This window comes from Cricetulus griseus, chromosome 2 (genome assembly GCF_003668045.3).
Source record: "Cricetulus griseus strain 17A/GY chromosome 2, alternate assembly CriGri-PICRH-1.0, whole genome shotgun sequence".
In the NCBI taxonomy this organism is placed as follows: domain Eukaryota; kingdom Metazoa; phylum Chordata; class Mammalia; order Rodentia; family Cricetidae; genus Cricetulus; species Cricetulus griseus.
This window is the reverse complement of record NC_048595.1, coordinates 258,717,529-258,861,707: the sequence shown is the minus strand read 5'-3', so window position 1 is coordinate 258,861,707 and position 144,179 is coordinate 258,717,529. Positions and strand designations below refer to the sequence as shown.

At 37.3% G+C, this 144,179-nt stretch overlaps 1 long non-coding RNA gene across 9 annotated transcripts; it reads right to left on the bottom strand.

Moving 5' to 3' along the window:
- Positions 1–53,502: 53,502 nt before the first annotated feature.
- Positions 53,503–122,781, bottom strand: LOC103163700. 9 transcript variants are annotated; one of them, XR_003482684.2, is made up of 5 exons: positions 114,925–117,904; positions 64,189–64,312; positions 61,703–61,823; positions 54,577–54,690; positions 53,503–53,695 (listed from the first exon to the last, which is right to left on the bottom strand). It is a non-coding gene; the product is annotated as an uncharacterized LOC103163700 (long non-coding RNA). The 9 variants fall into 9 exon arrangements; XR_003482682.2 differs by lacking the exon at positions 53,503–53,695 and adding an exon at positions 120,320–122,781 and having other exon boundaries at positions 53,986–54,690; positions 114,925–115,090; XR_003482685.2 differs by lacking the exon at positions 53,503–53,695 and adding an exon at positions 122,533–122,781 and having other exon boundaries at positions 53,986–54,690; positions 114,925–115,090.
- Between the last annotated feature and the right edge of the window lie 21,398 nt (positions 122,782–144,179).

The following is a 144,179-nucleotide window of genomic DNA, read 5'->3' as shown; positions in this document are numbered from 1 at the left end:
GGTCATGGTGCCACTGCCAGGGACCTCCCAACAGATGAAGTCACATAACTATCACCTACATTTAGTGAGCCTCATTAGTCCCTTTCAGGTTCCCCAGCTGTCAGGTATAGTCCTTGAGCTCTCACTAGCTTGATTCAGTTGTCTGTAGTTTTCCCCATCATGATCTTGTCTCTGCTTGCTCATGTGATCCCTCCTCTACTATCAATACTCCCTAAATTGTTCCAAATGTCTCTCTTCCCAAGACTTATGTGGCATCTTGGAAGATGGGACAGAAAGTAGAGAAGCCAAAGTTGGTGGACAAATACAACAAAACAATGTGGACACAGCAGGACCTTTGTACATATGAACTCATATATGTTGTGACATCATGCATAAGGCCTGAGTAAGATCAAGTCACACAGCATTCTGGAAAGAAGAGGGGAGATGATCAGGATGTTCCATCACTACCTGAGGAACTGAGGAACTTTTGGCAATTGTTGGTTTTTGAAGAAAGTGGAGAGACTTTTTTTTTTTTTTTTTCCAGAATGCAGCTCCTGGAGGGCTAGTCTTGCTTTAAGACACACCATGACTTCTGAAAACACACTGGCATTATTGAGTTGATTCATTGTTTAAAACAAACAAACAAAAATACGTGAAGTTGGGAGAATCAGTAGTAGAGAAGATGGATGATGACTTGGAGAGGAAGAAATAGGGAATAGATTGAATGAATGCATTGTTTTCATGCATAAAATTCTCAAACAATAAAATAGGGTCATACCAAATATACAAAAGGGCAACTAATTTTGAATATAGTACAGTAAATTGTGTTGTTACTGCCATGCTTAATATTAAACATATTCTAAATGATTTCATAACCCAACCCCCAAAATCTAAAACACAAAATTTTATTTTTTTGAAGTTGATTTCCATATATTGGTCATTCTAAATCTATGAATTAAAAGATTTTCTCAGTATGTGTGGATCTTCTCTCATTACATAATTTGTTAGCATTCCTCTTTCCTGGTTTTTAAAAATAAATAAAATATTTTATTTAAAAGTTATATTAAATAACCATCACCATTTCTAGCAATAATCCTTAAATCTTTCCATTTACTCTGGCTGTGTGTTTCAATCATGACTTTTTTTTTCTGTAAGATTACTTTCAATTGGTATTTTGTGTATATTTTGTTCAGTTTAAGACAAAGAATAAAATAAAATGATTTTTTGCATAATTTCATTTTTTGGTTGGCATTGATGAGACAAGTGATCTTTAAGTTACTTTTCTAAAAGATATGAAAATAAGCATCTTGCTTCATTGAACCTTACTCAGACAGCAGAGAATTTATTGTTGTGCATTATTATTAATATACTTATATATTACATTTTAACAAAGACATGGGTATATATAAAGGAAATCATTACAGTCTCTAAAATAGCATTCCTTAGCAGCTTTATCAAGTGTTGTTCTAAAGCACATGATGAAAATCTAATTCTTATTTCAGATAAGTATGGGTACACTGAACTGCTTATTAAATAAGAGAAAGTTTTTGCAAGAAATCTCTAAGTTTTACAAGCATGGTTTATATTGCTGATCTTTTAGAGGATCCAAGATTTGCAGCACTCACATACCCTAGCCCACAGGTGCCTGTAAATCAGTGTCCAAGGATAGCATGCTCTCTTTTGGACTTCTTGATATCCACATTCATGTATTTGGATATATACATGAGCATATGCATACACATAAAATAAGTCATAAAATAAAATCGTTTTTCTGTTTTGTATTTAAATTAGAAAAAGATTGTTTTATATGTCAATACCAGTTCCCTCTCCCTCCCATTCTCCCCTGCCCCCCACTAACACCCTACCTATCCCATACCCCTTTTGTTCCCCAGGGAGGGTGAGGCCTTCCATGGGGATCTTCAGAGTCTGTCATATCCTTTGGGATAGGACCTAGACCCTCCCCCATGTGTCTTGGCTGAGAGAGTATCCCTCTATGTGGGATGGTCTCCCAAAGTCCATTCCTATGCTAGGGATAAGTACTGATCTACTACAAGATGCTCCATAGATTTCCAAGCCCTCCTCACTGACACCCAAGTTCATGGGGTCTAGATCAGTCCTATGCGGGTTTCTCAGCTATCAGTCGGGGGATCAAGAGCTCCCCCATGTTCAGATCAGCTGTTTCTGTGGGTTTCACCATCCTGGTCTTGTGCCCTTTGCTCAACAATCCTCCCAATCTGAAACTGGATTCCAATGCAGTTCAGTGTTTAGCTGTAGGTATCTGCTTCTACTTCCATCAGCTGCAGGATGAAGGCTCTAGGATGGCATATACATTAGTCTTTAATCTCATTATCAGGGGAGGGCATTTAAGGTAGCCTCTCCACTGTTACTTATATGGTTAGTTGGTGTTATCTTTGTAGATCTCTGGAAATTTCCCTAGTGCATGATTTCTCTTTAAACCTATAATGGCTCCCTCTATTATGGTATCTCTTATATTGCTCTCCTCTATTATTCTTGTGTCTCAACCTTCCTGCTCCATTATGTTCTCCTTACCCCCCTTCTCTGCTTCTCATTCTCCCAGTTCTTTCTCCTCTCCCCCCATGCTCCCAATTTGTTCAAGAGATCTTGTCCCTTTCCCTTTCTCAGGGGGACCATGTATGTCTCTCTTAGGGTGCTTCTTGTTTGCTATCTTCTCTGGTGGTGTGGATTGTAGGCTGGTAAACCTTTGCTCTATGTTTAAAATCCATATATGAGTGAGTACATACAATGTTTGTATTTTTGTAACTGTGTTATCTCCCTGTTTACATAAGTAACCTGAAAAACTCTACCAGGAAACTCCTAGAGATGATGAACACATTCAGAAAAGTGGCAGGATACAAGATAAACTCAAAAAATCAGTAGCCGTGCTATATACGGTAAATGGGCTGAGAAAGAAATCAGAGAAACATCACCCTTTACAATAGCAACAAACAACATAAAATATCTTTCACCAAACAAGTTGAAAGGCCCGCTGCCTCTCTGTCTTCCCCCCGCCTATGCTGATGCTGGATGTTCTCTCTGGAGCAGCCGGGAGGGGCTGGAGAGTGCAGCGCGGGCGAGCTGCCGCAGAGCCGCCCTGCCCCCGCCGGCCTCCACTTCCCCCGGCTGCCGTTTTCCCTCCCAAGCCGGTTCACCCAGGCGGGGCTGCCCTGGCACCGCGCCGGGGCTGGGGCCGAGCACCCCTCGCCCCCACGCCCCCCCCCGTTGAGAAACACTCCGTCCCAAGGTCTCCGCCCCCAAGGTCAGCCACCTGGGCGCGGAGGGAGGAATCAAGTCTGTTGTACCAGACACCAGACCTTGAGAATATGCTGATCTGGAATGGCTCTGTGCCTCATTTGAACCATCAAATAGAATCCCTGCTCCTAGCTTGCGCCTTTTTCCCTATATAAGGACCCCTTTCCCTTGGCTCGGCGCGCTTGGCCTCAGAAAAGCTAAGTCGCCCCGGGTACCCGCGTCTCCAATAAAGCCTCTTGTTTTTTACATCCAGTTCGTGGCCTCGCTGATTCCTGGGTGTGTGGGTCTCCCTCTACGAAAGTGCCTCTTCGGGGTCTTTCATTTGGGGGCTCGGTCCGGGATCGAGACCCGCCCAGGGACCACCGACCCACGTCTGGGAGGTAAGTGTTGTGCGGATCCGCTGTTTTGTCTTGTCTGGTCTGAGTCTGTCTTGTGAATTGCGCTTGCGTTTGTAGTATACAGCTGTGTACATTTGTAGGCGGATCCGAGGAGGGACTGACGGGTCCGAACTCCCGACCGCGGCTCCAGGAGACGTCCTGGTAGCGTTTGAAGCCCTCTGTGTGAGGGATTTGTATTTTGAACTTGGGAAGCCCTCAATGTGAGGGATTTGTACTTTGAAAACTGCGCTGCGAAAACCTGTTCTGTGTTCTGTGTTGTTTGGCCTTTGTTTTATAATTGATGTGCATAAACGCAAATGAATTACTCTTTGTTCCTCAGCTCGAGCGTATAAACTTATCTGGCCTGTTCCGGACATCTAAACGGCCTTAAAGTTATTAAGAACTGTAAAAAGGACTTTGATAAAATTTTGATGTTAACTGAGAAATGAAAAAAAAATGTAGGAGACTTAAATAATAAAGAGGGAAAGAAAAAAAAAAGGAAACTTGTCTAAGAATGTCTAAGAGAGTCAGAGAAATGAACTAAAAGGTTATAGAAAATTAAAGCAAGCAAGTCATAGCAGAGAAGATTGTTACAGAAAGTTATGGAGGGTCAAAGCAAGTTATAAAAGGTCAGAGGAAAGTTGTTAAAAATCAGAAAAAAGGTTATTATAAGTCAGAGAAAAATGTAAACTGTGCTATGGTTTCTCATGTCTAAAATTTTAACCATATTAAGCTAATTCTGTTTTATATATACTTGTTTTAAAATGTTCATATGACTTGACTGGTCGCCATTTTGCTAAAATTAAAAAAGGAATACTTAAACCGCCATCTTGACTAAAGATGACCGCATGGAAATTAGAGGTACCATCTTAGAAACAAGTTTTTCAATTGAGATTTACAATGTTAATGCTTCTATATATTACAGAAAGACCTTAAGGGAATTTAAATTTCTTTTTAAAACCAGTTTTTTTTTATGTTTGTTTTTATTAATGTTTGTACTTAAAGAGCTTCAATTTAAAATTATTTTTGAGCAAAGCCTGACAATGTAAAGTTTTTGTTTTATGAAAGATGCTGATCTATTATAAGGTATTACAGTTTATATTTTAGAAATAAATTTAGGATGTTGATAACACACACCTTTAAGCTCAGGATGTTGGTAGCACACGCCTTAAGTTTAGAACATTGGGGATACACGCCTTTAATCCCACCACTCGGGAGTAAGAGGCAGATGGATCTTTATGAGTTCAAGGCCTGTCTGGTCCGGCAGATCGAATTCCAGGACAGGCTCCAAAGTCACAGAAAAACCCTGCCTAAGAAAGAAGTTAAGCTACTGTTTAAGGAATATAAGGTAGCTCTATGCAGTTTTAAGTTCAGCTGTGCTGTTTCAAACATCTTACTAAGTTAAAACCAGTTACAGTCAGACTAAAAATTATTTACAGAAATAAGACCTTACCTAGCCACCTGTATACTTAATGTGTGCTTAAGGCAAGTAATTAAAACAGACAAACAGACCTCTAATGCTTCAGAGATCTTCAGAATATGGCATTTAAATTGTTATCTTTAAAGTTTATAATGTCAGACAGACTGCCAGATCCTGACAATGACCCGAAGATTACAGGCACCTCAGTTCCTGCACCTGGACCAATGAGCAGATGCTCAGATATGAAACCTGCCGCCTGCCAGAACCTGGCCGAGACTGTGGACAAAGCTGCTGGACGCTGGAAAATTGATTGTACCCCTTTGCCTAGACAAAACAAGGTCAGTCTTTTCCATGTCCCTCTTCCACAGAGAGAAAATAAAACCTCTCACAGATAGGCCTGGCGAAGATTGTTGTTCTTTGAGACAGCTGCCTCCAACGGTAATGGAGAAACTTGGGTTTGGCTAACTGTATATGGACCTACTTCTAACTGGCTTCTGTCACTTTTTAGTAGATTCGGATAAAATATACCCTTCTCAGATCTCTGAAATATTACTGGTTGTCAGCTTGACAGCATCAGACAGTTAGATCCACTATAGACTAGTCAGTATGTTAGCTGATAAAATAATGACTATCTACTGTTCAGGCACAAGCTCAAGGTTTTTAAGTTTATTTTGGTTGTCATCTAAGTACAAACTTAAAGGGCTTTTCATCAGGCCAAAGGCACCCCTGTCCAATCCATACCTAGCTCTCTGGACAGAAGAAAAATGTACATGCTTATAGCCCAAATCTGTAGTTTTTGCTAGGACTCAAAGTTATAAATGTGTTCTTGCTGTTTGAACAGATATCCAGATATCTGCTTTTTCTGCACTGTGGGCTTCTATAAATAAGTTTTAACCTCTGTTCCTAGTTTAAATATGTCTTAAACAGGTTTCTGCTTCTGACAGACATCTGAGTACCAGTTGCTGACTTCAGACTGTTCTAAGTAGACTGCGAACCCTAGACTTGCTATGGATGTGAACTAGTCTGCTGATATGGACACCCCCTATCTCTGCAACAGTGTCTGCTAACCAGAAGCCCCTGATGGATTCCCCGTTGCCTAAATTCCTTTTTGTTTTTGACTAGCATTTCAACCTTCTGGGGTCCTTAACTTCGTCCCAAAGTCAGCAGGAAGCAGTTTGGAAAAGAATTTCGCCGTCCATTCTCCCTGGTTGAAATGCTAAGTCAAAGGGAACTTCCTTGCGAGGGGATGCCAGTACCTATCACTCCCTGATGGGGACACTAGAGACTGGGTCCTCCTACTCCCCCTAGCATACCCCTAGGCCATATGGGCTCACACCTTTAAAAAAAAAACTTATAAAGACCAGAGGGACCATCCTACCATTCCCCATTCCTACCAGATCGGGGACACTGTCTGGGTCCGGCGTCACTAGACCTCAGCGCCTACCAGTTGTGAAACTGCCATGCAGCACAAGCTCACATTGTCTGAGGTCTCAGGAAAGGGGCTATGCATAGGCAGTACTGGTTTGACCCCCTGCGTCTCTACTACCGTTCTCAATGCCACTATTGACTTTTGTATATTGACAGAACTTTGGCCCAGGGTCACATATCACCAACCTGAATATATTTATAGGGTACTAGAGAAGTCAACCCGACATAAGAGGGAGCCAATATCCTTTACCGTGGCCCTATTATTAGGAGGGATAACAGTGGGGGCCATAGCAGCCGGCATAGGGACCGGAACCATTGCCTTACAGGGAATTAATCATTTTAAGCTTCTACAACAAGCCATGCACACGGATATCCAGGTCCTAGAAGAGTCAGTCAGTGCACTCGAAAAATCCTTAACATCACTCTCTGAGGTGGTCCTGCAGAACAGACGAGGGTTAGATTTATCATTTTTACAGACCATACAGGAATAATTAGAGACAGCATGGCCAAGCTTAGAGAAAGACCTAACCAGAGACCTTTGAATGAAAGATTTCATTCAGTCACAAGAGAAATGGGGGAATGAAAGGCCCGCTGCCTCTCTGTCTTCCCCCCGCCTATGCTGATGCTGGATGTTCTCTCTGGAGCAGCCGGGAGGGGCTGGAGAGTGCAGCGCGGGCGAGCTGCCGCAGAGCCGCCCTGCCCCCGCCGGCCTCCACTTCCCCCGGCTGCCGTTTTCCCTCCCAAGCCGGTTCACCCAGGCGGGGCTGCCCTGGCACCGCGCCGGGGCTGGGGCCGAGCACCCCTCGCCCCCACGCCCCCCCTGTTGAGAAACACTCCGTCCCAAGGTCTCCACCCCCAAGGTCAGCCACCTGGGCGCGGAGGGAGGAATCAAGTCTGTTGTACCAGACACCAGACCTTGAGAATATGCTGATCTGGAATGGCTCTGTGCCTCATTTGAACCATCAAATAGAATCCCTGCTCCTAGCTTGCGCCTTTTTCCCTATATAAGGACCCCTTTCCCTTGGCTCGGCGCGCTTGGCCTCAGAAAAGCTAAGTCGCCCCGGGTACCCGCGTCTCCAATAAAGCCTCTTGTTTTTTACATCCAGTTCGTGGCCTCGCTGATTCCTGGGTGTGTGGGTCTCCCTCTACGAAAGTGCCTCTTCGGGGTCTTTCAAAGTGAAAGACCAGTATATCAAGAATTTTGAGCCTTTAAAGAAATAAATTAAAGAAGATATCTGAAAATGGAAATATCTCCTATGCTCTTAGATAGCTAGAATCAACATTGTAAAAATAGCAATTTTGCCCAAAACAGTCTACAGATTCTGTCATGACCCAGCATGTCTCAGCCTTAGTCCATGAGGTTCTACCTGAGTGGGGGTGTGTGGACCTGGAAGCTTTGAGCAACCCAAAGGCGATAAAAACCAAACACAGGCATCTTGTCATCTTCAGAGAGCTCTCAGTTCCATGTTGTGGAACTAGAGTCATTTCTTTATTAACCATCTTCTCTGGTGTTTCTTAACCATCCTGCTAATACTACAAGGCAACCATTTCTCTATTTGTTTTCTTGCTGCCCTGGCAGCTTGCCTCTTAGCTCCTAACCCTCTGTCCTCACACAAGTTACTCATACCTCTAGCTCCTCTGCCCAGGTGAGGGCCTATTCAGATGCTTAGGCACAAACAGATGCAAATAAGAGGCATACTACCCTGAGGCTATGGTAAACAGTAGTAGCCTAGTGGCAATTAACAATACAATGGTGACCCGGAGCTTCCTGGTGCCACCAATGTTGACAGCATCCAGAGACTGAGACCTAAAATATTCCATAACAGAGGTATTTGGTCCCCCACAAGATTCAATGCAATCTCCATCAAAATACTGGCACAATTCTTCACAGACCTTGAAAGAAAAGTAAATCTTAAAATCACAAAGATTAGGTGATACGAGCAATGGGTAAGTAATACAAATTTTAAATTCGCTGTTTTCTTGGCAGTTAAACATTGTCATTAAGAATTATATGAAGCTACCGATGTAACTTACTGAGTAGAATGCTTGTTGTTTAAGCATGAAAATCTGAGTTCAAATCCCCAGCACCCACAATTAAAGGAGGATGGTGAGACATATGTGCTTATAACTGAAGCACTTCAGTGGTGGGGAAATGTATTGATGTGATTTTATGGCTTCCAGCCTTACTCTAGGTTCAATAAGATACTATCTCTTTAAGGAATTATAAAAGTTAATATAAGTGAAATAAAATATAATAGAGGGTTATAGAAAAACACACTATCTTCCTCTTTACAAGATAGCACACATGAAGATTGAAAGAAAGATAGAAAGAAGGAAGGAAAGGAAGGAAGGAAGGAAGGAAGGAAGGAAGGAGGTAGTGAGGAAGGAAGGAAAGGAGAAAAATTAGGGAGTGAAGAAAAAGAAATAAATAATAGCTGACAAAATATTAATACTTCAATAATACTGTCTGGAATGGAATTCTTAGATTTTCAAATTGGTTTTTAACTAAGAGTCATTATTTAACTCAACTGTGGCCCTACAGTTTTTAAAAGTTCTTTATATATGTTTTCAGTGCCAATGGTGTTCTACATAGAGCTATCTTAATTAAGTAATATAGCATGTCAAAATTATAAAAAGTGACTCTGGAAACTCATGATGTGGGGACTACAGGTGGATCATCTCACCCCATTGGATCAAACAATAATGAGTCTGCTGACAGCACTGTGCTAGTCCAGCTCCTACCCACCAGAAGAGGGAATGAATCAGACCTGCCTACACACACCATGAGTATCGAACCTTCTTGCACCCACTGGGAGACAACCCCACCAGGACAGCAAAAGACCCCACTGCACCCATTGGAAGAAGGGAGGGGAAGACAATATAAGAACATATTCAACAACAGAAAAACCAATGTGACACTTTCAGAGTCCAGGGACTCTACACTACCAGAGTCTAGGGACTCTACACCAGCAAGACCTGAACATCCCAACACAGATGAAGCAAAGAGAATGACCTTCAAAACAACTTCATGAAGATGATAGAGACCCTAAAAGAGGAAATGAGAAAATCCTTTAAAGAAATGGAAGAAAAGACAAACCAAAAATTGCAACAAACAATTCAAACAGTGCAAGGATTGAAAGCTGAAATACAGACAAGTAAAAAAAAAAAAAAACACAGTCTGAGGGAATGCTGGAATTAGAAAAGCTGGGTAAATGATCAGGCACTACAGATGCAAGCATAACCAACTGAATACAAGAAAATGAAGGGAGAATCTCAGGTGTTGAAGATCCACTAGGAGAAATAAATTAATCAACCAAAGAAAATCTTTGGTCAACAAATACCAAACATACAATATCCAGGAAATATGGGACATCATGAGAAGGCCAAACCAAAGAATAATAGGTATAGAAGAATGTGAAGAAACCCAACTCAAAGGTATATAAAACATACTCAACAAAATCATAGAAGAAAACTTCCCCAAACTAAAGAAAAACATGCCAATGAAAATACAAGAAGACTACAGAACGCCAAATAGAGTGGACCACAAAAAGTCCCCTCGTCACATACATAGTAAACAAAACTCAAACATACAGAATAAAGAAAAAATATTAAGAGCAGCAAAGGAAAAAGGCCAAATAATATGTAAAGGCAAACATCAGAATTACACCTGATTTCTCCACTGAAATTCTGAAAGCCAGAAGGTCCTGCATTGATATTCTACAAACACTAAGAGGCCACAAACGCAAGCCCTGACTACTCTACCCAGCAAAGCTTTCAATAATGATAGATGGAGAAAACTAGATATTCCACAACAAAAACAGATTTAAAAAATACATATCCCCTAATCCAGCCCTACAGAAAGTACCTGGATGGAAAATTCCAACCTAAGGAAGTTAACTACACTCAAAAAACATGGGCAAAAATAATCCCACTTTATCAAAGGCCAAAAGAAAAACTGGGTAAGTCCACACACAAATCGAGCAACTACAACAAATCAAAAATGAACAAGAATTAATACACAATGGTCCTTAATTTTCCTCAGTATTAATGGTCTTAATTTGCCTATAAAAGACACAGGCTAACAGAATGGATAAGAAGACAGATTCTATCCTTCTGCTGTATACAAAAACATACCTCTACTTCAAAGACAGACATTAACTCAGAGTAAAGGGTTGGGATAAGATTTTTCAATCAAATGGACCCTAGAAACAAGCTGGTGTAGTTATCTTAATAGCTAACAAATTAGACTTCAAACTAAAATAAATAAAAAAGATGAAAAATGTCATTTAATATTCATCAATTGAGAAATTCATCAGGAAGAAGTCTCAATTCTGAACATCTAAGTCCCAAATACAAATGCACCCACAATCTTAAAAGAAACATTACTAAAACTCAAATCACACATAAGACCTTACACAGTTATAGTGGGAGACTTCAATACCCCACTATTACCACCAGAGAGGAGCACCAGACACAGACTTAAAAAAGAGCCAAAGGAACTAACAAAAGTTATGACCCAATTGGAATTGAATGGACATGATGAGACACATTGAAAGCAGTACATGTTCCATCCAAACACAAAAGAATATAAATTCATCTCAGCACCACACAGAACCTTCTTTAAAATTGACCACATACTCTGCAACACAGCAAACCTCAACTGGTACAAGAAAATTGAAATAACCCACTGTATTTTATTAGACCATTATACTTTAAAGTTAGAATTAAACAACACCACAAATTGCAGAAAACCTACAAAGTCATGGAAACTGAGCAACACCCAATTGCACCACTCGTGGGTCAAGGAAGAAATAAAGAAAGAAATAAAAGACTTCCTAGCATTCATTGAGAATGAAGACACAACATACCCAAACTGATGAGACACATTGAAAGCAGTACTAAGAGGAAATTTATAGCACTAAGCACTCACATGAAGAAACTGGAAGATAGGCACACTAGAGAATTAACATCACAACTGAAAGCCCTAGAACAAATAGAAGCCAACTCACCCTGGAGGAGTAGAAAACAGGAAAAAATTAAACTAAGGGCTGAAATCAATAAAGTCAAAACAAAGAAAAGAATACAAAGAATCAATATAACAATGAGTTGGTTCTTCCAGAAAATCAACAAGATAGACAAAACTCTATCCAAACTAAGCAAAAGGCAGAGAGAACATGCAAATTAACAAAATCAGAAAAGAAGAGGGAGACATAACAACAGACACTGAGGAAATCCAGAATCTTCAGGTCATACTTTGAAAAGCTGTACTCGGCAAAATATGAACATTTAAAGGATATAAACAATTTTATGGACAGTTATCACTTACCACAATTAAATCAAGAACAGATACATAATGCAAACATACCATAAACCCTAATGAAATAGAAGCAGTCATCAAACATCTCCCAACCAAAAAAAAAAAAAAAAAAGCCCAGGGCCAGATGGCTTCAGTGCAGAATTCTAACAGAAATTCAAAGAAGAGGTAATAGCAATACTCCTCAAATTGTTCCACACTGTAGAATCAGAAGGCTCATTGCCAAACTCTTTTTACAAAGCTACAATTATCTTGGCATCCAAGCCACACACAAAGACACAACTAAGAAAGAGAACTATAGACCAATATCCCTCATGAACATTAATGCAAAAATACTCAATAAAATACTGGCAAATAGAATCCAAGAACACATCATAAAAACTATTCACCATGATCAAGAAGGCTTAATTCCAGGGATGAGCGATGGTTCTACATATGAAAATTCATCAGTATAATTCACGATATAAACAAACTGAAAAAGAAAAAACAAATGATTATCTCAGTAGATGCTGACAAAGCCTGTGACAAAATCCATCACACCCCCATGAAAGACATCCTGTAGAGATAAGGGATAATAGGAACTTACCTGAACATGCAAACCAACAGCCAACATCAAACTAAATGGGGGAGAAACTCAATGCAATTCCTCTAAAATCAGGAACAAGACAAGGCTGTCCACTCCCTCCATTTTTTTTTTTAATATTGTACTTGAAGTTCTAACTAGAGCAATGAGACAACAAAAGGAGATCTAGGGGATACAAATTGGAAAGGAAGAAGTAAACTTTCACAATTTGCAGATGATATGAAAGTCTACATAAGTGACTGAAAAACACTACCCTGGAACTCCTACAGCTGACAAACACCTTCAACAAAGTGACAGGATACAAGATTAACTAAAAAATTTTAGTAAGCCTACCATATACAAATTATACATGGGCTGAGAAAGAAATCAGAGAAACACCACCCTTTATAATAGCCACAAACAACATAAAATATCTTGGGTAACCCTAACCAAACAAGTGAAAGACCTGTATAGCAAGGACTTTGAGTCTGAAAAAAAAAAAAAAAGAAATTAAAGAGGATACCAGAAAATGGAAAGATTTTACATGTTCCTGGATAGGTAGGATCAACATATTAAAAATGGCAATCTTGCCAAAAGCAATCTATAGATTCAATGTAGCACCATCAAAACACCAGAACAATTCTTCACATACCTTGGAAGAATAACACTCAACTTTATATGGAGAAACAAAAGACCCAGGGTAGCCAAAAGAACCCTGTACAATAAAGGAACATCCGAAGGCATCACCATCCCTGACTTCAAGCCTGAAAAATGCTTTGTATTGGCACAAAAATAGACAGGTAAACCAATTGAATCAAATTGAAAACCCTGATATTACCCCACACACCTACAAACACCTGATTTTTTACAAAGAAGCTAAAATTATACAATGGAAAAAAGAAAGCATCTTTAACAAATGGTGCTGGCATAACTGGATGCTGGCATGTAGAAGACAACAGATAGATCCACATCTACCACCATGCATAAAACTTAAGCCCAAATGGATCAAAGACCTCAACATTAATCCAGCCACACTGAACCTCTTAGAAGAGATAGTGGGAAGTACCCTTGAATGAATTGGTACAGGAGACAGCTTCCTGAACATAACACTAGTAGCACAGACACTGAGATTGATAATAAGTGGGACCTCCTGAAACTGAGAAGCTTCTGTAAGGCAAAGGACACAGTCAACAAGACAAAACAGCAGCCTTCACAATGAGAAAAGATATACACCAACCCCACAGAGGGTTGATATCCAAAACTTACAAAGAACTCAAGAAGCTAGTCTCCAAAACACCAAATAGTCCCATTAAAAAGTGGGGTACAGAACTAAATAGAGAATTCTCAATAGAGTAGTATAAAATGGCTGATAGACACTTAAGAAAGTGCTCAACATCCTTAGCCATCAGGTAAATGCAAATCAAAACAACTCTGAGATACCATCTTACTCCTGTCAGATTGGCTAAAATCAAAAACACCATGGACAGTTTATGCAGGAGAGGATGTGTAGCAAGGGGATGTGGCACTGCTAGTATAAGTGCCAACTCACACAGTCACTTTGGAAATCATATGGAGAGTCCTCAGGAAATTGGGAACTAGTCTACCATAAGGTCCAGCAATTCCTCTCTTAAGCATATACTCAAAAGAATCACATTCATACAACAAGGACATCTGTTCAAATTTGTTCATAGCAGCATTATTTGCAATAGCCAGAACCTGGTTGCAAACTACATGCCCCTCAACTGAAAAATAGATAGAGAAAATTGTGGTACATTTACTCAATGGAGAACTACTTATCAGAAAAAAATGGAATATTGAATTTGAAGGCAAATTGAGAGAACTAGAAGAAACCATACTGAGTGGGCTAATCCAGTCACAAAAAGACAAACATGGTATGCACACATTGATATTTGGGTATTAGACATAGAGCAAAAATTAGCAGCCTACAATCCACACTAGGAGAAGCTAGGGACAATGAGGACCCTAAGAGTGACATACATGGTATCCTGGAGAATGGTAAAGGGACAAGATCTCCTGAGAAAATTGAGAGCATGGAGGGAGGGGAGAGGGAGATAGGAGAAAGAGAAGGGAGAAGAGGAGGGAAGAAGAGGGCATGAGGGAGCAGGAAGGTTGAATAGAGGGAAGAATAGTGAGAGCAAGAAAAGAGATACCATAATAGAGAGAGCCATTATATGTTGAAACAGAACTCTGGCTCTAGGGAATTTTCCAGAGATCTTGAAGGATGACTCCAACTAACAATCTAAGCAGTAGTGGAGAGGCTACCTTAAATAATGAGATAGATGACTACCTAACATGCCATACTAGAGCCTTCATCCAGTACCTGATGGAAGCAGAAGACACCCACAACTACCACTGAACTGAACTCCTGGAATCCAGTTTCATAGAGGGAGGAGTAATGAGCAAAGGGGTCAAGACCAGGCAGATGAAACCCACAGAAACAGCTGGCCTGAAAAGGGGATGCTCATGGACACCAGACTGATAGCTGGGAAACCAGCATAGGACTAATCCAGATCCCCTGAATGTGGGTGTCAGTGAGGAGGCCTCTGCAATCTATAGGGACTCTGGTAGTAGATCAATATTTATTCCTAGCATATGAATGGACTTTGGGAGCCCATTCCACATATGGGGATACTCTCTCAGCCTAGACACACAGGGGAGGGCCTCGGCCCTGCTCCAAAGGGTACTACAGACTCTGAAGCTCCTCCATAGAAGGCCTCACCCTCCCTGGGGAGCAGAAAGGGATGGGATGGGGAGTTTGTGGGTGTCAGGGGAGGAGGGGGGAGAGGGAACTGGGATTGACATGTGAAACAATCTTGTTTCTAGTTTAAATAAAACATTTTTAAAAAATTAAAAAATACATAAAAAGCATTTTGCCTATCTAATTTGCTAAATCATAGTCATGACTTTTTATTATTTTAAACATAAGAGAAAATAGATGGATTCTATTTTATCCATAGATAAATCTCATATTTTGGAGGAATGTGTGATTCGAAAGATGCTAGATAACTAAATAAATACAGTAATCAGCTTATAGATCAGCTTATAGCTGTCTTATACTCATATTTCCGGAAAGCAGCCCTATTTCAGCTGACTGAATACAACTAGTACAAAGGTGACAATTGCTCACATAGCTTCATTTTTAATTGGTATGACTTAAATAGTTTTAATGTGCTTATGAAAAATTCTTTAACAAGATAGAAGTTCATACACTGATATTTTTATTTATTATAAAATCTCATTATACTCATTAATTGCAAAGTTTGCTCAATAGATCATAAAGACTTTTACTTTATGTTCTGTCCAGAGTTAAATAGCTTACCCTTGATGTACTACTCTACCAATATCTAAATGTCTGGTTTTGCCCTTATACACTGGATTTTATTGCAGAACTGTGAACTTTTACTTTGATAACCTTTAAAGATATGGCAGTTAATATTTGCATCAAGGTTAGGGGTTTATCACTGAATCATTACTGATAATTGACCATTACTTTTACATTTGGGACAATTTACTAATATGAACTAAGTGAGAAAATTTAATATTTAATTTTTAATATTTGCTAAGATAGATATATATTTATATTTTATATAAATATGTATGTCTATGACTGCTTTTATAACATTAGAGTTAAGATACTTTGTTAACAGTTTCTTGTTAGCAATAAACTAGCTTTATTTAGTGGAAATCTGTTTGATGGCAATATAATACTTGTTTGTTCCCTCCTGATTAGTGTGGTCTGTGCTTGAAAGGAGGAGTATTAAGGAAATTAAAGAGACACAGGATAGAGTGTGGAGGGCATTCTAGTGAATACTGGATGGGCCTCCTTTATTTTTCAAAGCCCCTTTGTACCCTAAGCCAAAGAGGAAGGCAAAAGAGTTTTTTCCATAATACAAAGAAATATCTCATAGCTATTTTTGAAGCCAAACATCTTGTTATTAGGTATTGAGGAGCAAAACATCCAGCAGTCACAACTTTAGCCAAATATCCTGTTATCTAAGGAAGACATACAGCAACTACACTTTAGGTCAAATATCCTGCTGATTGACCTTGAAGGAGTAAAATCAAGCTTGAACTTTCTAACCTTAAGTCAAGACAGAGGCAGGCACAAGATGGAGTCACTATAGGCTCCCACAAATATCTTCTAGTTTTCTTTTTTACCTGAGAACACATGAGAAAATAAAATGAAGATTTGGGGATTTAAATGTAGCTTTAGAGGAAAGGTACCTGAAAGACATAAAAATATACACAATTTGTTGGAATTATTCTAAATATATTCTGTAGAGAAATACTGTAATATAAAGAATAAGTAAAAATGGTATTGCAATTATTTTTCTGAATATAAGAACTTTTAGTAGTTTACATGAGGCAATGTCTTCCATGAAATATGTACTGAGAAAGTTGTAGAAAAGATATATAGGGAAAGAACAATATAATTTTCAGCCTTTTAGAATTCAAAATAGAATTATGAAACTAGTAATGTCTTCAGAGTCAGGAGTTATAGAAAGCGATTGGAGATCTCACAGCATAAATACATTTCACCATAGAATAATTTACTAACTCTAAGAAAAGGATGCTATATTTTTAACTTTATATGACAGCAAGATTCAGTACTAGCAGAAAATAAACATGGGATCCAATATTCTTTTCCTAGAGTATGGAAGAAAGTAGAATTAGAGGGAGGGAGGAAAGTGGGCAGAGACAAAGTGAGAGAGACAGAGAAAGATAGATGAGAGAGATACTGCCCTGATTTTCTGATTGTCACTGTCTAAGGAGGTAGAGGATGGATTAAAGATCAATCAAGGGAGGAATAGAGGAGAGCAAGAAAAGAGATACCTTAATAGAAGAAGTCAGTGTAGGTTTAAAGAGAAATCTGGCACTAGGGAAATGCTAAGAGATCCACAAAGGTGACACAACTAAGAATCTAGGCAGTAGTGGAGAAGCCACATTTGATACCCTTCCCCTATAATGAGATTGATGACTACCTTAATTGCCTTCATCCATTAGCTGATGGAAGCCGAAGCAGACAGCCACAGCTAAGCACTGAGCCACTCTCCTGGAATCCAGTTGTTGAGAGGGAGGAGGAATGAACAAAGCAGTCAAGACTGTGCTGGACAAACCCACAGAACCAGCTGATCTGACCTATGGAGAGTACATCAACCCCAGTCATAAACCTGGGAAACCAGCATTAGACCAAAACAAGCCCTTTGAATGTGGGTGCCAGTTAGGAGTCCTGGGCAGTCTATGGGACTTCTAACAGTGGAGGCAGTGTTTATCCATAATGCACACATGGACTTTGGGAGCCTATTCCCTATGGAAGGATACTATTTCAGCCCAGATACATGGAGGAGGCCTAGGCCCTCCCCCAAATGATGTGACAGACTTTGATGATCCCCCATGGAAAGCCTAGCAATCCTTGGGTAGTGGGTAGGAGGTGGGTTGAAGGGGCTACTGGGGGCATGGGAGGATGGGAAGGGGAGGAAACAGGGTGATTGGTATGTAAAATAAGATTGTTTCTAAATTTAAAAACATAAAAAAGAACTACTTTTAAAGAAGAGAAGGGATATTCTTATATAAGGAAGTCTATGCCAAAGCTGTTTAAAAATATCAGAGACACTTAACAGTCCATCAATGGTATCACAAAGGAAGCCTTTTCTTTTAGATTTCTGTCATGCCCATTCCTTCTGTTATCATAGGATAATTTCCCCAGTAATTTATAAATTACAGACTGTGTTTATCACAACTGTGGATTGTGGAAGGTCAAGATCAAGGTGCTAGTAGATTTAGTGTGTGCTGATACCAGCTAGCTGGAGATGTCTTTTAGTGGAGTATGTACATGGTAGAAGCATGAGAGCAGTAAAGAGACGAAACCATTTCCTAAGTTCGAAAGTGCTGCGCATGCATCAGCTCAGAGGACTCAACGCAGTTCTCAGTTCCTACTGCTCATTCAGTACTTTTCACTGGACGTGCAATTTCTGTTTGATTTGTAGAGCAGCATAAACGTTCCAACCTTTGTACATGGTAAAGATGTATGAATTTGCTTAACATGCATTGTCACCATGTGACCCCCTGCCTAACATGCATTCTCAGATGTGACTCTGTCTAGCATGAATCCTCACTACGGATCTGACACACTCACTAGCAGCTGATGATGGTACCAGGTTCTTGGACCTGAAATACTGTAAGGCAAGGAATCCTCATTTGTTTTCTTTGTTTAAATAGTTATTTGAGTTTATGTACAATGTGTTTTAATCAAATATGCACTCCTACGTCCTGTCACAATCCATGTTCCCTCTCTACTCGCCAAACATGATGTCTTTCTTCTTTTATTATGCTCATCAATTACCTATTGTGCTACCAACCTTTTCTCAGATGTGTGGCTTTCTGCTGGAGCATGACCGACTTGCCAGGGACTACACTTTTAAAGAAAATGGATATTCCCTCTCCCAGGATCTATCAAATGCCAATAGATTCAATGCTAGAGAGGAGGATATTTGTACCCATTTCCTCACTCCATGCTTGAATTTGATCTGATAAGCTTGCACAGATCTTGTGAATACTATCATAACCACTGTGAGTTAGTATGTTCAGTTGCCCCACTGTGTTTAGAAAACACTATTACCTTGTATTCAACCACCACCTCTCTTACATTCTTTGTGGCCCCCTCTTCCTGTATGATCCCCAATCCTTTGGAAGGAAGGTGTGTAATGAATGTACTATTTAGGACTGAGCATTCTGTTCTTATATTCTATACACTTAGGTGTGTATCAGTGTGTTAATTTGTTTGTCACCATGTAAGCAGGAAGGATCAGGTTACGGTGGGAATGAGAAGAAAAAAAAACAGATGCATTGATTTATGGATATGACAGTAAATACTATGGAAATTCAGCATAAAATAGTAGCTGGTTCTCTCCTAGGGCCTATGAACTATCAAACTATCTAGCTACAGAAGCATGGCCTAACAATGCTTACAGATAAGGATTTTGTCCTCTGGGGCAAGATTTAAATCCAGTTAGAAAGTGATTGTTTTTTTCCCATCGTATCTGTGTCACTATCAGAACAAGTCAGCAAATCTTTCTAGGCTAATCCTTACTGTAACTTTCAAGGTTTATGGCTGGGTGAGACTGATGATAATTTTTCTCCTCTGGAGGCATGCATATCACTATGAAAGCTAGCCAGTAGGAATAAAGCTTCCAGGTTGTTACCAGCTTGTCTCATGTTCTATTGCTCAAGTATGTTGTCTCTTCAATCAAGTTCAAGAAAGGGCCAGCAATATTCTGTAACATTTTGGTAGGCTCTGTAGGATGTTCTTGGAAAAGAACTCTAAATAAGATAATCAATTCCTGGCACTCAGCTTTTTATTTGATAGCTTGTGTTTCTATTAAAATCATGTGGTCCTGTTATTGGTAACTCCAATATGTGTGTGTGTGTGTGTGTGTGTGTGTGTGTGTGTGTGTATGTGTGTGTGTGTGTGTGTGTGTATGTGTGTGTGTGCTCCTATATCATAGGACATTTTTTAAGTTATCAGTGTTATTTATTACTTCCACCATTCCTTCCTTTAAGCTCTCTCTTTCCTGATGCCAATGCTGTTCTTCCTATTGAGATTTCATTTTTTAGTGAGAGATGTGTACTTGGGGCTCATTCTTTCCTGTTTCTTGGTAATACCATATGGATTACTTTCATAAATGTACACATTTTAAGAAGCTTCTAATATATTGGATTTCCAAATAACCTCTCAAATTGATCTTAGTTTTAGCTGTTCCTCCCATGGTCCCTTCATATCCTCCTTTGCCTTTGACTTCTCATTTGATGTTTCCAATTCCATTATTCCTCTCCTGCACCCTTCCTTAAGTATCTATTCCATTTCCACCTTATAGTGAGTTCCATCCTTGCCCTAGTTCCTTACTCTATCATTATCCTCTGTAGTTATATGAATAATGGCATGATTGTCAAAGATTTAAGAGCTATCATCCATATAAGCAGATATATACTATATGTGTTTATCCGGGGCTGGGTTAGCTCACTCGGGATTATTTTCTTCTAACTCCATTCATTTAACTGAAAATTTCATGATTTTGTTGGTTTTTATAGCTGAGTAATATCTCAATGAAATGTACCACATTTTCTTTGGACACTAATCCCTTGATGAACATTTAAGTTCTTTACAATTTCTGCCAATTATGAATAGAGCAGCAGAGACTATGTTTAATTAAGTGTCTCAGTAGTAGGATGTAGAGTCGTTTGGGTATATGAACAAGAATAACTGGACCTTGAGTTATTCAAGCTTCCTGAGTAATTGCTACCTTGATTTGCATAGTTTGCCTTCCCACTAAAAATTAATGAGTGTCCCCCTTAGCCTCCATCCACTCATCATGAGCGTTCATTATTTTATTAATCTTAACAGTTCTGTTTGGGGTACAATGAAATCTCAATGTAGTTTTTATTTGCATTTTTCAGGTCCTTGGGCATACACATAATAGATATTTTGAAGTCTGTGCCTTTTGCTACAGCTACATTACAATTTTCATAGGCCACTGTATCAGGGTTTGGTAGAGGTATGTTGTCTTGGGTGTTAATGATTATGTTTCTGTGCTGGTATCTAGGCATCTGGGTTTGGAATAAATGTGATTCTAGATATCAATATCTACTCTTGTCTTTGTTGGGTGAGTGTTCCATTCCTTCATTCTGTTGCCCTCTCTAGGTCTTAGACTATGTAATGACTGTGGCTTGAATGTTGAGGAGTGCTTCTGAGTCTTTCAGAGGTTTAGCCGTTGGGGGTCCAGGGTAGAAAGTGTTTTGGAGACTAACACAAAAGAACGGAGATGGGCTAGAGGAAGGGGAACTGAAAAGATCTACTGAACTGAACTGAAAGAAGAAAACATGGGTCTACCATGAGTTTTAGTGAAGTCCCCAAGGAATGGAGTCAGAGACGGAGGACACCCCCCTGATGGTGTTGGCCTGATGCAGTGTTGGGCATGATACTGGATAATTACAAACTGAGGACAGAAATGAGAGTGAAGATCCCTTACCTGATTCTCAGGTTGTGGACGGCAGGTTCCCAAGTAGAGAGTATCTCTTGGTATTAGCAGCTGACTCAAAGGGGTGAGAAGAAAGAGGAAATCTGGGTCCTCCAAAAGAATCTGAAGAGTCCATGGGGAATAGAAACAGAGAGAAAGACAGTTCCCTTCTGATGGTCTCCTCAGTGAATCCATTTTTAATGAAAATTAAACACTGAATATCTTTTATATTTTTATAGGACACATTTATTAATAAGTAAATGCTGAATTTTTCAGAAGGTGAGCATGTAAAATATGTCCCCTAAGTATTAATAGAAATGGACACCAAAGAGAGGAGCTAGAATTTTAGCTTCTTCAAAGTTGAAATGTAAAAGACTGAACAAATTAGAATTGAGGAAGAATGAATGATGATGTGTTTACAGTGTGTTTCAGAATGGCAAAATATGAAGTGTATTCCCCAAAACTAATGTCAAATCCAGCACTATTTCACTAATAATGGAATTAGAGTATTCTATCTTACTGTGTTATAGTTTGTAAAAGAAAGTGCCTTATCTATTACCATCCCTACAAGTTTAGTTTTACTATAGAAGAATATCTTAAAATTTTACACCTTAAAGGGTTCTTTTTATCCATATAGCTTTTTAAAATGATCGATGTAGTGTGTTACTCAAATCTATCAGCATGCATTAGTTTCAGAACTTTGATTAAAAAATAAGGCCTAAAATCTACAAATGCTTGGCGATTGCTTAAAATAACTTTTAGATATTCAATATTTCAGATCACAAGGACTATTACAGCTCAATTATTGACAAATATTTCTATATCTTATTGACAATTTAATTTACATGCTTTCCTGATGCTTTTAAAACTGTCCAAATCATTCTACTTTCTTATCTTTCATGTGCCTATTGGATTAAATTTACCCATTGACCAATGAATAAACTTATAGAAAGTCTCAAACTATCTAATACATGAGGTCATTTGAAGTTATGTTTTCAGCTCCTAGACTATAATAGGCCATTGTAGTATGAAAGATCATGTGGACTTACTCAAGAGGCAGAAACGTGAACTTTCTCTTAAGTAAGGTACTCTCAATGTGGATTTTAGACATATCATAACAAAGCTCTTATTGTCACAAAAAATAAACTGTGGGCTTTTGAATGAGAACTATCCCCGATAGGCTCAGATGTTTGAACATAACAAGTGGTCCCCTGTTGGTGGCATTTTGGGTGGCCTTTAAGCAGATGTAGTATTGCTGAGGGAAGTGTATTACTAGAGGGAGGCTTTGAGAGTTTATAGTCTTCCTCTCTACACCCAATTTGTTTTTCTCCTTAGTGCTAGCTGGAGAAAATAAAACAGAATAAAACATAACATATGATTTCTATGTTCCCAGCCCTTATCACAATGTTGTCTGCTTGATCCCATGGTTTCATATCATGTTGGGCTCTCATTCCTCAGGAAACATAGAACAAACTAAAATCTTCCTTCTGTAAGTTGCTCTGGTAATGGGTTTTGTGACAGTAAGAGAAAGGTTGTATTTACACCAATGGAATCAAGATGTCATATAAAATTTAATATATTGTGCATGTTAATAAAGTTTATATATTATACTAAATCTGATATTTGTTCCTCTTTCAGCTTTAGAAAATTCAAAAACTGTAAACCATTTATCATTTGTTAAAGAGAACATTAAGAAGGAACATGGGTAACTAAGTTCTGAATAAGCTAAGCTCCTATGATAATTAATTTGACAAGAAACTGAAATTAACTGGAAAGAATGAATTAAAATTAAATAAATGAATGCAAGTGCCAAAAGATACCACTTTTTCTATGGGATTTACACAACTTTTTTTTTGAAAATTGTCTGCATAGTTATCTAACATGATTAAATTATATTAAATGTTGATTGTTTTAGATCCAAAATACGGGCTGAGAACTTTGGTTATTATATTCCAAATGTTATAGATTACTAAGCAACCTGCTTATGTTGCTAATTTAATGATCTCTATCACTATTTTCTTCTAGAGACAAAGGATTGTCTTCCAAGCCTGTGGTACCCTTCATCACAACATTGAAATTTATCATTTTAGTGTATTGTGAAAAATAATTCCACCACCTGCCTATACAAAACAGACTTCAGAAGAACCAAAACAAATAGTCTATAACCTTAATGATTTCTAACCTTTTTTCCCATTTTCATAGTGCTAGGTATCCTATTGTTGTAGTAGTCAGAAAAAATACAGTGTTGAATATGCATCTGTCATGTAGGGATTACTACAAATTTATTTGATTTAAATCAGTTCAAACTAATTAAAACACATGTCATTACTGTAAGTTTATATAACTAATTGGTCTAGGACTAATATTTTATAATTTTAAATCAACTAAAATTGTTATATAATTATGAAGAATGTAAAACAATTCAAAAGTGGCTCATTAAATGAGTAATGAATAAAATTTAGCAATTTTTCTATAATCAAAAATGTAGAAAATAAAATGATGTAAATGCTTTTTGTAGCTGCGTCAAAAATGTCAAGTATTCACAAATGAAATTATGGAGATAGATAATAGATCACATTGATAATGTGTTCAGAGCTGGAGAAGAAATGTATGTCACTTACAAAGTATAAAGGGGAAAACGGAGAGGGACTCTTTAAGTTGGGAGGGGATTCAGAAAGATGTCAGTTCAGAAGGAGCAAAGAAAGGAAGGATTAAATTTTCTTTCTATAATCCAAAAACACAGTCCACAGAATCAACTAAGTAGGGCTCAAAGGGGCTCATAAATACTTAAGTGAAAAATCACAGAGCCTTGCATGTGTCTTATTTAGGTACTCTGATTGTATGTATGGTTGTGTATTGTTGTTCTTGTGGAATTCCTACTGGTGGGATTAGGGGTGTATTACCCTTTTGCCTGATCTTGGAACCACCTTTCTCCTACTGGATTGCTTTATTCAGCCTTAATATCAGATTTTGTGCTTAATCTTATTGTACCTTGTTATTTATGCGGTGTTTGGTGGATATCCCTGAAAGGCTCACTCTTTTCTAAAGGAAAATCGAAGAGGAGTGAATCTGGAGAAGAGGAAGGAAAAACTGCTATTGGGGTATGATATATGAGAAATAATAAATACATAAGTAAGCAAACAAAACAAGCAAATAAATAAATAAATCATATTTGCAATTGTACCACTTGGTGTAGGGAGCCGTCCCTGCATTCTCCATTACAAGATGGCGCCTGCATCCGGCAGGCACCGAATGTAAACAAGATTATTGCGCAGACGCTGGGTAATTTTCCATTCCTTGATCTCTGCCTATTCCGTGGCGTATATGGCCTGATGAGCTGCAGCCAATCATAGGGTGACATGTCCCAGGCGGCGGCTGCCAGCCTTTATTAGGGGACGGGATTCTTGGCTCGGGGTCTCTGCTCTGGTAAGCTTATGTTCTCCTCTCAAGAAGCATTAAAGCTTTACTGCAGAAGGATCCGAATGTCCTGTGTGGTTCTTGCCGGCGAGACGATTGCGCGGGACATCTGGTGCCGAAACCCGGGAACTTGTTAACATCGCCGGCACTTCGGAGACCCCTCGGACGGGGCGGATTCAGAACTGCAGGGTGGTAAGTTTGGAGAGGTATGCTTTATTCTGACACCTTCTTTTTTGACTTTGTTTTTAATTTGTCACCACTATGGGGATGGAAAAGCCTTAATTCTAGTCTTTATTCTTCTTTTGTTCACATTGGTCTTATATTATGCCCACCGTGGCTGGTGTTCCAGTTCGAGACCAAGCTTACCCCAGGTAGCCTCCAGCATAATGGGCTCTTCAAAACAGAGAGACCTAATTAAAAACTGTCTAGAAATTGAGGCTTGCCGTCCCATGGTAGCAGAGAGCCAAAAAACGCTTAAAGAGGTACAGGATAATATATCAGAAACCGAACGAGATGAGAGATTAGGAGCTCAAAAAAGGAAGGACATGTCTAAGGAAAAAGGCCCTCCCCAGGATACAAAAAAAGGGGGAGAGAAAATAGGGAATAACCGGTCACACCCCGGTAAATTTAAGAGAAATAAAGACTCAAAACCTAGCCTCTACCCTATGGTGAAACTAGAGGCCTTGGAGCTGAGCAGCTCAGACTCTGAGATTTTAGACTCTAGCGAGGAAACAGAGCTAGAGCAAGACAGATACCACCCTGATAGATATCAGCTGCCAAAAGTGAAAGCAAATATGAGGCCATCGCCTGTTAATCCAGCGGGTGTACTTCCATCAGCACCCCCATTATTTGGTACCGACTCCTTTTTACCATTAGAGGAGTGGAGAAAACTTCAGATGGCTTTCCCAGTCTTTGACAGGGGAAAAACCAAACAAAAGGAGGGAATGGGAGCATCCTTACCCTCGGTGCCAAGAGTTGCAATATCCATGGCACTCTTTACCCTTAATTTTCTAAACATTGACGCTCAGGGCCATATTGTGGCCAAGCGTCACACCTCAGAACCTAAAAGGCCAAAGGAAATGGTAAAATGGAAAGATATCTTAACTGGTCTTTGGAGAGGCCCGGATCCTATTCTCATAAGATCCAGGGGAGCTATATGTGTTTTTCAACAGGATGAAGAGAATCCCCTGTGGATCCCGGAAAGACTCACACGAAGAGCCCCTTCTGACCCTCAAAAGTCGGAACTCCACCCTCTCCCCGGGAGTTAAGACTATTATCCAGATTAACTCCTGTCCTTGACGGAGAGATTGTCATCATGGATCGCTTAGTGGGTGGGGATGGGATTGTTTGGTGCAGCCGTTTGCTGCGGATTGATGTTGCTTCTCTGGCTGGTCTGTAGGCTCAGGGCTCAAACTAAGAGAGACAAGATGGTTATCGCCCAAGCGCTTGTAGCTTTAGAACAAGGGGCTTCCACTGACATTTGGTTAACAATGCTTAAGCAATAGGCCGCCGGCCAGACAGCTCTTGCACACCCAGAGCCTAGGCTCATTGCACAGGGTAGAGTGCCTGGCTTGAGCAGCCCATGAGGGATGTCGAGCAAGGCATCGCACAGAGAGTTGCCCAGTATACAGGCTTCTCTGGGAGGCATGTTGTCCTGCATAAGGGTTGCCTGCCCTAGTCTCCCTTTCCCAGAAAAACGGCAGAGGACAGGTCGAGAGTGCTTCGGGTCAAGCTAACAGCCTGATGGCGACTCTTGTACACAGTCTTAATGTTTGATTGGGAAGGTACAACCTCTGCCTCTATCCCTCAACATATGGGTGACCTATTTGCTTGTAAAAATATAAAGCCTTATCATTAATTAATAAAAAAAGGGGGAGATGTAGGGAGCCGTCCCTGCATTCTCCATTACAATGATGGCACCTGCAGGCACTGAATGTATATAAGATTATTGCGCAGGCACTGGGTAATTTTCCATTCCTTGATCTCTGCCTATTCTGTGGCGTCATATGGCCTGAGGAGCTGCAGCCAATCATAGGGTGACACGTCCCAGGCGGCGGCTGCCAGCCTTTATTAGGGGACGAGATTCTTGGCTCGGGGTCTCCGCTCTGGTAAGCTTATGCTCTCCTCTCAAGACGCATTAAAGCTTTACTGCAGAAGGATCCGAATGTCCTGTGTGGTTCTTGCCGGCGAGACGATTGCGCGGGACAACTTGGGTGATACTGCTTCCCCAAAGAGATGTAGAATATCTAACTATCTAACAAAACCCCGAGTACTAGGCATGAGAAACCTTTTTTGGAGTTCCTGGTCAGGGGAGTCAAAGAGACTTCCATAATAATGCAGGCTATTTCTATTGCCCTTTTTGTCTCCAAGAAGCAGAATATAAGCCCCTATTCCAGAAGACTTTACAGACTGAATATAGTGTTCAGAGCATTTGAATTGGAACTGACCTGAAAGACTTTTTCCTGCTGAGGGAGGCAAACAATAGCTCTACACAGCTCTGATGCCTATGAAACACAGCATTGCTGTCATTTTAAGGTAGCCCTAATACTGCAATTGTACACTTAAAGGTGTAATAGTAGTACCAACAGCTGTCTAACTGGATTCAAGGCCACTTAACAGGAGCATGATCATATGGTGCTATGCACCTTCCCAACAAGTGGCTAGTGAGGATGTGTATCTTAGAGGAGGAACTATTACTGCATTACTGCAACTTTCCTAAATTAATGTAGTTCTTAACTACATTATAATCGGTAATCTTTTACATGTCAGATCAGGCCTCCTTCAAGAGGCTTCCTCCTCCTCCTCCTCCTCCTCCTCCTCCTCCTCCTCCTCCTCCTTCTGCTCCTCCTCATCCTTCTTCTCCTCCTCCTTTTCTTCATCTTTCTTCTTGATGTTGTGAAAATTCGAATTGGTGTTAATAAAAATTAATAAAAACTGGGAGTCAAAAGGGGTTAATACTGGAAGATCAGAGAACCAGTGCAGTCAGTCACTAGTTCTTAACTCTATTGAATTATCAGACCAAAAGCTGATCATGTCTCTATGATTCCTCTGATTGAATGCACTGAGCTCCTGTCTCTTCCAGGCTTATATTCCTCTCTGCCTCTATCTAGTCATATACCTTCCTGTCTCCACCTCCTTAGTGATGGGGATTAAAGGCTTGTGACTCCCAAGTACTGGGATTAAGGTATGAGCCATCGCCTTCTGGCTCTGTTTCTCTTTTACATTCGATCAAACACAAGAAGCCCATGAAGCCATGAAGTCACAGAGATCTGTCTCTGCCTCCTGAGTTCTGGGATTAAGGGTGTTTGCTGCCACTGCCTGCCTCTATGGCTAGCTAGTGGCTTAGCTCTGAACTCTGATCTTCAGGCAAGCTTTATTTGTTAGATCGCAAACAAAATATCACCACATCTTTGTCATCACTGTCCTCTTTTTTCATCATCATCATCAATGTCTTCCTCATTCTCCCCCTTCTTCTCCAGAAAGGGACTATTGGAGAAAACCACATATGGTCAAAATTTTGAGTATAATTGACTAAGAATACTCAAAAAACTGAGGGCTGCATCCACAGCAAAACTGCTACAGACAAGGCTCAGGGAACATCATGGAAGACATGGCAGAAAGATTGTAATAGGACCAGGATATATGCTGGGATATTGTGTCTTTTAGCTATGACAGGAATGCTACACCCAAGAGAATACAAACACATGACTGACTATACAAGATTTGAATAATTCAGACACTAGTTTACATCCCAATGTAGAGGAGGGAAATCTCATCTATAGAGTCCCACCCATAGATGAAGAGTTACAGTAGATTAACAACTTCTTGGAGAGACAGAATTAGTCTTTTCTATAGATGAATCACCCTGAGTGGTTATCTAATACTGAGTGGTTGTCATCCCTAGAAGCATATACATATGGATTCAGTAAGCTGAATTTATTTGCCAATTCATTTATATGTATATGTAACCACAATAGTTAAAAAAAAAGCCATGAATTTTGGTGAGATTAACCATGGTAGGAGTAGGAGTGAGAAGAGAGGAGAGAAAAATAATGAAATGATACTTTAATGAAATAAAAATTTTAAAAGTATAATCATTATATACACCTGTTAAGATTGGGGAAATGGAGAAGTTTCTCCAGTGAAGGATACAAATACTGTGGGTCCATGAGTACAAACATAAATATTTAAAGTGCCCCCTGTTAGCTTAGCTAAACATTTAAGTACTGAAAGATATTTCAACATAGAGCAACTATAAATGTTAAGCATAAAGAAACTTCAGAATTAGTATGTAAAACTAACATATGAATTTTGGTTTAGCCACATTCTATAAAGAAATAGGGATAGATTTAATTGCTTGCTAAGATTTTTTTCCCCAAAGAGAAAACTAGAACAAAGAAAAACCCAGAGGGAGCCAGTGAGAAAATACATTTACCAAGTATTATATTAAAGATTAATCTGAAGCCTGGGGAGATAGCTCAGTCAGGAAATGCTTGCTGTTCATGAAGATGTGAGTTTATGTTGTCAGTAGTCATGAAAAAAATAAGAAACAGGCATGGAGACTCATACTTGTAATCTTGGGTTTGATTATTGGTGGAAAAGTAGAACATGGGACTGTTCTTGTCAGTCTCGATAGTCAGTGAGCTTCATAGTCAGTCAAAGTCTTCATCTAAAAAGAATAATTGTTTATCCAGTACCAAATGCTTGGCCTTGAAAACGTTTATATACAAGCACATTATTAAGAGGTTATGTTTATGTACTTATAGATAAATACACATAATATATACCATGACAATTAGAGGCAGTGTTACTGGCATTTGGTCTACACTCGAATAAAATAACCCATACACACTCAGGATTAACTGCATCTTATCGATTCATATATTAAACAAGAAAGAAAGCAAAGATTCAACAAGTAAATTGACAGAGAGCTATAAGAATCAATTTCATCATTTTATTTTTTATAATTTACAGTAGGAAATCTACAAGGGAGAGTTAAGTGAAAATGAAGAAGAGAAACATGGCAGTGTCCCTCCTCTATGTTCCTGTCACTTCTGGGATCTCATCACCAAGAGTGAAAACTTTCTGTTTCAAACCACGTGGCTTCAGGGTTTACTCAGATTAACTTAAGAAATGAAAAAACTGGAACTTTGTGCCCCATTACCTTACACAGAATATATGCATAAGAGCCCCTATTCTAGAAAATATTTATTCTTATATAACAATACAATACAGAGTTTTCATTTTTATATATTAAGAATTTATTTTAATTATTCAAAGGCTCTACAAATTTCACTTTATGGATATGCTGCCATTTAACAACTGCAAATAAATTAAACTTTGGCCTCTGTTCAATATTTTCTTGTTATACAGAGAAGACAATGGATAATTCAATTGAGTTAATTTTCTATGGCTATTGTTATATCCATAAGATTTGCTTCTTAAAGTGGAATTCTTAACAAAATAATAAATATAATTGCAATCTTGAAAGACTGCTAAGTTTCTTTTCACTAGAAGTTGAACTATTTCACACTGCAACATTGTGTGAAAGTACTGTTTTTTTTTTTTTTTTTTTTTTTTTTTTTTTTTTTTTTTTTTTTTTTTTTTTTTTTTTTTTATCCCTGAGACAGTGTGCCCCTAAAAGTCTAGATTATTGCAAAATGTCTAGCTTTTGGAGTGTGGATAGAAAATATCTTTCCTATATGGTGTGTATATGTGTGTATGTGTGTTTATGTGGTGTGTGTTTTCATGTGCACCATGTTTTTAGGTGTGTATTTACATGTGTAGTATTTATGTATGTGGATGTGTTTGTATATGTGTATGTGTAAAAATAGATGCTTGTATATGTGTGTATATATATGTGTGTGTGTAGTGTGTGCATGTATTTGTGTGGTGTGGATATTAGTGTGTGTGGTATTTGTGTATATTTGTATGTGTGCATATATGTATATAAATGTGTATGTAAATGTATGAGGTATATACGTGTATATTAGTATATATGTGGGTGTGCATGTGTGTGTGCATATGTGAGCATATGTGTATGATGTGTGTATTATGTATATGTTTGTGGTATGTGTACATGTGTGAATGTCTATGTATGTCTATGTTTGCAGTGTGTATATGCACTATATATGTCTGTTTGTGCATATGTGTGTTTGTGTCAGTATTTATGTATGATATATGTGTTTATGGTGCATATATATATATATATATATATATATATATATATGTGTGTGTGTGTGTGTGTGTGTGTGTGTGTGTGTGTGTGTTTATACTGGTATAATTTCTATGCATGGATGTTTAAGTAAAGTTTTATATTACAGTATTATTTTGTTTTCTTTTATCTTTTTAAAGTATTTTATTTTAAAGCAATCTTTTCTCATTTTATATGCCAATTTCAGTTCCCACTCCCTCTCCTCCTCCTGCTCCCCACCCCATCTTTCCCTCACCCCACCCACACCTCCACTCCTCAGAGAGAATAAGGCTTTCCATTTGGAGTCAACAAAGTCTGATACATCACTTTGAGACAGGAACAAGTCTCTCCCCCTATATCTAGACTAAGCAAGGTATCTGTCCATAGGGAATGGGGTCTAAAAAGCCCATTCAAGAACTAGGGATAAATACTGATCCCACTACTGGTGGCCCTACAGACTGCCCAAGCCACACAACTGTCACCCACATTCAGAGGGCATAGTTCAGTCCTACGCAGGTTCCTTTGCTGTCAATCCACAGTCAGTGAGCTCACTAGTCAGGTGAGCTGTTTTTGTGAATATCTCCAAAATGGTCTTGACCCCCTTGCTCATATTGTCACTCTAGGAGCCAGAAAAGATAACATTGAGTAACTAACCACATAGAAATTTAAACTGTATTCATGTCCAAGATAGATAAAACAAGCAAAACAAATAGAAAACACCTTTTACCTACACAAAGATAAAAGAAAACTCAATGCTATCTTCTCTGGATTCTGGACATGGTTCAAAAGACCTTCTGGTTGCAAACCCATAATGAAATTCTGGTTTTTTAGAGCCACATTTATTTCAAATATTTCAATGTAATGTATGTGGTCTACTTTGTGGTTCCCTGAGGCATAAATCCAATTTTATCCTCTTTTAAGGGGATACCAGTTTGCATGATACTCCTGAAAAATCATATATATATTCATACTTGTACATGTGTACCTGTGTGTGTATATGCACTTTGAGACCAGTATCAACCAGGCTCTTTCTGGAGTAGCTTTCCACCTGATATTTGAAGACACTCTTTCAATGGTACCTGAAGGTCACAAATAGCCTGCACTGGGACATCAAGTCTAGAGCATCTGCTCTACAGAGTTGGGATCACAAGTGCCCATTATCAATCTACTTCAAATAGGCAACTGATTACTGTTTCTTGGAAAAAGAACCCAAAATGATAATAAAAAGCATTCTTTTAACACTAAAATGAGAGACCAAATGTCATTTACGTTGGGGTGCTCGCAAGGGCCATGATCTTAGCACCCAAGAACCATAGACAGGGAGATTCTGAATATGAGGCTAGGCTGGGCAACATGGTATCTTATTAGGAAAAAAACTAAAATATTTAGAAACAATCAAAGAACACCACCCCCCCCACTATCTCCGGGAAAGCACACTGATTTTACTATAAAATCTGTGATGATAAGGAACATATTTGCAAATTTACATGCACATATATATTAACAGAGATGAAATCATCCAGTCATTGTTGATTAAAATGTCTCATATTAATGGTATTTTATTTGGAATTAGAATTAGGAGAAAAGTCAAACCTGACACTGAGTGATTTTAAGTAGAGAACACTAAAGAACACTAAGAGTCCTTTCAGTAGCAAGACTGGAGACTTTAAAATAATAAATATATTTTGCTTTTTCTACTTCTTGGCAGCAGTCACACCTCCATCCCTGCGCTAACTTCTCTCCTCAAAGTCTCTCCCCCCAAACCCCCTTCTGTTCCCGCCCTCCAATTCACTCCTCCTCCTCCCTTCACTTTATCTTTAGGAAAGTCTGCAATGAGTATCAATAAAACATAGCATATCAAGTTGCAGTAAAGTTGAGATGTAGGTTCCCAATAGCCTGTAAGAGAATCACAGACAAACCCTGTTCTCACTGTTAGGAGTCACACAAGAAGACCAAGCTACACAACAGTCACATATATACAGAGTGCCTAGGCCAGTCTGATACAGGCTACTGGGTTGCCAATCCAGTCTCCCTAGAAGCCAGAGGGGTCAAGGACATCACAAGAAAACTCATAAGATCAACTAATGTGGGCTCATAGTGGCTCGTAAAGACTGGACACTCACACATTTAATAGCTTTTTTAAAGTTTCAGAATATAATTCTGTGAGAAGTAAGAATAAATGAATTAGCCATTATTTTAGTTTTAGAACTCCAAAGTACTGGAGATCCTTATAAGAAATTTTTGGCAACTATAGAACAACCACTAACAGGCAACATATTTTACATTTGTCTTTCTTAGTCACATGCATTTGTGGGTGCCCTTCTTATATCTATTCTTTCTTCGTACCTTGTTCCCTTCTTTACATGGTTGCTTTCTTTCTCCCTGTGCCTAAACTAAATTCCTGTTTTCAACTCCTTGTATGACTCATAGTTTTCTTTGCTCATTGCTTCTCAGTTCTTATCACCACCATCCATTTTCTTATTCCTTTGTTCCTTTCAACTGGAAAATTCTAGCATGCAGCTATACAGTGGCTCCGCTGGACACCAGACCTCCTACAGTGAACAAAATAAACGCATCCAACAATCACAGTCCTCTGCAGACCTCAGATTTTAACATAGTTAGGTTACATCCAACATCCACCAAATGAGTTCACTTGGTTGTAGGCTGAAAATGAGTAGAGGTGGAGGCAAGAAAATTGAATGTGGGTGTTCACCATTTGGCAAACTTGATTTCTTCCACCTTCAGACCAATATAGTGGTATTGATAATGTCCTCTACAGACAGGGATCTTAGGGAGGATTTTAGTTTCTCTTGAAGATCTGTCGACCTTTTTTATGTCAAAAGCAGGATATTCATAAATGAGAAATAGAGAACAATCTAGGCTCATCATACTATGGTAACCAGAAGAAACTAAAAATGTATTTACCGGTTATTCCATGAGAAAAATAAATGATAGAAATTAATCATTTTACCCTAACCACAATAAAAATTTTCAGTTGTTTTATGAAATTAAGTGGGCATGGTAGATTGCAAACTATATACGGGCATTTAAATATTTTCTCAGATTTTTTTTCTGAACTTTTATGAAACATTCCCTGAAATATTCTAAATATCCTAAACTCTTTAGATTTTCATTTCATTATTTTTTGGTGAGGACGTCTTGCAGTTAAATATTTCTCATCTACAGTAGTGTGAACTATTACTTCTTACTTACAGATTATCATTTTTAATGACTGTGAATCTATACTCATTTGTTAATTGTGTCCTTTCTTTTAAAACTGCCTCTGATTAAGGTGTGCTTTTGTATACCAAGATATTTTGTGAATTCCTTTTTATTTTTTTGTTTTTTAAGATTTTTAATGAAGTTTGTTTATATATGTATGTGTGTGAACCAGTGGGTATGTTTCCCTAAACCGAGAAACACCTCACTCTCAGTTCCCCATCTGCCCTGACCTCTGCTAAGTAAGGAGACTACCAGGAGATGCAAGACCATCCAGAGCTAAAATCTTGGCTCACACACACCACTAGGTGACAAGAGGAGATAGAGAGATACCACCTGGACACACTGAAATAAGAGATGGGAAGAAGACAGAATAAGAACACACTCAACAACAGAAACAGTAATATGACACCACCAGAATCTAGGGATTCCACACCAGTGAGAGCTGAAAAGCACAACACAGAGGAAGAAGAAGAGACAGACCTAAAAATCTACTTTATGAAGATGTTTGAGACTCTTAAAGAGGAAACAAGAAAATCTCTTAAAGAAATAGAAAAAAAAACAAAATTCAAGAAAAAAGTAATTCACTTGAAGAATGTAAAGAAATCCAAGAAAAAAAAAAACACCAAACAGGTGAAGGAAGCAATCAAAACACTTCAAGGCATGAAAGCTGAAATACAAACAATAAAGAAAACACAGAATGAGGGGATGCTGGAAATAGAAAGGCTGGATAAATGATCAGGAACTAAGGATTTGAGTATAACGATTAGAATACAAGAGATGGAAGAGAGAATCTCAGTTGTGGAAGACTCACTAGAAGATATATAGTCACTGACCAAAGAAAATCTCAAGTCCAATAAATCCCCAACACAAAATATCCAAGAAATAAGGGACACCATGAAAAGGCCAAACCTAAGAATAATAGTTATAGAAGAAGATGAAGAAATATAGCTCAAAGGTACAGAAAACATATTCAACTAAATCATAGAAGAAAACTTCCCCAAACTACAGAAGGATATGCCTATAAAAGAACAAGAAGCCAAAAGAGCACCAAATAGACTGGACCACAAAAAGAAGTGCCCTCACCACATAATAATCAAAACACCAAACTTACAGAATAGAGAGAACATATTAAGATCAGCAAAGGAAAAAGGCCATGTAACATATAAAGGCACACCTATCAGAATTACACACAACTTCTGATGGAAACTTTGAAAGCCAGAAGGTCCTGGATAGATGTCCTACAAACACTAAGGGAACATGGATGCTAACCCAGACTACTGTAAACAGCAAAGCTTAAAAATCACTATAGATGGAGAAAACAAGATACTCCATGACAGTACATATCCACAAATCCAGCCCTACAGAAAGTTCTGGAAGGAAAACCCCAACCCAATGAAGATAACTACACTCAAAAAACATACACAATAGATAAATCAAACTTTACCAAACAGAAAAAGAAAAAGGAGGGTGAAATCTACATACAATGACAGCACCAACAATAAACCCAAAACAAACAAGAACCAACAATCAATGGACATTAATATCCCTCATTGTCAATGGTCTTAACCTGCATATGAAAAGATACAGACAAACAGAATGGAAACAAAGACAGAATCCATCCTTCTGCTATATACAAAAAACACACTTCAACTTCAAAGACAGATGGTAACTCAGAGTAAAGTGTTGGGAAAAGATTTTCCAATTGGTGTAGCAATCTTATATCTAAAAAATTAGACTTCAAACTAAAATCAATGAAAAGAAATGAAGAAGGAAATTTTGATATTCATCACAGGAAATGTCCATCAAGATGAAGTCTCAATTCTGAATATCTATGCCCCAAATACGAAGGCACCCACATTTGTAAAAGAATATTATTAAAGCTCAAACCACATATAAAACCCAACAAACTTATATTAGGAGATGTCAAGACCCTGCTTTCACCACTAGACAGGACCACCAGACAGAAACTTAAGAAAGAAACAAAGGATCTAACAGAAGTTATGACCCAATTGGGATTAACAGACATCTATAGAACATTCCATCAAACACAAAAGAACATATATACCTTCTTCTCAGCGCCACATGGAACCGTCTCTAAATTTGACCACATACTTGGCAACATGGCAAACCTACACAGATACAAAATATTGCAATAACTCCCTGTATCTTACCAGACAATCATGCTTTAAAGTTAGAAATTAACAAGAACACAAATTGTAGAAAACCTACAAAGTCATGGTTGAATAACACCCAATTGCACCATTCCTCGGCAGAGGAAGAAATAAAAAAAGATATTAAAGACTTCCAAGAATATAATGAGAATGAAGACACAACATACCCAAAATTATGGTACATTTTGAAAGCAGTGTTAAGAGGGAAGTTCATAGCGTTAAGTGCCCACAGGAAGAAACTGGAGAATAGTCACATTAGAGAATTGACAAAACAACTGAAAGCTTTAGAACAAAAGAAACAACTCACCATGGAGGAGTAGATGCCACTAAATAATCAAACTGAGTGCTGAAATCAATAAAGTAGAAAGGAGGAAAACATTACAAAGAATCAATGAACAAAGAGTTGGTTCTTTGAGAAAGATCAACAAGATAGACAAACCTTTATCCAAACTAACCAAAAAGCAGAGAGAGTGAGAGCATACTAATTAACAAAACCAGAAATGAAAACGGGGATATATCAACAGACATTGAGGAAATCCAGAGAATCATCAGGTCATACTTTGAAAACCTGTACTCCACAAATTTCAAAAATCTAAAGGAAATGGACAATTTTCTGGATAGATATCACTTGCCAAAATTACATCAAGAACAGGTAAGGAGTTTAAATCAACCTATACCCCCTAATGAAATAGAAGCAGTCATCAAAAGCCTCCCAACCAAAAAAAGCCCAGGGCCAGATGGCTTCATTGCAGAATTCTAACAGAAATTCAAACAAGAGCTAATACCAGTACTCCTCAAATTGTTCCACACAATAGAAGCAGAAGGGACATTGCCAAATTCTTTTTACAAGGCTACAATCACTTTGATACCCAAGCCACACAAAGATATTACTAAAACAGAGAACTACAGACCAATATCCCTCATGTACATCCATGCAAAATACTCAACAAAATATTGGCTACTCGAATCCAAGAACACATCAGAAAAATAATCCAATATGATCAAGATGGTTTCATCCCAGGGATGCAAGGATGGTTCAACATATGAAAATCCATCAATGTAATCTACCATATAAAGAAACTGCAAAAGAAAAACCATAGGGTTATCACACTACATTCTGAGAAAGCCTGTGATAAGGTCCAACACACTTTCATGATAAAGTTCCCAGAGAGATCAGGGATAACAGGAACATACCTGAACATATAAACAGACTGAAATAGAAAAAAAATGGTCATCTCACTAGATGCTGAAAAAGCCTTTGACAAAAGGCTTCATGATAAAGATCTTGGATAGAACAGAAATAACTGTAATATATCTAAACATGATAAAAGCAATATACACCAAACCAACAGCCAACATCAAACTAAATGGAGAGAAACTCAAAATGATTCCTCTAAAATCAGGAAGAAGATAAGGCTGTCCACTCTCTCTGTATCTCTTCCATATTGTATTTGAATTTCTAGCTAGAGCAATAAAACAAGAAAAGGAGATCAAGATACAAATTGAAAAGGAAGAAGTCAAACTTTCACTATATGCAGATGACATGATAGTCTACATAAGTTACCCGAAAACTCTACCAGGGAACTCCTTCAGCTGATAAACACCTTCAGAAAAGTAGAAGGATACAAAATTAACTAAAAAAAATCAGTAGCCCTACTATATACAGATGATAAATTCAATGAGAAAGAAATCAGATAAACATCACTCTTCACAATATACACAAACAATATCAAAATTTGGTGTAACGCTAACCAAAAAAGTGAAAGACCTGTACAGTAAGAACTTTGAGACTTTAAAGCAAGAATTTAAAGAAGATACAAGAAAATGGAAAAATCTCCCATGCTCTTGGATAGGTAGGATCAACACAATAAATATGGAAATCTTGCCAAAAGCACTCCACAGATTCAATGCAATCCCCATCAAAATTCCAACACAGTTCTTCACAGAACTTGAAAGAACAATACTCAAATTTATATGGAAAAACAAAAAAACCAGGAAAGCCTAAACAACCCTATACACTAAAGCATCTTCTGGAGGCATCACCATCTGTGATGTCAAACTCTATTATAGAGCCACAATCCTGAAAACAGCTTTGTATTGGCACAAAAATAGACAGATACACCAATGACATCGAATTGAAAACCCTGATACTCACCCACACTCCTATGAACATCTGATTTTTGACAAGGAAGCTAAATCTATACAATGGAAGAAAGAAAGCATCTTCAACAAATGGTGCTGGCACAAATGGATTTGGACATGAAGATGATTGCAGACAAATCCATATCTATCATCATGCACAAAACGTAAGTCCAAATGGATCAAAGATCTCAACATATATACAGCCACACTGACCCTTTTACAAGATAAAATGGGAGATACCCTTGAAAGAATTGATACAGGAGACTGCTTCCTAAACATTACACCAGTAGCACAGACATTGAGATCTACAATTAATAATTGGGACCTCCTGAAATTGAGAATCTTCTGTAAGGCAAAGGACACAGTTAGTAAGACAAAGCAACAGCCCACAGAATGGGAAAAGACCTTCAACAACCCCACATCTGACAGAGGGCTGATTTCCAAAATATACAATGAACTCAGGAAGCTAGCTAACACCAATCAATGAAATTTAAAAGTGAGGTACAGAACTAAATAGAGAATTCTTAACAGAGAATCTAAAATAGCTGAAAGACACTTAAGAAAGTGCTCAAAATCCTTAGCCATCAGAGAAATGCAATTCAAAACAACTCTGATATACCATCTTACACTGGCCAGGATGGATAAAATAAAAAACACCAATGACAGTCTATGCTGGAGAGGATTTGGAGAAAAAAGAACACTCCTCCATTGCTGGTGGGAGTACAAACTTTAAGACCACTTTGGAAATCAGTATGGCTGTTTCTCTAGAAAATGGGAATCAGTCTACCTCAAGATCTAGCAATTCCTCACTTGGGCATATACCCAAATAATAAACATTCATACATCAAGGACATATGTTCAACCATGTTCATAGCAGTGTTGTTTGTAATAGCTAAAACTTGCAAGCAACTTAGATGCCCTTCAACTGAATAATGGATAGAGAAAATGTGGTACATTTAAACAATGGGGTACTATTCGGGGTGGAAAAAACAATGAAATCTTGAAATTCGAAGGCAAATGGATGGAACTAGAAGAAACCATCCTGAGTAAGGTAACCCAGTCACAAAAACACAAGCATGGTATGTACTCACTCACATATGAATTTTAGAATAGAGCAAAGGATTTCCAGCCTACAGTCCTCATCACCAAAGGAACTAGGAAACAAGGAGGCCTCTAAGAGAAAAATGCATGGTCCATGGAGAATGTGAAGGGGCAGGATCTCATAAGCTAGTTGGGAGCATGAGGGTAGGGAAGAGGGAGCTTGCTGCATAACAGTGAGAAAAGAAGAGGGAGAGGAGGAAATGGAGAAGCAGAAAGGTTGAGAGAGACCATAACAGAGGGAGCCATTATAGGTCCGAGGAGAGATCTGGTACTAGGGAGATTTGCAGAGATCTACAAGCATGATACCACCTGACAATCTAGGCAATGGTGGAGAGGCTACCCTAAATGCTCTTCCCCTATAACGAGACTGATATGCCATCCTAGAGCATTCATCCAGTGGCTGATGGAAGCAGAGGCAGACACCCACAGCTATACACTGAATTGGACTCTGGATTCCAGTTGCAGAAAGGGAGGAATGAAGAACAAAAAGGTCGGGACCAGCTGCTCCAATACCTCTCAGCGGCCCGACAGGGCAGGCTGTGGCGGGCGGCAGGTTTCCCTCTTTCTCTGGAAACCTTAGGGCATGGGGTCATCCCACTCACTGACATCATTCTGTTACGAATTGGTGGCACACACCTTTAATCCCAGTACTCATGAGGCAGAGGCAGGCAGGTCTCTGTGAGTTCCAGGACAGCCTGGTCTACAGAGTGAGTCTCAGGATAGGCTCCAAAGCTACACAGAAAAACCCTCCTGACAACCAGATATAGTGGGAAATTACCAATACGGAGTCAGGTAGAAATATAAGGGTATTTAATAGGGAAAAGCCTTACTTACAGAGCGACCTAGCCAGCCAGCGTGGCAGCAGTCTGTCCAGCAAGTACCAAAGTGAAACCGAAAGAGAAAACGAAGTCACACTACATCACCCTGACCATGCCCTGGAAAGAGTGGTCAGGTACACCTGTAGCCAGCTCCTAAGTAGGTGTGGCTACAGCTTCCCCTACAGAACTCCATATTTTAACAAGACATTTTTTGTTTAGTTTCTTCTTAAGATTAGGACAAGAAAGAAAGAAAAAGTGAAAAGAGAGGAGGAGGAGTGAGGGAGGTAGGAAAGAATTCCCATTTCAGGGAGATTGGAAAGTATTTTCAGTTGACAAGTAAGAGCAGAACTCTTACCAATGCTAAATTGTATCTTGAAGTTTTTTTTTTTCCACAGTCACTTAATCCTTTGTCATTGTAGATCAGATCAAAGCCCTTTCAATTTACTCAAAATGACTGACTAGGCTAAACAGAGTGAGTATCTTATACACCCCTATGGGACTTGCACAGGTCAGTGCATGAGATGTCTGCCAAAATGTGACTAAGTGAATTGAATTCAGAAATGTCCTGCAGACACATTCGACATGATTTTACTTCACACAACAACAAAGTACATTTTTTTGGAGGTACTATCACTAGTTATAAAAGTTCATTAAAGAGGTTCCTTATATTTGAAACTGTTTGAAATACAAAGTTTCCTTTTTATTTTCTTAAATATTGTAGATAACCTTTAAGTATCCATGCTTTCAAAGACGGAGTAGGTCCTGAAATTTTCATCTTTAAAGATTATGTAATCAATGCTTTCTGTGATTTGAAATTGTTATTTGGATAAAGGTGGAAGGTATGAGCAAAGACAAAGGAACCATATAGTTCAAATTAATATTTTCCAGATCCTTACTGATAGAAAAAAAAAGAACATAAACAACCTCATTTCATACCTGAAAATAACTATACTTAAAGGTTGCTAATGTATTCAGACTGCCAAGGTGAACTTGAAATTGATTTTTTTTACTCTTTTCCAGATGTAATTCATTCTCTACCCTCCTCACGCTATTAGTCTCCAGCACCTGTGTGCTGTCTCATGGCTTTGATCTTGCTTTTTGTCTTCCTGCCTGGGGCACATGAGAAGAGACACTGTTGGAGACCCTGGATAAAGTAGAGTGTTGGTTTGCTTTGCTTCTCCCTGATTTGTCTGGACTTGTTTATATGGGCTATCTGATCCTAATGCCACAATTGAGAGACATTTCATAAAAAATTATTATGTGGAATGAAGAAAGGTATGGATTGGAATAATAGGAAGGAAGTGGCCCTCTAAAGGGTGTCATGGACAAAGAAGAGCATGAAGATAATCTGACAGGATACATCTTAGCATGTGATGTGCTGTGTGAGCTACAAATTTAAAAGAGGGTGACTCTTAAGAAAGCTATTCTCTCAGAATATATAGCACAAAGAGGATACTTTAATCACTTAAAATGCCATAGCCTTTCATCAGGGATCACAGCGAGTGGAGCATGATCAATATTTTGATCATGTTTGCCACTTAGAGGGTGACGTTGTATAGGTCACTCTATGCCGTAGCACCCTTCTACCTGCATCTAGGGAGCATTGTGCTACATTGAGTGTTGTGTGGCATGATTTATAATGCTTCCACTCCATTTCCCCTATTTAATATTTGATAATTACTGTTTGTCTAAAATGAAAGGAGGCAAGATATCCACCTTTGAGGCTGCACATTGTTCATATGAATAGCTATATTGCCAAAACCTGCAACATAAGTTCTGTGTTACATGAAGATTTATTTTTAAACAGTTGCTAAACACACTTCTAAAAGGTCACACTTAGGTTTGGGCCTGATGCTGATTTTGACCCTAGGAACTGTGACCTTATAAGATGGTGTCATCTGATATAAATGAGGTCACGCAGACTCATATTTTGTGTAAAAAATGAGGGATATGTAGTAGAGGTGCTTCTTTGAATAGTGTCACAATCATAAACACTGCACTTCATACTTCAGGTAAAAACCCTAATGATTTTATACCCTCCACTTTCTTCCATTCCTGTTTTATTTTCTCTCAACTACAATATCAAACTCTCCTGAGTCAGTGCCTTAGGAATTTTCTGATTCCTTTATAATCCAGATTAAGTTATTTTACAAATATATACATATATTTGTAATATATATATATATATATATATATATATAATAGTATAATATGTATAACCTTTTTGTGTTTCACATGTGCCTTTATACCAGCATTTATCTTTTAGTAACCCCAAGTATAAGTGTTATTTCCCTCTTATACTCCGTACTTCAGTATATTTACTGGATTTAATTTTCTTGTTTTTATCTTTTTGCCCTATATTTGAAGTTAACAGAGAGCTGTTCCCTTAAGCAGCAGAACTTCTAACTTCTATGGCAAACTCACCACTATGTTGCTCAGATAACCACTCTCCACAGTGTACTCCATCCCACAAGTAATCCTCAAACACTATTCTTAATTCTGTCCTAAATATGATTTAATACTTCTTTTGTATATTAATAATATCCAAGTTGTGAGATTCTCCAAGATCTACCTCTTAATCAAAAAGAATTATTTTCTCATCCACTTTGTGAATTCATCAAATACAAAAAATTATATTTCGGAAAAATATTTCTGTTATACACTTATTCTATTGTGTACTTCCTTACTCCATTTCTTTTTCAGAATTAAATAACCAGCCATTTAAAACCTTGTGTTAAGTAAGTGTAGTCTGCCCCAAATACATTCAGTAAGCACAACACAATGGCAAAGTCTTTTGAAGTAGCATGACACTGAGTTAAGTGTTTGTGGCAGATATTAAAAAATATTTCCTGTACACAGTCAGCTTTTTAATTCTGTTTTGTTAGCTGATGTCAATTGAGTTATTTAATTTATTGTTGTATTTTCCCTTGGTCTATGAAAGAAATAAATGACATCTACTTTATCTACTACAAAGAGCCTCTGGAATGGTGGGATTATGTCACTCATGATCAGAGTTCAACAACCTTGTTCTCATCCAGCTTAGTCACCATTCTCACACACCCTGGGAAACACAGCTCTCAATCTCAGGGCCATTATGAATGGACTATGAGTTATGAGAACTCTTGGATTTTAGGATTTTGATGAGATGATACACCAAAATATAATATTAAAATATCTAGCATCCAGTAAATTATAGGACTGCAATCATTAAAATGAGAACATGGCATATTAAATTAACTATGTGAATATAACCTTCCATTGAGATTTTTAAATTTCTTGTTTTTAACATTTCCAGTACACTTTGTCATTTTCCATGGTATTACAGACTTAATAAATGTTTTCTTAAAACTATTGAACATATGAATGATCAGATAATTTACTTTGTAGTACTGTTTGACTTGATCTAATGGTTTTGGCATAGACTGGAGTCAAGGCTGATTATTTGGTTGAACAAAAAAACCTAAATTTAATACACAACATTCTATAATGAATAATTATGAATACAAAAGAGGCTGGCTGAATTTGAAGCCATGCACAATTGTAAGTCATCTTGGTCAGGAAGATGGGCAGCAAGATAGACAAGAAAATAATCCAAAACTACAACCAAAAAAATTGGATGGATTGGAAATAATAATTAATATGGAAAGGAAGGTTTCAAACTTAACATTTCCCATTTGAATATAAAAACAAGATCATGTGGGATTTAACTATCAATATTAGCTGGGATTATTCTTAGTCTTAAACTATTTTAATGAGATTTATACCTGATAGTTTTTCTTAATAATCTGTTTGTCTGTCAATTTACATGTCATTTGTCTGTCTTCAGGGAAGAAACAGACTCCAAGTTTAGTATTTCTGATATATATATATATATATATATATATATATATATATATATAATGCATATATTACATATATGTATGTGTGTGTATTTGTGTGTATGTATATAATCTTTTCTCAATGAATTATTACAAAACATAGTGCAATACCTTGTGAATCTCTTAAAATATGCCAGTAATTAGAAAAAACATAACTCAATAGAACTCTATTTCAAGAATAAGGTTTTTTCTAAAATAACATTAACATAATGTTATCAGGTGAAGTCAAAGATATATAAAGATCATAACAGTTATATGAATGATTAAGTTAATATGTGTAAATATTTTAACAATCAATGTCTTGAAATATCTTTAAGAATATTATTTATTCTAAAATTAGTCTATATCTTTAAACGACTTAAAGTAGTTTTTGTCATAATAATATATTGGCAATGAAATAATTACATCCTTTATAAGAAAGTAATATTCCAAAGAAATTATCATTTACTAATAAAGTATTATCTCTCATATTGATGAGTGAAATGGCATGACTTCAACACAGACAAACATAAACCAGTTTGATAAATTACTTCTAGTATTTTCTAACACATTTAGAAAGGTGTTCTTTTGGAAGTTATTGGCTTCTGAAATAGTAATAGAATTTATTCAACGTAATATTTTTATTGATTCTTTGAGAATTTTACATCTTACACACTATCACACTGACTTCGCAGTCCTTCCATGTCTATTGCACCTGTCCGTGTGACCTCCCACCCTCAACAAAACAAAACAAAAGTCCAACTTGTATTACCTATATTTTTCACTGGAGAATGGTCAAACTTTCACTGGCCTGTTCCTTAAATGGAGCTAAGTCCTTCCCTTCCCACACCCTTGCCCAAAGCTATCAGTTCAACATCCTTATCAAACTTTTAAAAAGGGCTTTTTTTTTTGCTGGCTTCTTTTTGAGGCTGTGTTTTTGAGGGAGCAGGAGAAGGGAAGAATTGTCACAGAAGCTTTTCATGTCCCTCTTTCTCAACTGTGCATTTTTAGTCATCAATTTCATTGCCAACTAACTTCCTTGCTCTTCAATTCAGTGGGAACAGATCATAGGCTTCTGCATGGTGGTTTTAGTTGGACAACAGACACACACAAGGCCCTTGGAGGCACCCAGACCACAAACATCAACATGGCATCCGATGGCAGCACTGGACAGCCACATAAACAAAACCCAAGGTCTTGTCATGGCCCATGTACATCAACTTTGCTTCAGGCTGCAGTACAGACCACAGTAGTCTGCATGACCTTCGGTGGCAACACAGGCCACAGATAGCAATACAGACCCTGGCCTCAGCAGGAAAACACACCTGGCCATGCTCCTTGGTAGCACCATAGGGCCATGATGGCCCCATGTGGCAGCACAGGACCCTCATAAAAGTATAGCCTCTGGTGACAGCATGGGCCATGGATGTTGAAATGATTTCAGGCCACAGCATAGAACACAGACATCTGCATAACATTAGGTGGTAACAGACCTCAGACATCAACCCACTGACTCACACTTGGCCTTCAGGACTATGGAACTTCTTTAAAGAGGTTCAGTCCAGGAAGTGAACCATTCCTTGTCTCAGGCCTCTGCCATTGCTCAAAGCCAGGGCTATCCCACAGGGTAGGTGTTCAGTTAGCATCTGTAAAACTCTAGGCTGGCCTTTCTATGCATTGACATGCTCTACTATCGACCTTAGCCTTCTCTCAATGCTGTCATCAGCCTCCTTTCTCCACACATAGCTCCTCTTCCATCCTTCCCACCTCTCCATCAAACATTCATTCTCCTTTTATAATTGTTACTTCTTTTCTTTACATCCAGGCCAGTTTCTCCTCCTTCTTCTCCTTCTGGTCCTTCCTCCCCATCTCTCCTCTACTCCTGCCACTCAATCCTCCTCCACTTCTAATCAGGAAAGGGCAGAAATAACATGGATATCAATCAAACATGGCATATCAAATTGCAGTAAGACTGGACATCATATTCATTGTTTCTTGCCTAGTGCAGCTGTCATCAGAGAGGCTTCTTACAGCAACTGATAGAATCAGACACAGACCAACAGTCAAACATTGGGTGGAGCTTGGGGAATCCTGCTAAAGAGAAGGAAGAAAAGTTGTAGAAGCCAGAGGGGTCAAGGACATTACAAGAAAACCCACAGAATCAACTAACCTGGACTAATAAGGGCTCACAGAGAGTTAACTGACAACCAGGGTCTAGAATAGGCCCTCTACATATATGTGACAGTTGTGTAGCACAGTCTTCTTATGGGACATCTAACAGTGGAAGCAGGAGCTGTCTTTGACTTTTGCCAGCTTTTGGGACCTTTTTACATTGCCTTGTCCAGCCTTAACACATCTGTTCTTCTTAGTGGTGACCAGTTCGTCTGGGCAGCATCTGCCATCCCCCAGACCCTGCAATAGTAAGATCCAGGTAGCCTTGGTGACTCGCAATTCTTGCACCAGTCTGAGCTTGAGTGCAGGAAATAGTATTAGAATTTAACAGAGAAGTAATCAACCAAAATATGTATCTTTTACATCAAATTGCATACCTAGAAATAATAATTGTCTCAAAATCATTACTAAATTTCAAAATTTTAATGTTCTTAGAATCTAATATCTCATGAAGCATATTGAATTAATGATTCTGGCACAGTTAACAAAATTTTCCCAACGTGAAATGCTATAATTATTGTCTGTATCTCACTCAGATTTTTACTTTCCCTCTCTGCAACTTCTTCTTCTTTTTTTTTCTGGACACACACACACAGACCTTAATCATTGTATTTTACGTAAATCAATGATTTGAATGAGAATATTAGAGTACTCTTTTAAAACCACTAAAATAATTTTAGTGGGATTTTACAGGGAAGGTACTCTTACTATAAATTTAAATAAATAGCCATTGCCAGGTGACAGTAGCACACACTTTAATCCCAGTACTCAAGACAGAGGCAGAGGCAGAGGCAGAGGGAGAGGCAGAGGCATATAAATATACTTAATTTTGTTCCAAGAATTAAGAAGAAAATTGATAAAAATTGCTACTTGCAGTGTAATCTTTGTTTTAGAATCCTTATTTAATTCCCTCTGAGTTTTTAAAGCATTGTGTAAAGGTCAAAAAATTATTTTTGACATCTGTGCATCCAATAAAAATTCCTAATGATTTAAGAAAATTGCAACAAGATGGAGTCCCTGAGAAAATCTTCCTTTATTTTTGCCAAGGCAGGGCTCCTCAGGGTTTGACTTGATATGGTTAATGAAGAAGGCCTCCTCTTTCCCTTTGTTATGATATATCTGAGAAGATATATCCTGGGGGTGGTTCTCCTGGAATTATATGAAGTAATTGCCTTTTCTATAAATGAATATTTTAAGAATAATCTTCACTGGGCAGTGGTAGCATACACCCTTAATCCCAGCACTCCAGAGGCAGAGGCAGGCAGATCTCTGTGAGTTGGAAACCAGCGGGTCTACAAGTACTAGTTCCAGGACACCCTCCAATGCCACAGAGAAACACTGTCTTGAAAAAACAACAACAAAAAAGAATAATCTTCATTCCTTCTAAGAAATAATATGTGAATTTCCCAACCCAAATAATGAAGAAACTTTGTTTGACACAAATGAGTTAAATTTTATAGATATTAAAACTGAGGGATAGTGTCCTCCAATGACCCAATTTCCTGTGTTTTTCTGAGAAATAAACAACATTTTGCCTTCTAACCACACTATTTTATATTTCCTTTAATATAATGAATGCTTTTAATTAGTACTTGGATGTTCTAGGGTGAATCTCTGTTATTAGTCTAAATTAAGCCAGGAGTCTCTGTTTCCTTCAAATCCCTTTAAAAAATGCCCCCCTGTTGGTCCTCTACCATCTTCCTAGTACTCTGCTGAACTGTGGGAGCTTTTGGACCTCCTAATCATGCCTTGGTACTCCTGGATGCATGCAACAGTTCTTCACATCATCAATTGTGACTTCTAGTTTCATTAATGGTTACTTTTTGTGAGTATGTTAGTTATAGTTGCTTGTTCATAATCTCAGTTAATATGTTAAAGTAAACACAGAGCTAGTTCACTTATAAAAATGCAGTTTTAAATGTTATTAGTAATATCTATATCTATATATCTATATCTATATCTATATCTATATCTATATCCATATCCATATCCATATATATATATATATATATATATATATCAGTGGCTAAGGGCATTTTCAGCTTTCATGAAAAACTTCATTGGTTGCCAGCACCCACATATCTCACAACTGTCTGTAACTCCAGTTCCAAGGGATTTGACAACTTCTTTTATCCTTATTGGGTACCAGACATGTGCATGGTGCTCAAACATAAATGCATACACTCACATCAACACATAAAATGAAAAACAGTGGGTTTTCAAATTATTTAGAAGTCTTTATTGATTTCTATAGAGAGTATATTCAGTAGAAGAAAGCTTAAGAAATTATATGAATGCCATGGTAAAATTAATGATTAACATTTCATTGAATTTGCTTTCCAACCACTTAAAGACAGCTTTTTAATTCTTATCAGACTTTGAGTTCATTGTAAATAGATAAATTTCAACAGCTTGTCACCTAAAAGTGCAGATTATCTACAAAGAGCATCTGCCATGGAATCAAACACAACCGCAGGTCATCCCACCCATGGCAGGGTCTTTGTTAGTTCCCAAAACTATTATAGTTTTCCTCTATAATAGTTCAGGTTTATTATCCTTGACTCTATTTGTGGATAATATTTTTTCTTTATTCTCTGTTAATATTAAGTGGCTTTCAGAAACACAACTTTAATCCATTGGGCTGACATTGGACAGCTGACTCCAATGGATAGTCTCTTTTTAATGGTTAGAGCAGGAAACATTTGAAATGACTGTGACAGGCTTATCAGGAAAGACCCATATTATGGACACTTGAAACTTAGTAATACATATTAAAAAGAAGAGATAATAAACAGAATTTTTATATATTACTCCTACTGTTTTAATTCCATTCTCCAAAAGTATCTGCTACCTGATAGCTGTTTTAACCTGATTTGAAACCATACACAAGAAATTTAACTTTGTGTACCTCAAATTCCTCATCTATAACCACAAGAGAATCAACATGATAAGTAACCGCAATTGTCACTTTTCTTTCTTAGGAAAAATATCAATAAACCAATATGTGTTTACAAAGATTCTGGCACACAATAAAGGTGAGAAAAGTGTGAATGAATTTTTATTATTTTATTTTAGGAAATAACTTTCATTAATTAAAAGAAAATAGCCAGGAGCTGAGGACCTGATACAGCAGAACACATGCCTAATACATGGGAGGCCCTGGATTTCCCCTCCAGTACTGTTGAAAACATAATAAAATTCATGAATACAGGTATTGTATTCACAGGATTAGCTTCTGTTTTAAAACATTATAAAATTCCCGTATTTAACAAGTTGTGCTTTAGCATTGGTGATATTGCTTGAACAGATATAATAGGAGACAGCTTGACTTGGTTGAAAAACAGCAAACTTGTAAAGCACTTCTGTGCTTTCCATTTTGCTTTGTTAAATTCAGGTATTAATAACTATTGTATTAGATTATTTTCATGTTAAATCATATAATCTACGTGCAATCAGCACAGTGTAAGTATGCATGGATTGCTTGCAATTATGCTGCATTTGTTAATTCAGTAAATGTATTTTCTTTTCTCTAAATTCATTGTTAACTGGTTAATTCATTTTATTATTGCGTGAGTTTTTAGTTATTTCAAACTGAAATGTGGTTTTGCATATGGAGCTCTTTAGCTTGTAATTTTAGGTCTTAAAATTAAGGATTTCAATAAAAAATTAAGTAATTTTCTCAATAGGAGCTGTGAATGTCTATTTTTTCTAAGTTTTCCAAGAATGACAGTTAAAATAGGATTTAATATTGATAACTATGTAATCATTTTCTTTGAGTTTTTACCCTGAATATATTTCCACTTCAATATGTATTAGAGGTTACCAATTATTCTTAAAGTTTCAAAATTTTAGAAAAGAATTAAAATATTATGGCAATGAAAGAGATATGAAAGTAGTTTCCATTTTAATCTACCTTTGTCAGCTTCCTCTCTTCAATGTCTACACTCATTTAATACTTCTGCATGATTAACTATATTCAAGATAATACAATGTTCTTTAAATTTTCTCATGAATTAACATATATCAAACTGTAATTTAATCATTTATTTATAAAATGGTTCATAGTGCTTGTACATCCAAGCAGAAATCACTATACCGAAGATCTCTTCTATCAATCCAAAAGGAATTTAAATTTTACAGTTTAAAATATTAGATAATCATAAACACACAATGTTGTAAAACAAAATTACCATGACATTAGGAGATAACAAAATAGCATCTCTGACTGACATATTGAAAATCAAGAAGATAGCATGACAAAACTTAAAGGGTACTACTAACCAAGTTTGTGTGTGTGTGTGTGTGTGTGTGTGTGTGTGTGTGTGTGTGTGTGTGTGTGTGTGAAATGAAAGTGAATATGTACATAAATTAGAAAAATAATTTATAATTAATTCAACAATAAATTCAAATTAAGGTAAAGAGAAACAAGAACAAAACAGATGGATTTTTAAAACATGAAGTTGACACGTTTTTTTCAGAATAGAGGTTTTTTAGCAAACTTTCCAAAACTATAAAGTAATAAATATAATGAAAATAATATAGTGAGACACTTTAGAAAGTAGAAATTTACAAAGAAATAGCTAATAGCCCCATTACACTGAAAAGTATATACAATTACAGTCACGAAGATTAAAACTAACATTAGTTTATGAGGCTCAATACCCTGTCACTTCAATAAAGAAAGATTTTTGACTTTTGTTTGTTTGTTTGCTTTGAAACACGGTTTCTCTGTGTAGATTTGGAGCCTATCCTGGCACTTCCTCTGGAGACCAGGCTGGCCTTGAACTCACAGAGATCTGCCTGCTTCTGCCTCCCTTGTGCTAGGATTAAAGGCATCTGCCACCAGTGCCCAGCAAGATTTTTGATATCTTTACATACTTGATGATTGACTGGCAAAATCTCGAAAACTCTAGGATAATGTAAAATAATTAAGCACACAAATAAAGAGAATATACATTGTAAGAATTAGACTTATTGATCATGTGAAAATTTAATGGAGGGTTGATAAGTCCATGCAGCCTTTCAGGGGGAGAGGCTTTTCAATGGCATATCTCACCTAACCAGTCCTCAAAAGGATGAGCTTTTCATCTGTTCATATAAAAAAACACCTGAACCTTTTAATTCTGTAAACTAAAGGGAGTATAAAATCAAAACTCAGAAATCCTGTTCAAAAAGTATTTATCATTGCTCTTCATCAAGATACGTAAGTTAATATTAAAGGAATCTTGGTGTGTACTATCTGAATAATCCACCAAAAGAAAGTTTATTATAGGAGAATTAAGGGTGTCTCAGCACTTGTCAGCATATTTGCATAATTCACTGCACCCTAACTCACATGGGATATATGATTTGGGCCGACCAAGTCTCCATATATCTCCTTTGAACATATCTTCCCTACCCACTCTAGTTATCTGCACAAACATTCCTTCAGCTCACTATGTAAATATTGTGGTGATATATTATTTATTATTTAATAAAGTTTGACTGGGGGTTCAGATCGGGCAGTGATAATATGTTTAATCTGACATCCATAGAGCTAGGCAGTGGTCTTACACACCTCTAATCCCTTGACTCAGGATTAAGAAGTAAAAGGATCTCTGTTGGTTCAAGGCCATGCTGACTGCACGAAATTGTTCCAGTCCTAAAAGAAACAGCTCATACAAAGATGATCTCAGCACCCAGGATCACATGCATTTAATCCCAGCACTAAGGAGGTATAGACAGGAATGATATGGCTAGGTGGAAAAAGGAATAAGAGGCAGGAGGAGACAGGAACTGAGAGCTTTTGCCTTTGAGGATTTGTAATAGGGGATGTCCTTCTGTATTCTGCTAGTATATGTTTGTCTTATTTGTTGATGAATTAAACACTGAATGGCCAGTAGCCAGGCAGGAAAGATAGGCCAGGCTCCCCCATGAGGACAATTCTGGGAAAAGGACATAAAGAGTGAGCTTCTAGAGAGATGCCATATAGCTGCCGAAGGAGTAACAAGTCCAGGCATTCTCAGGTAAGCCTAGACTATGTGGAAATACTTAGTTTAATAGAAATTGGTTAATATTTAAGGGAGAGCTAGACTGAGCCATCGGCCAAACAGCTTATAATTACTATACGCCTCTGTGTGTTTATTTGGGACTAAATGGCTGTGGGACCAAGTGGAACAGAACCTCCATCTAAAGAATCATGGAGAAAGGATTGCCATTTCAGCTTGGTAGAAGTTAGATCACCTGACTTGGCTGCTTTGTTTCTCTGATCTTCATATTGAAGCTTGAGTCCCATTATCTGTTTCTGGGTCTTTCATTTTTTTGTGCTACAATATATGTAATCTGCTCTACATTTGGGTCATTGTATTAGCAACATTTCCTTCCTAAAATATCATGAAATTCATGTCATCAATCATTTTATCTTTTATACACCTGGAAAAACAATCCACAGTATTTGTGCCATAATATAAAAATACTTGTTGCTGGCATACATGTCTGGATTAACTTGCCACTGTAATCACAGTATACAGGAATCTATGCGAGTTTGATGAATACATATTAATGAAATAATTTTAGTTAAGTCAGTAAATGATTCAAATAATCAAACACAACTCAGTAGCCATTAATAATAAAATGTAAGGGAATTACACAGAGAATATAATAAATGTCAACACTCAACAACAAACAGTTTTTTTAAAACAAAATTCACATTTAACAACAACAACAAAAACAGAATTTATAACACTGACAGTTAAGATTTTACTTGTAAAACTTTAGATTGGACAATGAAGTAAAAATAGAATGCAATTACAAGAAGTAAAATAAATTAATTTTAAAAATCCCATTACTATTTGTTAGCTTCCTGACACAATTAAAATACATGAGGTAATTTGTGAGGAGGTTAATTTACATTTAAAGTTTCAAAAATTCTTCATGTCTAGGACCACTTACCTGGGGACTGGAAAGAACAACATGTCAGTGTGGAAATGCAGGGGAGATTAAACAGTTTCTTTGAATACAGGGATCAGAGGCCTAAGATCTAGAAACAGATGAACACAAGTGACTTCCAAAACATTTTCCCCAGGAACCTAATAAGTTCCCACCAGGAAGTTCCCTCTAGAGGTTCCAGCATCTCCCGTGTTGCCAGTCTGCAGTGTTATCATGCACACATTTAATGAAAATCAATCCCAGCTACACCACTCTTCAGTCTCAAAACATATAGCTGCAATACAAGAAAACTGAGATAATTTATTAAAATTAATAAGACTTTGGAAAATTGGCTATACATCAGATTGAGATATAAAAGTGAATGCTTTATCCATAATTTTAATAACTTGTTAGAAACATAAAAGGAAAAATATTATCCCATTGAAAATAGTTGCAAGCATTATGCAATACTTATAAATGACTAAAAAGCTATTGATAAAATGTGGCTAAGAACATTAAATAGGATGGGAAGCAATAAAGAGATAAATTCTGACACAAGATGGCAAAAGGTCAGTTCATAAAATAGAATGATCTCCATAAACACTTTTTAATCATTTTATTTATGTGCACAGTCATTTACAGAGTAAAAGCACGTATGTTATAAATATATAACTACTGAATTTTAACAAATGAGTATACCCAAGTGACTTTCAGCTAATGAAAGCTACAAAATAATATTATCATGTAAACAAATTATGCAGTGTTCGAAGTAGAAAATATCTTAAGTTAGAGACAACCCTAGATATTAAATTTTACATAAATTAAGAAAAAAATATGTAATTTTATCTAGTTACTTATTGTACAATACTATATAAATTATTTCATTATTATTATTTTGGCTTCAGTTTTCTTTTCCAATCATAAGAATGTGTAATATGTGGCTTTACTTTAGCTATTCATGTGTAGTTTGAAAAATTATGCTGTTTGGGACCTTATGGAATTTGTTATTATAATATGGTATGTGTAGTATATTTTATAAGCATATTTTATATCCTCTTTCATAATTTAAAAATTTTCATATATAAGGCATATCATACATTTCACCCATTAAAGTATACAATTCAGGGGTTATTATCATAAATATTTGTACCACCTGGTCATCAGTGTTAAATTTTCTGAACAGTGTTATCACCTCATAGTTATTTCTTTTCTACTCTTGTTTCTCTTCTTATGCTCCAACAAACATCTTCTAAATCCACATGAGTTATTTTTCTTCTTGTCTGGGACCATGTCTGAGAGCAGCAATCTGAAAAATAAAGATACATTTGGGCACAGGGTTCCTGGTATGTCAGTCCATCATGATTGGGGAGATGTAAGAAAGCAGAGTACATAAGCCGTGGCAGACAGGAAGTAAAGAAGGGGAAGGAACTGGGCAAGAACAAAATAAATGTGATGTATCCATCTTTGATCTTTTGATTCTGGATTTCATGACTGTTTGGAGTCTTGGTTGTGTATGGATATATTTTAGATATATTTGAATCTAGTTCTGTGAAGTCCATCATTTATGTTTTGATAGGGATTATAATAAATCTGTAGATTTTGTTGATAATGTGACTTTATAGCTTTTAATGACAGTTAATTCTGCTTGTTTGTGAATATGAGGGGTCCTACAATCTTCTATAATTTATTTCAGTCCTTTCCTCTATGTTTTCAAGAACTCACTGTATTCATATATGCGTTCTCATGGAATTACTTTTATTCAATGTGCATGGGTGCTTTACTTTCATATGTCTGTTTTAGGCCAGAAGAGGACACTGAATATCTCAGGATTAGAAACAGATGTTCATGTGCCACCATAAGGTGCTGGGGATCAAACCAACCCCTGTGGTCTGAAGGAGCAAACTGCTAAACTATCTCTCAAAGCTCATTTCCAGATATTTTTTAAGCTATTTTGAAAGGGATTGTTTTCCTGATTTCTTTCTTAGAGTATTTGCTATTTCTGTATTAAAAAGATACTGGGTTTTATATGCTGCTTTTGTCAAGTTCTGGTTTGTTCATTTGGTCAGAATAACATTTGATAGGAACTTTGCAGATTTCTTTCTTTTTTTTTCCAACTTTTTTTTATTTGAATTAGAAACAAGATTGTTTTACATGACAATCCCAGTTCTCTTTTCCTCCCCTACCACACCCCCCCCCAGCTAAAACCCTATCTATCCTTTCTGCTCCCCCTGGATGATGAGGCCTTCCATAAGGTGTCATCAGTGTCTATTGTATCCTTTGGGATAGGGCCTAGGCTCAACCCTGTGTTTCTTGGCTCAGGGATTATTAGTCTATATGGAATGGGCTCCCAAAGTCCACACCTATGCCAGGGATAAGTACTGAACTTCTACAAGAGGTCCCGTAGATTTCTGAGGTTTCCTCACAGAAACCCATGTTCCTGGGGTCTGGATCAGTCCCATACCTTTGAGGATTTCTAATAAGCAATTATATCATCTGTAAATGGAGTTAAATTGACTGAGATTCTCATTTTGTTTATATATCTATACAATAAAGGGTATTTATATTATTTTCACCCATTTACTATTATTAAGAGTTCTTATATAAATGTTAGTATATGGTTTTGTTTGAATATATTTTTATTTCTTTTGGAGTGAAACTTTTGAGTCTTATGTGATTTCAAAAATAGCTAGAATGTTTCCCAAAGTGGTATACCAATTCAAACAATGTGAGGGCACCAATGTCATTATGCACTTTTAAGTGTTGATCAGTTTTTTTTTTTTTTTATTCATCATAACAACTATGAAAAGACACTTCACTGAGATTTATTTTTCATAGTTCCCTGATGACTATGGCATTAAGCATTATTCATGTGCTAAATGATCATTTTAAAACTATTTTCTCTGGAAAAATATCTACTCTTGTTGATTTATTAGATTGTTAATTATTGTTGAGTTGTAGCATTCCTTATGAATTCTAAACAAATGTTCCTTATAAAATATGTGATTTTTAAAGCCTTTTTTCCCTTCCTGATATTTTTTCAGTTTTTACTATTGTTCTCTTGCTACAAATTCCTTCTTGAAGTCACCCAAGAAATTCATTTAGTTTAAATTTGCATATATTGAGAGTCAGATTTTATACTACACAGTTTTACATCTTTAAAATATTTAAGTTTAGGTATCCACCATTATAGAAGTACATGGATGCATAGAAGAATTCAACAAATTAAGGTTCCTAGTTCTTTGCCCAGTCACACTTCCGTGGTACCCACCCTGAGGAACAACCCTTGAAATTTCTAGGTCCTCCCGCCTTTTTTTTTTTTTTGTCGTTTTAATAGATTTTATTTAAATTAGAAACAATCTTATTTTACATTTCAATCCCAGTTCCCTCTCCCTCTCATCTTCCACCACCCGCAGAACCTCCCATCCCCATCCCCCATCCACTCCCCAGGGAAGGTGAGGCCTTCCATGAGGGATCATAAAAATCTGTCAAGTATTTTGGGGCAGGGCCTAGGCCTTCCCCTGTGCCTGTGTATGCAGGTTAAGAGAGTATCCCTCCATGGGAAATGGGCTCCCGAAGTAGATTCCGCACTACGGATATATTCTGGTTGCACTGCCAGTTGCATCATAGACTACCCAGTGCTCCTAGTTTACATCCACATTCAGGGGGCCTGTTTTGGTCCTATATTAGTTCCCCAGGTGTGAGACTGGGGTCCATGAGTTCCCACTTGCTCAGGTAATCTGTTAATGGGGGTTTTCCCAGCATGGTCTTGACCCCTTTTTAAATAATTCTTCCTTCTCTGAAACTGGATTCTAGGAGTACAGCTTACTGCTTAGTTATGAGTGCCTGCTCAGTGTTTAGCTGTCGATATCTGCTTCTGCTTCCATCAGCTACAGGATGAAGGTACTCTGGTGGCCTTTAAGTTAGTCATCATTCTCATTATAGGGGAAGAGCATTTAAGGTAGCCTCTCCACTATTGCTTAGGGTCCTAGTTGGGGGTCAGCCTGTGGATCTGTGTACAATTTCCTAGTGCCAGATTTCTTTTTAAACCTATAGTGGCTTCCTCTTTTCTTGTTCTCTATTCCTCTCCCCATTCAATCTTCCTGAACCCTAATATCCTCCCCACTTCTCTTCTTCTCTCCTCTTTCTCCATGCCCCCATGCTCCCCATTTGTTCAGGGGCTCTTGTCCCTTTCTGCTTCACTGGGGGACTGTTTGGGTCTCTCTTATGGCCCTCCTTGTTTTCTAGCTTCTCTGACATTGTGGATTGTAGGCTGGTAATCCTTTGTTCTATGTCTAAAATCCATATATGAGTGAGAACATACCATGTTTGTCTTTCTGTGACTGGCTTACCTCACTTAGGATGATGTCTTCTAGTTCCATTCATTTGCCTGCAAATTTCAAGATTGCATTGTTTTTCCCCCACTGAGTAGTATATTATTGTGTAAATGTTACACATTTTCTGTATCTATTCTTTGGTTGAGGGACATCTCAGTTACTTCCAGGTTATGGCTATTACAAATAATGTTGCTATGAGCATACTTGAACAGATGTCCTTGTTGTATGAATGTGCATCTTTTGGGTATATGCCTAAGCGTTGAATTGCTGGTTCTTGCAGTAGACTGGTTGCCATTTTCCTGAGGAACCACCATACTGATTTCAAAAATGGCTGTACATGGTTGCACTCCCACCAGCAATGGAGAAGAGTTCTACTTTCTCCACATCCTCTCCGGCATAGACTGTCATTGGTGTTTTTGATTTTAGCCATTCTGACAGATGAAAGATATCTCAGAGTTGTTTTGACTTGCATTTCCCTGATGACTAAGGATGTTGAGAACTTCCTTAAGTGTCTTTCAGCCATTTTAGATTTTAGATTCCTCTATTGATAATTCTCTGTTTAGTTCTCAACCCCGCTTTTTAGTTGAATTATGAATTGGGACAGGAGACCACTTCCTGAACATAACGCCAGCATCACAGACACTGAAATTGACAATTAATAAACGGGACCTCTGAAACTGGGAAGTTTCTGTAAGGTAAAAGACACAGTTAACAAGACTAAACAGAAGCCCACAGAATGGGAAAATATCTTGACCAATACCACATGACACAGAAGGCTGATTTCCAAAATATCCAAAGAACTCAAGAGGTCCCGTCTCTTTTTGTGAATTTCTGGATTTTACATACATTTACATAGACTATTTTGCATTTATCCTGGTGGTTATTTTCTGAAAATTCTGACGAGATGGATCAATACTACTATGTTTGAAAAAAATATCATAGGTTATTTTATCAAATACTTGATTTTTTTACCCCTTTGTCCCTTCCTTTTTTTGCTCAAATTACAAGCAAGCTATCTATTTTAAAATTTTTCCATGGTTTAAGATATTACATTATATTCTTTCTCCTTAAAATGGCATTTCCCTTTAGAAAGTTTCTGTTGATGTGTCATCAGGCTCATCAATTTCTGCCTTGTTATTTTGAGCCTTTTATAGGAGGTCTTAATTTTTCTCAGAATTAACTTTTTCGACAAATTTTGTTTTGGATATTTTCAGTTTGCTTTTATACATTCATATTGGTAATCTGTGATTGCATATCGCTCAATTTATATATAAATTATGATTCTTTAAATTCTGTTTCAAAATTTTCTTTGTGCCATATCTTTACCTGGTTTTGATTTTTACGTGGATTTTTTAGGATACAGATTTACTTGTCTATTTGCATGGAATATGCTTTCTAAAAGTTATTTTAGGAAGTGAGAATAGAAATAATTGGGTTTCAATGCAAATTTATGGTAATGTCTTTATTAGTTTGATTTTTGTTTGCTGTTATATGTATCCAAAGTTTCAAAATCTTTTATTGTGTAACCCCTATTTTTTCCCTTAAAGCAAAAGACAACCATGGTATACAGAGAAGAGGATTACCAGCCTACATTCCACACCTCCAGAGAAACTAGGGAACAAGGAGGACCCTAATAGAGACATACATGGTCCCCAGGAGAAGGGAAAAGGGACAAGCTCTTCTGAGATAATTGGGAGCTGGGGGGGGGGCGTTAGGGAGTTGGTACAAAGAGAAAGGAGAAGAGGAGGGGAAAGGAGGGCATGAGAGAGCAAGAAGATCAAGTCAGGGGAATAATACAGGTGAGCAAACAAAAGACATACCATAATAAAGGGAGACATTATAGGTTAATAGAGAAATCTGGCACTAGAGAATTGCCAGAGATCTATAAGAATGACCCTGACTTATAATCTAAGCAACAGCAGAGTGGCTACGTTTAATGCTCTTCCCCGATAATGAGATTGATAACTACCTTATATGCCATCCTAGAGCCTTCATCCAGTAGCTGATTGAAGCAGAAGCAGACACCTACTACTAAATACTGAAGTGAACTCTGGAATCCATTTGCAAATAGGGGAGAGTGAGGAGCAAAGTGGTTAAGACCAGTCTGGAGAAACCCACAGAAACAGCTGACCTGAAAAAGCAGGAGCTCATGGACCCCAGAGTGATTGCTGGGAAACCTATCCAAACTCCCTGAATGTAGGTGTCATTTAGGAAGCCTGGGCTGTCTATGGGCCCTCTGGTAGTGTGTCACTATTTATCCCTAGTATACTAATGAACTTTGGGAGCCCATCCCACATAGAGGGATACTCTCTCTGCATAGACACATTTTGGAGGGCTTAGGCCCTGCTCCAAATGATGACCGACTTTGAAGATTCCCCCATGGAAGGCCTCACTCTCCCTGGGGAGCAGAAATGTGATGGGATAGGGAGTTGGTGGGGGGGGGGCAGGGGAGGAGGGGATGGACATGGAATTGGGATGGACATGTAAAACTAGCTTGTTTTAAATTTAAATAAAAAATAAAAAATAAAGAAGAGAGAATTTTCCAAAGAAAAATTGGCTAAAAATTATTTTTAAATTATTCAGTATCCATTGCCATTGGGCACAAGCAAATTATGTGATATTTCCTCTTATCCTTATCAAAATAACCCATATCAAGAAAATAATTGAAAACAAATGCTGATAGGGTGTGAGGAGAGCAACATACTCATTAATTCTTAGAAGCAGCCTGATGCAGCTCTTACAGACATCATTGTGGAGACTTCTCAAAAATCTAGCAATAGATCTACCATGTGGCAGCTATTCTCTTGGGAATACCCCTAAAAGACCCTATATCACAGCACAAAAATACCTGATCATCTATGTTTAGGCCTGCTCCATTAGATATTCAATACAAAATGTTTAGCACTGAAAATGTACATACAAGTAATTACATATATATGTATATATAATATATTTTTTCCTAAATATAACCTTCTCCATCTCTATATTGTTAATGACAAAGGAGGCCATGAACTTGAGTGAGGGTAAGAGGGAGTATGTGGTATATGATAGGGTTTGGATGAAGAAAAGGGAAGGGAAAACTTATAATTATATGATAACATGAAAATATAAAGTAAATATTTTTTATAATACTGTGATGGCTAAAATTATCTTAGAGTACTGTTTCCTGCTGATACAAAAATTATAAAAATGCATAAGCAATTTTCATTTATGGAAATTATAAGTGTTTAATTATTCCAATGATAGAAAATTTTATATACAGACACATGCCTGGGGCACACCTAATTCTTGTAACCCCATATATACTGATCTTACACTTTTTGGTTTTCTGAGAATTTTATCTAGTCCATGCTTATTCTCTTAACTCAGCAAGAAATAAATTTTACTTTCATTGCTGGAACTGCACCAAGTTGAAACAAATTCTTTATTTGTATTTGCAAATCATGGAGTTCTTAAGATTATTAAACACATTGTGGCTATGAGGTCACAGTTCATATACATTCATACCACAGCCTCTGTTTATCTGGTTTGTCTCATTAATTCACTAATACATTTCAAGTGTATATGCTCATATATATAGAGTTTTGAATTAAAATTATGCAGAGTTCATTTTCTGTTTATATCACTAGTCTCAATTCAGTACACAAAATCATAAGCCACATACATTCAATAATGTATATGTTCCACGATTTATGTAATAATGCTCATGTAATGCTCATATATATCCATCTTTGAAAGGGAAAATAAACAATAAAAATATTTGACATAAGTATCCTTGACTGAACATCAAAATCACACATTGCTCTCTAGAGATCAATATTGAAGAGGGGTGGGGTGCAAACACCTGACTGTATAGCATAGAAAGAACTAAAACCAGTGACAGAGTACCTCATATATGTTTAGCTGGGACGAACAAGTATATACTCATTCTGCATTTGGAGTAGACTATGGGTAAGGAAGTGTAATGGAGACCCCATGGCTCACCTTTGCTTGAACATTGTGAATCTGGATCAGCAAGGGCAGAGAGATCTTGGCCGAGTCCCCTGAACATACTGAGTATGAATCTGAAGGATGAGCTCAGTGATGAAAGCTTCAAAGAAATGTTCTAGAATAAGGCATACCATAAATGATTATGAACAAAACCTATCTAAAGCCTTGTAAGATCAAAAGAAGCTTGAAACAGGTGTGAGGAACAGCAAAACTGTTCCAAAACTGTGAGATACGGTAAACATTGAGTATCTCACAGTGTTGTAGAGATCTGTACTAGTACCCAGTATAAACAAGCTTCCAAGAGCTTAAGGTGTCCTAATTTGCATTAAATCACCACTTAAACAAAATTAACACTAATAAGAGGAAAGCATCCAAAGACATTTGTCCTAGCATTAGTTCCAGATAGTACACAAGCAGACATTGCTAGATAATAGAAATCCAGATAAGAATCACTTGAAGTTGACTTACTTATGCATGGTTAGTGAGCAAACCTAAAGTACACTTCCAGTGTCTGCTCTTCCAGGGAAAATTATTGGATGTTATCACCACATTGTGTTTTGCAATTCTAGGAATGGAACCCAGGAATATGTGAAGTTTGGGCAAGCTAATATCAATGAGTTACTACAAACACAGCCCACTGGCATCTGATAAGAGAACAGTTGAACATTTTAAATCTACCAGGAAATTAAAGCCACAGAGGAAGGACAACCATGGAACAAAAAAATATAAGCAAATATGGAGAAGCAAGGATTAACAAATGCAAAGAACCATTTCTTGGTTGTGCATGAAGGAGAAGCCACTGAGATCATAAATTCACAGTGACCTAGAAATGTTAATTTTGAGGAAGCCCTTAGCCTGAATTCATGATGCCATGAACATGGGCCATGCCTGTGAAATCAGCCTCACACTTTCTTAAATTTTACATTTGGAAAAATATCAATATCCCATGGGAAAAAAAACTAAAGTGAACAAATATAGTGACTAGGTAACCTCACTCAGGATGGTTTCTTCTAGTTCCATCCATTTACTTGCAGATTTCAAGATTCCATTTTTTCTGCTAAATAGTACTCCATTGTGTAAATGTGCCACATTTTCTCTATCCATTCTTCAGCTGAGACACATCTAGGTTGCTTCCAGTTTCTGGCTATTACACAAGCCACAAAAGACACAACTAAGATAGAGAACTACAGACAAATATCCCTAGTGAACATTGATGCAAAAGTATTCAATGGAATATTGGTAAAATGAATCCAAGAACACATCAGAAAAATCATCCACCATGATCAAGTAGGCTTCATCCCAGGAATGTAGGGATGGTTCAACATATCAAAGTCCACCATATAAAGGAACTGAAAAAGGAAACCAAATGATCATCTCATTATTGGCAGGAAAAAAAAGCCTTTGACAAAATCCAACACCCCTTTATGATAAAGGTTTTGGAGAGATCAGGGATAACAGAAACATGCCAAAACATAATAAAAGCAATGTATAGCAAGTCAAGAGCCAAAATCAAAATAAGAAGATAGAAATTCAATGCAATTCCTCTAAAATCAGGAACAAGACAAGGTTGTCCACTCTCTACATACCTCTTCAGTATTGTGTTGAAGCTCTAGCTAGAGCAATAAGAAAACAAAAGGAGATCAAGGGAATACAAATAGAAAAGAAGTCAAACATTCACTATTTGCTGAAGATATGGTAATTTACATAAGTGACCTAAAACTCTACCAGGGAACTCCTATATCTGATAAACCACTTTACGAAAGTGGCAGGATCCAACATTAACTCAAAAAAATTAGCAGCCCTACTATATACAGACAATAAATAGGTTGAGAAAGAAAACAGAAACATTACCCTTTAAAATAGCTACAAACAACATAAAATATCTTGGGGTAATGCTAACCAAACAAGTGAAAGACTTGTATAACAAGAACTTTTAGTCTTTAAAGAAAGAAATTAAAGAAGATGCAAGAAAATGGAAACAACTGCCATGCTCTTGGATAAGTAGTAAAAATGGCAATTTTGCCAAAAGCACTCTACAGATTCAATGCAATCTGCATCAAAGTTTCAGGAAAATTCTTCACAGAACTTGAAAGAAAAATTCTCAACTTTAGATGGAAAAACAAAAGACCCAAGATAGACCAAACAAACCTGTACAATAAAACTATATCCCAAGGTGTCACCATCCCTGAGTTTAGTCTCTATTATAGAGCTATAATCCTGAAAACAGCTTGGTATTTGCACAAAATAGACATGTTGACCAATAGAATCAAATTGAAAACCCTGATGTGGACCCACATATCTACGAACACCTCATTTTTCACAAAAAGCTAAAATTATACAATAGAAAAAAGAAAGCACCTTCAACAAATGTTGCTGGCATAACTGGATTCTGGTGTGTAGAAGACTGCAGATAGATCCATACTTATCAAAATGCAGAAAACTTAAGTCCAGAGCCGGGCATTGGTGGAACACACCCATACCTTTAATCCCAGCACTCAGGAGGCAGTGGCAGGTAGATCTCTGTGAGTTCAAATCCAGCCTGGTCTACAGCAGGGGATCCCAGGCAGGCTCCAATCCAATACAGAGAAACTCGGTCCCCAAAACCTAAAAAAAGAAAGAAACAAAGAAAACCAAAAGAACTTAAGTCTAAATGGATCAAGAACGTCAACATAAATCCAGCAAAACTGAATGTCTTAGAAGAGAAAGTAGGTAGTACCCTGGAACCAATTGGTACAGGAGTCTGCTTCCTGAACATAACACCAGTAGCACACACACTGACATCGACAATTAATAAATAGGACCGCCTGAAACTGAGAAGCTTCTGTAAAGCAAAGGGCATAGTGAATTAGACAAAACAGTAGCCCACAAAATGAGAAAAGATATTCACCAACCCCACATCTGACAGAGGGCTGAGTTCCAAAATATACAAAGAACTCAAGAAGCTAGCCACCAAAATACCAAGTAATCCAATTAAAAAGTTGGGTGCAGAACTAAATAGTTAATACTCAATAGAGGAGTCTAAAATAGCTGATAGACACTTAAGAAAGTGCTCAACATCCTTACCCATCAAGGAAATGCAAATGAAAACCACTCTGAGAGACCATCTTACTCCTGTCAGAGTGGCTAAAATCAAAAATACCAATGACAGTTTATGCTGGAGAGGATGCTAGAGAGGATGTGGAGGATGTGGCAAAATTCCTCAGTTTCTGGTGGGAATGCAAACTCTTATAGCCACTTTGGAAATCAGTATGGCAGTTCCTCAGAAAAATGTGAATCAGTCTACCACAAGATCCAGCAATTCCACTCTTAGGCATATACCCAAAAGATGAACATTCATACAACCAGGATATATGTTCAACCATGTTCATAGCAGCAATATTTGTAATAGCCAGAACCTGGAAGCAACCTAGATGCCCTTTAATGGAAAAATGGATGGAGAAAATGTGGTACACTCACACAATGGAGTACTACTCAGATAGAAAGAAAAAAAAAAACAATGGAAACTTGAAATTCAGAGGCAAGTGGATGGAACTAGAAGAAAACATCCTGAGTAACATAATCCAGTCACAAAAGACAAACATGGTATATACTCACTCATTATGGGTTTTAGACATAGAGTAAAGGATTACCAGGCCTACAGTCCACACTGACAGAGAATCTAGGAAACAAGGAGGACCCTAAGAGAGACATACATGGCCCCCTGGAGAAGGGGAAAGGGACAATATCTTCTGATATAAGTGGGCCCATGAGGGGAGCAGCTAAACAGTTCAGACAAAGAGAAGGAGAGAAGAGGATGGGAGAGGAGGACATCAGAGAACAAGAAGATCGAGTGAGCAGAAGAATATATGAGAGCAAGAAAAAGAGACACCATAATAGAGGGAGCTATTATAGGTTTAAAAAATCTAGAACTAGTGAAATGTCCAGATATCTACAAGGTTCACCCCAACTAACAATCTCAGCAATAGTTGACAGGCTATCTTTAATGCCCCTTTCTGGTAATGAGATTGACAAATACCTTCATCCAGTAGCTGATGGTAGCAGAAGCAGACACACATTGCTAAACACTGAGGTGTCACTAGAATCCAGTGGCAGAATGATAGAAGTGATGAGCAAAGAATTCAAGACCAGGCTAGAGAAACACATGGAAACAGCTGACCTGCAGAAGGGGGATCTTATGGACCCCAGACTGATTGCTGGGAAATCAGCATAGAAGATGGGAAACCAGAAAGAAGATGTGAGTTTGGAGGGCTGGTTAATCTATTGGACCTCTATAATGGATCAGTACTTATCCCTAGTACATGAAATGTCTTTGGGAGCCCACTCCACCTAGAGGGATACTCTCTCAGCCTAGACACAAGGAAGAGGGTCTATGCCCTGCTCCAAATGATATGACAGACTTTGAAGACTCCCCCATGAACGATTTCACCTTCCCGGGGAAGCAGAATGGGGATAGGATAGAGGGTCAGGTGGGATCAGGGGAGGAGGGAAGGGAGAGGAAACTGGCATTGACATGTAAAACAAGCTTGTTTCTAATTTAAAAAAAATTACTTAAAAATAATTATGGTGGTTGTCATCTAAGTAAATGATCCATTGACAACCTCAGACAATATAGTACTTACCATACACACTGAGGTCTCTGTCTGAATACCAGGCTTTCAGTAATTAACTTACAAGGCCTTTGAAAAAAAGAAGTGGTATTGTTCTAAACACATCTGAAAGTAGTTGAAATACTATGCTAGCAAAGTGAAAGGAAAATATACTTACTGACAGGGAAATTTTCTTATTCTAAATATCAAATTGGTTTCATCTCAGATATGAGCAATTCAAGGGTGTCCATCTTATAGTGAATATTTTGTAACATCACATGTTGTTGAGGTTTTGTGATTTTTGTTATTTTAATGATAATTGATATTTGCTGAGGGAGGTGTCCCTTCAGAAGAAATAAGAGTTTCTCTGGTTGTTTCCTTAAGAGGAATAATGTTTTCCTGCATGCAGCAAGTGATGTTTCTAACTTTCCATCCCCTTCCATCACCTAGAGTGAAGTCCCTGATTTTCAAACAAACTGGTAATCATCAGAATACAAACATAAAATACCACAACTACTGAAATGTAAACTAACACATTAATCTTTTCACCTTTCTTCCCTAATAATAAAAGTACATATAGATTCTGCTTTTCTACCTACATTTTACACCTCATAATTTTTATATATTCTCTCTGAATTACTCAGTACTCTTGCTTTTATCAATCCATTTTCTTGTTGTAATATGTAACCATAATCAAGTATTTCAAGGTATATCAACCAGAACATTAGCAAAGATGATGAATACAGTGGTCTATCCAAACCATTCTACTCTCATTATCATTTCACAGGCAAATTTTGCAAAGAAATCGTGTATCATTCCTGTCAATAATTTCTTCCAGAAATTTTGTATGTATTACTTCATTACAGTGTGGTTTGAAATGACACTATCTTTAAATTTTCTTGACATTTTATTATTTATCATGAAAGAATTTTCAAAAACTTTTGATACTGTGAATGTCTCCATCTCTAAATGTTACATGTTATCACTTAATTGGCATAACACCACCTTCAATCCTGTTTCTTTCCTCATACATTCCTGCCTTCTTATAGGTTCCTGAAAGCTCATGTTCCATTTTCAAACCATTAAAAATTAGGAATTTCAGTATTTAAAAAGAAAATACCCCATGACTCAACCTTTCTGCTCCCTCATGACTTTTGGGGGGGTGATAGGGGAGGAAGGGAGGGAGAAGGGAACTGGGATTGTCATGTAATTCAATCTTGTTTGTAATTCAAATAAATATAAAAAAAGAAAAATACCCCCTTCCTTCCATTTCCTCTGCTATGACTTAGAGTGCACCTTTACACAAGGGGTTCACAGTATATTACCCCCAAACTGCACCTCTCTTCCTGACATCACACCGAAGTATTCAGTGACACTTGTGCTTGGTTCTGAGCACTGTCAGTTTCAACGACACTGGCAAAGTCAGAAGTCTGTGTTATATGTGAAGCAGGAGTTGTTTCTGACGCTGTCCCTATAGTCCAAGATATAATACCTTATCATATAAAGTACAGAAGTAAGGACCTCATTTTTCTGAATCATCACAAGCTATTCCATGGTGCATCACCCCAGAGTAAATGGAGTGGTTTTTTCCCAAAAATATAAAAGTAGCTATATCATGCATATGCTTAAAATAATTACAAGACCCACATAAAAACCCCAGTCTACATATAGTTTCCCCTTGTAACTGAACTCCCTGTACCTTCAGCCTTAGGTGATAACAAAGAGCTGCCCATCTCCATTACAATAAGTATCATGCTGGGATTTTGATTTACAATTAAGAAGAATTAACAATTCTAAAATATGAGAGCATATTCGATGTTGCTGACTGCATCTGAATCATTATGTTGGAATAACAGACTGGAAAATGGTGCATGATAATGAATAAATAGAGAAATACCCCAGAAAGACAGCTGAGTGATTAATAATTACAGGGATGGAGACACAAGGAAGAGTGATAAATGAACACTCAGCATCACATCGAATACAATACTTGGCATGAACTTAACGCAGCTTGATTTCTATGATGTCTCCACACCCACTATTTTAACTGTGTCATGTTACATGAAATTAGGTTATGTTTTTTCAAATACAACAATTGTGTTTTTAAAGCAGGATTTAGTAGTGGACTAAAGAGTCTGTGAAAAACATCTGTAATTATTGGGATAAAACATGCCTTATAGAACATTTAGTTAAGAAATTAACAGAACAAAAATGGGCTTGGAAATTTGTTTTCCTTCCTTTCTTCTTTATGCCATCTTTAACTTTCTTTTTCCCTTCCTTCCTTTATTCCTACCTTCCCTCCTTTCATTGAAAATAGACTTTTGTCTCATACAATATATCTGAACCTTAGTTTACCCTCCCTACACTCCTCCTGGCTTACTCCTACCATCCAAAAAGAGCAGGCCTCAAAAAGACAATGACCAAACACTACAAATCAAAATACAGAAAGACAAGGCAAGAAACATTACACTGAAGCTTGACATAGTAAAAAAAAAAAAAAAAAAAAAGTAGGAGGAAAAGAGTCCCAAGAGCAGGCAAAGAGTCAGATTCATACCCTCCCCCACAGCTGGAAGTTCTACAAAACACCAAGCCAACAGCCACAACATGTACACAGACCTGGTTCAGACCCATGCTGGCCCAGTGCTTGCCATTTCACTCTCTGTGAGTCCATATGAGCCTTGCCTTGTTGATTCAGTAGGCCATGTTCTCTTGGTATTCTCCATCCCCACTGACTCCTATGATCCTTCCTCCCTCTCTTCTCCAGAGTTCCATAAGCTCCAATGAGACCACCAATTTAGGTGTTCACTAAGCATAATGTCTGGCTGGGGGTTCTCTGCATCTGCTCCCATCTGCTGCCTGAGGAAGCCTCGCTGATGATGATTGAACAAGGTAAGAATTAAAAGTGTAACAGGAAGGTCCTAAACTCTGAAAATAAAATAATAAAATAGTATTCTAAATCTAGTGTGATTCAGTTTCATTTGTTCCAGTCATGGTTTTCCCATCATCTTCATACTAGTAATAACTATATATACTACTTGATTTTTGAGTTATATGTTGTGACTCCATCTTTTAAACTTCTTTACATTGAAAGGTTAGAAGCATGAAATGAGAAAATTATTTTATTAAAAGAAAAATGGTAACAAGTACAAGCAACTTTTTATTCTGGATACAGACAGAAATATACGAAACTTACTTTGAACTTTTATATGTGAATTTTACACATGTCAGCATAAGACATCTCTTGAGTTTTCTATTCATACATTTTTCCACTTCATTTGCCATATTGAGTTCAAAGTCTCACCCATTTCCATATGTAACTGCCACTGTGTTTTGATAGATATGTCATGTTTCACATGATAAGGAAATAAAAAGCATTCTCCTTCCTGGTTGAAGCAAATCATATATCTGAGACCGACACTCAAATGTAGTCAGGTGACTAACTTTATGCCAGTAGGAAGTAGGGAACCTGGTGTGCAATGTATTCCTAGATTTTAAGAAGAAATCAGGACTCTTTCCTGACCCCCATAGGTAAGGATTAAAGTGGAAAATTAAAAGGCATTGGCAGTTTTCTCTGAGGATGGCAGAGATTGCTCCCTGGCCCTAAATATCTTCATATTTTAGAGTTGCCCATTGACGTTTGTTTGTTTGTATTGTTTGTTGATGTTGTTTTTTGTTTTGTTTTCTAGTTTTTGTTTGCTTTTATGATGTGGGAGAGTGAATGCAGGTTCTACAATATTTCAGTTCATTGACTTTGAACACTTTCCTGTGAATAGTCTTTGAGAAATGAATTGATAGTTTGTGAAGCTCAGTTAGCATTTTGCAAAATTTATTAATACGTGTGTATGTATGTTTGTGTATATGAGGTATGTTTATATGTATGTGTATTTATACACCTACATGTTTATATGTGCATATATAATGTATTATGAGAGTCTATTTATATATGTGATGTATATGTATCATCTATATGTATATGTATGAGTGCGGTGTATATGGTTGTGTATACTAGTGGGTTGTATATATGTGTTTGTATGAATGTGTATAACAAAAAATCAGTATACCTCAATAGACATAATTCAAAGAAAATCAAAATATAGCAAGATTAAGCTACTCTTTGTGTTTGAATTCATAACAGAAGATTTTGAAAGATTTCTTTTAAACAATCTTATTTTACATACCAATCCAAGTGCCCTCTCCCTCCTGTCTTCCCACTCCCCCATCTCCCCATCCCAATCCCCCATCTACTCCTCAGAGGGGTGAGGCCTCCCATGAGGAATCATTAAAGTCTGTCACATCATTTCAGACAGGACTGAGGTCCTCAGTCTGTATTCAGGCTGAGCAAGGTATTTCCTCCATAGGGAATGGGCTCTTAAAAGCCAGTTTATGCACTAGGGATAAATATTGGTTCCACTGGCAGTGGCCCCATTTACTGCCCAAGGCCTCTAACTAAAACCCATGTTCAGGGGGCCTACATTGGTCTTATATTGGTTCTTTAGGAGTCAGTGAGCTTCCACTTGCTCAGCCTAGATGTGTCTCTGGGTTTCTCCAGCATGGTCTTGACCCCTTTGCTCACCACTCCTTCTCTACAACAGGACTCCAGGAGTTCAGCCCAGTGCTTATCTGTGGATCTCTACTTTGGCTTCCATCTGCTACAGGATGAAAGCTCTATTATGGCATTTAAGATAATCATCAATCTCATTATAGGGGAAGGGCATTTAAGATACCCTCTCCACAATTTCTTGGATTTTTAGTTGGGATCATCCTGTGGATTCCTCAGAATTTTCCTAGTGCTAAGTTTCTCATTAACCCTATAATGGCTCCCTCTATCAAGGTATCAGAAAGATGACATTTTATTTGCTAGACTTTTTCTGAAAATTGAGAATAAATATAGATTAATAGTTTGTAGTCTCACTAATATTTCAAACTTTACAACAATGTGATATACTTGCCTTACTTCCCTTTGGAGTTAAATATTTAATGAAAAGCTAGAGTTGTTACTTGATTTGAAGTTTTCATGTAGTGTTGGAGTTTTGGTCAAAACACCTGTAGATTGAAAGAGAATGACACATAGATTTTGTAGTAAGAACTTTCAAATTTTGTGTTAATATAAATGAATTCTCCAACCACAGCAGTGCATTTGAATCAATGTTCAAGCACTTATTCTGAATGTAAGAATAGACAAAAGAGTGAGTGACAAACTCATGATTCAGGTAGAGTTATTAAACTGGATGGCCTTCCTAACTCCATCAGAGGTTTCCTGTTTCCATTTAACTCCCATTTTCCTTTGAAGTAGAGAGATGTTATGTGCCCCTTTTGTGGAATGATTCCTCAATGCCATTTTGCAGTATTTGAAGGCCTCCCTGACATTATCAAGTGGATTGACATTTTAAATATTTGCTGTGCTCAGTGGGTACTAATTTAGCAAAAGTGAACCACAAACTCATTCCGCTGTGGCACAGCAAGTGATGTGTGTCTGGTTAATCACAACAGCTGTCTTGAGACAAAAAAGGACTGTGTTGTTAAACTCCTGACATTGCTGCTCTGCAGACACACCTGCAGGGGCCTTGAAGGAAAAGGCTAAGCACTGAAGAAAGTTCTTAGGCCATTAGCTTAACTGAACCCATTAACCCACCTAGCACTACAGGACAGTGTCTCTGGGTACTCAGTGCTTCCACAGTTCTAGTCAATTCTTTACATGTCTAGGAGAGTCATTCACAGGCCTTCCTCAGTTCTTTCTTAATTTCTTCCTTCCTTCCTTTCATTGTTATATTATTATTAGTAGTAGTAGTAGTATTAGTAGTATTAGTAGAAGTAGTAGTAGTAGTTTGGTTTTTTGAGACAGGGTTTCTCTGTGTAACAGCAATAACTGTCCTGGGACTCAACTTGCCTCTGCCTACTGAGTGCTGAGATTAAAGGCATGTGCCTCCACCTCTGGGCTTTCTTAGTTCTTTAAATTGTTTGTTTTTTCAGAGTTTAGAATCCACATACCATAAAACAGACAGATGCATAAAATACTTTGCATTTTTATTGTCATTGCTTTTGGAGAAGTTGCTCGGAACTGAATTTTATAAGTAGGAGAGTGTTGCAAACTAGGACTGCTGATTTTGTAGCATATGCACTATTTACAAGGTTAGTGGTGACAAACATGAAATTATCAGTGACGGGAAAGACCACTTAAAGTTTTATCCTAATCTTTTCCCAATAATAAATCTATGGTGTCTTAACAGTTTATCACATAACCTGCTCTATTTAAAAATATTTTATATAGCTTAGTTCAGCGTCTACAGCTCAGAAAAGTTTTGCACTAAGATTTTTAAACAAATTCTCTTGGTTAAAATCTATGATGGTTCATCTTATCAATATGAGTGTATCGTAGAATAACCTAAGAAACTGAGATGCGTGTGTGTGTGTGTGTGTGTGTGTGTGTGTGTGTGTGTGTGTGTGTGTGTGTTTGAACTGTATATGTGTGCCCCATCTTAGACATGGGCACTACTATCCCATGAGCTATGCAAGGTTCTCCCTATTGCCATTTCCTGGCCTTTTTGACATGAACATCCATGTTCCACTATACTCTTCTTGCCAAGATGGACTGACCTCTCAACATGTTAACAAATTAAATCTTTCCTCCCTTAATTTACTCTGTCAGGTTGGGTTACAGCAATATAAAGACTAATAAAACATCAGATAGACATGTAACTCCTGAAAAGTTTGCTATTTGTCACTCAAGCCTTTCTTTTCAAGTTTATAATGTTTGTATCAATTACAGAGAATTGTCCCAACAGTAAAGGCAAGTTTCCTTTTATTCAATTCATTGACATTTAAAGGGTCATTCGAAAAAAAGTAATGAAACTTTGATTAAGGATAATCAAGGATAGTAATGAGATTGAACAGTTGGTAAAGCTGTTTGATGCCACACCTGGCATCCTGAATTTAACCCCTGGGATCCACATTGTAGAAAGAGTGAAGAGGGCCATCTCCTGAAAGATGTCCTATGATCTCTACATGAATACATGAAGTAAAGAAATAAATGTAATAAAGAATTAAATGGGAAAAGAATGAGGTAGTCAAACTAAGCAATAATTTATATGGGTATAAATTATCATGACAGTGGAGAAAAATACTAATACCATAACTTTGAATCTGACTCTCTCCTTGTCATCTCAATACATCACTTCTTGTTGGCAGACAATTAATTTAAATTTCTTCTAATTTCCTATTGTTTCTTATTTGACAAAGAATAAACAGATTTCCCAAAATTAACATGTAAAAGAAACCATGATATGCATGAGAATGAGACAATAATTATAGATGTGTTTTCATGAACAAACATTCCAAGTCTTATAAAGGGGAAGCCTATTTCACATCATGTACCCATTACCAACTCTTTGCTTGGTTTCTATCACGATGCAGTAGATTTTAAGTAATAAATGGGAAAGGGCCCATTGGGGTAGGAAAGGAAGGAGAAAAATGTAAGGAAAGAGGATGTGACTGTATTCTAAGAGCATGAAAGAAAACTAATCTTGGTGGCCATATTAACTGCCAGTGGAAACATTATTAGGCACATTGTAGGTACTTGATACTACTGAAGACATTTAAGAGACGATACTGAATACAAAGGATCCTTCACATTATGGAATTTCCTTTCTAACAGATTACAACTGACAAGTTTCTGGGTCAAAAGGATATGATAGAGACTCTAAAAGATATTGGTCATGTGGGATCTATGTAAAGTCAAATTTAGTACTAAGAATTTGTCTTATTCTGCATGCTGTATCCAAAAACTTGAAAATCAATGCCAGTGAAAAAGTTACTTTTTTAATAGTGATGATATGAAGCTGATAGAGAGTAATCAGTACTTGGACAACAAAACCTCAAGGAAAATAACGGGCTTTATTCTGTTACAGGAAAACACCCCATGGGTTGTACCTTTCGAATTATCAGAATGATACTATTAATAACAAAGGCAAATGTTCTTATGTTTCAGACTATGTTCTCAGTATTCACTCAGAAATAGCATATAGTTCTTTTCAGAGGAAACCGAGATGTGTGTGCAGTCATCAGGATTGATGTTTGCATGGACTACCTCTGACTCTATATTTCTAAGCGCTTGGCTGAAGTATATGTCCAGCAGTGTTCCCTTGTTTCAAGATCAATTTTTGAAATACGTTTTGTTGTTGTTCTCCACAGAACAAAAAAACAATTGGAAATGCTATTTTTATACTTGGTAGCCTTGCTCATAAATTTAAGTCCAACCATAAATTCTAGACCAGAAGATAATAGTGAAGATGAACTCAGGTGTTACTTCACTTTTAAGGTTTACACCATAGTTACACTACTATTCTTGTGAGATTTCCTTAATGAATATGGACTTTCAATATTCAATATGTAATTATTTACTAATTTGCATCTTTCTAGTTTATTCTTGCTCTTACTCTACTTCATCCAAATGCCTTTCTTAATGATGTAAAGGAGTTAAAACAGTATGCCATAGATTTATTGTTCAGGAAAACAGCTGCTCATTGTACATTGAACTGACTCTTTACATTAGGGAAGAGATGGCGTGACTTTTGGGGAAGCTTTTAGCATCCATCTGAGATGGAGAGTTTCATTCCCCTAGGCCTATTGGACACCACTTGAGCTGTGGACTCTGTTGAATCTCTAAAGGTTGGGTCATCTTTGTGTTCTCATCTCACTGTACTCTGAAGCTACTATGTTACTGACTTCCACTAATAAAGAGAATTTTTATGCTGTGTATTTTGGAGATGAGGAGAGTTCTCATTGAATCTCCCACTCTTTTACTTTGTCATTTTGGAAATTCTCTAATTATAAAATTTCATAAAATTATTCTTCTTCTTAGTCTTATAAGGATGGCACCTGGATTCTTGCTTGCCAAGAGCCATTTATTAATAGTGCATAGGTGACTGACTTACACTAAATTTTTGATTTTAAACCTTTCCAGTGCTCCATCCATTTTTTCCACCTTCACATTCTTAATGTTTATTATTTAAAATTTGATATTCTCATTAACAGGCACATTTTAATATTCTGTTTCAAGAACTCTAGCTTCTGTTTATCATCACTCTCTACTTTGTCTACAGTTTACCTATTCACTATCTAGACTCTAGCAATACTTCCATAATAATTGAATTTAAAATGGTCCCCAATACTCTTTCCAATATCATACCCATGCTCTCATGTTGCACCTTAAAATTGGGGGGGGGGTGATTATTATTATTGTTCTCTAACCATTTAATTTTTTTCACTCAACTAATAACCAGATCTTGATTTTTTTGTGTGTGGGGAGATTTCTTTGTATATTCTGGATATAACTCTCTATCAGATGTATAGCTAGTACCATTTTCCCTATTCTATGGGCAATTTCTTTATTTATGTGGTGAGTTTCATAAGTTACCATGAATTACTGCTCTGAATGCCTGTGCTACTATGGTCCTGTTCTGGAAATCCTTTCCTGTACCTTTAAGTTAAAGCACATTCCATACTTTTTTAGCTATAAGACCCCATATATGAGGTCCTTGATACATTTGAAGTTGATATTTTTTTAGCATGCGTGACAATGATCTAGATTCATTCTTCAACATGTACCTATTAAGTTGACCAGCTTCATTTGTTATTGAGAATATCATTTCCCCAGTGTATGTATTATTGGCATCTTTGCCAAAACTCAGTTGACAGTAGGAATATGGTCTTATATACATGTCCTCAATTCTACTCCATTAATCAATATGTGAGTTTAATTGCCAGTATCATGCTGTTCTTATTACTATAGTTCTGTAGTATGCCTTGAAATCTAGAATGCGAATATCAACAGCAAGTGTTTCAAAACTATTCAGAATTCCTTAGCCATTCTTCAATCGAGGGGCATCTAGGTTCTGGCTATTACAAATAGCTGCTATGTGCTGCTATGAACATTGCTGAGCAAATATCCCTGTGGTATGATTGAGCATTCTTTTGGGTATATGCCCAAGAGTGGTATCGCTAGGTCTTGAGGTAGACTGATTCCAAAATTTCTTACATGGATTACCCTGGGTAGGGAAATTAGATGAGATCTATAGGGTAAACTGGGGGCAAGGGCTGGTAATAGGGAGGGATTGGCTGATGAGAACATAAGGGAATGGGATCGTCGAGATGGGAGATGTATTTATTGGTAGAGCAATGAAAGAGATATCTTAACTGAGAGAGCTACTATGGGATTAGGGAGAAACATGGTGTTAGGGTAATTTGTAAGAATCTGCAAGACTGATCCCAGCTAAGTCTCCTATCATTAATTGAGAGAGCGAACAAACTGACCTACCCATGTAATCAGATTGGAGACTACCCTAACTATCATCATAGAGTCTTCATCCAGTTATTGATGGAACCAGATACACAGGTGTACAACCAATCACCAGGCTGAGCTCTGGGATTCCAGTCGAAGAGTGGGAGGAGGGAATATATGAGGGAGAGAGATCAAGAACATGATGGTGAAATCTACAGAGACAGCTGAACCAAGCTTATGGAAACTCGTTAACTCTAGACTGACAGCTGTAGAGACTCCAGGGGACTGAACTAGGTCCTCCATATGGAAGAGACAGTTGTGAAGTTCGAACTATATGAGGGTTCCCTGGCAGCTGGACCATGATACAATCCTGGTACATGAGCTAGTTTGTTGGATCCCGTTTCCTGTGGTGGGATGCCAGGCTCAGCCTTAATGTTTGGGAGAGGGGCTAGACCTCACCTCAACCTATTGTGCCAAACTATGTTGAGTCCTCATGGGAGCCCTTACCTATAAGGAGGATTGAATTGGGGATGGGCTGGGGGGACAAGGAGGGAGGGATGAGAGGTTGGATGGAATGTGAAATGAAATTTAAAAGAATAAATAAATTATAAAACATATTCAGGATTGATTAAGCTCTCCTGGTTCTTTTGTTTTTCTATATGGAATTTAAAATGATTTTTTTTTTAAATTACTCAAGAGAATATCATCAGAATTGTGATGGAGATAGCACTGAATTTGTAGATTGCTTTGTTACAATAGCCATTTCACAATATTATCCCAGTCAAGGCATGACCATTGAAGGTCTTTTCACCTTGTGGTATCTTTTTTCATTTTCTATCTAAGGCATTTTATTTTATTTTTGAGGGTATTGCAAATGGTGTTATCTCCCTGATTCATTGCTTAGTGTGAATACGCTTTTTATATAGGAAAACTGCTGATTTTTGCATGTTAATTTTGTATCTTGCTGCTTTGCTGAATGTGTTTATTAGCTAGAGGAATGTTCTAGTGGAATTTAAGGACTTTTATGCATAGAACAATATCATAAGATGGTAATGATGCTTTGATTTATTTTTTTCTTATTTGTATATTTCGGCCACTTATATTATTTTTTTAGATAAAACTTCAAATTCTGCTTTGAAGAAGATGGGGGAGAGGGGACATCTTTGTCTTATTCTTGGTTTTGGGGAAAATACTTTCATGTTTTTCTCTATTTAGCAAGATGAGATTTTGCTGTATATTACCCTTACTATGTTGAGATATGTGCTCTGTATACTTGATTACTCTAGAAATCCTAAAAGTTAAATTTTCATTTTTCACTTCTTTATTGACTCAATTATCATTCAGTAGTGTGCTGTTTATTTTGCATGAGTCTTTGTACATTCTGCAGTTTCTCTGGCTGTTAATATCAAGATCTATTCCAGTGTGGTAAGTTAAAATTCAGGATAGTATTCTAATTTTCCTAAATTTGTTGAGACTTCGGTGTTTTAATGTGAATTAGTTATCCATAATATTACATGGGTTGCTGATCCTTATCTATCAGGGAAATACAAATTTAAATAAATTTAAGATATCATCTTACTCCAGTGAAAACAGGTAGGATTTTATGCTGGTGTGGATGGACAGAAAAAGAACTTATTCATAGCTGATGTAAACACAGTTGAAATTAATTAGAAGTTTCTTCAAATAACTTGATGAATCCACAGATATGTGGTTTTATTTGGAATACTAATACAAGTCAGTAACTTAGTAAAAGAAAAACATGGATATTGGCTTTCAAGAGAGTGAGATAGAATGAGGTTGTAAAGATTTAAAGAAAAATAATGGAATAGAATGAATAAAGTAAAGTAAGGTGTAGGGGATGCTGTAGCCACATCTTACCACACCTGCAAGATCATGGACAGGGTGAGGTAGGGAAAGTTGAAGAGGGAGGGATGCTTATGTGGTGGCCCTGTTTTCACTATCATCTTCGGCTTGCTGTAGTTCCTGCTGCCCTGCCAGCTGGCTAGGTCACTCTGTAAGTAAGGCTTTTCCTTATTAAGTTCCCTTGTATTTTTACCTGGCTCCCTATTGGTAATTTCCCACATTATCTGGTTGTCAGAAGCAGGATCTTGTAAACTTAGGCCCCTTTTGGGAGAGTCTGCAGGTCCCACCAGAAAGGCAGTCTAGGCCCGGAAAGCTTCTTCTCTCCAAATGTGCTCCCTGCTAGCAGACAACCTGCTGCACCACACAAGCACATTCTGGCTGCCCTTGAACTGCTCAGAACAGTTTTCCCAACTGGGAGAGTTCTCTAGACCCCCTCGGATTTAACACTGTGTGCATAGGACCAGCCAGGACTGTGGCCTAACTGCGCCTGGATGCCTCCTGCCCTTGAACTGAGTAGGCCTTGGGAGTAGGTCTACAGCAGGTTCCATAGCTTCCCCTGGCTGTGTGGCCATAAAGCCACACACAAGGACATATGCTTCCAGCTAAAGCACAGCCGCCTGTGTAACCTGAGCTCCACAACTGATGCCATTGCCATCTTGCGTGACCCACCATTGCCAAAAAATGTGTGGACTAACTGAATGCCTGCACCACCTGCTGGGCAAAGATAGTTTCTGCATCTGGATTAGAAATCATCTGGTAAAATTATGGCAGAATATTTATTATTTGCTAAAAATGGTAATAATTTTGCTTATTACATGAAGTCAGTGTTGGAGGAGGACGGTAATCTGCCAATTACCGGCCTATATTCAGTAATGATAGTTAGCTTGCTGGTACAAATAACATTACTAGCCAGAGGTCCCAGGAACAGGGACAAAGATAACCTCACCGCCTGCTTGCAGGAAATAAAACTTTAGGCAATGAGGTTTTGGAGAACAGATTAGGTCAGGCCACACAATTGTGCAGCAAGTGGAACAGAAATTGGATGATAAGCTTGGCTCTGTGTCCAATACACTAAAGACAGAGCTGTCTGTTACCCAAGATGAGATGCAGCCTATTTACCATAAGATTAAAAAAAAGAGAGATCCTCCATCTCTGAGGTATTAGAGGCTAGGCTGTCAGAGGACCATGATGAACTAAAGAATATCTGTAGCCGTAGTGAGCTAGAAACTCAGATAGGCTCTGTGACCCAGAAACTAGATGCAAAGGTGCAAAATACCCAGGATAGGGTTGAAGAATTGGACAATGTCATTCAATCAATTATTGAAGCATCTAAGGTAGCAGATCACAAATTTGAGTCTAGATTCAAATGTTTCTAAGATAGTTTACAGAACAAGGCTGACAGATTAGATGGGTCCATATGGTCAATTTCTGGGGACTAAATATCAGCAAATCATGACCTTGAATCTAGACTCCAATACCTAGAAAGCAGTTTCCATGCCATCTAGATGCTGTCTAAGGATAAGCATATTAAAGACCTAGAAAAACATGTAGAGGATCAGTTAGAGCAATTTACAGATTCACTACATGCTTGGAATCTTTTATGATGCAAGAAATTGAAACCTTGCATGAGGATATCATTATGGGATCCTTCAGAGAAGAATCACTCCAATCTGAGGCACCTACTCCACCCAGGTATCATGACTATTTTTCTAAGGTTGTTACTCATATACCATCAGTCTACCCAATTACCATGGTAGAAAAGCCAGCTTCTAAGAAACACCCTCAGGGCTTATGTATGGCAACCTATACAGCTGAAGGATCTTAAGAATATTAAAGAATCAGTTGTCTCATATGGTCTCCATATCCTATACGTAAAACAGCTATTACATACATGGGCAACCTTTAAGAGGGTGATACCCACAGATTGGGGACAATTGGTAGCAGCTGTACTTGAGAATTCATGCCAAATACAAAGGAGGGCATTGGTCAGGGTGGAAGTGAAGCTCCTTGAGTGTCAAATAATAAAGGAAGGATATGAAATCCCCTGAGATAAGATTCTTCGTGAGGGCATTTATGCTAAGCCATAGGCTCAGGCTGAATATGATGACCATATACTGTTCCTATGCAGGAAAGCAACAATAAACCTGGGATAGGGTTCATGAGCCAAGAGAACACCTAGAAGCTTATGCCAGAATAGAACAGGGACCTACAGAACAATTCCAGGACTTCATACAAAGATTAACTAGGGCAGTAGAATTACAGGTAACAGATCCGGAAACAAGACAATCAATTATATATACAATAGCTTATGAAAATGCAAACCCAATATGCAAAAGAATAGTTTTGCCTTTAAAGATCAGATCAGCTCCTCTAGAAGAATGGGTTTTGCATGCAGCCAACATAGACTATAATGTGCAAGATACTGGAGCATGGGTAGGAGAAGCAATATCAAAAGGTTTAAAAAGGCAACAGGAGATTAAAAGTTCTAGAGGTGAGGATGCAAGGGCTTGGGAAGGAGCAGCACCTTCCAGAGGTCAACATAGGTACCAAGGTTCTGGTTCATAGTAGTAATAGAGGAACCTTGGGTAGGAAGGGCCTTTTCCAGGAGACCACGAAGGCGCCAGGAACCTAGATGCTTCAGCTGAGGTAGAATGGGACATATCAAGAGAAATTGTAGATAAAGGAATTCTAACAATGCCATATGGAAGGCCACTGCCTTCTGGATTGTGTAGAAGATGTGGTAAGGGCAGAGAGTGGATCAATGAATGTAGATTGATCAGGGACATGCAAGGAAACCCGTTAAGGTTGTGAAACCCTGAGGGGGGACTCAAGACAGCCCCCACATTGAGAAAGGTCCAGCCATTTGTGAAAAATAACACTGCTGTAGATGGTAGTTTGGCTAGTGATGAAGAATCAACTATGACTGAACAAAATGAGAAACACATATTTTGCAAACTTCTATTAATGATAAAAGCCCACAATTGAAAGTGAGAATTAATAATAAAGTTATTATTGGCTTATAAGACACTGGAGCAGATGTGACTATTATTACCCAAAAGTCTTGGTCTCAGAAATGGCCTCTTAGAGAGGCGAATGTACAATTTTTAGGAATTGGAACCCTATCTAGAGTTTGACAGAGTGTTCAACTGGTGTTCTGCATTGGAACAGAAGGACAGTAAAGGAGACTGAAACCATACATGGCAGATATAGCTATAAATTTCTGGGGTCTTGATCTCTTACAGCAATGGAACACTCAGATTAATATTTCTCCAGTGTCAGAAACAAATTATGTACAATCTATAGATAGTAGAAAAGATCTGGTAAGAAGCTATGGAAAATGGTTACCAACCATCCAGGCTGTACAGAAACTAGGTACAAATGATAGACCATCAGAAGAGCCAAAGGCCCGGCCATTTGAAGTGGCTTACAGATGAACTTGTTTGGGTAGGACAATGGCTTGTGAGAAGATAGAGAAGCTAGAGGCTTTAGAAAAGTTAGTACATTGACAGCTGGATGCTGGACATATAAAGGAATCTACCAGTCCTTGGAATTCTCCTGTATTTGTCATCAAAAAGAAGTCAGGTAAGTGGAGAATGCTGATAGACCTGAGAGCCATAAATGAGGTAATTCAACCAATGGGCTCTCTTCAACCTGGAATTCCTCTGCTTTCCTTAATACCTAAAGGATGGCCAATCATAGACATTGATCTAAAAGACTGTTTTTAACAATACTGTTACAGGAAAATGATAGAGAAAAATTTGCATTTATTGTACCAACTCAATAATTCAAAGCCAGTTAGGAGATATCAGTGAAGGGTTTTGCCACAAGGAATGCTAAATTGTTCTACTTTGTGTCAGCACTTTATACAGCAACTTTTGGAAATAATTCGTAAGAAATTTTCACAATCTCTTGTTTATCATTACATGGATGATATTCTTTTATCAGATTCTAAATAGGAAACTCTGGAACATATTTTTGAAATGGTGAAGGAAGTTCTGCTTCATTGGGAGTTACAGATTGCCCCAGAAAAGATACAAAGAAGGGATTCTATTAACTATTTAGTTTACAAGATAGATTTACAAAGAATCAGACCTCAAAAGGTACAAATTAGGAGAGATAATTATCAAACTCTTAATTCACTTCAGAAATTATTAGGGGAAATTTATCAACTACAGACGATTATTGGAGTAGAAGGACATGACTTAAAGCATTTAAAAATGGCCTTTAAAGGTGATAAGGACCTAAGCAGTCCACGAATATCATCCGCTGAGGCAGAAAATCATTACAATGGGTAGAAAACAGAATATTGGATGCACATGTAGATCAGATAAACCTTAATTTAGACTGTATTCTGGTTATGTTGCCATCCAGAAAATACCCTTCTGGGATTCTGATGCAGAAGGAAGACACCATATTGGATTGTATATTTTTGCCACATAAATAGAATAAAAAGTTAAAGACATATATAGAAAAGAATTCTGATTAGATTCTAAAGGATAAATTAAGACTTCTTCAACTGACTGGAAAAGATCCAGCAGAAATTATAGTGCCTTTAACCAATGAAGAAATTTTCTCCTTGTGGAAGAATAATGACTATTGGCAAATAGCTCTTACTGACTTTTTGGGAATGATTAGCAACAACTATCCCAAAAAGACAGAATTAAATTCATAAAGAGACAGTCTGGATTCTTCCAGTATTATTAGACAAACTCCCATTTCTGGAGTTCTTACCTTCTACACTTATGCCAACAAATCAGGTAAGGCAGGTTATAAAGCAGGTGAGGTAAGTAAAGTAGTTCAAAGTTTGTATATATCTGTACAGAAGGCAGAATTTATTCAAATCTCATGGTGCTTATGGATTTTATGGAACCTCTTGATATAGTTACTGATTTTCAATATGCAGAGAGAGTCATGTTATACATTGAGACTGCAGAATTCATTCCTGATAATACAGAATTAACTTCTCTGTTTTTACAATTACAGGAAACAATCAGAAACAGAAGTAATCCTATATACATTACACATATCAGATCCCATAAGGGTCTGCCAGGCCCACTAGCACAAGGCAATGATGAGATTGATCATTTATTAATTGGAAGTGTGCTAGAAGCCTCAGAATTTCTTAAGAAACATCATGTATATAGCAAAGGTTTGAAAAAGGACTTCTCTATCACTTGGCAACAAGCCAAGAAGATATTGAGAAACTCTCCTACTTGTTCCTTTTATAATCAGACTCCGTTGCCAGCAAGTTGTAATCCTAAGGTCATTAAGAGAAATGAGGTTTGGCAGATGGATATATTTCACTTTGGAGAATTTGGAAATTTGAAATACGTGCATCATACTATAGACACATTCTCAGGGTTCCAATGTGCTACTGTTCTTAACTCTGTAAAAGCTGATTCTGTTATTACACACCTTCTAGAGGTGATGGCAGTTATGGGTATACCTGCACAAATAAAGACTGAGAATGATCTAGCATATGTCTCTACAAAATTGTAACAATTTTTCAAATATTATGACATAAAGCATGTCACTGGTATATCAAACAATTCTATGGGACAAGCAGTGTTTGAGAGATCTAATAGAACACTTAAGAAGATGTTCCACAAACAAGCTTGGAAGACTAAACCCCCCAAACATAGGTTGAATAATGCTTTGTTAACACTAAACTTTCTTAACTCCAATGAGAAAGGACAAACAGCTGTAGAAAGTCACTGGACTACAGAGAAAACTGCTGAACTCAATCAGCCGGTATACTTCAAAGTTGTACTAACCTCTGTATGGAAACCAGGACATGTGCTACATTGGGGTAGGGGATTTGCTTTGGTTTCCACAGGAGAAGAAAAACTTTGGATACCATCAAATTTGATCAAGATTTGAGTTGAAAAGGAAAAACCTCTCGACGAGGAAAAATGACAGATATTCTACTAAGGTATATCTCATAAACTAAATAGAAACATCACAAAGTAAATGGAAGTGTTTTGCTTTTATCTTCACAGGAAAACTCATTTCCAGACGTCAACAGACACTGCATGGGTAGATACTTAAGAAGAGAGGGTAGCTATAAACAAAAGGAATGTGCCATATGGTAAATTTTACAGCTGTCTCTCACAGAACTCTATTTCTCTTTATTTCTAGTCTTTATTCAACTAAAACAATGCTGGTTTTAGAGGTCGATTTGGCTTTCCTCCTCTAAAATCCAAGCACATTGTTTACCTAAAGTTTAGAGTTTCTGTATTGTATTAATAAGCCAATTGATGTAATACAGAATAAGAGAAGAAATTGGTTACTGCCTTTGTCTTTTCTTGGCTCTTTTCTTCAAGGTGTACACTCTTTTGTAATTATTATTCTCCCATAGTTGCCTTTCCAGTATACATACTTACACAAGCAAACATTTCTCTGCTAACTTTTATGTTTGAGTCCCACACAGTTAATGAAGACCTGCCTGACAGCAATCCCTGGACACCTTGGAAAGAAAATGGGCCACACCTCCAAATTACTCCATTTCAACTGACACTCCAGCCAGTGGTTCTGGTACTGACTTCAATCAAGTTGAGGATTTCAAGTGAGATCTTCAATCAACTGAATCCTATCTAACATGGACTGAATATAATCCATTCAAGACTTTCACTACACTAACATTTTATTCCTACAGGACCCCGCTAGTCTATCAATGTCCCATTTCAGCAGGAAGTAACTTGGGGGATGCTACACCCTCTTTCCCCCATTGTTGTCATTTAGGATAGTGTATATACCAAGGTAGGGAGAGATTCCTATTGTTTATGTTTGGGATTGGAAGGAGGTGTTCAGGCTTGGACACCTCTTTCAGATGACTTTAGGGTTTAGTTAAAATAGTTATGATGTAACATAAGCAGATTGTTGTATTTTCTTATATTTCACCTATATGATTGTTAATTTTGGATACTTTACATTGTTAAGTTTTAATCCTCTTTTAGACTAAAAGGGGAATTGTAGGGGATGCTGTAGCCATGCCTGCTTAGGGGCTGGCTACTGGCGAGGGCATGGTCAGGATGATGTTGAAGATGGAAATTTGAAGAGGGAGGGATTCTTATGTGGTGGCCCTGCTTTTGCTTTCATCTTTGGCTTGTTGTACTTACTGCTGCTCTGCTGGCTGTCTAGGTAGCTCTGTAAGTAAGGCTTTTCCATATTAAATTCCCTTGTATTTTTACCTGGCTCCGTATTGGTAATTTCCCACATTAGTTGGGGATTTAGGACCAGGTAGAGCCGGAAATATGGGGAGAGATAACCAAATATTGAATACCAATCAAAATGGTATATGAAAACTACTACTATAGATGCTTCCAAAAATATACACATGCATACAAAGATAGTTTAAATAAAGTTAGTCTATAATGGGACTAAAAATTCCCCACTAGGCATCATAGATTAGCAAATAAAAACTCCAGGACCAGGAAAGTTCTATGTGTTTTGGAGCTATTGACCAGTGAGTTCCCATAGACCCTCCAAACACAAAGTTCTTGGCCATCCTAGAGAACTTGATTGTAAGAGACTATTGCTAAAAAAATCACATACACCAGCCATAAAACACAGATAAATCTAAGTGGTTCTCATTTGGAAGCTTCCTCATTATTGACTAACTTTTATAGTGTTGGAAGATAATGTTTATGTTGTTGGAGAAGAGAAATAATGTTGGGCTTTACCTAGCTAGGTACTGAGATTGACAATGACAATCAGTCTGGCAATGTATGCCCACTGGTACAACAGTGACATGAGTATTAGGAGACTACCAAGGTACTTTCTGATTGGAATTAATGTCTGCTTCATAAGATGAAACTAATGCCAGTTTCTATTACTAGGTCAAATACCTGTGGCTAGATAAGTCATGGGTTCTATGGGAAAATCTACAATTATTATTCTGCTAAATTCTGTTAAAATCACTCCTAATGATGTTGTTATTGTATTCTTGGATTAGTGAATCTCTCAAACTTCCTAAAATGTCTTCTTCCATCAGTATATTGTGATTAACACACAGATTCAAACTGGACAAAGTGCAGAGAATAAGAGTCCATAAAATGTTCAGCACTAAATATACTAAATACCCCTTTTCCCAAGGCTCAGGGATCAATGTGGAAGAGTGTGTAAATAGTATGTGAGAACCAGAGGTAGTGGATAACTACAAAATTGTATTATTTTCCATACTCAAAAGAACAATCGCACACATGACCTCAACGCAGTTAGGATAACATGCCCAAGACCTATGAAATCTCAATCAAGACTAAATCCAAGCATAGAGAGGGGAGGCATAGAATTTCATACTTTATTGAAAAGTTATTGTCAACTGATTGTTGGAGGGATACAGTGAGTGTGTTTGCTTTAAGAGTGTGATCCTTGGTAGGGAACCCTGTTTCAGTGAAAGGACATTTGATCAAGATTATATGAACAATATAGTTTGGATTGATGGGCTTTAAAAAATCAGACACATAGGTGGATAGAGATGTTGAGGTGGATCTGAAAGGAGTTAGGGGAATGGGTTCAATTATCAAAATATATTGGACAAACTTCTCAAAGAAATAATTTTAAAAATTGAACAATACTAGATCTGTAAATTTGCATAACAATCTTATTTGAATAATGCAAACATAGGAAACAGATTCATATGTGCATCCCATTCTTTTCATAGTATGTAAATATGTAAGGTAGGAAAACTTAAAAATGGCATAAATACAGTGACCAAAGTCAAATTACCTGGTGGTTACTGCTGTAGTCAGAAATGCTAATACATCTAGAAAGCATCCAAATGTTGTGCTTCTAAAAATCTTAACCGGGATGCTGGTTCCTTTGTGTGTACTAGTGAACTCACATGTCTGTACATTTTGAGTTGTTGATGTTTATGTGTGGATGGGTACTAAAATTTCTTCAATATCCTGTAGATGAGAATTGAAAGAAAATATATCTTCAAGCTGTTTTACCCCATCATTGTCTTCTGTGAATTTTCCTGATTTTGTTTATGGTTACCAATTTCTTGGGGTCTTTCATGATCATGTATTCCTTGGAAAACCTCTTTATCAGTTGTTCTAATTTTACTTAAGCCTGACATTTTCTGGACATGCTGTATATTTATGATTCATTCTCCTACTGCTCTTTTTGAAAGTTTTCCATAGAGCCAATTATCTAACTTACAAAAAGAGTTTTGAAATAAATGGATACATTTTATTATCATTGATCTTATTCAATATATAATTTAAGAATGATGTGTGAGTTAACCAAGTGTCCAGGTGAATATCATTCCTGTGTCCCTTGCTAGAGGTCAAGCATGTCCATTTGAGTGTTGAAGGGGGAATTATGTCTCTATTGCCCAAGCCCAACCACATTTAGATTGAAGTGTTAGAAAATATTGCTCTTGTTAATGTTAAAATTTTCAACTCAACTTTCACAAAGCTGCAGCACTCTGTGAATATTATTTAAATATCTGCCGTTTATTGAATTCAACATATTTATTAAACACTAAATGCCTATAGTATAAAAGAACATGATGAATTTATATGATACTTTGTTTATTCATAATAAGATGTATAAATAAAATTCACTGTAAATGATCTAAGTACATTATTCAAAAATGTAAGTGGTAACAAAGGTATTCAAGTAATTTTAGTTAAATACTAAATTGCACTTGGGGCAATGTGATGTTTTCTGAACAAAGGTGAGGCATTTGCTGCAAATGCAAAGCAGGCCTGCCTGTTAGCCCTCAGGGAGCACACAGCATTTGGTCTTCCCTTTTCATGATATATTACCTTTCAGAAGCCTTTCTTTCCACATAAGTAATGGATTGCACTGTAGAAAGGATGTCTCATATGGATTGAGAATTACAGAACTAGGTGAATACATACAGCAGAAAAAAATGGAGAAAAAATTCAAATGCTTCAGTTAATTAGACTTCGGGAATTTATTAACAATGACAGAAATATTTAAGAAGAAAAACTCACCCAAGGGATCAGAGGGTTTCTTAAAAAAGTCTGTTTAGGTGCTATAAGCAATTACTTCATGAGGCCATAGCAGAGTGTATTGATCATAATGTACTTTCTTTCCTGATGTACTATTATTTCATATTTTAAACTATTAGAGTTTGTCAGGAAAGAACATTAAAAAAAGATTTAGAACCAAATGCTTAGGCACTCTGGATATGCAATGAGGATTAAAATCCCTGTCAATAGACATGCCATAACATATCATAGCATGGAAAGTTAACGTTGTTTCTATGCCAAAAATATAAAAAATAGACAAAATTATCTTTTTTTAAAAAAACTTCACTTCCTCTGTTTCATGTCTGGTTCAAAAATAACACAGTTTCAAGGCCAAGAAGTTTCTATAAATGGAATTTCCATGTGGACCACAGGAATAAAGAACTTAGGCTTCCCGACTCTCATATTTCATCATAACTTGGTGTTAACATGAATCTGACTATAAATCTGAAATGTACTAGTTACGTCTATTTAATAAAATGGTAAAAAGAAAAGTAAACACTGATATTTGGTGAATGGTGTTCACTTTCTTGTGACTTTTCTATCTAATAAAAATATTACAGATATATTCTTTCATAGTCTATGATTTTTGAATGATGAAAGAAGACAAATGGAATTTTAGAGTGGTGTATTATGCTAAATATAATTTACCTTTATTATACCTATGTGTTATGAGGGTAAAAATTCAGCTAGCTTTCTGGGTTTATTTCCATCAGACAAGGTGCATTTTATTTTCTGCATTCTATCAGGAAATAATGTCTTTGCCCTTTAGTTTCACATACAACATAATCATTCAACTATATGTAAGATCTCATCTTGTGACCAAAACACATTATTTCAGTTACTGAGTTCCTTATCCTTTGGAGACTGTAATATGTACCTAAGAAGGTGGGTTAAGAGGAATAAAGACTTCTGGATGGTTTGAATACTTTCTGTCTATGGCTGGCTCTTCTTATCTGCACCTGAAGTAAACCCTAAGTATGGAGCTGGGGCTAAGCTTCCCACCTCATAGCAAACAGGAAGAACAGAGATCAAGGAAGGAGTCATGAACATGCCATGGGGGCCTAAGCTAGCACTCACTTGCTTTATATTGACATAATATCATGCAACTACCAGAGGATTTCTCCATTCATGCATTTGGTCAGAGTCCTAATGGTCCACTGAACTCTCACGGTTTTTCAGAGTCCCCAGTCAAAAAGCAGACATTCAGCACATCAGAGTCTGCTCTACTGTGTCTTCAATATGAAAATATGAACTTACATACAGGAAAGATGTTTTGCAATTTTCTGAAAGAGACTTACTTTTCCCTTTGGGTTATAAGTTTTGAAGAGGCATTACTTCATAGTTTCTAAATGTTTCAATGTCTTTATCATGATTTGTCTTTTTTTATTACCTCTTCAACATTGTTTGCTAATGATCAATGGCTTTTTAATTGATTTGAAAGTGAAGTGAGGAAGTGATTTCTGTTAGTTTCCTAGGAGTCTGTCAGGAAACATTTTATTGTTACTAAAGAACTTTTAGAGATGACCACTTTTCTTCAGTGAGGTACCTAAAGAACATTTTATAGTATTTGATGCTATATATTCCTAGAAAGCTGTATAAAATTTCCATTCACTGGTTTTATTCAAAGTTTTGCCAAGAAACAGCATATAAACACATCTGTAACCTATGCAGACAGTAATGCACACATCTTGTGTCTTGATACCCTCTCTGAAATTTAAGATGAAAGTGAGTCTCCAATTCTTTCATATATACATATATGATCAGGACAGGCCTGTAATGATTGCCATTGTGTCCCAACCTGCAGGACGTCAACCTGGGACAAGAGTGTCAGGGATGGGGAATGGGGACAAGAGACACAGAAAGAACGACCACAAGACAGGATTCTGATCAAGTGGCAAACTTTACTTTTCTCAGGCTAGCTTATATAGTCAGGATATGGGGAGGGGCAAAATGGGTTGTTTGTGCACCAGGTGTTGGTAGAGGCTGGATATTAGGAAGCCACAAAGAGGATGTTTGGCAGGGTAAAGAGTTTATCAGTAAGAGGTCCAGGGAAGGTTGCCTAGGTGACTGAGCCTGTGGGTGGAGGACTGGGTCAGATTGTTTCTTTTCTTGAGCTGAGGTTCTAAGGAGCTGCTATGTAAAGTTTAACTATGTGGCCTGCCAAGCATGGCCTAGGATCTCATTCCAAGCTCTGATATTTGGTTCCCAACACTATTGGAGTCTTAATGGGACACACACACACACACACAGAGAGAGAGAGAGAGAGAGAGAGAGAGAGAGAGAGAGAGAGAGAGAGAGAGAGAGAGAGACAGACAGACAGACAGACAGACAGACAGACAGACAGACAGTGACAAAGGTAAAATGAGACCTGAAATATTACCTTTTACTGTTTCACAGTGGCAAAATCTGGATCATGTTCTAATGTAGTAAGCAGATTCTTACTAGTTCCCACAGCCTTAGTATCAAATTCTCTTCAACTTGCTGTAGCAATAACAGCATAAATTAAGTGACACAGAAAACAGAAATGTACTTCTCCCAGTTTTGGAATTCAGGGAAGTCTGAGATGAAGGCCACAGATGTTCTCATACTCTGGTTTACAGATGAAGGCTTCTCCCTGCAACATCATGTGGGATTCAGGAGCAAATCAGGTGTACTGATTTTTATTCTCACAAAGGGAGTGTTAGAATGATGGAACTTTAAGTCAGTAGACTGTAAACTAGATCATTTTCATCTTTTAAATTACTCACTCTGTGGTACTCAGAGCTAAGCTACAGAAGGCAATAAAACTATTCACAAACATGCCCACACATACTTAATTGTCAGAAAAAAATATTATTAAACTAAAGAATTGACCCCTCTTACTATGTAGGGTGAAAAATCTTGTTGTGTGATTTTTTTCCTGGAAAACATGATATCTTTTGATACCATATAGATAGCCAGGACATTGACAATAGGACAAAGAAAGGATTCTATCAATGTGGAATTTAAATTTAGTCAATCAATGACATTGATTGGGTTATAGCTGAGGTGCAACTCACAAGGACATGGCTTGCTCAAAGTCAACTGCATCACAAAAAAGCTCATCCAACACTTGGATCTGACTAACAAAAGCTGCCCCTCGGATCATTTGTGTATAGGCAGTTCTTTTCTCTCTGCAATTCACAATGCTCATACAACCTTGGAGAGGTGCCTTATGATTCTTGTAACATTCTGCATATTCCAAGTCTTGTAAATTTCATTTGTTTTCTAGGCTTTGTATGTGTGAGCCCTACATTGTCTCAGCCCATGATATCCCAGGGAATTTATCAACCTCAGCCTCTGTTTAGTGGCTACTTAAAAGAAAATTTAAAAGCTTTCTTCTTTCTTGGAACCCTGTCCCTCTCAAGATTTTCTCTTGAAGTACATTTTTAAATTTTTCATGTTTCTTCAGTTTCTTGCTATTCTGTAATAATTCTTAATAAAGCTTGCATCTGCTTTGCTTACTCATAGGAGAGTCCATGTCACTTACCTTCTTTGGTATGAGACAACAAAATGGGACAGTGCCAAAGGCCATACTTTGGTGAACACAATGTCCTGTAACCTAGCTCCCTGGTCATGAACAATTGTGTCATGAAAGGTTCTACTACTGTAACTAACTGTCCATCAAGAATAAGACTTAGAACACCTTGCTTCTGTTCCCATGTGAGTTTGCAGGAGGAAGCCCTCATCTATAAACCAGAGTATGAAAACCTCTCTGATCTTCATCTCAGACTTCCCAGAGTTCCAAAATTGTGAGAAGTACATTTATGTTGTCTGTTTCACCTACTTTGTGGTATGCTACAGCAACTTGAGAATGAGACACCCACTCAAAAGGAAAACTCAAGAACAAGGAATTTTTACCACCTCCTACTCAATCACATTGCTTTTAGAGCCATATGTGATGGGTGACTGAAGAAAAGTTCTGAATTACACTAAATCATTCATACTTATTTAAATTACATGTAAAATAAGCTCACAATTGACTTTTGGAACCCAACAATATTTTTTTCATCTGTCAGGAGTAAGAGAGTTTGCTTTGTCAACATTAAGAGAAAAATATAAGGCAAAAATTATATCAAAGACTGGAATAAAATTCAACATTTTCCCCTTTAAAAATAGCTTCTTCTCTAATGCAATATAGCTTAACCACAGTTTGCCCTCCATCCACATCTCCTAGATCCCCTCCTCTACCTCCCTTCTCCCCCAGATCTACTCCCAACCATTTTGTTTTCTCTTCAGAAAAGATTAGACATTCAAGAGATGACAGTCAAATAGGCCAAAACAAGATAGAATAAGAAAAGACAGAATTCATCCTGTCTATCAAGGCTGTATAAGACACCCAACAAGAGGAAATCAGAAGCAGGCAAGGGAGCCAGATACTACTTGTTCCAATCGTTCAGAGTCCTACAAAGATGCTTTTTGTCTCAATGATAGCATATTTGATTCCAAATCAGAAGATTGTGTGTTAAAACCATGTGTTCAAACATTTAATTATGTGTATATTATGTGTACCTTAATAAACCGAAATCCTATTCGTATTCCAATGGAAAATGATTCTTTTTAAAACAAGGGGAAAAATTCTAAGGTTCCTGCTCTAGCCCTCAGTAGAAAAGATGAAGGAAAATGAACTCCATCTGAGGGAGTCTTGTCAATGTGATATAGAAAATAGCAGAGTTTGCCTAAAACTTAGTAAATACATGCAATATTACCAAAGACAAGTAGTGGTGGTAAACATTCTAGATTGGGAATAATAATATCCAATACCAAGAAATTTGGGGACTTATTTATGATTCCTTGTTCAATAGTTGAATAAAGAATGTTACCAATGAAATTATAAGGTAATAAAAGATATAGCATCATAATTTGTATTCATATTTCCATATTATTAAAAGCTCTTGGTGAAAAGTTACACATGATATAAAAGTTTTAAGAAACATAAATATTATTAGCTATAACACTAAGAAAGAACAGACTATAGTCCAACATAAACTATCAACAAATGTCCATAAAAATCTACTTCTTCAGTGAAATAGTGACAGAATTAATTACCTACCAGTAAAACCTTTCCATGCTAAGCTGAATAAATATATCTTCTTGAACTGTTTATATCCTAGTATCCTAATTCCTACTGTAAGTCACTCGTAAAGATGTATGCATGCACATGCATGTAAGAATATTACACATCATAATGCTATATGAAAATGATAATTTGTACAGAATAACTCTAAGACACTTTTGGCACCATTCCAGAACACATTATTGAAACCTGTAAAAATTCTTAATTGAACTAACATTTCATGGAAATATTTACCAAGAAAAATAATTTTCATATAAGTATGCAAAATATTTATCATAAATTGAGTATTCATAATGAAAGACAGGTGGTAGAGAATATATAATCATTTTAAATTCTTGTTTAGAAATGAATTTTAAAGAGGGTGGGTTCATATGGAAGGACTTTGGAAAATAAGTGGCCTCTCCATAGTTTCTAACAGGTATTCTTTTTTTCCCACTTTTATTCGAATTAGAAACAAGATTGTTTTACATGACAATCCCAGTTCCCTCTTCCTCCCCTACCCCTTAACTAAAACCCTACCTATCACATGTCCTTTCTGCTCTCCAGGGAGGGTGATGCCTTCCATAGGGGGTATTCAGGGTCTGTCATATCCTTTGGGATAGGGCCTAGGACCACCCCTGTTTTTCTTAGCCAGGGAGCATCCCTCTATGTGGAATGATCTCACAAAGTCCACACCTATGCTAGGGATAAGTACTGATCTACTATAGAAGGCCCCATGGATTTTGGAGGTCTCCTCACTGACACCCAGATTCCTGGGGTCTGGATCAGTTCCATGCTGGTTTCCCAGCTATCTGTCAGGGGACCAAGAGTTCCCAGTTTCTCAGGTCAGCTGTTTCTGTGGGTTTCACCAGCTTTGTCTGGACCCCTTTGCTCATCACTCATCCTTGTCTGCAACTGGATTCCAGTTCAGTTCAGTGATTAGCTATGGGTGTCTGCTTCTACTTCCACCAGCTGCTGGATGAAGGGTATATGATAGCATATAAGTCAGTTATCAATCTCATTATTAGGAGAGGGCACTTTAGGTAGCCTCTTCTCTGTTGCCTAGATTGTTAGTTGGTGTCATCTTTGTAGCTCTCCAGACATTTCCCTAATGCCTTTAACAGATATTCTATTTAATTCTGACTAATCACACAACTTAATTTTTTTCGTTATTATTTTTCTTTCTCTGACCTCATGAATCTCTGTAGACTCAAACAAGAGGAGGGTATTCTTCGTGTTAGTCAGGAGAATGTTTTATATCATTTTAAGGACAGGACAAAACTGCCATTTGTCAAAGTAGTATTCACTTGACTCTATACCTTTTGAGGGGACAATTTGTAAAGAGTCTGTCAGTTAAGAATATACTTTAAGATATAAATACTCCACAAACTTACAACACGTAAACAAACAAACACACACACACACACACACACACACACAAGAACACATGCATACACACATGCCTGCACATACACACTGTGTACACACACATATATACACACAAGCATATAATATTATATATGCATCATATATTGTATATATAATGTATGTGTGTGTACTACCATACAGATTAGCCAAACTTGTCTCCTTGGTCCATTTGTATACCATAAGCCTTGCCTCCTTATTTATTTGTATATAATATATTGCCTCCCTATTCAACATGAAGAACATGAAAATTTTCCATGGTGCTTCAGTTACTTCATCAGAAGACATAGTCCACCCAAATCAAGGTATCTGTTTTTTTTTTTCATTCCCTTGTTTCCCTAGCAGGTTTGTCCCTCAAGCCATGCAGGACATGGCAAGACCTTTAACCAAGGAGCCATCTCTTAAGTCCCAAACAGGACTTCTTTAATACACTCCTTTCTTTATATATGAAGTGATATATATATATATATATTATATATATATATATATATATATATATTCTGTTTTTAAAACATTGACACTGTAATTTACTTATAACACTACTCCCTTCACTTTCCTGCCTTCAAACCCTCCCCAAAATGCCTCTTATTTTTCTTTAAATTCATAGCCTCATTTTTTCTAGTTGTTATTGCTTGAATATAAACACACATATATTTTAATATAACTTATCCACCTATTTCCCTAACTTGATTCTTTGTCCCAAAGCATTTTCCTTCTTTTTCAGTTTTTTTTTCAAGGGTTTGTGTATCTTAAGCAGGCTTTAAACAGTATACCTGAGTTTTTCTTGTATTCCTAATCTGAATAACTACACTTCCCAAGTTCTGGGATTATGGATATTCACCACTGTACTTTGTTTCTCTTCAGCAAATTATATTCAGTTTTTGGAGCATTGTATATGAGGGCACCCTGAGGATCAGGCAAGGATTTGGGGAAACAGTGGTTGTGTTGTTAACAGCTATGTGTTGGTATTGGACAGAAAGTGTCAATTTTACTCCAAATGTAATGGTTTATCATTTCTCCCAGTTAGTGTGAGGATCTCTCTGGATTTTGTTATAAAGAGAGGACATTATTTTAAATCAAAAATGTTTTATGTTTATTAGTACACTTGGTTTGCATGTATGTCTGTGTCACACATGCATGCCTAGTACATGCAAAGGCCAGAAGATGCCATAAAATTTCCTCCAAATGGAGTTAAAGATTGTTGTGAGCCCTGGTGTGCATTTTTAACTTAACTAGGGTGTTCTGAAAGAACAATTGGTGCTCTGTGAGGAGGGAAAGAAGCCCTTAAGTGTAGTCCTAAGTGAATGTGTCCTGTTGGTATGGGCATGCTCATTTCAAGGACCTAAAAGCCTCACAACCATGTAAAAATGGCAATGTCTTCTCATTTGGAATTGGACTCAGAGAAACAAAGGCAAGGCCTTCCCTTATGTTCCATGTGTGGATGCTGATAGTGTACAGGCAATGTACATAGTAGCTTTCTCTCCCCAGCTATTCACCACATGAAGACTGCATAGGTCTCTCCAGAGAGAGAGAGAGAGAGAGAGAGAGAGAGAGAGAGAGAGAGCATGTATGTGTGAATGTGTATTGATTCAAGTGCTTGAGAAGAACAACCTATGCTGTCCACATTGTTATTTTTGACACAGTCTCTCTACCATGCTATGTCTCCACTTCTCAAATCTGGGGTTATGAGTCTGTACCTGCCATCATGCCTACCTTTTATGCAGGTTCCTGTGATACAACACTAATCATCATGCTTATACAGCAAACATTTTACAGATTGTTCTGTCTCTCCAGATGTCATGAAACAGTTATTATGGGACTCATGGTGTATACAAAGCTCCTGCCATAATCTACTCTAATGTCAGTGCCCAGTGAAGATATTTGATTTATTGCAGCCAATGAGGGTAGGATGTTTGTCTTTCTAAATGTTAAGACCCTCTCTTAAAGCTTCATTTCAGGACATACAAGAGTCTTCAGGTGAGTAGAAAGCTCTCTCTCATGGGCAAAATATGGGACCATTCAATGTTAATCAACACTAAGGATAACTGAACTTATCCTTCCTTTACATTGGCTCTTGGTCCTGCATGTTTCTTGGCAAAGGGTAAAGCCTAGGTTAGCAATGCCACTTTTCAACAGCACCTTCAAAACACCGAGGGAGAGGTATCTAATCTCAATCATTGTCATTTCTTCAAAATGTCAAAAAATTCAGGCTTTTTTGTCTTATTCCTGCATTTAAATTACTTGAGGTAATAGAAAAGACCCAATCAAACTAACATTGGACAGAATCACGTGGACATTTTAAAAACCCACTCTGAGAACTTTGAGAGTAGGTCTGTATTTCAGATTGGGTGAGTACACATGGTCACCAGTGTAAGCCTTCCTTTCCCACAGGGAAATGGATCCAGCAGTTCCTCATAGCAGAAGGCTGTACACACACTAAGTTCATTCACTCTGCCCTTTCCACAAGCTCTAATGCAACATTGAAACTTTATAGGAAACAGTAAGCTCCATATTGGTTTTCCTGACCAACAGTCATAAAAAATCCAGTTTCCCTGATAACCATATCTTTTTCATTTTCAGCTAATAAGTATTTAGACTGTGTATTCATAATCTTTATTATTTTTGACACAATTGGCAAGGTATGCCCTCTCCACTAATACCTATTATTGGGTAGTTACTGTTGCTCATTTAAGCAAAGCAATGTTGGCTTTTCAAAGTGTGTATATAGAACAGTGTTAATCAATGCCCATTGTTACTGTTGACAAAGACCAGAATAGAAAATTAAACAGGGCTTTCATTAAGTTTCATCAAGAGGAAGTTAGGCTTATTTCATACATAGTAATTTAGTTCCTTTTAACAGATAACGTATTCCAACATCCTAAATCTATTTTCCAATAAATATCTCAAAATTCTAACATCATTAATGGTGAGCATCAGGAGAAGTTGAACTATGTTTTCATAGTTTCTTGTTACAGGTCCTCAATCTATCAGACTTGAAAAGGAAATGTTCCTGTAGTGAAATTAATTTTATCTTTTTTTCCCCAGCAAAAATACCCAATGAAGGTTTAATTATAGCTCCTCTAAGTGTGTACTCTGGTATTATGTGATGGTCCAGAAAAACGTACTATGCCATCCAGTTCAAAAGAATTTCATTTGTTGATCTGGTTAGACAGATTGTTCAGAAAGATAGACTGATTTCATTACTACAGCCCTAGTGGCATCCTTGTGTTTAAAACTTCAAAGGATTTTGAAAGAAAAACCAAGTTATCAAGTCAAACTAAAAAAATAAAAATAAAAATAAGTAGCATCCACCCACAGCTAGTTAGGCAAGAAGCAAGAACAAACAAGTCATTCTCTGTGTTATCTTGATTTAACCAGGTAGATAGTTCTTGAGTCATGATATGAGACAATGTTGAATATTCAACAACACTTAATATATATTACTCAGAGGTCCTAGGTCAGAAAAGATCATCAACATCCATGACTTCAGCAGCCCTAACTGCACAAATTTGCTGAAGGGAGCTGAATGACTCTGCTACTTCCCAAGTCAACTCTACGGCACAGCCAAATTATACCCTTTCACTACTAAATGGAAGTGCAAATCACAGAGGATCTATGCTGGTCAAGTATCACAGCCAAAGAAAACATGGCATTTAGGATTCATTTTAAGTTAGATGTATGATTTTAAAGTAATTATCTGCTATAAAGGTTGTCTCTCAACCACTAGGAGTAAAGAAAGTGTTGCAATTGTTTGGAAGAAGTTAATCATTTGCTATGAAATCTGCTAATTTGATTAAAACTATTAACTGTTTAAAAATTTTGGAGCTGAGTATGTTCCTCAATAGTAGTATATGCCTAGCCTTCACTAAGTTCTGGGTTTAATCTTTATTTGTGTAAACAAACAAACAGATGAAAATAACTTAAAAACTTCAGTGATATATAGAATTTATTAAAGCAATTATATGAAATGGCTTTATGTTAAGAAAACATTCTATTATGCAAATAGTCTTTCATGTATTTTCTTAGAATTTCGAACCACTTGTACAGCTGTATATTTCTAATTTGGCAAGAGGCACTTTTTTCTCCCTAATGCACAAGTTCATGTATTTTTCAACCCTGTTTATCTTTTTTTCTTTTTAGCAAAATAGAAAAAAAATACAGGCAACTCAATAATATGATAATGCACATGGCTTTTTTTATTCTTAGTGAATCATTGCTTTGCTCTCCTGCATGTGTGGATGCTGTGTTGCAAAGCAGGAAGCACTCTATTTTGGCAGCCATGTGGCCTTGTGATAATCTCCTGCAGGGTTTATGGCTTTAGTACATTCTTAACGTACTGTAATGGAACATCTAAACCAGCAAATGAAGAAATGAGAAGAAAAGTTCCTGCTTTTGAATATCTATATGCTCCTAGGCCAAAAGATAATAGAAACAGTCTTCCACTTTACAACTCAAACATTTATTTCCACCGTCTGTTTTAATGTCTTATTCCCAAATATATATTTTCCCACATACATTTTTATATAAATTATATGTAGTGAAAGTCATTTGAGTGATAAATTACTCTTCCTGGGATAACATCTCAGTTTTCCAGCTTGATAATTATACAAATGAGGTCAGACTTGGAGAAGTGTAAACTATTTGAAGGAACTTTTTCATATTAAAAAAATTGGCAAAGACTGATCTCTCATAGAGTATATTCACTGTACAGCTTAGGGACCGTACATTAGTTCACATCCTTACTACAAGTTTAGTAGAAATTTGCAAGAAAAGCTAATGTTGGCAAGCTGTTGTACTGACTATAAAACTGAGCAGGCTTCACTGGAAAGATGGTTCAGTGGTTTAGAGCAATGGCTGCTGTTCCAGAAGACCTGGATTCAATGGCTAACTTCTGCCTGGAGGCTCACAGCTGTCTCTAACTCCAGTCTCAGGGGGTTCAACACCCTTTTATGGCCTCCATGGGTACCAGACATGCAAGTGACACACAGGCTTATATAAAGCCAAAGTACACATACAGAAAAATTAATATTTTTACTTTAAAAATATCTAAGTAAAATAAATAAAAACAAAGAACAATTAAAATGAATTAAAAATGAATCATGTGCTGTTTTAAAAAGCTACTGAACAGGCTTAACTACCCATGTTTTTGTTTTGTTTATTTTCTATCAAGAGGGCTAAGGTCTATCCAGAGGGAATTTAGAAGAAAGAAAACCATCAGCATACCCAAAAGGCACCTAGAGACACCTGAACTAAATAGACCCTATTATGACAGTTAAAAAAAATGAAGATTCAAATGTATTTTTGAATAAATTGAACCTTTTAAACCAACGTGTGTGTGTGTGTGTGTGTGTGTGTGTGTGTGTGTGTGTGTGTGTGTGTATGTGTGTGTGTACATATGTGGAAGTCAGAGGACATGTACATAATTCTGGGGATCACCAGTCTTGTCACCAGTATTTCAAGGCACGTGCCTTTACTCACTGAGCCATTTTACAGTTTCAATTTTAAATGTTTTTAGAATTTAAAGTTCTATCTTAATAACTTAAAATTTTAAAAATTTAAATTAAAATTTTTAAAAATAAATTTCAAATAACAAAATGATATCATATTTCTAGTGATGCCTAATCTATATTTAATTGTTAATGTACAACACATAACTATGTGAATGTAAATACATATTGCAGATACTGGTTTCAATTAAAATTGAATCTATATCAAATGCATAAATACTATCCTTTAGGTTTAATGACTTGTTTCTATTATATTCAATTCATAATATCATTTTAATATACACATAAAATGCTTATTATAATTTTGTCTTTACATAGTAAACACTATTTACAAATTTTACTCAGAAAATGTCCCTGGGGCTATTTCTTTGTACACCATTTGAAAGTAAAGTACACATCTCCCTGTGATTATTTACTATCACAAAAAACAAAACATGGTAATGCTAAAGAAAAATTAAGATAATCTAAGGAGGGAAGAAAACCATTTCAGTTGATTTCAATATGTAGGAAAGATTCAACTCACCCCCCCCCTTACAGAAATAGGCCAGAGTTCTGATATCTAATTCTTACTGCAGCATTGGAAGGTGGTCAATATGATTTGCTCATTTGTGTTTGTTAATTGGTACTGTTGAAGTTCAGCTCCTGTCATCTCATTGGTTTATTTTCTTTGGCAATTTCTACTCAAAGGAATGGCTTAAATGTACTTTAGACAAAAATTCCTGGGTTGTGAAAGTGACAAGGAAAAATAAAATACTTTTTTCATTTTTAATTTGTTTTTACTAACATACATTTCATTTTGGCAGATTTTTGAAAATTGTTAATTGTTCTTTCCGCTTTTCTGACATATCTCCTATAACCATTGTGCTCTGCCACCCCCAGTTGCATTTCCAGTTCCATGTCACAAGTGTCCTTTTGTATTCTCCCTCTTCAGCACCTCTCATCTCCTTCTGTTTCCCTCATTAATACTTTCAAATCACCTCATTCATATACATAATTTGCTAAAAATTAGACAACATATTATGTTTGTTTTTTAGACTCTGGTTCATAACACTTGATTTAATACTTCCAAGATTCACCTATCTTCCACTAAATATCATTTTATTTTTCTTTATACATGGATAATATTCTGTTGTGTATATGCGGGACATTTCATTATCCATCCATGTGTTGCTGAGTGTCTATAAACTGTTTGTGTCCCTTGCTGTTGAAACAATGCTGCAGTAATCACGGAAGTGCAAATGTCTCTGTGGTAGAATGTAGAACTGTTTGTGCAAAGGTCCATTTCCTGATTGGTTTTAATTAACACAAACCTTGACATGTCTGGGCAGAGAGAATCATAATTGAGAAAATGTGTGGGAATACATTGTTTATGATTTATTAAAGCCAGTAGTGATCAAAATAGTAAAGCAGCCATACTAGTAAGCCATAAAAGCCAGGCAGGTGTAGCACACAGCTTTAATGCCAGGACTCCTGAGACAAAGGCAGATGGATATCTCTGAGTTCAAGGCCACACAGGGCTATATGAGGTTGAATCAGCCTAAAAGAGTAACAGAGTTCATGCCTTTAATCCCAGCATTCATGAAAGGCATTTAAGACAGGAACAGGAGCTCAGAGCTGGCAGTCATTCTCCAGTCATATTGAGGAGAGGAAAGCATTCATTCTCCACCACACTGAGAAGAGGCAGCAATCTGAGGCTTGGTGGAGAGCTCATTGAGACAGGATCAGTCCTTTCAGCCTGAGGTAAGTGCTACTGTCTTGGCTGCTTTTCTTCTGTGATCTTCATTTTGATGCTTGAACCCCAATACCTGTGTCTGGGTCTTTTATTAGTTGTGTTAAAAAATGAGTCCATAAGATTGGCTTATGGACAAATCAGTGAGATGTTTTCTTGATTAATGATTGATGTGGGAGGGTCCATCCACTGTAGGTATTGCCTCCTTCTGGGTAGGTGGTCCTGGGTTATGTAAAAAAGCAGGTCAAACAAGCTGATCAGCAGAATTCCTCCATGTCTTCCACTTCAGGTTCTGTCTCCAGGTTTTAGCATAGAGTTCTTGCTCTTGACTTCACTCAGTGGTGGTATGATATAACCTGGGATTTGTAAGAGGAAATGTATCCTTTCCTCCCCAAGTGACTTTGGACAGAATATTTTATCACAGCAATAGAAACCTGAATATGGTAATTTGTACCAGGTTTGTGGGAGAATTCTGTGACAGGTCTGACAACCTTGCACTGGAGGAGTCAGGAAGGACTTTGAAAATGTGACCTGGAAAAGCCAATGAGTGTACAGAGTCTAATAAGCAATTACGGAAACTGAGAAGATAATTCTGAGAGTACTGTCAATGCTGCTGATGAGGGGAGTCCTAGCTTGTGAAGTTTTAAAAGGAAGTTCTGAGAATTCTTTAAGGACTCCTCCAGCATAACCATTTGATATTTCAAATTAAGAGTCTGTGGTCACCTGGTGCTGAAGAATCAGTTGAAATTAACAGGAGACCAGAATTATCAAAGTGAGATGGTGGCTGTGTTGGGACATCTGCTGAAGCTGAAGTATGAGCTGTGATTAAGAACAGACCAGCATCATTGGCGTGAAATCTTCCAGGAAGCGTTTCCTCAGGATCAAACCACAGATGCTGTGGTCCAGAGGATACAAAAGCTACACCTTGTTCTGGCAATGGAATTTGATAGCAGGTAAGTTTCTCAGGTGGCACTGGTTTTTGAAGGCATGAAGGGGTCATGAAAAGTAGCTGATGCTTGGCACTTTGAGATACCAGGAAAGCCCATTGTTAAAGGTACAGCATCAGTTATGTCAAAGCCCCAGGATTGAAGGAGTAATAGAGAGAAGATGAAGATTGTTACCATGGGCCAAGGTCAGGGTCTCTATACAGCTCTCAGGAGAGGCTTTTGGAGATGGTGCAGCCCATTTGCAGCACAAGTTCCAACATTTTGGGGATTCCAGTGGTATGGGATGGGCACAAGGGACAGCAGCGGCAGGTGTGGAGAGGTGGTGGCCTGAGAGTATCTGCATGTGCTGTGGATGACAGAGGCAGGGAAGGAGGGCTGCCTCGGGCTTTGGAGCCCAGAAGACAAGTGAGTCTCAGATTTCTAACGTTTACTGGACTTCAGTTTGAGTATAATTTAGTCCAGTTTCTTCTCTCCTGGAAGAGAAAATATTTATTGAAAAAAATGCAGGAGTCTATCATTAAGAAATTTTGTAATTTTAACAGGCTGGTATTTCAGAGAGATTGTAGGTCCTTCCGCGGAGTTTTGTTCTTCTGAGGGAACTTTGAGTGTTGTGAAGAGACTGAGCTTTCATAATGTTTGAAGTTTTAACACTCTGGTTTTAAAAGTTGTGATGTGTTTTATATTGAGGTCTTTGAGAAAAATGTGAAATTTCATGGATAAACCAGAAAATAAAGGTTATGGTTTAATATAATGTTTTATACTGATGTGTCAAGTTATGTGGAGTCGATTTTCCTGATTAGTTTTTTGTTTTGTTTTGTTTTGTTTTGTTTTGCTTTGCTTGTTGTCAACTTAAGCCAGAATCAGTTGCATAAAGAGAATCTCATTTGAGAAAAATTCAGCCACCTGACTTGCTTGTGTCTCAGCCTTTGAGAAAAGTTTTCTTTATTAGTGATCTATTGGAGACACTAGCTAGCTCACTGTAGGTGGTGCCACCTTTTGAAAGGAGGTGCTGTGTTGTACAAAAAAGCAAGCTAATAAAGCAGCAAGGTAGAAGCCAGCAAGTCCCCTTCCATCATGGATCTCTGTTTCTGTTCCTTCTTCGGGTTCCTGCCTTGAATTCTTGCCTCAAATTCTGTCAATGGTGGACTGTGATATGAAAGTGTAAGAAAAATAAACCATTCACTCCCAAGTTGCTTTTAGTCGTAGTGTTCAGTCACATTGATAGAAACCCCTAACTAAAGCATCCTAGAGCCTAGAAGTGGTACAGTGAGGTAATATGTTGAGTCTATTTTTCTTTTTTGAGAGAAATCCATTCTTTTATCTATAATGGTTTTATTACTTTGTACACTCTCCAGCCGGAGATAAGGATTCCTTCCTCTTTTCCTACATCATCATCAGCACTATTATCCTTTATTTTCTTGAACATCACTATTCTTACTTAGGTAAGATGGAATCTCAAGAGGTTTTAATCTGCATTTAATCTGCTAAAAATGCAGAATACTTTGAAAAGCATGTATTGGATATTTATGCTTCTTCTTTAAAAACTCTCTTCATTTCTTTAGGCTATTAATTTATTGATGGTATTAGATATGGGGGGTTAATTTTTCTATTATTTTAAAAACATATTCCAGATAGCAATCCCCTGTGTGAAGTATAATTGCCAAATATTTTCTCACATTCTGTAGACTGTCTATGTTCCCTCCTGATGGTATGCTTATTCTGGTAGAAACTTTTTAATTTCATGCAGTCTAACCAGTTGATTTTGAGTACTACTTCATGTACTATTGGAATCATTTTGAGAAAATTTCTACCTACACTCATAATTTAAAGCATTTCATTTACATTTTCTTCTAGAATGTTGAACGTTTAAGTTTTAAATTAAGGTATTTGATGCACTTTGAATTTATTTATGTTCCAGTTGAGAAAAGTGGATGTAATTTTATTCTTTTGTAGGTAGATAACCAGTTTTGCCAGTACCATGTGTTGAATAGACTGTCTTTTTTTAAAGGTTTTTTCATGCCTTTGTCAAAAATTAGATGGCTATAGTTGTAAGGGCTTATTTCTAGATCTCAAGCTATACTAAAGAGCTCTAGTGAAAAAGGAAGCATGGTATTGGCATAAAAGCAATCATTTAGATCAATGATACAGAATAAAAGGCTCAGATGTTAGAAAAGTTGTGCCTTAAAGTAACACCCAAACAACTTATAACTTCACAGTTTCTAAAGTGAATGGTCTAAGAACTAGGAAGTAAAAAGTCAAAGAAGAAATGATTTAAAGTCATAAGTTCAGTTAACTAAAGTGTATCCTTGAAACTGGTATGACTAGTAATAATGTATCATGTTAACTGAGCAGGTTTTAAAATGCAATTCATGTGTTAATTTGTGAGCATAAGAGTCTTTGAAGTTAATGTAGATATTTGCAATATCATGAAAATTCTGAAAGAAAAACCAAAAGAAACTTCAAATGCAGTCAACTGTCTCAATGTTCAACATGTCTGCATGAAATAAAGTTAGTATATAATGTCCAAAATATATTACTCAGACATTCTTACAAAATAATGATTTCTGAAGGAAAGTGTGTTAAGAACACTGCAAAATAGTTGCTAGGTTACTAAACTTTTCAAACTTAAATACATTCATCATCATAGAAATGAGATCTCCTACTAAATAATCAAAACAGAAATAGAAAAGGAATTTGTCTCGGGCCATATAAATCTCTGACAAGTATTTCCTATAATGAATTTGAAGAGCAAAATCTCAAATATAGAAAGTTTAAATATTATTTTACACATAAAAATTAATGAGTATGTGCCATTATCTACCATTCACCCTCCTTCATTTTTATGAGAATTTTTGTTGCATCAATAGCATCCATCACCCATATTGAAAGTATTTGCTAATATTAATTGGATTAATGAAAACAAATCAAATTATAGAAAATGTCAATTCTGAACACATTTTATTCCTGTCTACTGTTCCTAAATAGCATGTTCTCATAAAGCCCCTCCTCTCAAGTATTTATGCAGAAGAGTCAGCAGAAAGATTGTAAGAGCCAAAAGTGGTCCTGGTAATGGTGGCACAGACCTGTAATCCCAGTGCTTGGGAAGCAGAGGTAGGTAGAAAGTAAGTTCCAGAACAGCCAGGATTATGCAGAGAAACAATACAACAATAAAAAAAAAACAAAACAACAAAACAAAATAAAAAGCAGAGCCAAAGCTTTGGATGACTCCTAGGAAATAGTATTTTATAGTACAATAGGACTTATACAAATAGAAACTCACAGAGTGACAGAACTATGACAGTATAACCAAGACAAATATAGCTTCAAACTAGACAAAATCCCAACCAAAAAAAATGTTACTTGGACACAAAATACAACCCCTAAAATAAAAGCTATTTTCAGTTAGTGCCTTTAGGAAAAAGGAAAATTATCTTCAATGATGTGTCAGTGGTTCTGTCAGTCATACTCTGGTTAGATCCCATGTTCAAGAACGGGCCAACAAAAACAAACCCTATTTTTGTGGGATTTCTTTGTTTTGATATTTTCGTCTTACTTTATTTCTCGTTAATTTTTTTATTTTTGGTTTCTGGCATTTTTTTTAGTGCTTGTATATGTGAGTGTGTATGCGTTTGTGTGCTCTTTGTAGGCTTTTATTTCTTTTCTCACATTATTTACTTTATATTTTTAAAATATATACATTATGTATGGATCATGCTTTCTTTTCCCCCACCTCCTCCCAGATCCTCCCTACATCCTCAACCAATAAGCACACCCTTTCTTGCTCTTGATTTTAAAAACAAACAAAAAATAATGAAAGAAACAAGAAACACAAACAAAATCCACTCTAAAACCTCTCTGATGATGACTGGATAAGACACTGATTTTTGAGTATAACAGAATGTCATTACAAAGATTCATTATTTTAAGACCAGTCATATTTGATTTTACTCTAGGTCTCTGCACTATCTAGTCTCTGGTTTTTGGTTACCTAAGTGGTGTCAGGTATGAGTTCCTTCTCATGGACTGGGCCCTAAGTCAAATCAGACATTGGTTGGCTACTCCCACAAGTTCTCTGCTACCATCACTCTAGCATAATTTGCAGGCGGGACAGATGTTAGTTCAAAGGTTTTGTGCTGTGGTTGGTATCCATTTTTATCTTTTGATAGCCTACAGAGACCATAAAACCTGTCTGCACCAGAGACCATAATGGAGCTCGACTTCTCCATGTTCAATAAATTTTGTGGATTTTGTCCTCTGCAATGTGGCCCCACAGTCAGTTTACTGAAAACAACCTTTTGTATTAACATCAGTCTGGGTTGTTGGAGATCTCTACAGAATCCCCTTGGCCAACAGCTCAACTGAATGCAACAAACGCCCTTGAGCTGGCCAGCTGAGACTCTGTAACCCTCATTACTGTGATCACTCATTAGGATCACCCTCCAGGATGTTTCCACTGCACTAGGTTTCCACACCACTCCCCAAATGCCACGCACCACACACCATTTACAAGTATCTTTCCCCACACTGTCTCCCTCCATTTTATCATCCCCAACCCCCAACTTAGCCCTCCTGCTCCTGCTGCTGCTCCCGTCCCCACCCACACCAAACCCACCTTTAAAGTATATTCTGTTTTCCCTTGCCAGGGAGATCCATGTCCCCCTCCATAACTTTCCACTTTATCTAAACTCTTGGGTCTACAGATTGTAGCTTGGTTATTTATTTAATAGCTAATGTCTACTCGTAAGTTAATACATATCATTTTTGTCTTTCTGGGTCTGTTTTACCTGACTCACATGATTGTTTCTAGTTTCATCCATTTGCCTACAAATTTCATGATGTCATTTTTAACAACTGCATAATATTTCATTGTTCAATGAACAAAATTAAGTTTGTCCACTCTTCTATTGGGAGACAAGTTGATTGTGATGGTATAGAGCATCCTTTTACTATATATCCAAGAGTGGTATAGCTGGGTCCCAACTTCATGAGCAAACTACCATATTGATTTCCATAGTGGGTGTACAAGTTTGTATTCCCAGCAGCAATGGAGGAGTGCTCCTCCTGCTCGACATCCTTACCAGCATGAGCGGTCACTTGTGTTATTAATCTTAGCCATTTTGACAGATGTAAGATAGAACCTCAAAGTAGTTTTGATTGAATTTCTCTGATGATTAAGGATGTTCAACATTTGAGATTCCTCTATTGTGAATTCTCTGTTGAGATCTGTAACCCTTGGTTGGATAATTTGTTGTTTTTTTTTATATCTAGTTTATTCAGTTACTTATATATTTTGAATATTGTTCCTCTATTGGATGCAGGATTGGGAAAAATATTTTCCAATTCTGTTGGGTACTGATTTGTCTGAATGACAGTGTTCTTTGCTGTGATGAAGCTTTTTAGTGCTACGAGGTCTCAATTATTAGCTATTGATCTTAGTCCCTGCACTAACTACATTAGGTTTAGAAAGATTTTTTTGTGTGTCTATGAGTTCATGGCTATTACCAATATCTCTTCTAACAGGTTCAGTGTATCAGGTTTTATGTTGAGGGCTTTTATCCACTTGGTGATCTTTGGATATCAGAAAGGAACAGAGTTGAGCTAGGAAACATAGTAGAGAGAGGCTTTGGGTAAGAACTAAGGGGATCCTGTTCCCACCTAAATGTGGGGTACACAGGCAGTTCAATTGTGGTGGGAAAAGACAATCTTTGACTTGTGCTTCAGCTATATTGCATTTCTCACAACTTTGCCTGGGATTTGGTAGAATGAAAGTGTATTGTTTTGCCTATTCAAGCTTGTTTGTTTGTTGTTCTTGTCTTTGTTTGTTTCTTTGTTTGCTGAGGTCTAAGGTTCTGGAGTTATGAAATTATGATGTTTGAGGCTTTTCTTGGTGGTGATAAGTGGTTTTGAATATTTTGGATAAGTGTGCTACTGCCTTGGTTTTTTTTTTTTAACCATCTCTGGATGCTAGGCAAATGTGGTGGCTTTGGGCTTTGGAATTACTGCTGGAGAGTGCTTCTGCTGATTTGTGAGTGGTAGAAAGAGATGGAGATGGTCTTACAGGAAAGGCTGAGAAGGGCTGTAAGAAAGAGGTAGTGGATCTTGTCACAGAAGGAGCCAGAGTATATAGGGAGGATAGGTGTGGTAGGATGACAGTTCCTGCAAGCAGGCTGCAGTAAGATAAACAATATTATGGAGCGATAGGAATAAAAGGGCTATGTCTACTGCATTCTGCACCAGGAGAGGAGTTCCCAGTGAATGGAGTTGGGCCTGAAGGAGAAGCTCCTGCAAGCACATTGCTGCTAAGGACTGAGGGTAAATCTATGCATAAGAGAGAGCAGGAAGAACACTGAGAAGCCCTTACCTCTGTCCCAGCTATTGGACATCTCTAGGGGTCCCTGGTAGAAAGTGCTGTTGAGGACCAATAGCTGTCACCAAGGAAGGAAGCTGGGTTTGGAAGGAAGTATGAGAGGGCTCTCTGGAGTTGTATGTTTGGGAGAAAGAGAGGGGGAGAGGGAGAGAGGAAGAGAGAGATTCAAGTTGGGTCAGCACAGAGGCAGGGAACTGCTGAGAGGGAAATCATAATAATGTGTCAAAAATGAAAGCTTTTTTAAAATGCTTGATTTAGAATGTGAATTCAGTGTCTCTTTTTCCCCCTGTAGGTTGTCATACAGACATAATATAGAACCTTGGCTATTTTAGTCATTTTCATAAGTATCACAAACTCTGCCAAAGGATGAGTGCTTATGTGAGTGTGCATATATGTATCTGCTTTTCTATGCAAAAATATGTAGCTATATGCACATATGTACATTTATAATTTAATGTCCATATCAGATTCTTCAAAACAAGTAATCATTTATTCACAGGTATTTTTCAGTTGTCTTTTTGTCTGAAAAAGTTCATGTCATAAAAATAGATTACCATAGGCCTGGTAACTTATTGCAGTATTTCTTCTTACATTTAAGAACCCTGTTTTGTTTGTTTTGTATTGTTTTGTTTTGCAAGTGACAGCAGGAGTCCTTTTCACATAAGTGGAATTTAAAGGGACTGTAACTGTTAGTGAGACATCTGTGTTACATAGTAAGAAGAAGATAGTTATAAAAAATTCCTTAAAAAAAACCTTTAGGAAAACGTAATAATTTTTGCTTTATATTCTTTTTATACAGACTTGGTTGCTGTTTTCTTCTAATCTCTGAACAATTTAAAAGTGAAATTTGTCATGCAAGGAATACAATGGAGGAGCCATACTCATCACAAAATCATTTCAAGCTCCCTCGGTAGGGGGTTGCTGTCTCATGCAGACATGGAAATTAGTATTGGCTAGAGGCCTAGAAGGCAGAGGAATGACACAACTAGAAGTTAAACTGCGAACTATTAAGTTTACTAATAATGTATTAAATCTAATCCTTTACAGCTAATCCTCATTCTCTGGGTTGCTGATATTTATCTTTTTGAATGCTTAACTTTTTGAGTATGAAAATGATCTCTCTTCTCCTGGACAGGGCACATAAAACTGACTCATAATGAATGTATAGGACACACTTCAGCAGTAGGTATTATGACTAACAAAACAGATATACGGCTTGGGCCATTAGGGTCTGAGTCCTTCTTACGCCTTCAGTTCTTGCTAAAACAAGTTATTCCATTATTACTTAATTGTACTTTTCTCTTAAAATATCAAAATTATAATGCTAACCTACTTCACAGCTTACTTGGTTATATTAGGAAGTATGCATAAACTACTAAGAGTTGTTACTGACACATAGTATTTACTGAGTGCTGGATACAATGGACATAAACATTAGGTCTAGAAGAAGAGAAAAAAGTTTCCTTCCTCAGGAGACAGAGACATGCAGATCTCTGGTGATATTTTGATTATACAAATAAAGGCTGTTTGAAGTTCAGAGAATGGAGCTTTCCACTAGCTAACCATAATGGTCTGGAGGTCTGTGGTTAGCTAGTGGCAAGCACCTTTCCCTGACATTCAGATAGGCTTTTATTTGTAAAAGCTAAATATAACTACATCTCTGTGAGTTCGAAGCCACCCTATTCTACATAGTAAGTTCCAGGACAGACAATGTAGAGAGAATGTCTCAAAAAAAGAAAAGAAAAAGACAATGAAGTAAAGGATGTGGCATTTTCTAATTCAAAGACTCATAGAAATCCTTGAAGACCAGGATTTATCCCTAGTGCTTGAACTTACTTTTTGGAGCCCATTCTCTTTGGAGGGATACCTTGCTCAGCCTAGATATAAGTGAGACAGCCTTGGTCCTGCCTCAAAACGATGTGCCAGATTTTTTGACTCCCTAAGGGAAGCCTTACTCTCTCTGAAGAGAGAATGGGGGTGGGGAGGGGGGAAGGTGGAGGAACTAGGAGGAGGGAAGGGAGTGGGAACTGGAATTGCTATGTAAAAATGAGAGAAGATTGTTTAAAATTTAAAAAAATGAGAAAAAAGAAAATTTACATAAAATTAAAGGATTGTTACATAAGAAAAATTTGCTTTCTGTGCACTGAATTAACATACAAAAATTTTAGAAAAAACTAAGGGGATTGTAACTCTCCTAGCTCCATCAGCATGGTTTCTAAGAACCAACAATGATATCAATGTTCTGCAGTTGACAGGGTAAGAACATTTTAGGATGAGCCTAGGGGTAATCAGATCGTTCTGAAATAGAGAAAATTGAAAGGTCAATTGTACTTTGAAGCTTGCCAGTCTCTTTTCTATGAAGAATGCAAATGCACAGTGCCGTCTACAGAATGATTTCGCACAAGTACCATAGCTTTAATAAAATACCACCTTTATCTTTCTTATATGCACATTATTCCAAGCTCACATCTAAATCATCCTACATGCTGAGAGCTATTCTCATTTCCTCAAACCTATCACTAAATCATGTTAAATATCTTTCAAGAATAATTACCTCTCAGCTAAATTTTCGAGGTGTGCGCATGTGTGTGTGCTTGTGAGCACATACTGGAGCATACACACCACACACACACACACACACACACACACTCACAGAAGTGGGATGAGTAAATCCTGGGATACTGTTATATATTGTAGAAAATACTGCCTAATATTTTGATATAAAACCATGAAAGACGTTGTAATATATATTTTAATGCATTTAACCATTATGTTAATTAATAAGGACACTAAGAACTTTTGAAATAACTTATTGTATTGTCTTACTGGAGTTTTTCCAAACTTTCCATTGTCTCCTCTCTTAATATAAGGTGTTAAAATCTTTCCATCTCTTCTCTGTCCTTTTTGCCAGTTGGTTTTTCTTATTCTTACTGGGTCTCTGACTTTCTCTTGGAGAAAGGCAATCGAAAGCTAACTTTAATTTCCTGAGTTGCATGTTTGTAGCCTGATTAATGTGTTTGTGGATTCTTAATAAGAATGTGTGCATATCCACAGTGATGTTTATTAATTCATAGAGCAGCTGCTCAAAGGCAGCAAGCAGAGAGATGTCTCCTCCCACTGAAGTCTCTTGGCAGCCATCAAGACTTTTCCCTGCCTGGTCATTTGGAGAACAGTCTCCGTACAGAAACTGATGGTCCTTTTTCTGCCCCTGGCAAGGGAACTCTTGAGCCAGCAGGGGGGCCAGCAGGATAGGAAGTTCAGATCTGAATCTCTCCAATGTGTGGAAGATGAAATAAAATTCTTAATGAGTCGAGTAGAGACCACAGCTCATTTCAATTATTTTTTAATTGTTTTCAGATGCTGCCGGGCATGCTTCGTTTTGCTCTGCAATAAACAGAGCATACAACATGGTAGTGGATCACACTTTAGACCCTGAGGAAATATCCCCAGGAAGTGATGAAAATAATAGAGGCATTACACACATTGGATCAGGTACCTGGCAGATGAGCTGGAAAGCCAAACACAGGGATGGGAGAACCAGAGGCCCTGTATCCCTGCCACTTGGAAGCTCATAAGATCTATTTTCAAGTCCTCACATCCACTCTTGAAAATTCAGTACAAAAATAGGGGGCCCACAGTGACATCTTCTGTAGTTGTTCTTCACTAAGTTTCCATCTGCCTGATCTCCCCTCCTTGCCACCCCCTACCACCTACCTGGGGAAAAGACTCACCACAGGTTAGTTATTTGAGATGCCCATGTTCACAATTAACTCAGAGTTTAGAGTATTTGTTATGTGAGAGGGTTATTTAAAACAGAAGCATCTCCAAAGACCCTCCTCTGAAACTTGAAGTATCATGTATAGTCTTTTCATTATTTCACTGAAAACTATAAAATAAGGTTGTTAGGCAACATTTACTAGTATGTAATTCTGAAAAGTTCAAACATATTAGTATGATGGTGTAATATCTCATTACTTTGAGTAGAAGATTGTGGGGAGACACAGCCCCAAGATGTCCCCTGGCTGGATGCCAGGGAGACAAAATGGTAGAGTTCAAAAGAATAGAATAAAAGTTCTAATATTAGTCCAAATGTATTGCAGTGGTAACTAAACACAGGATCAAATACTTGTAATTGATAATCCTTCTTTCACTAAAGATTATATAATATAGAAAGGTTGAGTCAGGGGAAGAATAGAAGAAAACAAGAAAGGAGATAACATATTAGAGGGAGACATTTTAGGTTCACAGAGAAATCAGGCAGCTGGTGGAAGTAGAAGCAGACACCCACAACTAATCACTGAACTGAACGGGAATCCAGTTGCAAAGAAGGACGGGTAATGAGCAAAGGGGTCCAGACCAGGCTGGTGAAACACACAGAAACAGCTGATCTGAGCATATGGGAGCTCTTGGCCCCCAGACTGATAGCTGGGATACCAGCATGGGGTTGATCCAGAGTGGAGGAACATGAGTTTCAGTGAGGAAACCTCGGAAATCTACGGGACATCCTGTAGTAGTTCAGTAGTTATCCCTAGCATAGGTGTGGACTTTGGGAGCCCATTCCACATAGAGGGATATTCTCTGAGCCAAGACACACTGGGGTGGGCCTAGCCCCTATCCCACAGGATACAATAGACTCTGATGACACCCTATGGAAGGCCTCACCGTCCCTGGGGAGCAGAAAGGATATGTGATAGGTAAGGTTTTAGTTGGGGGGTTGGTAGGGGAGGAGGGGAGGGAGAGGGAACTGGAATTGACATGTAAAACAATCTTGTTTCTAATTCAAATAAAAAACATCTGCAAAAATATATATATATTTATGTGTCACTAATGGTCTTTGAAATATAATTCCCATAGATAGGATGCATAGTTTTATTTTACTTATATTCTGTAAAGTGTTTACCATTATATTGAAATTGTTCTTAGTATTTTCATTATTTTTAAATTATAATGTGATTAGTTTATTTCTCCTTTTCCCTTTCTTCATTCCAAACTCTTACATTTCCCTCTCCTTCAACCTTATGGCTGGCCTCAATTTTCAATAGCTGTTACATGCATGCGTCTATACACATATACATGCATATACACATGCATGTATATACATATACATAGATACATACATACAATGTACGTATATATTTCTAAATACAACATATAAAGTCTGTACAATTATTACTTGTATGTATCTTTTCAGGGATGACAATGTGATATTTGATAACTATTTGGAATGGTCTTCCTTATGGAAACACTATTTCTTCCATTCTGAGCATTCTTCAATTGCCTGTGGTCTTTCCCCATGCACTTTGGCATGTCTGTTGGTGTCACCCTTATTTATTTGACTTCTGGGAAGTCATGCTGGTGAGGCTTCACAAGGATGGCTTCTAATATTACAGAAAACATAATCTCATAGAAAACTCCCTGGCTCTTACAGGCTTCCTGACCTCTTTCCAAGTGTTCCTGGAGCCACAGGTGGAAGCAGTTGTTTTGTAGATGTTGCCTTTGTGACTGGATTCCACGACACTGCAGTTTTGTTTGTTGTGGTTTCATGTAATAGTTTCACTCTGTTGCAGAGAAGCACTTTCAATGAGGGGTGAGGACTACACAAACCTGTGGGTATAAAGTCAGTATTTTCTTTTCTAAATTAAAATCTGATATGGGTGAAATATAGGTTGACACCAGAGCATTTCACTAGTGTGCACAAAATAGGGGGTTCAATATTAAATATCACAAAATAAATTCTAAAATGATTAAATAATAACATAACTAAATAATATTTTGTTGAATTTTATTAAATATAAAGCTCAAGTACATGCATTTCTATCTGATAACTTTATTGCAGAAAACTACAGTGAAAAAAAAATGCAAAGTAGCTGGGCATTGGTGGTGCATGCCTTTAATCCCAGCACTCGGGAGGCAGAGGCAGGAGGATCTCTGTGAGTTTGAGACCATCCTGGTCTAAAAGAATTAGTTCCAGGACAGCCTCCAAAGCCACAGGGAAACTGTCTTGGAAAACAAAAACAAAAACAAAAACAAAAACAAAAACAAAAACAAAAAAACAGGCAAATTGAGGATCTATTAAACTTCTTAACCTACTTTTCAAGGGATTAATTTCCCACCAAGAACACCCTCAATAAGAGTGCAGGACAGTGACTATTCGGGTTTTTCTTCAGTCAAATTGAGAATTATGTTTACAATTTTTAGTGAATTTCACATTGTAAAATTAAAACGATGTCTTAGCTTTCATCTCCTTTATTATTAATGAAGTGAATGTTTGGAGAATGATTTGTTCATGATCTTTATATTGGTATATCATTTTCCCCCATCTATTTTAAGCCCTCTTTACATAAGACAGTAACCCAGTGTTTGGTACATTGGTAGCCCATATGTTCCCAGATTCTAAATTGCCTTATAGCTTACTTATGGGACACATTTGCATCGAAATTACTTTATTTTATATTGCCAAGCTTATTGGCATTTATGTTTACAAATTCTGTACATTTTGGAAAGAAGGTGAAAGTTTTTGACCTGATAATGAATGAAACAAAATTTGCTTCTATTTTCTTGTAGCTCGTTTTTGCTTTTTTCACTTTTTGCTTTTACATGTTTAAATAAACTTGAAGTATATGTTGGCATTGTAACAGTTCATGAGCCAAGAAACTTGATTTTTCTCTCAAAAATAACTTTAATGAATAATTTATTTCTCAATTTAAAAATGTATTTAATCACATAAAAACACAGTTGTGCTTACACAAGGGGGCTGTTTGATCCATTTGTAGATGTAATCAAAATTATAAAAATAAAAGAGTATATACATGTAAATAAAAATATAAAAATAAAAAGGATTATAAACATGTAAAACTAACTAAATGGAAATGATTTCTTCTGAGTTATTTTTCTATTTTTATTTTTTACTAAAATTATTTTTCATACTCTACATTTTGATGATATTCTATTTCTCCCCTCAGTACCTCCCAGATCCCTCCCCTTACCCCACTTCCTACCCAATTTCATGTTCTTTCCCCAACTCAGAAACATACAACACCAAAAAATCATAAATAAAACAAATTATGAAAAAAAATTTAAAAATATGAAACAGCATGCATAAAACATAAATCTCATGGACCTCAGTTTGATAGCTGGGGAACCAGCAGTGGACTGAACCAGGCCCCCTGAACATGGGTGTCAGCTAGGAGGCCTGGGCAGTCTATGGGGCCTCTGGCAGTGGAACCAGTATTTATCCTTAGTGCATGAAATTTGGGAGCCAATTCCCTATAAGGATGCCCCAAATGATGTGACAGACATTGATGATTCCCCGATGGAATGCCTCACTCTCCCTGGAGAGTGAATGGGGAGGTGCAATTGGGGTGTCATCGGGGACATTTCAAGATGGGGGGGGAGAGAGAATTGGTATATTGATATGTGAAATAAGATTGTTTCTAAATTAAATAAAAATGTATATATTTAAAAAACAAACATGGAGTCTGCTTTGTGTTGGCCAATTCTTCCAGGGCATGGGGCCTGCTCTAGGGTATGGTTGATATATATACCCAGGGCACATCATTCCATAAACATGATTTTACTTTTCACAGAAGGTACCAATTGCAAATAGCTTCTTGCTTAGGTGTGGGACTCTGTGTGTGCTTCTCCATCTTTAGGCTGACATTTTGTCTGGTTTGAAAGTCTATGTGTCTTTGCAAGGATGTCACAGTCTCTGTGTACATATATGTATGCACCAAATGTATAGTATTTGGAAGACAGTTTCTTTGGAGTCATCTAAAACCTCTGGCTCTTACACTTTTTCTACCACCTCATCTACATAGAACAATGAGACTTGAAGACAGGGGTTTGCTAAAAAACATCTCCTTTGGGGCTTATTGTTCCAAACGCGAGTTATTCAATCAAAATCTCTGCATCTTGTCCACTTGTGATTCTTTTAGTTAATCACCATTACTGAAGGAAAAGAAGTTCTACTAAAGGTTGAGCGATGAACTGATTCATGAGGTAGCATAATGTCATTAGGAAGCATTTTATTGCTTTGTTTGTTTGCCACAGTTGTTCTCAACCTATGGGTCACAACCATTGGAAAACACGTATTTCAAATGTTCTAAGGAACTGAGACACTATTTGGTAGCAAAATTACAGTTTTGAAGTAGCATCAAAAATAAATTCATTATTGGGGATGCCAAAGTATTGCTGGAGTTTCATTCCAGCCTGGTCCCACAGCCATTTAGGCCCAGATATACACACAAGACTTATATTAATTTATAAACTGTTGATCAATGGCTAGGACTTCTTATTTGGCTAGTTTTGTCTTACTTATTAACCCTTTTCTATTAATCTATGTATTGTCAAGTGGCTGTGGCTTACCAATAATCCAGCATGTTACTCCTTCAGCAGCATGGTGTCGTCGTTGTCGTCATGTCCCCCCCCCCCCCGCCCGCCTCTCTCTGCCTTCTCCCCCAGAATTCTCCTGGCTTCCTAGCCCCACCTATCTTCCTGCCTCTATCAGCCAATCAGTGTTTAATTTATCAAAGCATAAGAGAAACATATACAGAAGGACATCCCCCATCATCTCCAATTTTCTTCCTTCTGCCTCCCTAGTGTTGGGATTAAAGGCATGTGCCACCACACCCAGCTACTCTATTTCTTTTCTTTTAATGATAAATGGGTGTTTTATTGGGGAACAACTTACACAGATAATAGTAAAGAAACACCATGGCATTCCTGCTCCAGAAGATATAGTCTCTGCCCTTCCAATGCTCTCCAAGACCCAAGAGAGAGTGCCTGCCCCCACTTCTCTACCTTCTGGTCATGTCTGCACCTGAAGTCATGCCCAAAGGGGTGTGGTCACTAATACATATTCACTGGCAAGGCGAGATGCTACTATACCTAAGACTATCAGAAATATGTCTTTTTGGATGGTTGTGACCACAAGTTGAGAACCAATATTAGTTTTTCCCATAGAGTCCATGATCTATTTAGTTTCAGTTATTTAGCTATTGACCATTTTAGTCATGTCCTGTATGGGTTTCATGTCATGGAGTGGGCTTTAAGTCCAGGAAAGAAAATTTGGTTACCCACATAATATATGTGCCACAAATGCAACAATGTCTCTTGAAAATAGTTTTGTGATTTAGGTTTCAAGGGCTTTTGTTTGTTTGTTTGTTTGTTTTGTTTTGTTTTTTTGATACAGGGTTTCAATGTGTAGCTTTGTAGACCAGGCTGGCCTTGAACTCAGAGATCTGCCTGCCTCTGCCTCCTGAGTGCCAGGATTAAAGGTGTACACAACCACAGCCTGGGCTAGGTTTCAAGGTTTATTGCTGGATAATATTTGTGATTACTTTTCTCCTCTAGTAGTGTGCAAAGATACCTTCCAGTACCACACATGGCAGTCAGTAGGGCTGGAGCTTCTAGCTTGACACCAGCTTTGATTTCTCCATCTTCAATGACATAAGTAACTCATATCTTCAGCAATAGGACATTAACATCAGGTTGTGGGAGTATAACTAATAGCATTGACCATAGCTTCTAATACATGAGGAGGCATTTATGGGACTGTCTTGGTCAGTGCCTTTAAAGTTGTAACCTATTTCTGACTCTGGAGGTTTTACTCGGTAGCATAATATGTTTAGTTGGGGCATTGACTCCCTCATTAGGGATGACTCTACTTAAATCTGTCTCTCTCTCTCTCTCTCTCTCTCTCTCTCTCTCTCTCTCTCTCACACACACACACACACACACACACACAATATATATATATACATATATATATATATATATATATATGTATATAATGTACATCTATCTATATGAAGCCTCTATAGTACTAAATTTTCATATGGCTTTTCAAAAAGCCTCTTTTGTTAGTTATTCCTTCCCATAATCCTTCCTTTACCCATACTCCCTTCTACTCCCTACTTAATCCTTTTATTCTATTTTCCCATTCATTATTTTATAACACTATTTCCTCTTACTTAAAAGATCCCCTCCTCCCCACTGGTCCTTTATTAATAACCTAACCTCTGTGGTTATTCACATTGAAAACACACACACACACACACACACAAAGTTTCAAAGACAATGTCCACAAATAAGAGAAAACATCTAATGCATGTCTTTTTGGGTCTGGGTTACCTCATTCAGGATGTTTGTTTATACTTTCACTCATTTACCTGACAAATTGATAATTTTCGCTTTCTTAACAGCTTAATATTCTACTATGTAAATGCACCACAACTTTATTATCCACTTATCAATTGATAGATTCTAGAATATTTCCTAATTTCTGGCTATTATAAATATAGCACTAATAAACATGAATAGGCAAGTATCTTTGTAGTAAGATGTAGAGTCTTTGGGGATTTTTCCAAGGAGTTTGGGGAGATAGATTTTCATCTCCTTGAGGAATTTTCCTAGGGGCTGTAGCAGTTTGCACTCTCACCAGCGATGACAAAGTTTTCTTAAGTGTTTCTCAGCTATATGTGTTTCATATTTTGCAACTTCTCTGCTTAGTTCTACACTCCATTTTGACATTTGGCTATTCATTTTCTAGAAATTTGTTTCTCAGTTCTTTATATATTCCAAGTACTAAACCTCTTTCCTATACATAGTTGATAAAGTATTTTCCAATCTGTAGCCTGCTCCTTTGCTCAAATAATGCTGTCCTTTTTCATACAGAAGATTTTCAGCTTTCTGAGTTCTATTTATTGGTCGTTGATCTTAGTGAATATGCAATTAGTATCCTGTTCAGAAAGTGCTTTCCTGTGCCAATGAGTTCAAGCCTATTCTCCACTTCTTGTTCCATCAGTTTCAGAGTACAGCCTTATGTTGAAGTACCTGATCCATGTGGAATTGAGTTTTTCACAGGGCACACAGACATCTAGTTTGATGAACACCACTCATTGAAGATGCTGTATTTTCTTCACTCTGTATTTACAGGTTCTTTGTCAAAATTCAAGTGTCTTAGTTCTTCAATTCTTGACCACTCCAGTGACCATTCTCTCTCTCACTCTCTTCCTCTCTCTCTCTCTTCCTCTCCCTCCCCTCTGGTTTTTCCAGACAGGGTTTCCCTGTATTGTTTTGGAGTTTTCCTGAAACTGGTTTTGCAGACCAGGATGACCTCAAACTCACAGAGATCTGCCTCTTCTTCTTCCCAAGGACGGCTGAATCTGTTTTTGTTTTTTTGGTTTTTTTTTTTTTTGAGCTAATCCACCAAGCTGATTTTATTATTAGAGGGTGAATTGATTAACTAATTTTTACATTTAGTCCTAAGCTATAAGACTCTTGAGTCAGGCATGGTGAGCACACTATCTATCTTGAACTCAGGGCACAGAGACAGGGGAATTACAAATTTGATGTGAGCCTTGCCTTCATAATAAGTTTAAAGTTAAGATGGTTGACAAAATATAACCCTAGGTTAAAATAATTAATTAATTAATTAATTTAAAAATCACTTTTAGACAGGTGAGTTGGGGCATGACTTTAATCCCAGAACTTGGGAGGCAGAGGCAGGCAGACCTCTATGAGTTCAAGGCCAGCCTGCTCTACAAAGTGATTTCTAGGACAGCCAGGGCTGTTACATAGAAAAATCCTGTCTCAAAAAAACAAAAGAAAAAAACCGTCTTCAAGAAAAACTAATACGTCTTATTGTCTTGTTCTAACACGACCAAAATCCTATGAAAATATAGCCATAATATTTTAATTTTAGGAATTGTCTAGTATTAATAATAGCATGTATAATATATAATACATAAATAACTACTGCAAATCATCACATATTATTTATAACAATAAAAGCTGACTACCCAAATATTAAACAACAATATCTATTATTTATCAAGAATTTGCTACATTGAGGGACTAGGAATTAAACAGATTCCCTGATAGGAAGACAGGAAGAGGGGACATGAATAGGCAGTAACTGTGTTGAAATTCCAAGATGGCTGGCTTCTTCCTCACTCCCATGACCTGACACAAAAGCCTGGTAGCTTAAAACAAAGGCCTGGTAAAGGTTATTTCTCCAACTGTTGGACCACCATCCTATGATATTGCCCAGCATTAGAGTTCAGGATCAGATCTGGACATGTTTATCCCAGTTGTGCTTACCAGTCATACTGTCTTTATTCAAACTAACCAAACCTAAATAGGTTAGAAAACCTTCAGAAATTTCAAGAACCCCAGCCCTTAACGAGATCCCGTGTTTCTGGCCTCCTGGGTCATTCCTCTGCCTTTCAGAGGGTCTTTCTATGCTTGTGCTATGTTTACTAGTGATCCTTGCCCCTAATAGAAGCCTTTCTTCACTACTGTATTTTCTTGGCTCTGCTGAAGAGGTTCCCCGAGGCTACATGTTGGGCTCCTGACTTTTCCTGCTTTTAATTCCTTAAGTAGAAGAGAAAATAAACCTGATCAAGTTCCCCGGGCAGTAACACTTTTTGGAGATGGTTTATGCTGTGACTGGTAGACAGTGTTATAAAAAAAAAATTCCACATATTGCCGGAAACTAGGTAATATTAATATTCTTATTATGAGGACTGAAACATTGAGAGACAAAGTATTACTGGCTGGTCTTGTGTGTCAGATTGACACAAGCTAGAATCGGCAAAGAAAGAAGCTGTAAGGCATTTTCTCATTTAGTGACCAATAGGGGAGGACCTACCCCACAGTGGGTGGTGCCAACCCTTGTCTGCTGGTCCTGGGTTCCATAAGAAAGTCAACTAAACAAGCCATGGGAAGTAAGAAGCTTCCCTCCATGGCCTAAGCATCAGTTCCTGCCTCAACACCCCCCCCCTTTAGTGATGAACAGCAATATTGAAATGTAAGCCTAATAAACCCTTTCCTCCCCAACTTGCTTTTTTTGTCATGGTGTTTCATGGCAGCAATAGAAACCCTAACTGCAACACAAAGTAAAGCCCCAAACCTAATTTGAACTCAGTTTAGTTCAGGAGTCAGGAATCATTGATTTAATGAAGAATAAACAACTGCCTTCAACAATGATCAATTTCTTTTAGTTCTACTTTGTGTGAGATTAACTATCTTTATTCTCTACTCACAGAGTGCGATAATGTGGTCTTGGATTCCTGACGTGGATCAGCTTTGAATTTCATTTTTTTATTCTGAGTCCCATGTTTCTGTCTACTTCATACCTTCACAACAATTGGTGCAATATGAAATCCTTACATAACTGTTACGATAAATCTTTCTGTCAAAAGCTGCCTGAGCCCCACCGCCACATGTGAGCTTTACGCCAGCCGCCTGCCCGAGTTAGACACAAATGAATACACAGAAATTTGTATTAGGTACAATGCTGCTTGGCCAATGACTAGGACTTCTCATCTGCTAGCTCAGTCTTAATTATCATAAATCTATATATTTTATAAGACTTATCTTATCAGAGGCCTTATTGGAGTCCCTCCTTGTTGGTGGATCACATCCTGCTGCTGGAGAAGGAAGGGGAAAAAAGAGAAACTTCCTGTTTTCTTGCTTAGATATCAGACTCTTTACCATGTCACTTCCTGCCTGGATCAGCACTTCTCTACTACATTTCCCAGAATCCTCTTAGACTCCTAGTCCCGTCTAACTTGCTATCTCATTGGCCAAACTATTTTATTTAACAATCAATAATATAAACATACACAGTACATTCCCCATCACATAACATATATTTCCATTATTTTCTAGAATGGCACAGCTTATTAAGCACTTAATATTAAAGAGTCATGGTATTTTTTAATAGAATAAGAATCGTTTATTCTGCTTATACAGAAAATCAATTTTAGGAAAGTATTGTGTCTCTTCATAATCAAATGCTTCCTTCTAGGATTAAATAAATCTGTAGGCAACTATGTAATTTTTTCTATGATTTAAATTTTAGTCTGAAATTAAAAAGCAATTCTTTTCAGACTACATTTGTTTATAGACTAGTGAAGTGAAATGGAGTAATACTGCCACAATATTTGTTTGTTTGTAGACAGTTCTGGCATACTTTGCAATATGAAAACAAAATTCAGATTAATGAATGTAGAATTAATGGCCTGTTTCTAAGTAGATATTCAGAGAAAATTTTTCTCTTAGGATCACATATGCTCTTATGGTTTCTGACAATTTTCAGAGTTCATGCTCATCAATATATCCATTGAAAGACTGCAAATGACTCAGCCCTTTTGATAGGCATTGTTATGTATATATTCTTTTCTTTAACTCCTCCCCTTACTAAAGGGAGTGGATGCTGTGTGTCTTCATTATTGTCTTTTTCAGCTGCGCAACAAAACAATTACTAATTGAGGCCCAAGCCACCAGAGGGACATCAATACTGCCAGGATGACCTGGAACAAGAGGCTAGATAGCCCAGAGATCTATGATAAAAACAAAAAAATCAATAAAATTATTTCTAATAATATTCTGCTATACTCATAGATTGGTACGTAGCCCGATCATCAGGGAGGCTTCCTCGAGCAGCTGATGGGAACAGATGCAGGCTGTTCCTCAGAAAACTGGGAATGAATCTACCTCAATACCCAGCTATACCACACTTGGACATATACCCTGTCCTACCACAAAGAAACTTGCATAACTATGTTCATGCAGGCTTTATTCATAATAAACAGAAGCTGGAAACAACCCAGAAGAATTTATCTATTTTTCTAATGAAGAATGGATAAATAAAATATGGAACATTTGCAAAATGGAGAATTACTCAGCTGTTAAAAAAATGACATCATGAAATTCACAGGCCAAAGGATGGAGCTAGAAAAAAATCAGTCGGAGTGAAGTAATCCAAACCCAGAATGACAAACATGGTATGTACTCACTTATAAGTGGGTATTCAATATGAAGTAAATGATAATCATGCTGTAATCCACAGACCCAGAAAGGCTGAGTAACAAGAAAGTCTCTAAGGAGGATGTATCGATTGATCTCCCTGGGAAGCGCAATAGAAAAGATTTCATGGGCAGACTCATTGTCTAATTTTTAATATATCATTGCGTGTTTTTACTCTTTTGGGGGCCTTCCACCAAGCTCCCAAATAAGGACATGGAGACTTATTCTTACTTCTGAATGCCCTACCTTAGATTGACTTAATTCTAGCCAGCTTTTCTTAAATTATCCCATCTACCTTTTGCCTCTGGGCTTTTAACTTTCTTTATTATATATTCCTTTCTTTACTCTTTACTCCATGGCTGGCTGTGTGCTTGGTTGCCTGGCCACTGGCATCCTCCTCTCTTTACCTTTTCTTGGTCCTTCTTTTCTTCTTTCTGCGCTTGAGCCTAGATTTCTCCTACTACTTATTCTCTCTGAATGTTAGCTCCCACCTATCCCTCATCTGCCTAGCTAGTAGATGTTCACCTCTATTCAGATAAATGAGATGTTTCACAAAAAGTAAGGAAGCTTTACAGAGTTAAAGAAATGCAACATAAAAGAATGCAACACATCTTTGCATCATCAAACAAATATTCCACAGCATAAAGGGATGTAGCCCATCTTAAACTAATATTCCATAATATTAATACTCATTGTTTTCTGAAGAAGGTGTTTTAAAACAGAAGCCACATCAACTAATTACAACTTTCACATTTTCTATAATATTTAATATATAAGTGGCAGATAGCACAAACAACTCAACTACTCGTGATTCTGGTTTCTGTTCAAAAATACCAAATGACTTTCATTTACCCTGAATCTTACTTCAAGTCCAGATACACATATAGATCTAAATATATGTGACAAATACGTAATTTCTAAAATAATTCTCAGGTTGACCGATCAATTCCTAAATGAACTCAATAGGCTCTGTAGTAGAAACTCATAGTGACTTATACCCAGTTAACAGAATATATATATTCTGTATATCTGCATCTAGTACATAATAATTATTTATGTAATATTTACAACAAAGAATAATTAATTATAACACACCAGAAATCATTCAATGTACTATAAAAGCTGTATATTATATTTTTGAAACATATATGTATATCTGCATCTAGTACATAATAATTATTTATGTAATATTTACAACAAAGAATAATTAATTATAACACACCAGAAATCATTCAATGTACTATAAAAGCTGTACATTATATTTTTGAAACATTTGCTAAATCATTACAGAGCTTTGGTGTCTATGTGCAGTACCTTATATCTAGGCATATAATGAAACAATTACAACTACTTAAAAATCATGATTAATACATTTTACATTATTTTAAGTTATATATTTTTATTTCAATACTTTCATTGAGAATATATATGCTATTTTCCTGTTATTGAAAATAGTTTTATCACGTCCTGATCATAGTTTCCCCTCCCTCTACTGCTGCACATTACTCTATACCTCTCTTCCCCTCCAGATCTACTCCTATCCCACCTTTCATTAAATAAGAATGGTCTTCTAAATATGACAACATAAATACAGTATGATAAAGAAAGAAACAATCACATCGAAGTTGTACAAGACAACACAACAGAAGAAAAAGAGTCCTAATAACAGGTACAAGAATCAGAGACCCACTAGTTAGTTCTCATACTCAAGAGTTCCATTAAGACACTAAGCTAAAAGCTATTGTGTGTATGTAGAGGACCTAGTACAGACCCCTGAAGGTTCTGTGCTTATTGTTTCAGTGTTGTCAAGTTCATATACACCTTGCTTAGTTCACTCAGTTGGCTTTGCTCTCCTGATGTCCTCCTCTGGTTCTTACACTCTTTCTGCCTCCTCTCTCATAGGCAGAGAACCCTGAGATTCTACAGGAGGGATTTGATATAGACATCCCATTTAGACTCTCCACATGTCTGACTGTTGGTTTCTGCATCTGTTCCCATGTACATTTGGAAGAAACCATTTCTGATGACAACTAAATAAGATACCAACATATGGGTATGGCAGAACATCATTAGGAGTCACTGTATTGATACTTTTTTCTTTAAGCCAGTCATGGTTGATTTTAACTTAGGTGTTTGGGCTACTGGTCTCTGGTTCTTACTCATTTAAGAAGTGCTATGTATGGGTTCCTTCTCATGGAGTGGACCTTAAGTCAAATCAGACACTGGTTGACTATCTCCACGAGTTCTGTGCCACCAATGTCATAGCATATCTTTCAGGCAGGACAGAATGTTGGTCAAAGCTTTTGTGGCTGGGTTGTCATTTATGTTTCGCTTTTTCTAGCTTACAGAGCACCTTAAAGCACAAAAGATACTAGAGCATATCTGTGAAGGCTCTCTGTAGGCTCCAGCTGCACTTATCCATGTGCAATGGATTGTAGGTATTGTGTTTGGCAGTGGGGGCCCCTGTCAGTTTTCAGAGAGCAAGCCATTGTCTTAGTAATGGCTTGACTGTTTGGCGTATTTTCATGTGACCCCTTGTCCAACAACTCAATTAAATATAATCCAGTTCCTCTAATAGAAGCATTTTGTGATAACAGGAGATGGACAGGTGATACTCCATGTACTCCATTATTAGAAGACCTCAGTAGGATTCCCTTTCATATATTTTAGAAGGTTTCCATATCAACCCTCAAATGCCCCACAATTCTACTTCACTCTACTTGCATTCTCTCTCTCTCTCTCTCTCTCTCTCTCTCTCTCTCTCTCTCTCTTTCTCTCTCTCTCTCTCTCCTATGTCTCCTACTCACCTGATCTTCCTGTTCTTATCTCCATCCTCTTCCAGTTTACCCATAAAACCTTTCCCCCTCCACATAGAGGTCCAATATCCACCCTAGAGCCTTCCTCTACACATAACCATTCTAGATCTATGGATTGTAGTTTGGTTATTATTTACTTAAAAGCTACTACTATATATAAGCCAATGCATACCATATTTATTTTTCTGGTTCTGTGTTACCTCAATTAGGATGATTTTTTTTCAGTTCCATCCATTTGCCTACAAATTTCATGATGTCATTTTTGTTTCACAAGTGAGTAATATTCCATTGTGTAAATGGTCTACAAATTCTTTATCCATTCTTCTGTTGAGGGACATGTAGATTGTTTTGATTTTCTGGCTATTATAACTAAATATTTTAATACAAAAAATGCTTAAACTCCAGTAAATTTCTTAAATTGAGAAACCTTAAATGACTTCAAACTTACTTAAGCAGTGAATAAACTTTTTTTCAAAGGCAGTATTTAAGGCATGTGATAACATTAGGATCCATATCTATGTTTAAAACAGGATTTATTAGAATTGCACATGTACACATTTTAACGAGTCTAAATGCAAAGTTTTTAAAAATACCTCAACCCACAACCTGCTTAAATCCTCATCTTTATTTGAATATATGTGACATCTATGTATATCTCTCCCTCCTGTGTGTGTCACATGTGCATGCAGGTATGTGGGAGCAGTTGTGTGCAAATGCATGTGGAAGCAAGAAGTTGTCATCAGGTGATTGAAGTCGAAGGGCCAAGCTTACTTCGGACAATGCCACAAGTGGGTAGGTAGTCCTAAGTTATATATGAAAGCAGCCTAAGCAAGGCATGGCTTGATTCAGTCCTGTCTCCAAGTTCCTTCTTAAATTCCTTTCATTACTTCTGTCAATGATGGATTTTAATCTTCAAGATTAAATTAACCCTTTTCTCTTCAAGTTCTTTGTGATCAGTGTCTTATGGCAGATCTGAAACATACTGAGTGCACTGTGTAGTATATTCAGTTATTTTTCCCTTGTAGTGAAAATAGATTATTTATATAATATATTCTGATTACATTTTCCCTTTCTCTACTCCTGCAAGTTCTTCCCACTTCCTCAACCTTTCTGCAACTCTTTAGAAACAAACAGAAACAAAACAACAAGATCAGAAAAACACACACTCTCACACACATACTACCCTAAGGAATAGTAATAAAATAAAATTGTAGAAAGACAAACCCAAAACAAACAAATGGGAGTATTACAAAACAATCAAAAACAGATCCAAAAAAAAGTACAAGAAATGCATATAGATGTAGATGTCACATACTCAAGAATCCCATTAAAACAACCAACCAAACCAAAAAAGGAAAAAACAAAAACAAAACAACCTGGAAGCCATAATATATGCACAAGGGACTTTCCAGGTAGAAAGAAAATTGCTTAATTACCAAAATAACCAAAAAATATCCTAACATCCTAACGTAACATTAGCAGACAAAAGACCTCTCAAATTGCTGTTCTGTTTATTTTCTGCTGGTCGTTTACTGCTGGGAATGAGGCTCATCCTTTAGAATGTTTTGTTCCTCCAGTGAGAATCCCTTGTACCTGGGGCTGTTAGGCTGGTTCTGATTACAGCTCCAAAGACATCAGTCCAGAATAGATGGCCCCTACAGCGTAGGAATGATACAGGCTGGACCTCTGCACACAACCACACCTTACCTAGGTAACTTCCTATCTGAAAAGACATATGCAAATTCTCCTTAAATCATGTCCTATGCAATAGAAAACATTTTATTGTTTACTATTGATCATAAAAATACTATACAAATTATCAGTCTTCATGCAGGACACTTGAAATGTTTACAAGCAGGGATAGAGCAAACATTAGTCAAAAGGTACTCAGGCAAGATTGTGTAAGGCTGATTTTAAGTACTAAAATGTCTGACCACAATGTGCCACATGAATACTCTCCTCCTTTGACCCCACATGACCATACAGCCCTTCTTCCAAAGATCACTTTTGTTTGAAATCACTGCATGAGTGGCTCCCTTGGCCCCCTGTTAGTTGTCTGAGACATGATACTCTCAGTGAGACTTTCTCTGCTCAGTTAGCATCAAGCCCTCACTTAGCCCAGCCCAGTCAACATCAGATCAGGAATGAGAGTCAGACAAAATCATTTTGTATTCTTCTCTGTTTATGCTGCTCCACAGAGTTAGAATATAATCCCACCAGTAGTGGGGGGCTTGCCTTATCACCAGTGTATCCCCACTTAGCTGATACCTGGCATGAAATCGGCATTGCATGTTCTTGGATTAAAGTAGTTAAATGTTTGAATTAATAACTGAAATGTTAGCTGGACAGATGAATCTGACTCTAAATCATGACAAATGTTACATATTAATTTTATTATTTTCATTTGTTGCTTATTGTGGGTTGAAAACCTTTACATCCAAATCATTATTGGGATGTTAGCAAAAAGATAACACTTGATAGGATTTATTGACATGTTATACTTCCATTTCTTTTCATAGCATGTTTTAGGTTCACCCATACTGTAATCACAAGCAAAACAATTTAAAAATGAGTCAGGGTTGTGAAAAGATAGATTAATGGTTAAGAGCAATTGCTGCTCTTGCAGAGAACCTAGGTTTGATCTCCCAAATATGCATGGTTGTTCACAATCACTTGGAACTCCAGTTCTGAAGGATCCAGTGGCATTTTCTGGCTTGTATAGACAATGTATTCATGCAGTGCACAAACAAATATGCAACCCATGTAACCATATACATAAAATAATAATAAATAAAATTTTAAAGGGGTTCTAAACTTAAATTGAATAGGATCAAAGCTAATTTATAGCATTTATTCTCTAAGTAAAGGTCACAACTTTTTGTAACAATATTTCTTCCTGCAATGTGCTGATGATAATGAAAGGCCTAATTGAGAAACTTGTTGGCCAGAATGGGTAGATACATTTATGAATGTATTAATATTTGCTAATGAGGAATGTAGAAATTATATTGGAACCAAGGAGCACTCTTATATGCATATCTTGGTGGAGTGGGGGTTCTTCAAATATTCTCTTTCTATATATCTTCAATCTAACTTCTCAAGTAGATACTAACTTCCTTTTATAGCTCTATAATATTTTGATTATAATAATCGCCATTCTAATGATAAAAAATGAAATGAATCTGATGAATATTGGTTAAAAGTGGAAATCAAGGAGAAGAGAGTAAAATAAATACTATGTGTGTTCAACAGAAAAATATTCACAGCACAGGTTTCTACCTGTATAAAGGAGGCTAGCATGATGGTCTGATGTGTAAAATGTTTGCTGTGCATGCATGAGGACCTGAGACCACAGGAGCTTAGGAACATGGGTGAAAATCCTGATGGTGTGAGGAATCTGTAGTGTGGGGACTTCTTCTACAAGGTGGGAGGCAAAGACAAGAGAATTCTTCCCCAAAAGCTCACTGACTGGTTAGCTTGGAGTGTGGAGTCCCAAAAAACAAGATAGAAAGTGAGGACCTACATGAAGCTGTACTGGATGGAACTTCCATACATGTGCTTAACAAAAAAGAGTCCACAATAACCCACATGAACTCACACTCACACACACTCATACACACTCACACTCACACACTCACACTCACACACACAATTTTTAAATCGACAATGGATAAATAAGTCTTCAAAATAACAATGAAAGAGAAAACATTGATTTCTTGGAAATTAATTTTATCTCAGTGACACTATGGGTGAAAATTAATACATGATTTCTCTATCTGCAATATCTTTTTGTTCTGTATCTTTGTTGCAATATTTAACTGTTACGATAAATCTTTCCACCAAAAGCCGTCTAGCCCCGCTGCCACATGTGTGCTTTATGCCAGCCGCTGGCCCGAGTTAGGCCCAAATGAATACACAGAAACTTGTATTAGGTTCAAAGCTGCTTGGCTAATGACTAGGATTCCTCATCTGCTAGCTCAGTCTTAACTATCATAAATCTATATATGTTATAAGACTTATCTTATTGGACGCCTTATTGGCCTCCCTCCTTGCCAGTGGGATCACATCCTGCCGCTGGAGGAGGAAGGGGAAAAAGGGACCCTTCCTGTTTCTCCTTTGCTTTAATATGAGTCTCCTTGCTATGTCATTTCCTGTCTGGATCATCACTTCTCTACTACATTTCCCCGAATCCTCTTTGACTCCTAGTCCTGCTTGACTTGCTGTTTCATTGGCCAAACAGTATTTTATTTAATAGTCAATAAGATAAACATACACAGTACATTCCCCCTTATCTCCTCTTTTCTAAATAAAAAGAAGGATAACTTATCTTTTATAATAACTGAAGAAAACTATAACCATAACTATTTGTCTTCAACTCTATCAAAGACCACAGAAGGATAATATATAAACTCTAGATTTAACCACTAAGTCAATGAAAGCTGTTCATTTAGGAAACTCTCTTTTCTAACTACATAGAAAGGTTCACCATTGGCAATATAAGAAGTAATAGAGAAGCATGAGTTCTGGTGTCCAGGGCCTTCCCTGTCCCTGAGTTTCTTTTTCTGCTCATTCTTCAAGAAGAACTTCTTCTGTGACACTCTTACTATTTTTCTCCTTCTCACAGAACTTTATCTCATCAGCTTTTAAAACTTAGTGCATTATCACATACTCTTCTTATTGAATGGCTAAATTACAAAGACCCATTAAGTGACTCTTGTGTAGTAGGCTATTTGTAATTATTATTGCTCAACATGGTTAATACATTCTAAAAGAACTGTGTAGTGTTTGGGGTTTCCTTTCACTTCTTTCAGAAAAAAACTGCTTTTGATGTAACAGAAATTACAGTCTTTATATGACTAGGAAAATATCCAAATGATGTTTAGATTTGTTTTGCTGCTTTTAATTTAACTTTCTCATATTCTCTATTCCTGCCACTTGAAATTGTCATTGACAGGGTTCACTTTATGTTCCTACAAAATACTATCAGAAAATTTTAGGTTTCTATTTATGTCAATATTAAGCCTGGAAAACTAAAAGAATCACATAATATTTTATTTTCAGTTAACTGGCCTTTAATTTAATTAATAAGGTAAGTAAAATAGTTGTTATAAAACATTTTGTTGGTAAATGAGACACAGGTGATTGTAGTAATTTAAATATACCTCATCCCATCACAATTACTTGAAAAAAATTATCACTGCTGAAAAACAGATCTGATGAAAATAGCTCTTGCATGCATCTACTGTTCTCTTAGCACCTTGGTTCAATATCAACCACTATTTCAAACAGTGTAGATACATCATCCTCCAAGCTACAGACATCCCAAACTACTGGAATGAGAACTCCCTGGTGATTAAAAATGCAATGTCACTTTCCATAGAAATAAATGAGAACTGTAAAGGACCATGGTACAACACACAGCTTGCAATGTGGCAAATGTTTTTGACTTGCTAAAGTGGAAAAGTTTATAGTTGTAGACAGGTCGCTATTATTTTCTGATGAAATAACTTAGCTCCTAGGGGGCAGTTGAATTCTTATTGTTATGATAGTACATTTTTGAATATCTTAATACTGTTTTCTATGTTACAAATGATCTTCTACATAATGTTTATGATTTTGGCCAATATTTAATACCAACATCATTATATTTCAAAAGCAAAGCTTTTGTCTTGACAGGCTTGTCTCCATCATGGAATAGTTGGTGAAGGATTTCATATGCCGTGTGTCTTCTAGCACAGAGAATTCAGAAGTTTACCCTGAAACCTCCAGAGCTCCACTGAAGTAGCTTTAAAGCATTCATATTAGAGAAACAGAGGACAGGTGAAATGAATGAATCCCCAGCTGAAACTGATGCTTCCCTCTGAGTGACAACAGTATACACACTGTGGGGAAAACACAAAACGTGCTCTAAGAAATCCAGCACTTGGGGAATGGAGATGTCCTGTGGATAAATTATTTGTGCCATAAGCATGAGAACCTCTGTTCAGATCCCTAGAGCCCAAGTAAAAGCCAGGCAGACATGGCAGCCATCTACAATCTAATAATGTAGAAGGTGTGTGATGATATCGTGTTTGTACAAATAAAGCCTGTCTGAAGATCAGAGGGTGGAGTTTGCCACTAGCTAACCATAGAGGCCAGGCAATGATGCCACATTCCTTTAATCCCAGCATTCGGGAGCAGGAGACAGAAAGTGAGAGGACTGGGTAGAGAGAGGAATATAGGTTGTGAAATGCATGAATTTATCACTTAGGTGTCTCTTAGAGTAGACTTGCTGGGAGGTAACATGGTTTAACAAAAGTGACAGGGAGCAACCAGAAGGATATAAACAGTTTAAGCAGATTGACCACTTTTAATTGCAACTCACAGTCAACTGTTTGTTGCTGTTTTTTTTTTTTGTCTATTTATGAGAAAACCACATAGTTTAATCGTTTTTTTATGGACAGAATTATAAAATAATAGTATAGCTGATTAATTCTCTAAAATAATATAGATGAATACCATTCTCTATTACTTAAGAGTCTCACATGGGAAGTCCCAGATATCCTATTTCCCTGAAGAGTCTTAGATATGTAAGGTCAAATAATACATTAATAAGGAAAATTACAGATTTATAAGTATTCATGAAAACTCTGAATTTGAAATAATGACATATATACATAGTCCTGTACAGATGACTGTAATGAGTGAATGATGTTATTGTGTGTGTTTTTTTATCTGAACTCTAATTTTTTTCAACTTTTTTTAATTTGAATTACAAACAGGATTGTTTTACATGACAATTCCAGTTCCCTTCGCCCTCCCGCCCTCCCCTACCTCCCCAACTAAAACCCTATCTATCACATATCCTTTTTGCTCCCCCTGGATGGTGAGGTCTTCCATAGGGTATCATCAGAGTGTATTGTATCATATGGGATATGGCCTGGGTCCACCCCCATGTATCTTGGCTCAGGGAGTATTCCTCTTTGTGGAATGGGCTCTCAAAGTCCATACCTATGCTAGGGATAAGTACTGAACTACTACAGGAGGTCCCATAGAATTCCGAGGTTTCCTCACAGAAACCCATGTTCTTGGGGTCTGGATCAGTCCCATGCTGGTATTCCATGTATCAGTCTGGGGGGCAAGAGTTCCTGGATGTTCAGGTCAGCTGTTTCTGTGGGTTTCACCAACCTGGTTGTTGCTGTTTTTATAGGGTTAAGGGATAGGAGAAATTAAATCTAGTTTTTTTTTTTTTCTTTTTTGGTTTTTCAAGACAGGGTTTCTCTATGTAGCTTTGGAGCCTATCCTGGCACTCGCTTTGGAGACCAGGCTGGCTTTGAACTCACAGAGATCCACTTGCCTCTGTCTCCCAAGTGCTGGGATTAAAGGAATGCGCCACCAACGCCCAGCCTAAATCTAGTTTTTGCTCTGAGGTGATTCAGTTCCTTTTTACTGAAAGGATAAAGCTGGGACAAGAATAGCATTAACAAATAAAGACCTCCATCAGTAAGAATTAATCTTGAAATAGTTGTTACACAAAATAGACATTTGGAGAAAATACTGCAAATAACTTTAAATCAGAAATAAATAAGTATATTTAGATTTGCTGGAATTAGCTTTCCCAGAAACAGATTCTGGAATGAGACTCTGTATTCTATTACTACAACATACAGTGCTCCCATGGGAAAACAATAAGGGTTGGGAAAGAAAATTAAAACAAAAACTCTAGTGGGAACTGTGAATTAAAACAAAAACTGCTAGCATTATTTTAAAAAGTTGCCTCACTTCATTCCAAGACAATATCTTTACCTGTACTTATATCTCCCTCCTTCTACTCGAGGGATTTGCCTCTTTACATTGCTTTCTCTTTGTGCTCTGACTTTATCCTTTTTTGTTTACTGGTTCCTTCTCATTGGCAAGCTCTGCAAAACATCTTCCAATTCCAAATAACATTTTACCCATCTTCTTTCCATAGGAAATTTCTTTGTTAGCAAAGGAACAAACTTATAGTACCTAATTACATTCCCACTCATTAATAGTATCACTATTAGTTGACACTAATGACTTTAGCTCCCTTGTAAATTCATCAAAATTATTATTTTTCCCCAGCCAACTGAATGTTTTTCATTGTTATTTTTGATCCCTTAGAAAACGTTTGAAATATTAGCAATCTCCTCATTTTCAAATGTTATTTTTCTTACATTCTATAAGCATTAGTAATGCTGATAATTCATATTTCAATTTCATTCTAACAGGTATTCAAATACTATCTTCTTTTAATATACATTGAATGTAACTATTCTGTGAAACACATCTACATGGAAAAACAAAAGGGACCAGTGAGAATGGATAGGTGGTGTAATATACATGCATAAAATTGTCATCACAAAACTCATTTCTTTGTACAATAAAAACACGCTAATCTAAATAAATAAATAGTACTCTGAAAAAGATGTCACTTAAATCTTCTAATACAAATGTTGCTTCCTCTCCTCCTTTCTTAATTTACTATTTTTCATAATTTACTATTTTCAAAAAATTCACTTTAAAATTAAATATATTAATGTTATAATTGTATATGTTTATATCATAATAGCACATGGTATTTTAGTATACATATACATAGTATAACATTTAAGCCACCAAACATTAGTCTCTTAAAGTATTAGACATCTACTTATTATATAACTGAAAAATTATCTCCCAGAAGATTAGCTAAGAGAAATGAGCACACCTACTAATCCAAAATTTGCTTTCACAACTGTTCATAGCTGTGTTAATTATGACAAAGAGAGATACAAATTCTATGTCCATAGCTGATGAACATATGGAATCATTTTTTTCATGTAATATAGCAATATAATATACTTTACAGTTTAAAATATTTAAAACATGATTGTTAAGCAAAATCAGGCTAAGCAATAAAAAAGATGAATACAAATTGTAACATGAAAAATAAAAGACCCAGAGATAGATAATGGGGCTCAAACTTCAAGCTGAAGATCAGAGAAACAAAGCAGCCAAGCCTCTAGCTCTTACCTCTACCAAGCTTAAATGGCAATCCAGTCTCCATGAGTCCTCAGAGGAATAAAGCTCTGAATTCCTGTCTCCTCCTCTTTTTATTCCTTTCTCTGCTCAGCCCTATCACTCCTGTCTCCACCTCCCTAGTGCTGGGATTAAAGTCATGTGATCCCAAATGCTTGGATCAAAGCTGTGAGCTCTATTACTCTTCACTTTTATGTAAGCCAGGGTGGCCTTGAATTCAGAGAGATCTATCTGCCTGTCTCCTGAATCCTGGGATTAAAGGTGTGTGCCACCACTGCCTGACCTCTATAGCTTGTGGCTGGCTTTGCTTTCTGAATCCTAAAGCAAGCTCTAATAAATCATAAATATTATATCACCACAGAAAATAGCATGTAATTTATTTATATGAAATATCTGTGAGTGAACAATTTATAGAAATAGGAAACAAATAATTGACTGTCTGGTGCCAATAGAAGAGAATGTCTGCAAATGGGATTGAAGGAAATTTGGAGGTAACAGAAATTTCTACACACTGAATTGCAACAACAGTTGAATAACTATGTAAATTTATCACACATCATTATCTGCTGTCTCTGCCAGTGCTGCTTTATTATCAGCCCTTAGTCATGAGATCAGCTGCCTCTAGAGTGCATGTAGTGTGAGAATTTTATGGTGCATAAGATATACTACATTAAATTATCTTTGAGTATGTTTAAGAAGCTGAATGTGATGGTATACATCTGTAAACCCAGCACTTGAGCAGAACAGGCAGGAACTCAAGGTCATTTTCAGTTACATTTTGAGCTAAATGACAACCTGGGTTACAGGAGTCACTGTCTCAAATAAGCAATAAACAAATAAACATACAAATTTAAATAATTATATATGATGAAATGAACATACAGCATAATGCACACTATAATGAATGATTCAATTTAGATGACACTGTGGTAAGAGCAAAGTTCTAGAGCTGGGCACGGTTGCATAGACCAGTAACCCAATATTTGGGAGCCTGAGGCAAGATAATCATAAGTTTGAGGGCATCATGGCCTATGTAGTAAGATGCTTTCATAAAAATCAGTCATTCAATTATTCTTTTCAGAGGTTTGAAATAGAGAATATTTGATTGTAAAGGGTAAAATGTGGAAGGTTTAGGAGTATTAAATATCTTGGATATAGTTGTTAATGCATAAATTTATGCAACTGTCATATTTCCTAGAACTGTGTACCATAGAATAAATTTTACATGCTAATTAAAAGTACACTTAAAAGTAATATGAGGGGTCAAGGTTACCTCCCTTTAGAATTGTTGTTACCATGCCACCATCCATGTTAATTAATGCTTTAATAAACAATCTAGGCAATCATGGCAATCGTTCTACACCTTAAACTTACTACGTTTAAACTAACCCTAGATACCTTTGCAATCACTTGAATTGCATTTCCCCAATTTCTATACCTCTTCCTAATACACACACACACACACACACACACACACACACACACACACATGCACTGTTTATAAAAATTTCTTTCCAGGGTATTATCTATAGTGCCACCAATCTTCTTACTACTGTACATACACATGACACAGAGACATTAGAGAATATTCAAATCAACTATTTACAAACATTGAATGCCCCCAGAGAAGGGCACAATGACTCTGGGAAACCAGCTATTTCCACTTTGGGGAACAAAGATTTGATGTGAGAGTAATTTCATCTCACAAAGTGGAAACATCCCCGTTTTGTGAAAGTTCAAATACGTCTAAGGGTAGCATGATGCTGAGTAGCCAAAGGGTATTATGTGGGGCAGCTGATAATTTATTATTCCCAGATATTAACACACACCTCTAAATTCTTAAACTAATAACAGAGGCAGGATTCCAAGCCATTATTTCTCTGTTGTCATCTTTTTAATATATTATCCAGAAGCTGCTCTTAGGTAAGGCAAGAGAAACCTAGGAAGGTCTTGCCCTTTGTTGTATACTGACTAGATTTGTCAGCGCAACTGTCTGTAGCTCTACTATTCCATGTTTGCTGCTTTTAAGTTCTTACATCTAGCAATTGGAGAGATGGTTTCTTTATAACGCCATCAGAGTTGTTGACAGGGTGACTGCCTTGCATTGTGGATTTAGAATCAATGTATTTATTACTTTTGATCTCTCTGATGAGGCATCTGAAACAAGAGCCTTAAAGGGAAAGGATATGTCTTACTTACAATTTGAGAAGGAACTGTCCATCATGACAGGGAATGTATGGCAGAGTTCATGGTGGCTGTGGCTGTCAAAGAATGACATGAGACTACTTTCTTACATCTCTACACACCAAGATACAAACTTATGAAGCCAGCCTCCAGAGACTGTCGTCTCTAGCTGGGCTCTATTGCCTAAAAGTTCTATGACCTCTTCAAAGGGTCATGTCCCTTTCATAATGCAAAATGCAATAGATATAGACATAGATATAGATATTCCTTAGCAAAAGATAGCTAAGCTGAGAACAAAAGGGAGAAATTGACTGTATACAGGAGGAAGCTAGAGCTTCAGTCTCACCTCATCATGCAGGTCAGACAGGGTTATCTCCTTACAAGTTGAGATCTGTCAGTATATTTTGGAAAAACTGTTGAAAGCTTATGGAAAAAGATCTTGCAAATAAATTAAAAATTCTCTTAGTACATATTGAATGCTTCCAATGAATGAAATGCAGAAAACATGTATCAGAACAAAAGTATATTTGGTGAGAGGGAAAAGCTATCCATGATGACAAAATATTGTATCACTTCATCATGCTAATATAATTTTCACTTAGCTTGATATGTTTTTAATTCATTAATTATACCTATTTATGTAATAAATATTACACAGGAACTTTGTAAATATTACCTCCACAGGTTTTTCCCTCACATTTTTATTATTATAAATCATAATTTGTGATTTGATGTTTCCACAAATATCTCTCAAATAGCAAAGGTGAATATTCAATATAATTTGTGAATATGTTTCATCAATATCAGTAAAACAAGGATCTGATTAATGGGGCTTGGAAACTTCACACAACATATTGAGCAGCTTGCTGATTACAATCTATGATAGTTCCTCTCTTCTATGAAGATATTGATTTGATGGATGGAGTGGGGGTAATTTTTCTTTTGAAATGGTGATGTTAATGATCATTGAATTTCACTGACAACAGAAGTGGATCATGTTTATTAGAGAACTCTAGTAGTTCTTTAAATCATTTCTCTCCTTCTGCTTTGCTTTACCCTCATCTCCATTCCTTCCTTGGTAAGATTTCCACATTTCAGAAACAATGAAACACTATTGGGGAGATAAAACAGGATTTTAGTCTTTGAAAGACAAGATTAGATATAGAAAAGGGAAAGAAGAAGAAGGGATTTTGTATATTTTGGTGTTGTTAAGATTTCAGTGAGAAAGGGGAATGCTTCTCCATTGCTGGTGGGAGTGCAAACCTGTACAGCCACTTTGGAAATCAGTAAGACAGTTCCGCAGGAAAATGGGAACCAGTCTACCTCAAGATCCAGCAGTTCCACTCAGGCATATACCCAAAGGATGCACATTCAGACAATAAGGACATCTCTTCAACTATGTTCATACCAACATTATTTATAATAGGCAGAACCTGGAAGCAATCTGGATGCCCCTCAACTGAAGAATGGTTAAAGAAAATGTGGTACATTTACACAATTGAATACTACTCAGTGGGAAGAAAAAACAATGGAATCTTTAAATTTGCAGGCAAATGGATAGAACTGGCAGAAACAATCCTAAGTGAGGTAACCCAGTCACACAAAGACAAACATGCTATGTACTCACTCATATATGGATTTTAGACATAGCACAAAGGATTACCAGCCTAAAATCCACACATCCAGAGAAGCAAGGAAACAAGGAGGACTGTAAAACAAACATACAAGTCCCCCAGTGAAGGAGAAAATACAAGAGCCACTGAAAAAATTAGGAGCATGGGGGCAGGATAGAGGAAAGTAGGAGAAAGAAGTGAGAAGAGGAGGGGAGAGGAGAACATGAGGGATCAGGAAGATTGAGTAGGGAAAGGAATAGAGGAGAACAAGAAAGGAGACACATCAATAGAGGGAGCCACTATAGATTTAAAGAGAAATCTGGCACTAGGGAATTGTATGGAGATCCACAAGGATGAGCCCAACAATAGTGTAGATCATACCTTAAATGGCCTTCCCCTGTAATGAGAATGATGACTACTCTACATGCCATCCTAGAGCATTCATCCAGTAGCTGATGGAAGCAGAAGCAGAGATCCACAGCTAAACACTGAGCCCAACTCCTGGAATTAAGTTTCAGAGAAGGAGGAGTGACCAACAAAAGGATCAAGATCATGCTGGAAAAACCTGCTGAGCTGAGAAAGTGGGAACTCATAGACCCCAGTCTGACAGCTGGGGAACCAACATCAGACCAAACCTGAACAGCCTTCATTCAGTAGCTGATGGAAGCAGAAGCAGTCACCCACAGCTAAGCACTGAGCCGTACTCCAGGAATCCAGTTGTAGAGAAGGAGGAAGGATGAGCAAAGAAGTCAAAACCTACAGAACCAGCTGACCTGACTTAGTGAGAGCACACAGATACCAGTTGTAAAGCTGGGGAGCCAGCATTGGACTGAACAAAACCTCTGAATGTGGGTGCCAGTTAGGAGACCTGGATAGGCTATGGGACACCTAACAATGGAACCAGTATTTATCCCTAGAGCCCAAATGGACATTGGGAGCCCATTCCCTAAGGAGAGATACTATTTCAGCCCAGATACATGGAAGAGGCCTTTGGCCATCCCCCAAATGATGTAACAGACTTTGATGATCCCCATGGAAAGCCTCACTGTCATTGGAAAGCAGGTGGGGGATAGGTTGGGAGGGTTGGTAGGGGGCCTGGGAGAATGGGAGGGAAGGGAAGAGGGGGATTGATATGTAAAATGATTGTTTCTAAATAAAAAAGGGAAAAAAGATTTCAGTGAATATGTGGCTTTACCATGCATGCATATTTATGGCTTAACATTGTTGCTCAGTTTTGACCTGATCACATACCATGTTTCATAAGCACAGCTTCATATGAATTTAGCTGTCAATGTTACTTGAGAGAGAACACTATTCAACACAGGTAAACAGGGTGAAGGTTGACATCCCAATGACTCCCAGGGTCAACAATGCCTTCCTCCTTCCAGAATTGTCCTTGTCTGGTAGACCCACCTATCCTTCCTGCCCGACTACTGGCCAATCAGCATTTATTCATCAACCAATAAGAGAAACATATTCATAGTATATGGGGCAGAAACTTCCCTTCACAACAAAGTGAGTACAATTGTAATATTTTTTGTTTCTTTTCTGGGAAGATGTAACATTTTCATTTGCACTTGTATATTTCCCGAAGATTATGATTTATCACTTCTTTGAATCACATGTGTTGTTTGCTGCAGAAATATTTAAACAAAAGAAGACCTTCTTACTACTGATGGAAGATTTAGAAGAAAAACAAGAAGATCTCTTTGGAATTTGGAATTTTGATATAGAAGCCATGCAAGATTCTTCTCATTTGTAACATGTAGAGGAGCTATTCAAATGTTAAATTTCTCTAAATTCTTCTCTTAGCCAAGCGAAGAACTGCATATCCACAACTATGATCCACTTTGATCTCTGTGGATTAACTTTGTTCAAACAAATGTGAAGATTTCTGAAGTGTCGCAACCACCCTTGACCAGCAAGAACGACTCAACACCGAGGAATCTTCTTCTCACAGTTTTACTCGGGAAACTTGACTTACAGGGAGTGGCCCTGGGTAGCGGAAGACAGGGCCTGATATAGCCTACAACTACCAATCACCGAACCCCACGTGTCGCGCCAGGATAGGTTGTCTTCAAGCAGAATTAAGAGGATAGGTGGCGTTTACCAAATTAGGAGTTGTTTACCACAGAGAGTACTTGCCGTTGGGCTGGCAGAAGGCACCATAAGCAAACAAAAATGGCCAACAACATCATAGAGAGCATAACCCCCACCCCAGCCCATTCCTTAACTAAACTAAAGGCTTGCTTAAAAGTAGTTAAGAGGGTATTAACAGTGGGCAGGTACAGGCGTGTAGCATTCACGGCAATGATCTGTTGTGTTAAGGTATCTGTCAGGTTCTCGAACTGTCGACTCCAATTTCCCTGAAGGTAGGCACTCAGCTGCCAACTCAGGTTGCTGTTCTCCATGAAATTGTTGGCTTTCCTGGAGGTGATACATAAAGAAGAAAAGGAATGAATGCATCCTATGGAAGTTAAGGTTACTAAATCATCCACTTGCTCCTGCAACAGGTCCACTCTTTGGTTCACAGTTAGAATGCCAGCTTTTAAGGGGCCATCAATAGATCTTAAGGTAATTAATGTTGTGGCCATTTTTTCAACAATGTCATTGACCATCTCAGCTGTTTGTACCTGAGCAGCCATAGCAACAGCAGCAGTCATAGCTGCTGCTGCAGAAAGGGTTATGGCAGTAACCAATGCTGCAGTTATGCCAAAATCCTGTTTGGTTCTGATGATTTCCATAATGGGAAACGTTCCTGTATCCACTTTAACCAGAATAGGAACATACATTAGGACCCTCATCACTACTGCTGTATTAGCAGAACCATTCCAACATTGACTAGCAATACAGGAGACGTTAGTCGAATTACATGAGATCATTTCTTTGGTAGCATTAGTAGCGTTAGAGAGCAGAAAGAAAAAGGGAGCTTTTAAACATACTGGGCTAGCTGGAACAGTGAAATTATCCAAAGTTTTATGTACTGATAGATTCTTAAGAGAAGGTCCCTTCTCATCCCTAGTACCAGAAACATTAAGAAGTTTTATGGTGAGATTCTGAGAACCGCAAAAGTTTCAAGGAAGTAAATGCTCCATGGAGAGAAATATTAGTGGCTGAATACTGGGCAGTGTCAGGATCCAAATTCACACAGGGCAGACCCAAATCACAACTAGTAGAGAAGAAGGCAGGTAAGACTTTAGACATATGATGAACAGGTAAAGGAATTGGCCATGCTTTAGCTATGGCCCACAGGGTTTGTGGCCTGGCTTGGATCAGCAGTGGAGACATCAGACTCATCAGCAGGATCAAAATTGGAGGCTTCATCTTGTTTGTTGCACCGTCTCGTCAGTCTTTCTGGAATCCACACTGGATCTTGCCGATCCTGAGGAAAAACAGAACCTCCCGCCCATGCTAAAACTGGGTCTGGTCCATGCCATAGACCCGTGATTACATCTTTCCATTTGACGTATCCCTTCCAGGCGGGGGCCTGATTCTGATGCCTGTCTGCAGCAGAAAGACCCTGAGAATCCAAATTTAAAAAATTTAAGGTGAAGAGAGCTAAGCATAATTGTTCCTGTGGTGTTCTACCATAGCCTATTCCCCCTTTTTGTTTTAATAAACATTCTTTCAATGTGCAATGAGCTCTTTCAACTATTCTTTGTCCTTGGGGATTATAAGGTAGGCCACAGTTTAATTGGACCTCCATTTGCTTACAGAAGGATGTAAAAGATTGAGCTGTGTAAGCAGGGCCATTGTTAGTTTTTAATTGCTGAGGTTTTCCCCAGGCAGCCCACGCCTCAAGGCAATGTCCAATGACATTTCGAGCCTTTTCCCCAATCATAGGGGTGGCATGGATGATGCCTGAACAGGTATCCACAGACATGTGGATATATTTGAGAGTTCCAAATCCTGAAAAATGGGTTACATCCATTTGCCAAATTTTCAGGGGCAATAGCCCTCTGGGATTGACTCCTACTCTAGGGGGGTGCAAAAAGGTTATACACTGTTGACAATTCAATTCTATCTGTCTAGCCTCCGATCGGGATAGCTGAAACTTTTGCTGCAAAGTTTTTGCAGATACATGGAATTGTTTGTGAAATTGCTACGCCTGCTCCACAGGGGAAGCAAAAAATACATATTCCCCTCTAGTACAGTGATCTACGATCTCATTGCCTTTTGATAGAGGTCCAGGCAAGTTGGTATGAGCCCTAATATGTTGTATAAAAAATTTCTGATCTCGATGCC